General features: G+C 33.6%; 1 protein-coding gene and 1 pseudogene across 1 annotated transcript; both read right to left on the reverse strand.

The window, feature by feature from the left end:
• Nucleotides 1-1,159: 1,159 nt before the first annotated feature.
• Nucleotides 1,160-108,338, reverse strand: LOC111178253 (protocadherin-11 X-linked). The gene is made up of 4 exons (XM_089904914.1): nt 107,649-108,338; nt 70,535-73,027; nt 66,502-66,565; nt 1,160-1,359 (listed from the first exon to the last, which is right to left on the reverse strand). Exons 1-4 carry the CDS (start codon nt 108,186-108,188, stop codon nt 1,160-1,162), a joined length of 3,297 nt encoding a protein of 1,098 aa, XP_089761040.1. The 5' UTR covers nt 108,189-108,338.
• Nucleotides 88,075-92,705, reverse strand: LOC111178191 (retinoic acid receptor beta pseudogene; annotated as a pseudogene).
• Nucleotides 108,339-144,179: the final 35,841 nt, after the last annotated feature.

Consider the following 144,179-nt stretch of genomic DNA (forward strand, 5'->3'; position numbering starts at 1 on the left):
ATTAATATCAACTCATATCTCAAGACTGAGAGATATGTCAACTTTTCTATAATGCCGCCATTCATGCATAAAATAAACATTAATCTTATAGTCTTGTAGATGTCAACATGACTCATGTTATCAAAGCTATATGGTAGAACTTCATAAGAAGCAACCTAACTTCCAGACCCTACTCCCAAATAACATTGATGTAGCAAATCTATCTTATCTGGTTCTCAGTCTAATTATAGACTATTAAATATACCAAGATCTAGGTACATTGATCTTAGGGCTTGTAGAAAAATAAAACCTATTGGTAAGACACTAAAATGCATGGAGGAACAAGATCCAAATTTGAAGGAGAGTAGGCATTTTGTATTTGTGGCTAGCCCTCTAATGAGAAATTAATGGTGGATACTGAATTTCTGAATTTTTTTTCCTCCAGTGCCAACTTGCTCTGAAATTACAAGGGCAGAAGTGTAACTAACACAGGTACCCTGGTAATTATTTAGTTACCAGGTATGCCAATTCATTTCAGTTTAGTTACAACAGCCAATCTGATACCTCTTGAAGGTCTCTCTGCATCTCCTTGGTTTAGATTGTGATTAGACTCTCAGCTGGTTGATATGCCCCAAAGTAAATGTTTTTTTTCCTTCCAATATAGTTATACAAACAATGCATCAAAAGAGCTGTTGTATCCTAGGTTTATTTATTTATTTATCTGTTTATTGGCAGTTTTATGGTTTTTCAAAGTTAAAAAATGGTAACTTCTTTTCAGCAAAAATGAGAAATTAAACTGACCAAAGAAAAAGTATAAATAGAAAAACATTACTTGTTGCTGAATTTAAATAGTCAAGAAAACGTCATAAAGTGCTTTTGTTCAACCTACTTCAAACTTTACATGCCAAAACAGAACTCAAGTGTTAATACCTTTACATTAAAACAGATATTACTGATTAATAACTTATCCATTGTCAAATCAACTCTAATCTGCAAAAAGTTTATCTAATTCATCTGTTATAGGTATTCTTAAAAGTGAAAGTAATTGCCATTCTAAAGTATTTTCAGTGCGTATAGTTTTTGGTATTGCCTATTTTCCAATAGAAAGGGGTGGCAGAGAGATAGAGAATGTTGTTGGGGTACTTAAGGTAGTTTTGTTTTTGGCTTCCAGCTCTGATGGCTAATAGAACTCGTAAGAGGTATGGAAGAGCAAGGTATCCAGAGTTACAACACTCATGATATTGACATAATAGCCGCCATACCAATGAATAGGTCTAGGCTTTACTGCTACCACGTCCACTGCAATTTCAACAGGCAAGGGCTCCTCAACGAGAAACGGGAAGCTTTCCTTCCCACTGGTGCTGAGGGATAATCCCTCATCTATAATAATGAAAACGTAAGAAATTCCCAAACCCTTAGTCGAGAATCATCAGAAAGTAAAATTTTCTCCATGGCTTTATTAATTCAATGAGAGAGAAAGTCATGCATATTGATTTACTGTTTATTATGTGATTGTTGGACTGGGACAACTATGAAAAACAAATATGAAGATGTCAGAAGTCACATTAATTTCACTGAAAATTTTGTCTTGTTAAAAATGAATCTCAGGCAATTCGGATATTTGATGCACCAAGGAGGAAAACATTCAACACCAATAACATTTATTTTCAATGGAAATTCAATACACAGAATGTCAAAATTTAGTAACCCTTGATGATTCTAATTTGTGTCCAAAAAAATATCTGCCCTGTCCTTAATATTGATAATAATGCAAATAATTTCTAGATCTTTTATGTTTAAATATTAGGGTTATGACTTTAAAAATCCCATAGAAGAATAAAAAGACTATTCTCCAAGCTTGCAGAAAAATAAGTCCACACAAATGCTGTTACTATGAGTACAGCTGCTGTCCTGCTGCTTTAAATTGTTTCGAATACTATTCTCACACACTGTTCCGTAGCAAACAGCAGTTGCAGTTGTACTGACTTTCAAATGGCTTTCACTCCAGTGGCAGAGGTGTTTTATAGTCTAAGTACACTCACTTTTAACATAGTGCCCCGAGAGTAAAATAATAAACCATGGTTGGCTAGTTACCATTTCTACCTGAAAAATGAAGATCCGTTATTTATTGATACTTAAGATGTAGTCATAAATGCCTTCAGCTGAAAAGCTACAAAAATGTCTAGATCTCCTTTTGAAAAAATAATAAGGTTGCTCATAGCAATTGTAACTTCCTTATATCTCTCTCTACATGGGAGTGATTTCACAAGGCTCCTTTAAGGTACAATATCCCATTTTTCAAGATGTGAAAAACAATTCTGATTTTTTAAAAACAGACTAACCTGGGTAAAATGTATTCCTATGCCAGGCACTATTCTAAATGCTGTGAATGAATAAAGAAGGAACAAAATAGACAAAAATCACATGGAGCTTACACCCTAAAGGAGAGAGCAAAATATTCCACCTCATGACTGTGTATTTTAAAATACTTTGTGTATTGAAATATATTTTGAAATGTTGAAATATATTCTGGTCTTGTAATATGTTCTGTGAGAACTTAATATGCTAGTATAAATAACCAAGTCATGCAATTCTGTCTGATGTGTCATTTTCAACCCTTAACTCCTGTGAGGCTGCTCTCTTACAAACCACACCCCTTCCGGTCAAATACACCCATACTTCTCCTCATCATTCACTTACTAGTACTGACCTTTTTGTCCTTCTTTTTCTCTCTGCCTATGAAAATCCTACCCAGCTTTTTTAGCAACTGTGATGTATGTAGTTTAAATTATACCTCATTCCTAAAATCCTCCCAATCACTTCAGCTTTTGAATATTTCTTCCTCCTCTGAACTTTTATAGTACCAATTAATTAAATAATTATTGTCCTTTCCTGATTAAATTCTCAAAGATTAAATCATTACACAATATCTGGAGTGGATTATAAAGATCTTCAAATCTAATCTCTTTTTACAGCAGAGAAAACTGGGTCCTAGAGGCCGAGTAATTTACTCACAGTCACCCAGGTTACAAATGCAGAACTGGGTCTGAAGCCTCAGCACTTGATTCCCAGTAAAGTATTTTTCCACTCCACCAAACCTGCTTATACACGTTTATTTTGAATTTTTTTCCTGGTCACTAATCTATATTTTATAATAATAAAATGCAATCCAATTCCAAATGCTTTAGTCCATGATAATATCTCTCAGGTTAGCTCATTTATTTAGAAAGCACAGTACTCTCTATTGTAGATTTTTCCTCCTATGTCTGCCTCTCTGAAAAATCCTTGGAAATTTTTATCTGATTAACTAAAAATTGATGACTTTAGTCATTTCCTGTGCTTGTTCATCTTCTATTGTTTAAACTCATCTTTGTAAGACTCTTCCTTGAGGTAATCAATCCCCAAATGTCATATATACCTTTTTACTGCCCCCTCCACGCACCTTAACTTTCAAGTGACAGACCCACCACATTATTGCCGACTCCATGTTGCCTACATAGTGGACAACATCTTCAACTATTATTTAAACACAGCTTTTTCCTTTTCATTTGCTTTGCTTGCTGATTTTATTGTGTCTATTTTTACTAGTATTTCTTTCTTTTAAGAGATAATTTTGGGGTTTAAGCTTCCCTTCATAGGAAAATTAAAGATTCCACTTAAAAATAACTTTATTCTAATAACAATTAAAATCTGGCAGTTAAAGCACAGAACTGGAAGCTAAGAATCCAAGAAGAGTAACATTGTTTACATGTGAGTGAAATATATAAACTGAGCAAGCACCTTAGGTTTGCTTCTAGGAAATCCTAAAATGAAGATTGCCATATTGCAAATTCAAAACGTTTCAGGGGCCTCAGGAACCTAGATTAGGAAGGTGACATGGGTTGAGTGGAATGACTCAGCAGAATGCCTTGAAGGTATTTCTATCCTAGTGGTTGGGTCTGATTTTAGAAATAGAAACAGAACTGCCCTTTGATTTCCATAAATTTGGGTAATTGGGTGGATGCCAGCCAGTTACCCAAGTTACTAGATGGGTGTACCTAGAGAGATTATGGTTTAAGGTAGCCATATTCCACATACCAATCAGATAATTGGAAATTACTAGATTCACTAATTTGGGTACAGTTCCCTGAGGCAAATCACTCTACATGTTACCAGAAAAGTGGTAGAGGAATTGCTAACACAGAGTCCTGCCCTAGAGTTCTTTTCAGAAAAATCGTTATAGGCATTTCTTCCTCCCTAAGATTTCTTTTCTTTTAAACCTCTAACTGCAAAATTATACTTAAATCTCTAACAAAATTATATTTTAAACCTTTAACTGAAAAATTAGTTTGATTTCTAGTTGCAAAATTTTCAGTTGCATCTAAAATAACCACATCAAATATAGGAGTTTCAAACATAAATCTCCCTCCAACTACTAAGTGTATCAAAAAATAATGGAGGGGCTTCCCTGGTGGCGCAGTGGTTGAGAGTCCACCTGCTGATGCAGGCGACAAGGGTTTGTGCCCCGGTCTGGGAAGATCCCACATGCCGTGGAGTGGCTAGGCCCATGAGCCATGGCCACTGAACCTGCGCGTCCGGAGCCTGTGCTCCACAATGGGAGAGGCCACAACAGTGAGAGGCCCGTGTACTGCAAAAAAAAAAAATATATATATATATATATATATATATATATATACACATAATAATAATAGTGGAATTTTTTGTAGAGGATATTTATGCAAAACATATCATGCAAGTGCACATAGGTTCCTAGAGTATGAATAGAGATAAATGGATGACTTCTGGTCTCCCTATTCTTAGATTGCTTCTTACCTACAAAACAGAGCAGCACAAAACATTTGTCTCCCAGGTACAAATCCTTTCCATGTCCCCAGTTTCCTGCTTATAGGAAATAGACTTCATTAAGCCTCCTTGACCTTCCTTGTGTTCCAAAGGGCAGATTCAAACAGTTGCTAGTCAGGGAAGGCAAGGAATACAGAAACTGACGAGGAGCAGTCAAGAAACCATAGTGCAGCCTTGATGCAGGGCCCTGGTTCCTTCTCAAGGAATATACGTAACAAAATACCTTTGAGTTCTTCTGCAGGAGCTAAGGCCCCCACCCAGGTGGAGGATGGTAAGTTCAGGCTGAACACAAGATTCCTGGAACACTGCCCTGTCACCTCACCACCAACCAATCAGAAGAAAGTCATACCCCCTGCAGCCCTCACCCCAAATTTTGCCTGTAAAAACTTCTCCCCCAAACCATCAGGGAGTTTGGGGTTTTTGAGCACGAGCCACCCATTCTCTTCATTCAGCCCTGCAATAAACCTTTCTCTGCTCCAAACTCCAACATTTTGTTTTGTTTGGCCTCACTGTGCATGGGGCACAGGAACTTGTGTTTGGTAACACCTACAGCTTCTTTTATCTTATTTACATCAAGATTTTCATCTGGGTGAAGTCAAAACAACTATTTCTGGGACCCCAGTATCAAGTTGTTTTAGACTGCTACATCTCTCCCCCCACCACACACACACACACACACACACACACACACACACACACACACACCTTCCCTTAGTTTGCAAGCACAAGTGCACACACACCCATTAAACTTTAAGTGTCAAAATTTTTGTAGTGGGTCCCAGCATGAGCATGAGTAAAAATTCTTCTTGGGGAATAATTTGATAGCAGCATGGTTTTTATAATGGCACCCTCTGGTTTACCACTACCCAAAATCTGCTTTGTGCATATAGGCACCTGGGGTTTATCCTCATCCTAGATACAGTTGCATTAGGTGTTTCAGAATTAAATTACATGCTCTCCACCCCAATAATTGAAGCATGCATTCAGGTAGGAAAACATATGTGCAGAGTAAATAAAATGAAGATTACATTAACGTCCAACTTCAAAGATTTTAACCTGGCGTGCTTTATTAGGTATACTAGAAGTATACCTTCTTGTACTATCTCTGTAAATATGTATGAAATTTGAATAACCATAGCAGATAAACACGAAAGAAGAAAAAATAGGAATTGGTCAGAGAGAGAGAGAGAGAGGGTAAGAGAGCAAAATTCAGAATTAATGAAATGCAAATTATTGCTTTTTTTTTCTTTCTTTCTTTTTTTTTTGCGGCATGTGGGCCTCTCACTCTTGTGGCCTCTCCCGTTGTGGAGCACAGGCTCCGGACGCGCAGGCTCAGCAGCCATGGCTCACTCCGCGGCATGTGGGATCCTCCTGGACCAGGACACGAACCCGTGTCCCCTGCATCAGCAGGCGGACTCTCAACCACTGCGCCACCAGGGAAGCCCCAAGATTTTCTTTATTGAATATTTTAAATACCAAAAAATAGAACGAGGAAGCAGATTTGAATCCAAATCCAGTCTCCAGACATCAAGCATGGGTGACAGAAACACAGTTCCCCTATAATTTTTATGGTCATTCACAGTACTTGCAGTCAAATACAATACAGCTTTTTTTTTAAACTTGTGTGAGAGTCCAACATTTTTCAATTCAAAAATGTATTAAGAACAAGATCATGTTACTGAGAAAGCTTCTTCAGCACCTATACATTAATTGTATAATGTTTACAGTATAAATTATAATATCCCCAACAATAAGAGTATGAATAAAAAACAAAATTTAACATCTAGTTGAAGCAAAATAATGTGGATGGGCACTTCAAAAATGCCTCCTAGATATGTGATTCTGGGCCTGTGATGGAATCTATGTGTGCTTCCTTTTTTGTCAAATGGGTATAACAATAATAACTATAGCTGAAGGGGTATTGTGGGGATTGTGAGGACTGCCATCAATATAAAACAGCTTAGTGTACTAAATAAAACAGCTCAGAGTCTTCAACTTCAACAGTGAGATTTTTTTTTTCGTGTGTGTGTGTGTGTATGTGCATAATCTTCCTCGTGCATTGTATTTGTTGTGTGCCTCATTTAAAAATATTACATAGGTACAGTACCTACATACTAAAAATTGTTTAGCTACTACTAGAATAATTGATTCATACAAAAAGTAATTCATGCCAAATGTCTAAACTGAAATCTGGTGACACAACTAGGAACAGAGCTGCAAGGTATAGAAAATCCAAGGTGGGTTTGGAAACATGGAGCAATTTCAAAATGGCTAAAGATTCAGTTTCATCCTAAAATTACCTAAACTTGGGAGACAAATTTTAGTTTTTTGAAAAGGTTACTATAATTCCTTCTCTGTAACAAAAGTGTAATATTGCCACTATTTTGAACTTATAATATTTATCAAATATGATGTGAACATGCTGTGTTTTCAGAACATCAGAAAATACATTTTTCACCCTTAAAAATTTCAGAGATTTATTATAGTGTACTTGTCTTCTGATTTTAAAAGACAATTAAAATAATAGAGTATTACATTCTTTCAAGGTTAGTACAAGGACATTGTGCATCTAGTTCATCATGAACAACAAAACTGGTGTTTGTTATTTCAGGGATTAAAGAGGCCCTGGGGGACTTCCCTCTTGGTCCAGTGGTAAAGAATCCACCTTACAGTGCAGGGGACGTGGGTTTGATACCTGGTCAGAGAACTATGATCCCACATGCTGCGGGGCAACTAAGCCCATGCGCCATTACTACTGAGCTCGCATGCCTCAACTAGAGCCAGCGTGCCACAAACTACAGAGCCCACACGCTCTGGAACCTGTGTATGACAACTAGAGAAGATAAAACCCACGCCACTACTAGAGAGAAGCCCGCAGATAGAGAGAAGCCTGCACGCCACAGCTAGAGAGAAGCCCATGCACCACAACAAAAGATCCTGCATGCCACAACTAAGACCTGACACAGCCAAAAATAAATAAAAATGAATAAATAAATAAATAAAGAGGCCCTGGAAAATTAGGAATTTCATTTAGGGTTATGTTTGACTTTAATCGTAAAGGCCAAAGTTATTTATATTTCCTTCTCACCACCATAAAATCTTAGTCTTTCAGTTTCGACTGCTAGCACGTGACAGCAAAATGAATTGACATGGCACTCTAGTATTGTCACAAGACTTAACTTGCATGTTTTAGGGATGGGGTTTAAAGATTTACTCCTGAAAGATTATAAAATTAGTCACTTCATACAGGGTATTTCATTTTATCACCTGAATAGTATTTTTCTTTAATCTAAACTTCTGAGATTAATTTTCCATAGGAACAGTGTATTTTTAAAAATATGACCATTTCCAATGTATATGAAAACACTGACATCATCCTGACATTTTAAGATATACATAAGTTCTATGAAGACAGAGAAAAATTAGAGACAGCTGCATTTAATATAAAGACTTTCAGAGAATAGGGATTTTAAGCATGAATTTACTGTGTGTCAGGTGGTGGTTTTGACCTAATTATTGATGAGATTACTTAATGGATCCATGTATTTGACTTGCGTTTTGAAAACTGTTCATTTTAATAGTATTAAATGTATTTTTAAAAGTTCTATAAAAGGATTATTTTCTGTCAACTAATGATAACATTATGCTAAATAATAAACACACTAGTTTCATATTACATGGATTGATTAAATGTGTAAGTCCATTTCAAAAGTAAACCGATACATAATTCTTTCACTATTACCAAGGGATTTTGAAGGATCAACTAAAATAAACTATTTCAATTTGCATTCTGTGAGAATATTTCCCTTCCAAACTATTTTCCACAGATAGAGCCAGTGTATAAATATCCAAGGGAAAAATGAGGAAGTGTCAAAGGATTATTTGATGTTACATAATGATACACTACACGATTCATACAAAAAATTACTTCCTTCATATATTTTATGTTTCTTAACATTAAAAAATGTATTAATGTATAGACTTTTGGGGTGAATATTGCTATTGACTGATCTGAAATACAAGAACTTTTAACAATTTTTGAGATGCTGCAGACCACTTCCTTTCACCACAACAGTTTCAACTTAGCTGTGTTTTCTGATTAGAATTTCAAGCTAAACTGTTTTTGTGAGTACTTCTTACCAATTAAATTCAGTCACTTTACTCATTTCACACATTTGTATCAAGTTCCTCTTTTGTCCGTGGAATAGTTAACCCTAATTTTATCATGATGTGATCAAGGAAGTTCTAATTGTGTATTAAAAGTACAAAGCTGTTGTAGGTCTGTTACTAGCATCGGACAAGAGCAACAGCAACAACAAAAATCCAAGAAGACGTATCATTTTGGACCATGCAGTTCTAAAAGGAGAAAAACAGTTAAGCAAGCTAAGGTGAAATCACAGATGGTTCTCACCATATATGTTAAATATTTTAATGGTTATATCAAAAACTGGAAATAAACGTCTAGGCTTGTTGTTTATTTTTTAGAAAAGAAATATAGAGCATCATGGTTAACATAGTTTATGTGCTCTCTTTTAAGTATGTCAATAATGTTTTTCTGTTTTCAAATTTCAGATGTGAAGTACTGACAGAATAACCATTACATTGTTAGCTTCTTAGTACACTAGTTGCAGAAATACTTTTAAGCAACTATTTATGATTTATGTATGCATCAAATATAATTTTGACTCCAAAGTATACAAATCTAAACCTTTGTTTTAACAATAGTTTCAAGTCATGCAAAAAAATATAAACAGGGAAATGTCATAATACAGAAAAACATATTAAAGGCATCTAATAAAAATTACTTCCTTTGTATATTTTATGTTTCTTAATATTAAAAAGTAATGTATAGATTTTGGGGGTGAATATCCCTATTGCCTGAACTCAAATACAAGCATTTTTAACAATTTTTGAGGTGCTGGAGAGCACTAGCTTTCACAACTGTTTCAATGTAGCTATGCTTTCCTATTAGAATTTCCAACTAAACTGTTTCTGTGAGTATTTCTTACCAATAAATAAACAACATTTTTTTTTTTTTTCAGTATGTGGGCCTCTCACTGTTGTGGCCTCTCCCGTTGCGGAGCACAGGTTCCAGACGCGCAGGCTCAACGGCCATGGCTCACGGGCCCAGCCGCTCCGTGGCATGTGGGATCTTCCCGGATCGGGGCACGAGCCCGCGTCCCCTGCATCGGCAGGCGGACTCTCAACCACTGCGCCACCAGGGAAGCCCAACAGCACATCTTTTTAAAAGTTAAGTTTTTTGTTGTCTAACTCAAGTATGATTTAATAATATGAGTTTAATGAGCCAATTTAAGTTTACTAAGTTTTAAAATATGTAATTGTTACAACTTTATTGAGGTATAATTGTTATACAATAAATCATACACAAAGTGCACAATTTGATAAGCTTTGAAATATGTGTACATCCTTGATACCAAGAGCACAAATTCGTGAACATATTCATCACCCCAAAGATCCCTGCTACTCCCGACTCCGTAAGTAACCACTGTTTTATGCTTTACATCATTATAGGTTAGTTTGCATTTTCTACAATTTTATGTAAATGGAACCAAACAGTATGTAGTCTTTTTTAATCTAGATTCTTTCATTCAGCATAATTGAGATTCATCTGAATTGTACAAGTATCATTAATTCGTTTCTTTTTTATTGCCAAGTAGTACGTAGTATTCTGTTGTATGGGTATATCAATGTGTGTTTTTCCATTCACTTATTGATGGACATTTTTGAGTTGTTTACCATTTTTGATTAGTACAAATAAAGCTGTTAGAAACATTCCTATACAAATTTTTATAGAGACATAAAGTTTCATTTATTTGGGGTAAGTAGTCATGAGTGGAATGGCTAGATCATATGGCAGGTGTGTATTTATCATCTTAATAAACTTCCAAACTGTTTACCAAAGTGGTTGTACCATTTGCATTTAGACCAGCAGTTTTCCACTTCCTCCACACCCTCACCAACCCTTAGCTAATGATTGGTCAGTAAGGTCAGTTTTTAACATTTTAGCCATTCTAACTGGTGTGTAACTACAATTTTAATTTGCATTTCCCTAACGACTAATGATACTAAGCATCTTCTCATATCTTTCTTTGCCATCTGTATACCATCTTTGGTAAACTATCTGTTCAAATCTTTTGTCTATATTTTAATTACATTCTTATTTTTGAGTTTTGAGAGTTCTATAAATTCTGAATCCACATCCTCTATCAGATATATGCTTTGCAAATTTATTTCTTAATCAGCGGCTTGCCTTTTCATTCTCTTAAGTGTCTTTTGAAGAGGTTTAACATTTTGAAGTTAAATTTACCAATTTGTTCTTTTACAGATCATGATTTTTGATGTCATATTTAATGATACTGCCTGATCCAAAGTCATAAATATTTTCTCCTGTTTTTTCTAATATTTTCATAGTATTAGGTTTTACATTTAAGTCTATGATCTATTTTGAGTTAATTTCTGTATATGTTGCAAGTTATGGATCAATATTTATTTTTTGCACCTCGATATCCAATTTCTTCAGTACAATTTATTGAAAATACTAGCCTTCTTTAAATTACCTTTGCACCTTTGTCACAATTTGGTTGTCCATAAACATGTAGGTTTATTTCTGGAGTCTCTTTTCTATCCCACTGATCTATGTGTCTACCCTTCTGTCAATATTACGTGCATTTCTTTACTGTAACTTTACAATAAGTCTTGAAATTTGAATTGTTAGCTGTCTAAATTTGTTCCTCCTTTTCACAGTTGTTTAGGCTATTCTAGGTCTTGTTCATTTCCACAACAGTTTTAGAATCAGCTTGCCAGTTTCAAAAAACTCTGTGATTTTGAAAGGGGTAGTGTTAATCTACAGATAAACTTGTGGAAGAATTAATATCTTAACAATAACAAGACTTTTGACCCATAAGCAAAGTATATTTCTATTTAATAGACTTTCTTTGACTTCTGTCAGTAATGTCTTGCATGTTTCTGTCAATTTTATCCCTATTTAGGATTTTTATGCTATAGTAAATGGTACTGTTTTATTTTTAAAATATTTATTTACTTATTATTTTTATTGAAGTATAGTTGATTTACAATGTGTTAGTTTCTGGTGTACAGCAGAGTGATCAGTTCTACATATATATATATATATATATATATATATATATATATATTCTTTTCCATTATAGGTTATTATAAGATACTGAATATAGTTCCCTGTGCTATACAGTAAGATCTTGCTGTTTATCTATTTTATATGCAGTAGTTTTTATACCTGTTAATCCCAAACTCCTAATTTATCCCTCCCCCTGGTATTGTTTTATTTTAAATTCCAATTTCTCATTATCCCTTGCAAGTGTAAAGAAATACAATTGTTTTTTGTAAATTGATCTTGTATTCTGCAAACATGCTAAATTCACTCATTCAAATAGTTCTTATGTAGATTCCATTGAATTTTCTACATAGAGAATCATGCTGTCTGTGGACAGTCTTATTCCTTCATTTCCAATATGAATGTCTTTTATTTCTTTTTGTTGCCTAAATACACTGGCTAGAACCTCTAGAATCATGTTTAAATCTGTGCTGAGAATGGATATCCTTGTCTTGTTTTTGATATTCAGGGAAAAGCCTTCAGTTTTTCACCACTATTGTGATGTTAGCTCTAAGTTTTTCATAGATGCCCCAAATCAAGTTGTAGAAGTTCCTTTCTATTCCTACCTTGCTGAGAATTTTTATAAGGATCAGATGATAGATTTTGTTAAATGTCTTTTCAGCAACCTTTATGCTGATCATGTGTTTTTTTCTTCTTTAGTTTCTTTTTAATATGGTAAAATGTATTGATTAATTTTTGAAGGTTAAACCTTTCCTCCATTCTAGTATAAACCCCACTTGATCATGATGTATATGATGATGAGTTTGATATAATTTGATATAATTTTGTTTAGAATTGTGCATCTATATTCATCAAGGAGACTGGTCTTTAGTCTTCTTTTGTTGCTGATGTTTGATTTGGTATGAGGTTTGTCCTGGACTGATACAATGAAGTGGGAGATACTCTCTCCACTTCAATTTTCTGGAATTTATTTTGTGGAATTAGTGTTTTGTGTTCCTAAAACACTTGGTAGAATTCACAAGTAAAGCCACCTGGTCTTGTTTCCTGTGCGTGAAGGCTTTAAACCATAAATTTTTTATCTTTAATAGATATGAGACTCTTCAGCTTATCTATTTATCCTTTAATAAGCTTTAGTAGTTTGTGGTTTTCAAGTAATTTTAATATTTCATCAAAATTGTTAAATTTATAGGCGTAAAGTTTTTCATAATATCCCCCTTTTATCTTTAAAATAGTTTTAGAATCTGTAGTGATGTCATACCTCCCTAACTGCGGATACTAGTAAGTTGTATTCTCTCTCTTCTTTTTTTAGGATCAGTCTGGCTAAGGATTTATCAACTTTAATTTATTAATTTTTCTCAAAAAATCAAATTTTGGTTTGATTGTTTTTCTGTTTTTGTTTTTTTTTCTGTTTCCAATTTCATTGGTTTTGGCTTTGGTATTTATTATTTATCTATCTTTACTATTTCCTTTTTTATGAGTATTTTGAGTTTAATTTGTTCTTCTTTTTCCGGTTACTTAAAATGGAGCCTGATGGGCTTCCCTGGCGATGCAGTGTTTGAGAGTCCACCCACGAACACGGGTTCGTGCCCCGGTCCGGGAAGATCCCACATGCCGTGGAGCGGCTGCACCCGTGAGCCATGGCCGCTGAGCCTGCGCGCCCGGAGCCTGTTGCTCCGCAACGGGAGAGGCCACAAGAGTGAGAGGCCCGCGTATCGCAAAAAAAAAAAAAAAAAATGGAGCCTGAGGTCACTGATTTTATACTTTACTTCTTTTCTAATAAAAGCATTATAAATGTCCTCCTATTTCCTGGTTTAGTAGCATCCCACAAATGCTGATAAATCGATGTTTTCATTTTCATTCAGTTCAAAACATTTTCTTATTGGAGCCACACTTCTTATTTAGAAGTGTGTTATTTAGTTTTCAATTATTTGGACACATTTTCCAGATGTCTTTCTCTTACTGATATATAATTTTATCCCATTTACCTTCACCAAAGGTACAAACATCTGATTATAAGATGCTAGAGATGTAATGTACAGCATGGTGATTATAGTTACCATTGTTGTATGATACATATGAAAGTTGTTAAGAGAGTAATCCTGAGTTCTCATTACAAGGAGAAAATTTGTTTTCTCTTTTTTTCCATTTGTTTTTATTGTATCTATATGAGATGATGGATGTTAGCTAAACTTACTGTGGTAATCATTTCACTATATATGTAAGTCAAACCTTTATGTTGTACACCTAAAAATCACACAGTGATATATGCCAATTATACTTCAATAAAACTGGAAAACAGAGAAAACATAAATAAAATAAAATATATTTTTTGTAGGCAGCATTATAGTAGTCTAGTTTTTTTTTTAATAGAATCTGACAGTCTCTTCATTTTAATTAAGGTGTTTAGACGCATTACACTTAATTTGATTATTGATATGTTTATGATTAAGTTAATAATTTTGCTATTTGTTTTCTATTTGTCCTTTGTTCTCATTTTCCTTTTACTGTCTTCTTTTAGATAGAACATTTTTGTGATTCAATTTTATCCTCCTTGTTCTCATTTTAGATATCTTTTAAATTATTATTTTAGTGGTTACTTTAGAATTAATTTTCTATATCTTTAACTTATCACAGATATCTTCAATTGATATTATACTAATTTGTATATAATATAAAAATTTACAATAATGTACTTCCATTTTTCCTCTCCCAGCTGTTAGCCATTATTGAAATACACTTTACTTTTTACTTGTGTGTGCTATAAAATCCACAATATATTGTCTTTCATTTTGTTTAGTAAAGTTACCTTAAAGGAGAGTTAAATAATGAGAGAATATCTTATATATTTGCCCTGTAATCATTATTTCTAGTGCTCTACATTCCTTTATATACACCCACATTTTTACCTTATGTTTTTTCTTTTTGCTTGAAGAACTTCCTTTAGCATTTCTTGTAATGCATGTCTGCTGGTAAGAAATCCTTTCAGCTTCTGTATGTCAAGAATATCTTTATTTTGCTTTCAGTTTTAAAAGATATCTTCCCTGGCTATTTTTTTTTCTTTTAACACTTTAATGATGTTCCTCTACCATCTTCTCGCTTGAATTGTTTCAGACAATAAGTCTACCATCATCTTTGCTACTATCTATGTAATGTGTCCCATTTGTCTGGCTGCTTTTGAGAAATTTTATTATTATGAGTTTGGTGTAGGTTTTTTTAATGTTTCTTGTGCTTGAGGTTCACTAAACTTCTTGACCCTGTGAGTTAATAATTGTCATGAAGTTTGGAAAATTTTGCCATTATTAATTCAAATATTTTTTCTGCCTATCTCACATCTCTCCTTCTTGGAATCCCGTTCCTCATATATAAAGCTGCTTAAAGTTGTCCCACAGCTCAGTTACTCTTTTTATCATTTTAAATTCATTTTTCTGTATTTCATGTTGGATAATTTGTATCGTGATTTCTTCATATTAACTAATCTTTTCTTCTTCCATGTCTAATCAGATGTTAATCCCATCCTGTACTAATTCCATCTCATAGATTGTAGCTTTCATCTATAGAAGTTTGATTTGTCTCTTTAATGTCTTTCTTATCTAAACCTAATGTTTTGAACACATAGAATACAATTATAATAAAATTTTAAATGTCCCTTTATGCTAATTCTCATACCTGTGTCAGTTCTGGGTCAGTTTCTATTGATTGATTATTTTCCTCATTATAGGTTATGTTGCCCTGATTTTGTGTATGCCTGGTAATCTTTCTTTGGATGCCATTCATTTTGCACTCACTTTTTTGGCTGTTGGATATTTTTCTATTCTCATAAATATTATTGAGCTTTTATCTGGGATGCATTTCATTTATTTGGAAATAGTTTGATCAAGTCTTCCTCTTGTTATTTGTTGGATAAATCCAAAGTAATACTCCATCTAGGGCTAAATAGTAGTCCCCACTGCTAAGCAGGACCTTCCTGAGTATTCTACTCAATACCCCAGAAATATGAATTTTTCCAGTCTGACTAGTGGGAACAAGTACTGTTCCCAGCTTTATGCAAGCAACTGACACCATTCTATAATACAACCAGATGGTTTTTCACTGGCCTCAGATGGTTTCCTCACACAGACACTGATGTGTAAACTGAGGAATACCCAAGGGAGACCTTCTAGTGATCCCCAGAGTTTCCTTTCTGTGTAGCTCTCTTCACTTCATCACTGTGTCCTGGAAACTCTAGCCACCTTGGTCTCTTTGGATTCCCATCTCTGTCTCCTCAACTCAGGGAGTTTCCAGGCTCCATTTGGATTACCTCTCCCTGTGCTGTGCCCTGGAAACTCCCTCAAGATTGTAAACTGTGGTAATCTTAGAGTTTACCTCATTTGTTTCCTGTCTCTAAGGGATCACTGTCCTTCATTGCCTGAGGTTCACAGCTTTAGAAATGTTGTTTTATACATTCTCTCTCTCTCTTTGGGTTGTTTCAGATGGTATGATAAAGCTGGCCCCTTTTGCTCCACCTTGGGCTGAGGCAGAAGTTTTTTTTGTTTTGTTTTATGTTTTCTTTTTGCGGTATGTGGGCCTCTCACTGTTGTGGCCTCTCCCGTTGTGGAGCACAGGCTCCGGATGTGCAGGCTCAGCGGCCATGGCTCACGGGCCCAGCCACTCCGTGGCATGTGGAATCCTCCCGGACTGGGGCACGAACCCGTGTCCCCTGCATCGGCAGGCGGGCTCTTAACCACTGCACCACCAGGGAAGCTCAAGGCAGAAGTTTTTAAGTAGTTTTATAAACCACAAGTGTGCTTCTGAGGATGTACCCTGTGAAAACATACAAGTTCCAATTCAGAAATTTCAGGCAACATTGACTTCTCCAACCTTTGGCTATTAAAGGGAACTTGTAGTAACTTTGATTCAAGGCAGTACTTATTTATGCATATTATCACTCTTTTGAAAATTTGACGTGAATATGTGTACATGATAGAAGCTTATGCATTTTCTGAAGGGATTGGCACAGTTTCATTATTTCATGTCCTAGTGCTAGTTTTCTCAGTATGGGAAGAATTACATAACATTAAATGGCCAATTTAAAATTAATGGTGGCTTTATTGGCCCAACTAGACAAATAGACATACATAATGAATTTAATTCAATTGCATGAGATATAAAGGTCTTATTTACATAAGGAAATTGAGCTTAATTTTTTAAGTTGATGAAGAAAAATGGCTGAAATTCTGCCATATGCTGAAGGAAAGTTATGTACAGGCACTAAAGGCAAAGAGTGACACTGTAATACTTTAAACTGAGACCAACTAATAAATGTAATCACTACTCTACACATATAGTGAAAGCTATGCATATCAGAATCACAATTAGAAATCAGAGGATTATTGAAATTAACACAGGATTATCAAATATGTTTTCTCATATATTTTTAGATTCATAAAAATGTGGATAAAATAAATTAGTAAAACTGATAACAGTAATATCACAAGCATCCAATATCCAGACGTCCTAAATGCTGTTGCATTCATTTGAAGTAAATGCTGTTTCACTTTCTACATGATGCATAAATTTTGTACTTTTAATATTTCTTACTATGTATGATGCACTGAAACATTATTCTGACTTAAATCACCAGGCATGTTTGTTTTACAAATTGCATAAGATAATTGGACAGATAGTACTTAAGAGGAAAGTGAAGAATTTCATGTACTAGGTAAGAATTTTTTTTTTTAATTCCACTATGCTTCTGAAAATATAACAGCTCAGTATTGGTATATTACTGTTTAAAAGAAAAATAGTCATGTAAACTGAGTTATAGACATATGGAAGATGCTCATTCTTTTGTTTTCCTTCTTATTATGTATATTGAGGGTTGAATGAAAAAAGTCAGTGAGTTTAAATCATCCTCATGTACAAAATCTGTATATAGCCTTAGAAAGATGGATTAATATTAGGTGGCAATTATATAATCAGTTATATAGCATTGCAATCTAGACTCTTAAAGCTATTTTAATTTTACAAAAATTATTCTTTTGCCAGTTGTGACTTTTAATTAAAGTACTTAAGTCATTATCTAAATAATTAAAATAACATGTGACATATTTAAGCTTATTGAAAAAATAGTTAATACCAACAGTAAGAAAGTGGTAAGCATCCTCATTGAATATCCAAAAAAAGAGATAAAATATTAAGCTCATCCAATTATCATTTTCTTAATAATACTTTGATACAGATAAGCTATGAACTTTTACTCATTCAAGGCTTGATGCTATAATAATACAGAAACCTAGCCTACATCTGAACTTAAATCATAATCAATCACAGATCATTCCTTTCAGGATTCTCAAAGACCAAATCCAAGCAAATAACTTAAAGTGTTATCTTCAAGTTAATGGCAAATGGCAAAAATCATAAGCAAGGAACCATTTCCAACGTTATTCAAATTATACTTTCTAAGGGGCAGGCTATATATTTCAAAGAGGAGCTATATGTTTCAAAATGATAAACAAGTCAGGAATGAATATGCAATTGTAATTTGTAGGAGTTTGAGATAATTATAAGAGGTCAAATATGTTCCTATCTGGGCGTGAACCAGATAAATGTGAAGAAGGCTAACATTACTCAGGAAAGTCTACTTTTCATCTCGGAAGACTACCAATTACTGTTTAACTTCAATCCTTTCCAATTTTTTAGCCACTGTTGACTGCAGAGTACTGAGGAGAAATATTACCCTGGTAGATCCCAATCTACTGAAACCCTGCTCCTGGATCTTATATAACTTGACTGAAAAACATAAAGCACCTGGATAGAACAAAGAAACTGATGCTTCCCCTCAAAGGGACCAGTAACAAAAAAAAAAAAAAAAAGAAAGAAAAAAAGTGACAGGGTTTGGTAGATATTTTAGTGCTAGGTCACTATGGAGGTTTAATTCCATATCATTAAGTTAAGTTAAGTGAAACTCACTGATAATATAAAATAGTGTATAAATTTAGGAACGAATGTTGCTTAAGGAAAATGATTTATCTTTACAATAAGTGACAGTATAGTGGGGAAAATTTCAATGTAAAAAATAGTACACTGGGCTTCCCTGGTGGCACAGTGGTTGAGAGTCCGCCTGCCGGTGCAGGGGACACGGGTTCGTGCCCCGGTCCAGGAGGATCCCACGTGCCGCGGAGTGGCTGGGCCCGTGAGCCATGGCCGCTGAGCCTGCACGTCCGGAGCCTGTGCTCCACAACGGGAGAGGCCACAACAGTGAGAGGCCCGCGTACCACAAAAAAACAAAACAAAACAAAAACAAAAAAAGGAATAGTACACTGAAATTATAAGAAAATACTTTAGCTATCTGTGAAAACTGAAATATTTTCTTTTATCTCTCCCTTATTTCATGAGGTCCTTTTCACTTATCCCTTTAGAGCCATTCCTTCACCTAATAACTCTTAAACCTCTTAAACTAGATCTTCTCTAGTAATGGACATTTCTTATATCTATAGCCATGATAAATTGAAAATATGTTCCAATATTCTTTCTCACTTGTATAGGTTATCTTTTTATACAGTGGCTTTTTTAAAACTTGAACTTACTAGGCTTGATAAATAATTGTGATAACACATCTTGCTGAGATATTTTTTACCTGAATTAGCATGCATTGAAAAATACTTGTTTCCCTTTCAAATTTCTGGTCTTCATTGAGCTTTGTCTGTTGAATTTCATTGCTTTGTTACTTTTTGAGTAGCATCTTATAAAATTAACTGTTCTCCTAACAGCCCAATAACTCTCTCTGTTCATTTTCCAGCTTTAAGATAATTTGTTTTAGACACAGTGTTATTTCAGTTTAAATTTACTAAGAGATCTACAGTGGGATTCCCGTCTAACTTCTTTCATTTGTCCAGGACTCCCAGGTGGGAAAAGGCAAAACTCAAATTCCCTTTAATTCAGTAAAGGACAACTACAACAAAGGTCCTTCATTGAGGAAAAACCAATGAAGATGGCCACAGTTGGATTTGTGACATATCAGGCATATGAACGTCAACAATTTGATGGATAGAACAAAGTTACTAGGATTTTGTGTAAAAGATTAATTGAACTAGTGTACTCCAAAGTGAGATTTTAAAATCATATATTGACTTTAATTCTAACTTAAACTGTTACCATATAGTTCTGAAGGACTGGATAGGGTCTCCCTAGCCTTTTTTAGTATAGCCCAGAGAGACACATAGACGATGTCCTATAACTAATGTCTATAAACCTTACACCAGTCAGCAACTATCTAGCTAACAGAGGAGTGCTATATCAAGAATTTCCAGTTTTAGCAAAAAACAAAGGTTGAGCTCTAAATCTCTGGGGAAATAAGCCACACTCTCAAAAAAAGCAGATTATCTTTTTTAAAAGTTAGAACTAGAGGCATAACAGCAGTTGACAGACATCTTTAATTGTGGGTACTATTCTAACTCAATCCTGGGGGAAGGAAGTCTTCCCTTGGTGCTGGCAAAATTTGAATGCCACTAATCGATGATTCTTATCACTTGGGCTGTGCTATTCTTCTACAATAACATTCCCATGGTTAGGGACAATTAACAAAGGGAACAGCAAAGAGTAAGATGAAGACAAAGCCCATCTTAAAAGGAAACAAAGAGTTAAATAACTGAGGAGAAATATTTAGCTATCTTTTAAGAAAAGAATAATGTGTCTGGGATGTTAGGTCTATTGTCCTAATTAACAGACTTAGAATGTTTTATTTGGATGGAGACATATCCTTAACCACAACTTTGCTATCACCCTTTCTCGAAAGCACACTTAACAAAAGGGCTATTATACCCTGAGAAAACCATAATTCAAAAAGAGTCATGTACCACAATGTTCATTGCAGCTCTATTTACAATAGCCAGGACATGGAAGCAATCTAAGTGTCCATCAACAGATGAATGGATAAAGAAGATGTGGCACATATATACAATGGAATATTACTCAGCCATAAAAAGAAACGAAATTGAGTTATTTGTAGTGAGGTGGATGGACCTAGAGTCTATCATAAAGAGTGAAGTGAGTCAGAAAGAGAAAAAAAATACCATATGCTAACACATATATATGGAATCTAAGGGGAAAAAATGGCCATGAAGAACCTAGGGGCAAGATGGGAATAAAGACGCAGACCCACTAGAGAATGGACTTGAGGATATGGGGAGGGGGAAGGGTAAGCTGGGACAAAGTGAGAGAGTGGCATGGACATATATACACTACCAAACGTAAAATAGATAGCTAGTGGGAAGCAGCCACATAGCACAGGGAGATCAGCTCGGTGCTCTGTGACCGCCTAGAGGGGTGGGATAGGGAGGGTGGGAGGGAGGGAGACGCAAGAGGGAAGAGATATGGGAACATATGTATATGTATAACCGATTCACTTTGTTATAAGGCAGAAACTAACACACCATTGCAAAGCAATTATACTCCAATAAAGATATTTTAAAAAAAAGAATGTTTCTACTCAGAAACCTGATATTTTTGTGTGTGAGTTGTGTTTATTGCTCACGTGTTATGGTTGTTATTACTTTCTCGCTAGAAACTTTTTGAAGGGGAGAATTTAACACTGATTTCAAGCAATTTGCTTAGGCATGTCTGACACCTAAAATATTCACTTATTCACAGCAACTATCCCATTCTGCAATTCTTATTCACTGACAAGTTTAGAAATAATTGTCTACTACCTAAGCAGTTCATAAATATGCATTGATTTTATCAACAAACTAGGAAACTAGAGTATATTTTAATAAAAATGCATCTAAATATATCAAGATTACAGCTCACGTTAATGTTGTCTTTCCTATTTATAAGCTGGATTCCTTATTCCTAGAGAAATTTGCTTTAAAATACATCAAGGGCGGAATATCTTCAAATATTTGCATAGGGAACTGCACTAAATCGTGTTTGAAGGTTGAAATAATGTATTGTAGGTATTTGAACTGCCTATATTGTAATAAAAATCCACTAACATTAAATAATAGTATAAACACCCTCTGATATTTTAACATAGGGTGGTTCACTCTTTCTTTAAGAAGACCTAGTCAATGAGTAGCCCATTCTCTCTCCCAAGGAAATAATTTTCTCTGATGTGTCTGAACTTTCTGAATACAGCTTGGTTTGTTTATTACTTCAGTCTTTCCCTTGGCTCTAATCAGAGATTAATAAGTAGCAACTGCTTTGCAAGGCATAGGTCTGCTTTTACCAGTTAGAGGGGATTTTCAAAATAGGTGAATCAAGACCCCACTTGATGCTCCCAAAATAATGTTATAATCAAAACAGTGATGTTTAGGAAGTCAAGAAGTGAAATAATGTTTTTCATGATAAAATTTTTCATGACATCTGCAGAGAATGCATCATTTCAGTATTGGTCACTAAAGGAGGACTTTCCACCCAAAGGTGAAGGAATCATTGTTAACAACAGGTATGTAATTCCAGGAGCCCGACACTCCTGTAACACTTGTAGGGAGAAAGGGAGTACAAGCAGTCTATACCTCCTATTTGAAATGCTACTTGTAATTAAATCATTAATTTAATAGGATGATTATAAGATGTTTACATTATTAAGTAGATAGTATTTAATGATCAGTATGTCTCAGTACAGAGTAACTCTAGAAATTATCTCTTTGTCTCTCATTTCTCTCTCTCTCTCTCCTCCACACACTTCTCTATAACTGTGTTTCTCTCTTTTCCACCCTCACGTTCTCCTTCCCTTTTCCCTCTTTTCTCTCTTGCTGTAGATTATCTCTGCCTCTCTCCATCGATCCCAGATTTTCTTCTCCACCTGTCACTCTTTCTTTTTTCTTAATTTTATTATTTTATTATTTTTATTGAAGTATAGTTGATTTACAATATTGTGTTAATTTCTGGTATATAGCAAAGTGATTCAGTTATACATATATATTTTTTCATGTTCTTTTCCATTATGGTTTATCACAGGATATTGAATACAGAGCCATGTGCTATACAGTAGGACCTTGTTGTTTATTGTCACTCTTTCTTTTTAACTTTACTTCTCTACCCCCCCTTTGCACCCTCTTCCCAAGTTTCTCCCCTTCATCTTTACTATACTTTACTATACTTCCTCCCTATTTTTCACTCCCTTTCTCTCTCTAACCTCTCTCTCTCTCTCTCTCCCTTCCTACCACCTCCTCCTTAGTATTCCTTTTCTTTCTCCTTCAAAATCACAAAACTCTATGCCATTTTTTGTCATTTCTTTTCTTTCTTTTAAACCCACACATAATCATGTACAGTGTTCCACATCCACAATTTTTGTTTGGTTCAGCTTTGGTCAGGAACAGACCCTAAAACAATAATATGGTGTATATTTCTATTGAGTGGAGAATTAACTCCCTAAAATATGACTTCTCTGTGGGATTCATCTGCATTTCTCAAACATGGAAAAATACTCTTTTAGATGTCTTGCTGAACCCAACCCTTGATGAAAGACTTGTTTCTTTTGCAGATAGAAATTACTAAATAAATCATAAAATTTTAAAAACACAGGTAGGAGTAGCCTTGGAATTAATACAGTACAACCTACTATGAACTTCTTCAACATAATCCTCCATAAGTGCCCATCTATCCTTTGCTTTTTAAACTCCAGTATTGAGAATCTCATTACCTCATTAGATAGCTCATTCCATTTTATTAGAAAATCCTGCCTTCTAATGAAATAAAATCTGTCTGTGTAAACTCCACTCCTAGGTTACTACTAATTACTCCTAGTATATTAGCAGACCGTTTTCAACATAATTAATTCTGCCTTTCATAATTTTTTTCTGGCAGCCCAACATGCACATACTTTTACTGCATCTTATTACATAAAAGTTAATTGGGACAAACTGAAAAAGTTTCCAAAAGTTTTTCTTTCATGCCAATATATGTTGACAGTTAATTTAAGATTAACGATTGTACACACACACAACTCTGTGGGAATAAAAGAAAGAGAAGTGAAAATGGTACCTATAATGTACCCCAAACACTAAAAGTTCACCGAAGTTCCCTTTCCTGAACACTGTTTCTGAATATTTCTTTTAGAATTTCTTGGGCTTTCAAATGTTATATATTTAGAGAGTGAAGTCTACTTAATGACTAACCATAGAATGGCCACACAGAATTCCCCCATCTGCATATAAATTTTATGCTTAGATTTCATGTCTGAACACCGTAACCACAATGAAATTTACACTATAATGACCAACTCTAGGAAGACATTAGGCCAGCTTCAGAGGTTACCCACCATGCCCTGTGGTGCCAGCATCAAGGGCCAAATTAAGGCATTAAACCAAGTTCCAACTCAACGAATAGTTCTCACTCTGTTGGGAACTTTATGAAAAACTAAAACCTAAATGGACTGGAGCTTGTGACAGGGGCACCAGCTCTGTTGCATCTGGTAGCTAAGGGCTACTGACTCCACTTCAGCAACCACAAGTTGGACCCCAACTTGAGAAGTTTCCTTCTCTTCTGATCAAGAAACAAAAAGAAGTGTTTCTTTGAAGAGGATCTCCTTTTTTGCCCGTACTTTTTTTTTCCAAATATGTTTCCCTTCTGCATTGTCTAACCTGTTATTTTACAGAGTTATATGACTGCATATCTTACCATAGTTCCTTAGGGGAAATTCTTTTCTTTCTTTTTTTTATTCTCTTACTAATGTCCTCTCTCTATCTCTCTCTCTCTCTCACACTCACACACACACACTTACACACACACACATACACACAGAGCAATTACCCTACTATCAGATAAGCTTCTAAATTTGGTCATTTTTTAATATTTAAAATGAATTTCTACACATTTCTACCAATTTTATTTTCTATCACATTAATGCACTAAATATTCTATATCCCAGAGCTATCTATAGACATTTGGGCTGATCTAACACCGTTGAAACAGTGTTTTGGCTGAAGAAACTTCTCTTATTTGGGTCTATTTTCTTCTATTGTCTTTCTAATTCCTCGATTTATTCTTAGAGATTATTTATATGTCCTAATATTAATCCATTTTCCTACAACTTTTATGGATTTCAACTTGCTTTCTGTCATTTCTAACATCCTCTTTTTAAATAGATCACTCCACTCTTCTCCTCAGTGGAGATAATTTGTGATCCTGCCAAGTATCTGAAGAACACATAATCACCAACATATCATGAATTTGCATAACGCTGATGGAAGTAAAGCAGTACTAAAAACTAACCAACTTTCTTGGAATCAAAATCTCTAGAATCAACTAAATCTTTACCACATATCTTTCCATATAGACTCTTGGAGTCTGTTTGAATGACTGAAGTTATTAAATGTGCTAATTCCTATTTCAATTCCTTTTCACTTTCTCTACTATGAAGTTTAATTTCATTAATTGCCCCAGATTTCTATTTTAAATAGCATGTCTGAATCTTTTATAAGTGTACTGGTAAGAATGCTATTTGCTTTGCTGACCAATATAGCCATGGTAATCAGTAAAGATAGTTAAAACTGGATTTCTCCAGCCAGACTGCTTAGGCTTGAATCTTAGCTACATTTCTTCCTAGGTTGGTGACCTTGGGCAATTTACTTAGTGTTTCTGGGCTTTATTTATTTATTTATTTATAACCTAGAAAATAGGATACAAAGAAATGTATTTCATAGGACTCTTGTGTTACACACATTCAAGTGCTTAGATTAGTACTTGGTACATAGTAAGAACTCAATGAACTTTGTTATTCCTCTTTTTAACTCTCTATGTACATGACCATCAGATGGACTATAAATGTAATATGTTAACTAAAACTAGATATAAACCAAATAATTCACACCAACTATCAAAATGATTTAAATGATTTTATGAAAAACAGGTCATTTCAATTTTCAGAGAAACAGCTAAACAGAATTAATTGATTTTGTCAGAATTTGAATTTATTGCTTCACCTTATAATTGAAATTTACTAAACTGTATAGAAAATAGACTATTCATTACCATCTAAGCTAGGCACAATTTAATCAGATTCAGTTTATGGTTTTTAAGGTTTCTAACACATAAAAAACATCTTTTAAATGCCCTAAGGCATCTATATATAGGGGATACATAGTCAAAAAATTTTATGTATATACACTATACCTAAATACTTGCTTCATTTGCTCCTATTTAACTTTCATTAACATGCTTATACAATTCATTTGTTCCCCTAATCTACTCATGGCATTTGGTTAATTCTGTGACATCCTGGAGTAGTGAATTCCATAAGTTAAAATAGACTATTTAATGTCTATTTCAAGGATACTTTATCAGATCACAATACTGGAAAAGAAATCAACATTCTTTTGGATTATTTTCAGAACATGTATCATCATTCATTATGAATTCTTACACATGACATTTACATTCTCAGCTAGGATATACTAGCCATTCATTTCCCATTGTAAAGACATTTGCTCACACATCAAACCACTAATTGTTGAATTGCAACTTGAGGGTGTCTGAAAGTGTACTGTCTGGGCAAACTCCTGTTAAATTTAAAGCTCAGTAAATGTAGTGAAATCCTTATTTCCTTCCTCTCAGACTAATATTTGCATTCGATTTAGGCTACATTTTTTTTCTTGATTTACAGTAATTATTTGTATATCTCATCATGTCTGATGAAATTAATCATAGCCCTTTTAGCATCTTCTCTATTTAAAGCGGCCACTCCTTATATAATATATATGAATAAATGATGCTCTTTTGCGTGATATAAGGCTATGTTTTTACTATAGGTGCCTGCAAAGAATACAAACCACAAGAGCCAAGTTTCATTAGGTTGTTCATTTTACAAAACCCCAGGATAAATTTTAGTCTTTATTATATGCATAGTGAGGGAAGTGTTACTCAGTGCAACAGTCAAGAACATATTCACAGCCTGCTGTCAGTAATGAGTACAGATAAGGGGAATCACTAAAATAAACCTTGAAACTTAATTTCCAGTCTAAGTGTCTATTTGTATCAACTTCTTTATTTTTAACTGAATAATAGGTGCAGAGAAATATATGTACTTTTATCTGGCCATTTATTTGGACTATAAATTAGACTAAGTCTACGTTTTGACAGTGGCCAAATTATTAATACTCTCCCAGTAACTATGGGGCCTTAATACAATCCTTCCTCCTTCACATCCTTGTGAATTATGAAGCCTACTCAAGTCTAAGCCAATACCTAATTAAGTAGCAGATCAGAACCTGGAAACAGGTTCTGTAAGTGTCACACTGCCTCTCTCAGTATTTTCAGTATGTTTTTTTTTTCCCATCTTCCCTATCCACCATCAGCCATTTGTAATGGGGGAAATTCTCAGAAAGTTTATGACAGATATCAAAGATATGCTGCATGAGCTTAGACAAATCCTTTAACTTCTCTGGTTTCCTGAGATTCCTCATCAATAAAGTGAAGGAATATGACAAGAAAGCCATTTACCTTGCTTACAACATTAGTCACATAACAAGATTTCTTTTTTAATCTTTTTTGAAAGGCAGTATGCTTGATGGTTAAGAACATGGCCTCTAGAGCCAAAAAGCCTGGATCCTTTCCTTAGCACTTACTAGTTCTGAGACCTTCAACCAACTATCTAAACTCTCTGTTCCTCAGTTTACTTATCTATGAAATGGGAAGGATAATGGAATCTATATCATACAGTTACTGTGAGAATTAAATGAATTAGTATATTAAAGCATTTAGAAAAGTCTTTGACACTTAGATAGATGGTGAATTTATTATGTAATCTACCTGCTAATGACAACAACCTGGAATCATGGACTATAATATCACTATTTTTCTGAGCAATTTCCAAAAATACTGTTTTGCATTGAAGAACATTCAGATATTCAGAACAAATATGTGACGTGTTTGTGTGTATTAATTTCTTTTCAATTTCCTATCACTGCTGTAACAAATTGCCATGGACTAGTGGTTTAACACAATCAAAAGCTATATTATAGTTCTGGAGGTCAGAAGTCCAAAATGGATCTTGCTGGGCTTTAAAGGCAAGGTGTCAATAGAGCTCTGTTCCTTTCTGGAGGCTCTAGGGAAGAATCCCTTTCTAGCTTCCTGAGGCCACTCACATTTCCTTGGATTATAGCCCTTTTCCTCCATCTTCAAAGCCTATAGCCGTCAGTGCAACTAACTTCCCATCACCATGACCTCCTGGTCTGCCCCTCTCAACATTTAATTCCACTTTTGATTACATTGAACTCATCTGTATAATTCAGGCTCCTATACCTATCTTAAGATAAGCTGGTTAGCAACCTTAATTCCATCTGTAAATTTAATTAGCTTTTGCTACCTAAGGTATCATATTCACAGGTTCCAGGGATTAAAACATGAACATCTTTGGGAGTATGTTATTCATCATAGCACAGCATGTATTTTTTTACATCGAAACCCACAAAATATTAATTAGTTTTTCATTTTCATTAATTCAAGAATGTGTTTCTTTTAATTTAGAATTTCCAGAAAGTGTTCCTTTTTAAAGTCTATGTGAAATTACAGATCCTCTGAATCTGGTTTAAGGGTTAGTAGGAGATAAGCATTGCTTGCTTTTGCTAAAGGTTATATGCTGCAAAAGTGTTTTTTTAAGTTCTGAAAGATATTTACAATAGAGATCTAAGGTTCTGTCATCTAAAGTATCATAAAAATTGCTACTATAGTCTCAAAATTAACAGCATGTATTCTAGAGCTAAACTGACTGCATTTAAATCTGAGCTTTACCACTTACTAATCCTGTCATCTTCACCTAACAATGATATGCCTCAGTTTCCTAATCCGTAAAATGGAATTCAAAATATTACCTAAATAAGATAATATGTGTTAATAGAACAGAACCTGGTACTCAGTTAAGTGCTATATACATGCTATTGTTACCAAGTTATAATAAATGTTGAAATTATCTATTTAAAATTTCTAATTTAATAAAATGCATTATGAATATAATAATTGACTGATCTTACAACAACTAACTATATTATAGAACAAAGGCTCATTTAAAAATGGAAATTTTATATGTGCATGTGTAATGCAAAATATGGACTAAAGTAAAGGCCACTCCTATATGATAGAAAACACTGAATCATAAAATGGCTGAGATATTATCTGCTACCATCTTCAAAATGAAAGAGAATCGAATGTTTCTAAGGATAGAGATGCTCTGAGGGCAAGTTTGTAAATGAGAAATTCATCCACAGACCAGTCATCACTGGAGGCTCTGTGGTGAATTTTATTAGTAGCCTTTTGGGTGATATTTTGAGTCTGTATGGAAATCCATAGAGCCAAAAGCATTTGTAGATCTAGAATTTTTCAAGTTTGTGCTCTCTGCAAGCACTTGGATTATGAAATTACAGACTAATTAGTGTTACTGGCTATTTAGGTCTCAGTTGAGGTTTACGTAAAATTATAGGTCTGCTAATGAGCAGGTAAAAGAGTATCTACATGATTCCAAGATTTCCTAAGACAAAATTTTTCAAATTATGAACACAGTAACAGTAAAATTACAGTTACTGGGAGAAAAAAATTAAGATGAAGGCAAAATAAATTCAGGAATTTTTTCTACAAATATATTTTTCTCATCACTCTGTTATGTTCATACAAAAACATGCAGACTAAAATGTCTCAATTGTCAAGAAAGTGTCACAAAGCAAATTGTAACAACCACAATAAAGACCAAAAACCTTTAATTTTTTCTAGGGTGCCAGATATCTCTGTTACTCTTACTCCTATCAATTCAGTAGGCAATTCGGTATCATTTTACATATTCACTTTCCTTTTAAAGACGTATACTGACTGAGCAAAACTCCTTTTACAACTTCATTGCCTTTTCTTTGCGATTGTTTACTGAATGCAAAATACACGTTTGAATTATTTAGCATAGAAGGGACTTACTGAGGGCTCTAGAGAAAATACCTCTGGTACAATACAGTGTGTCCCGATTTTATCCACCACTGCACAGAACATCTATAAATGGCCCCAGTGCTTGCACAGTGCTATAGGGCTCATTCCCATTATCCCTGCGCTGTGGTTACTTCAAATGCTCTGCTAATCGTTCTGTGCTCTAACATGCTCTGGAGGAAAATCTAAATGTTCCCACAAAGTCAAAGAGGAGTCCCACTAATGAAATTAAGCAAAGGCAATAAAACGTGTTTTTGTCAATGTAGACCCCTTAAGCTAAACTTTGGAAGGTAATGCACATGGATTATTCAGTAGAAAAGCTTTTAATTAGTGTTACTGTACACTTACTCCGTAAAGGGCAAAAATAATCAAAACAGTCCATCAGGCTTGTTGAATGTGTAACTAAGCAAGTTTTCAACAAGCTGAGTTCACATTAGTTATCTACTTGAAAAGTACCTGAAAGTTAATTTAAAACAAGTCACAAGGAGTATCTAATCAAGTTCTTTCAGAGGAAGTATACTTTGTTCCTTTAATATTTATAGTAATTTTTTTTTACCAAACTTCATTCTGATTATTTCTAATGTGTATTTCTTTTTCTTCCTGATTGGGTTCTCTTTTTCTCAGTACCTCACTCTTTAGTCCTGGTTGTGGAATGTAAAGTGCATTGAAAACACCAATTTCCCAAAGCTTTGGTGAGGACACAGTGACAGAGAAAAAATATGCAAATACTCTGCCTCTGCCTCAATATTGATTTCTCACCAACCCGAAGTGTTAATGTAATTGCTTTAATGGACAACTGTCTACAGCTTGTAAACTTCAGTCAACCCACATCATTCTTTCACTGTGGTGCCCCAAACATTATTGATTTAAATATTGTCTCTAAAAACAAAGGTAATCCTTTTTTGAGACTTCAAATTTAATTTAAAGACTGCGTGTAAGTGACACTAGGTCAGTGCTGCCATCAGCTGAAGGCCAACTGACCTTGACGGCTCTGACATTTTAAACAGGCGGTTGGTAGTGATTGGCTCACCAGAGAACACCTCATTATTTATAGTGCTATCTCTTACTTAAACAACTTGATTCTGACCTGAGCAGTTTTCATCTGCACCTGAGCAGTGTAGAATTATAGACCCTCACTGAATTGAAAAGTAATCTGTTCCTTTGTATTCTCTAATTTTATGGCTTTCATTTTATCAGTCTCCCTGAAGGGTCTATATCCTCTCCTGTGGGTGATATCCTATCTACACTGTCCCAGGGGAAGAATTGCTATTACATGCACTTCTCTTAAGTCTGTATTGTCCTGAATTCTATTTTGTGGATTGGAGTTTTTCTTAATGTTTGAAAAGAGAGAGAGAACCAGAATACCAGTGGTTGCTGGAGGAAATCATTTATCATGAGGCCATGGTAAATAGAGAAAAAAAAAAAACTCATACCTGAATCCATAAAACTCAGGTTGACTTTCCAGGAGGTTTAATAAAGCAAAAATTCCCTGAAGTAATTGAGAGCTTTCCTTGATTAAAAGTGGAAAATCCACCATTAGTACAAACTGCAAAAAAACATTTTTCTACTAAATAATCCCATAGCAATATTCCCTGAGCACATTTCATACCCAGTAGAATGCCTCTTGTGTGATGAATTGGGAGGTTGGGATTGACATATATACACAAATATAAAATGGATAACTAATAGGAACCTGCTGTATAAAAAAGTAAATAAAATAAAATTCAAAAATTCAAAAAAACCCAAAAGAATGCTTCTTGATCAATTAAATCTTGATCTACACCCAACTCATGATTATCTATCATTGTTGGTGTCTCCCTCCCCTTATCCTTCAATGTTTAGATATCACAAAAACTTATATTCCTCTTGGAAGATTAACATATACCTTTTGTGTTGGACAAATTATGCCAAAAATAAGCATTTGAAATGGAATCTCAATTAATAATATGTCTCATTCTGCTTCTGCTATCACCCAGTAAATGTAAAATACTTTTATATGTGATCTCTCAAGATTAAAATAAATGATGGCAAATATTAAAAAACACTTTTCTTCCCAAGAAAGGAAACTTAATCTAGGAGACTGAAAGACTTAACAAAATTCACCGTGCTAGTATGCTAGTAGTGGTAGTCAGAGCTAAAATCAAATTTATAGCTATCAAAATATTTTAAAACTTGCTATATATATAAGAGGAAAAAGCCACTAAATTAATGGATTTTTCAACTTATGGTTGTTTACTGGACTATTAGCTCATCTGGGGGGGCCACAATATATATATTGGGTTGGCCAAAAAGGTGATTCAGATTTTTCCATAACATCTAATGGAAAATGCCAGACAAACTTTTTGGCCAACCCAATGTAGTCTTTGCATTCCAAACACCCAACATTTCACCTGGTATAAAACAGCTCCTCAATACATAGCTTAGTTGTTTTTTAATGACATAATTAAGGTAATTTTCAATCCAACAAAATGTATATCATCAGAGAGCAAATTGGCTCCGTTCCTTCTGTGGGGTAGATTTATATCTAGAAAGTTACCAAACAATCAATAGAGATATGGAAATTGTAAAGTGCCATAAATATCTTGTGGTTATTTTGAGAATGTTGACTTTAATCAATGACAATTTCTAAAACATTTGATTGGAAGATTTAAAAGGCTGGTTACATGCTAAGTGAAATAATTCCAAAAACGTATTACATTTTCCAAATCATTTTGCACATTAATTAGTCATGGTGTGAGATGGTTCAAAGAACTGGAACAGATGCCTAAAAATTCATGATTTGCAAGTCACTCTATGTTAAGTAGAGCCACTTCTTTAAAATTACTGCTTGAACAAAAGCTAAGAGAATTCAGCACCACCAAACCAGCTCTACAACAAATGCTAAAGGAACTTCTCTAAGTGGGAAACACAAGAAAAGGAAAAGACCTAGAAGAACAAACCTCAAATAATTAAGAAAATGGTAATAGGAATATACATATCGATAATTACCTTAAAAGTAAATATATAAATACTCTAACCAAAAGACATAGACTGGCTGAATGGATTAAAAAACAAGACCCATATGTATGCTGTCTACAAGAGACCCACTTCAGACATAGGGATACATACAGACTGAAAGTGAGGGGATGGAAATGGATATTCTATGCAAAGGGAAGTCAAAAGAAAGCTGGAGTAGCAATACTCATATCAGATAAAATAGACTTTAAAATAAAGAATGTAACAAGAGACAAGGAAGGACACTACATAATGATCAAGGGATCAATCCAAGAAGAAGATATAACAATTATAAATATATATGCACCCAACATAGGAGCACCTCAATACATAAGGCAACTGCTAACAGCTAGAAAAGAGGAAATCAACAGTAACACAATGATAGTGGTGGACTTTAACACCTCAGTTACACCAATGGACAGATCATCCAAACAGAAAATTAATAAGGAAACACAAGCTTTAAATGACACAATAGACCAGATAAAATTAATTGATATTTATAGGATGTGCCATCCAAAAACAGCAGATTCCACTTTCTTCTCAAGTGCACACTGAACATTCTCCACGATAGATCACATCCTGGGTCACAAATCAAGCCTCATTAAATTTAAGAAAATTGAAATCATATCAAGCATCTTTTCTGACCATGACACTATGAAATTAGAAATCAATTACAGGGAAAAAAACGTAAAAAACACAAACACATGGAGGCTAGACAATACGTTACTAAATAACCAAGAGATCACTGAAGAAATCAAAGAGGAAATCAAAAAAATACCTAGAGACAAATGACAATGAAAACACAATGATCCAAAATGTATGTGACGCAGCAAAAGCAGTTCTAAGAAGGAAGTTTATAGCAATACAAGCCTACCTCAAAAAACAAGAAAAATCTCACATAACCAATCTAACCTTACACCTAAAGGAACTAGAGAAAGAAGAACAGACAAAACCCAAAGTTAGTAGAAGGAAAGAAATCATAAAGATCAGAGCAGAAATAAATGCAATAGAAACAAAGAAAACAATAGCAAAGATCAATAAAACTAAAAGCTGGTTCTTTGAGAAGATAAACAAAATTGATAAACCATTAGCCAGACTCATCAAGAAAAAGAGAGAGGGTACTGAACTCAATAAAATTAGAAATGAAAAAGGAGAAGTTACGATAGACACCGGGGAAATACAAAGCATCCTAAGAAACTACTACAAGCAACTCTATGCCAATAAAATGGACAGCTTGGAATAAATGGACAAATTCTTAGAAAGGTATAACCTTCCAACACTGAACCAGGAAGAAAGAGAAAATATGAACAGACCAGTCACAAGAAATGAAATTGAAACTGTGATTAAAAATATTCCAACCAACAAAAGTCTAGGACCAGATGGCTTCACAAGTGAATTCTATCAAACGTTTAGAGAAGAGCTAACACCCAGTCTTCTCAAACTCTTCCAAAAAATTGCAGAGGACGGAACACTCCCAAACACATTCTATGAGGCCACCATCACCCAGATACCAAAACCAGACAAAGATACTACAAGAAAAGAAAAGTACAAACCAATATCACTGATGAATATAGATGCAAAAATCCTCAACAAAATACTAGCAAACAGAATCCAACAACACATTAAAAGGATCATACACCATGATCAAGTGGGATTTATCCCAGGGATGCACGGATTCTTAAATATACGCAAATCAATCAATGTGATACACCATATTAACAAATTGAAGAATGAAAACCATATGATCATCTCAATAGATGCAGAAAAAGCTTTTGACAAAATTCAACACCCATTTATGATAAAACTCTCCAGAAGTGGGCATAGAGGGAACCTACCTCAACATAATAAAGGCCATATATGACAAACCCACAGCAAACATCATTCTCAATGGGGAAAAACTGAAAGCATTTCCTCTAAGATTAGGAACAAGACAAGTATGTCCACTCTCACCACTATCATTCAACATAGTTTTGGAAGTCCTAGCCATGGCAATTAGAGAAGAAAAAGAAATAAATGTTATCCAATTTGGAAAAGAATAAGTAAAACTGTCACTGATTACAGATGACATGATACTATACATAGAGAATCCTACAGATGCCACCAGAAAACTACTAGAGCTTATCAATGAATTTGGTAAAGTTGCAGGATACAAAATTAATGCACAGAAATCTCTTGCATTCCTATACACTAACAATGAAAAATCTGAAAGATAAATTAAGGAAACACTCCCATTTACCATTGCAACAAAAAGAATAAAATACCTAGGAATAAACCTACCTAGGGAGACAAATGACCTGTATGCAGAAAACTATAAGACACTGATGAAAGAAATTAAAGATGATACAGACAGATGGAGAGATATACCATATTCTTGGGTTGGAAGAATCAATATTGTGAAAATGACTATATTACCCAAAGCAATCTACAGATGCAATGCAATCCCTATCAAATTACCAATGGCATATTTTACAGAATTAGAACAAAAAATCTTAAAATTTGTATGGAGACACAAAAGACCCCGAATGGCCAATGCAGTCTTGAGGGAAAAAAGAGGAGCTGGAGGAATCAGACTCCCTGACTTCAGACTATACTACAAAGGTACAGTAATCAAGACAGTATGATACTGGCACAAAATCAGAAATATAGATCAATGCAACAAGATAGAAACCCCAGAGATAAACCCATGTACATATGGTCAACTAATCTATGACAAAGGAGGCAAGGATACACAATGGAGAAAAGACAGTCTCTTCAATAAGTGGTGCTGGGAAAACTACATGTAAAAGAATGAAATTAGAACACTTCCTAACACCATAACATAAAAAAATAAACTCAAAATGGATTAGAGACCTAAATGTTAAACCATAAAATTCTTAGAGGAAAACATAGGAAGAACACTCTTTGACATAAATCACAGCAAGATCTTCTGTGACCCACCTCCTAGAGTTATGGAAATAAAAACAAAAATAAACAAATGGGATTTAATGGTACTTAAATGCTTTTGCAAAGCAAGGGAAACTACAAACAAGACAAAAAGAATGGGAGAAAATATTTGCTAACGAATCAACGGACAAAGGATTAATCTCCGAAATACATAAACAGCTCATGCAGCTCAATATTAAAAAAAAAAATCAAAAAATGGGCAGAAGACCTAAATAGACATTTCTCCAAAGAAGACACACAGATGGCCAAGAAGCACATGAAAAGCTGCTCAACAACACTAATTATTAGAGAAATGCAAATCAAAACTACAATGAGGTATCACCTCACTCCAGTTAGAATGGGCATCATCAGAAAATCTACAAACAGCAAATGCTGGAGAGGGTGTGGAGAAACGGGAACCCTCTTGCACTGTTGGTGAGAATGTAAATTGATACAGCCACTATGGAGAACATTGTGGACGTTCCTTAAAAGAGTAAAAGTAGAATTACCATACGACCCAGCAATCCCACTACTGGACATATACCCAGAGAAAACCATAATTCAAAAAGACACATGCACCCCAATGTTCATTGCAGCAATATTTACAATAGCCAGGTCATGGAAGCAACCTAAATGCCCACCGACAGATGAATGGATAAAGAAGATATGTTACATATATACAATGGAATATTATTCAGCCATAAAAAGGAACAAAATTGGGTCATTTGTAGAGACGTGGATGGATCTAGAGACTGTCATACAGAGTGAATTAAGTCAGAAAGAGAAAAATAAATATTGTACGTTAACGCATATATGTGGAACATAAAAAAATGGTACAGATGAACTGGTTTGCAGGGCAGAATTAGGGACACAGATGTAGAGAGCCAACATATGGACAACAAGGGGGGAAAGTGACCAGAGGGGGATGGTACTGTGATGAATTGGGAGATTGGGATTGACATATATACTCTAACACACTGATATGTATAAAATGGATAACTAATAAGAACCTGCTGTAAAAAATAAATAAAATAAAATTCAAAAATTAAAAAAAAAGTGTAGCAGAAAAATATAGATCAGTTCATGATCATAAACATTAATTAAATATATAAGGGAAAATTACATCTTCAAAATTAAGTATTGTTATGTTTGTTTTCTTTACAACCATTTTGTTTTAATTATTATGTTCTTTCTTTCAGATAATTTACAAGTTTTTCTAAGTTTGTAAGATTAGTGTGCAATGGAGGTTATAAACTCAGTAAAGTTTGGATATGACCCCACCCTGGAGAAACCACCAAAAACAAAATAAAATAAAATTACTGCTTGAGAACATTTAATTTCATTATTTAATTCATTATTTAATTTCATTATTTTAATTTCTGTTTTCTTGGTAGGTTAACAAGTGTTATAAAAATAGAGTTTAAAGTATGTAAAATCAGTTTCTGAGAGTACTGTAATTTCCTTTTACTTGTTCCTTCATACTTAAATATAACACATTAAAAGAAAATGATGTGAAGATTTAGCAAAAAAATTAAAGATAAGTATTTCACTGGAAAAGAAATGCACTAGTACAATAGATTTTTTGAACAGAATTGCTGTATTGCATTCCATTTTCATAAATTGAAATAAATATTACAGAATTCGTGATAAAATCTGTTCATCTAATACAGTTTTATGTAATTTTTACCAAATATTGTTACCTGAAAAACTCATATTTACATGTAATCAAGTATCTCAAATATTCCCCCAAATATTGCAATAAACATGGTTCTATGCTCTGCCTAGATAATACTACAAAACAAATGCAAATATTTTTATGTTCCCATAATGCCAAAAAAACCTAGATGCTTGCAGTCGTCAGGAAGTTTAGCATTCTACTGAGAAAGCACTACTCATTTAACCTATTAGATGATATATACTGAGGCTATAGAAACATGTAAGACAAAATCAGGAGACCCTATAGTGTAACTGACACCAAGCTTAATGCAACTGGGATGCTTCCTCTTTCCTTTCTTGAATATTTATTTTACAGACTATAGTTTACTTGTGAATAGGTAGCCTTACCTTTTCAGTAGGGCTGAAATTGCTGTTCATTAATAATGGAGGACAATACATACTGTTCCCACCTCTTGCAGAGTTCTCTGTTGGACTAAATCTCTCATTAATTAAGCCAGAGAACATACAGTGGTATATTTTGTTTATTCTTTCTTCACTTGAGATAGAAGTAAAATGGAAAGCCCCTGAAATATTGACGGCACATATAATAAATTATCCAGAGTCCATTTTACTTCCAGAGACTGGTTTGGCTAGAATAAGTGTATTTAGAACTAAATAGATCATTTTCATTCAACACCTTTGTGACAGGCAGAATGTTAAAATGCCCATCTCTCAAGATATACATCATAGTCCCTGGGACTAGGAATTTGATGAGATGTCTATGATTGTGTTAAATGGCAAAAGGAATTTTGCAGATTTAATTAAGATTACTGATCAATTGTCTTAGAGTTAATCAAAAAGGAGATTATCTGAGTGGGCCTGATCTAATAACATAAGCCTATTAAAAGAAGATAATTTTCTTTAGCTGGTAGCAGAAGGAGATATCAGAGAGATTTGAAATGTGAGAGGGATTCAACACGTGGGAAGTATTTCCTTTGCAGAGATGGAAGGGACCATGGACTAAGGATCTAAGAGTGGCCTCTAGAAACTAAGAGTGGTTCCTAGCTGATAGTCAGCAAGAAAATGGGACCTCAGCTCAGGAACTAAGTTTTTCCACCACCTGAAAGAGTTTGGAAACAAATTCTTCCCCAGGGACTCCAGATAAAAGCCAGCCTGGTCAACACCTTGAATTTGGTCTTGCGAGACCCTATGCAAAGAACCCAGTCAAACCTGCCTGAACTTCTGAACTGCCCAGTTGTGAGATAATAAATGAGTAGTTTTAAGCTGCTTAAAGTAGTGATAATTTGTTACACAACCACAAAGACTAATGCAACATTCATTTTTTATAGGTAAGAAAACTGAATCTCAAAGAGGTCTACAAGTATAAAATGATGTGCTTACTCTTCATTCTGCACATCCCACTCAGTACACTTGCTTTGTGTTTTTCTATTGGCAACTGTCTGTGAATCTCACAAAACAAAATATCTAATTATTTTTAAATAGTCAAATATCCATAAAACTCATAAAGCTGACAAGGAAATAATACATGAATTATCGAGTTATCGAATGTATTAATGTGTGAATTATTTTTATACATCTCCATACTCTAATTAATTGAAACCATTTTCTTTTTTGCCTCGGCAGTAATAAACTGATTAAACTCTCTATTTTAATAGGTCCAGAATCTTTGGGTGTCCATAATAGTTTTTCTACATATATATTAAATTAATTATTTAAAAGCAACTTCTAGAGATAAGCTTAATTACTCTGACTTATCTAGTTTCATTATTTCATATTGAACGAACATGCAAAAGTCCCTACGTGTTTGCAAATTTCAGAAATAAATATAAAATCAACTATCTTTATATAGACCTAAATGAGCTTTAAAAATACATCATATCAAATTAATGGAGTTTCAGTAACCCTATTAAGGAAAAGAAACTGCTGATGTGACTCTGAAATCTGTCACTTGCTTGAGTTAGCAAGTGTTTGTTCTAGTTTGTCAGGCATAAGAAAAATATCAAACTATGGCTATATTAGACTTCTATAGCCAAATAAAAGGGAAAAATTAAAGTAAGCCTTCAGAATGTGTCCAAATACCAGTTTATTTGGTACTGTGTGTGTGGGGTTGTGTGTGTCTGTATGTGTATTTTTATATATGCTTCTTGGCATTATCACTAGTAAAATAAAGGTAAATTAAGTAATATGAATCAGGAAGGTAGGTTAGTCGGCTCTCCATAACTAGAGAAAGCCCACGCACAGCAATGAAGACCCAACGCAGCCAAAAATAAATAAATAAATAACTAAATTTATTTAAAGAGAAAAAAAAAAAAGAAGGTAGGTTAGTGTCTTGGAAAAAAAATCACTGAACTAGGTAGCAGTCAGGACATTTGACTAGTCTGTCATGAACGCTGTTTCCCAGTCTGTGTTCCCTGTAATGCCCTTTCCACATTATGGATACATTTTACAGGTGGGCCTAATTAAACTGCCTTTGCTCATATATAAGATTTTTTTCGTTTCAGTTATAAGTCTTATTCCTCCTCCATAATTATAACACTTATATAATGATCACAGCATTATAATGCTTAAGACTATAAGAATGCACCTAGAATTTTTAGTCAGTGGTACTTGAGTCTGACCTATCTCCCCTTTGATTCTATACTCCTTCAACACAAATTGTTTTATTTCATTCAAATTGTTCAGGCTCTCAGTTCATTTTTTTTTTTTTTTTTTGCGGTACGCAGGCCTCTCACTGTTGTGGCCTTTCCCGTTGCGGAGCACAAGCTCCAGACGCACAGGCTCAGCGGCCATGGCTCACAGGCCTAGCCACTCTGCAGCATGTGGGATCCTCCCAGACCAGGGCACGAACCCGTGTCCCCTGCATCGGCAGGTGGACTCTCAACCACTGCACCACCAGGGAAACCCCTCTCAGTTCATTTTTAAGATCTTGAATTTTCACTTTTATGGACTATGACACAGAGTGGTTTGATTTATGTGGAAATAAATCATTATTTTTAAGAAAATGCTTTCTACTCTTATGTGCATATGTATTTTGGTGCCTGGTAAACATGAACATACTGGTATGCTTTGTGCCAAGTGTTCTGATTATATTAACTGAGGATATTGATCTATTAAACTTATTTTGTTGTCAAGTATGAGTATTTGATCCAATAAGATTAAAATTATTTTTTAAATAAAGCAATAAAATAATTAATTCTCTATATGTCAGTGCCAATGTTCCAGGGTCAGGATTACAGTGAGACAAGGAGGTTTCTCTATCGTGGCACTTGCAGTTCCTTGAGAGTGAATGCCTCTAAATTTTGTGTCCTAGGTGCTGCCTTTAGTTCAACTTAGTCCTGGCTGTGTAATGTACATTAACTGATTTTTATATTATTTAATTTTACAACACTTTTTCTGTTCAGACACTATATTCAGTAACAATTGCAGGTGTATAAAATTGTCATGTATGTATGCATTTTCAATACTTGAGAAAAAAGGACAAAAATGCAATATCTTTTATAAAGTGTACTTGAAGTACCAATGAACATGCTCACCAAATACTTTGTTTCAAACGAAGGAACATTTACTTTTGATATAAATAACAGGGTAATAGATTTACCCCTGGTCATGAGAAGTAGATTTGGCCTAATATAATTATTGAAATGGTCATGTATATGTAGTAACAATAAAGAAAGAATCTAACACTTATCACATTGAATTAACTTCATAGTACCTTTGGCATTTTATTTTACTTCCAAATACATATCCTTAAATGTTATAAACTTATAAAAACCCGTGTTTGAAATTCAGATAATGAACTTTTATTAAATTAGAATTTCTGAAACAAAGTAATAGCTTCAAAACATTCCAAAATATGCTAGTTTTTTTCTGTTTTTATATTTCCTAAAATAAGTTGCAGATTAGTGGTAGTTGCAAGAGGTCCATATTGAAATATTTTGATAGGGTTTTATGAATTTTATCTCATAATGATGTATGGTGTTAAAAAAAAAGCCAGCCAAATTGCTTTATACATCATTAACTGAAACAAATAATTATGATTTAGGGAATAAGGTGAGAGTGACATTTTAAATAAAGGTCAGACACTTTCATAGAAAACAAAATGTGCATTTGACATTGTTGAACTTTGCAAACTAGACAATGATACTGATAAATGTGATCTGATATAAAAATCCATCCAATCTTTCCTTCTTGGATGTTTTTGTATTCTTGCAGATCATCATGTAATGTCCTCTGTGAGGTTTGCAAATGCCAATATTAGGATGTAACTTATTTAAGGAAGTCAAATGTTGTTTATCTAAAAGCTCATTGAAAATGGCCTTTTTTGTTTGTTTGTCTTCATGAATATTTGTATGAAGAACTAAGATCTTGCTTAAATCTGTGGCTGAATGTTTCTGCACAAGGCAACTGGAGCTTTCCTATAGTAACATTTCATTGTATATGCAAATTACCAAGTTCAAAGAGCAAGGTGTTTTGCCTAGGCCTACAAAATAAATGTATATCATAGTTCAATATTAGTGTCAACCTTTTCCAACTTCTAATTTCATCTCTTCCCACCTTACGTAGACTTTACTGGGAACTAATAAGGCCCAGCAAAGGAAACATAAGTGTTGTTATTTTTGTTGCTTCACATAAAGTGAAACCTTATCATGGTGATATTCATAAACAAGCCAGAGATAGAAAAGCCAGTATGCTCATCAGCAGTCCTTTCAGATTAGTTGGAACATTTTGTTTCAATGACAGATGCTGTAAAAAAAATGTATATTCCAGGGATCAGAGCTTAATGAAACTGGCTTAAATGGCTGGGTACTATTGGGCAATGAATCTGCAAGCCAAAAACAGGAAGCGTTATAAAGCAGACATTACCAAAGAGTGAAATTACCTTAGAAATGGAAATCTAATCGTATAATGTACCATCTTTTCAGACAAATTAAAACATGGATGTGACATACCAGTTTGCAAGATCGTTCTTGAACAGAAGTTTTCAACAATTTATTAGGTAATACCAGGTAAGATTCTGAATCTAGTGAGGCATCAAAAAGATTGCTAAATTTGATTTTTTTAGTTTGGATTACTGTCCTTTGAAGTTAGCAAGCCAAAATGCCTGCACCTTCTTTCATTATATCAGTGAGACTTTTTTAAAACAGCAAAACACTGCAAGAACTTTAAGGGAATTCTTTCAACCTATAAGATGCCATATATATTTTTAATGCATTTTCCTTTAGGTGCATTGAGTTTCTCATGAATGGGAATGTTTAGAAGGTGGGACATATTAACAACATATGAGCTACCAAATGTGACAGAAGCAGAGGATCAGAAAGACAGGTAGATATTTTTACAAAGTAGTTGCGATGGCAGCATCAAATTGTTCAAAATAGTTTTATCTTTTTCTTTAAATTTGTCATTTTAAGCTTATTTTTTCCAAAAATGTACTTTAGCTAATTGTGAGCAATTAAGTTTCCACTCAGCTTTAACTTGGATGCAAATCTTGGAGCAAATCATTTGGAATAGCTTGTTTTGAATAAGCTGTGTAAAACTGTCTCTTCTAAAAAAAATGATTTTATAATTCACTATTTTTTACTTTATTTTGAATGTTTTATACAGTTTTAGAATTACACAACTATGTGTGATTATATTTGAAGAACTGGTGAAGAAATAACTGAAGTGAATAAAGTTGTCCTTTACATTGGCAATATGTCATATTTTATTTTTAAAAATATGAATTGAAAAGCATCTGTACTAGTTAAGACCATGGTAGCTTGCAAATCTGTATTTCTCTACTACAATAAATATAGGTCAATGTGTGTATGTGTTGAGGGTGGTGTGTACCTGTATGTGTATGTGGGTACCAGTGGTTGCTCTTTGGAAAATAGAAATAGAGAAATTCAGAAGTCACTCAACAAATAAAAAGTAAGAACCCGATTCACCTTACCCATACCTACAGATCCGTTATTTACAAAATCACTAAAATCAGTTTAATATTTGCTCGCATTTAAAAATTGTACTAGTGAAAATAGTTCCGTAATACACATATTTTAATTTCCACTTGCCATACTATCTATTTTGCTTTATTTTAAAGATAGAATTACACACTGTACATTGTTTGTGTGTCATTGAGTTGGCGGAGTTCCTAAAGTTTATTTCTTGGCAATGTACAGTGTGTCCATTTAGCGCTGTAATGGTGAAAATGCTTTTTTAGCAAAATTATTCTTGATTTTCCTTAAGGAGATTTATCCTTCTTAGAAAAAAAGAACAATAAAAGAGCAATGATAATATTTATTCCAAAAGTAGTCTTGTGTTTGATTTTTAAATACTGATTTCATAAACATTTTGTCACTTACTATGAATCTAACCAATGTCATGATTCTTCAGTGATTTAATAAGTTCTTATTACTATATTAAACAAACAAACAAACAAATAAGCAGAAATGTTTCCTAAGTGCTTATGTGATTAAAACTGATCTAGTTACTGGGGGTACAAAATTATTATAGACATTGTGCCTGCCATTGAAAATCTCAGTCTAGTGAATAAGCTTATTAATGACCAATGTTTCAAATATGTGGGCGAGGATTCATTTAATGGAGGTATGTTTGTGTTAAATGATTATCATCTCTGTTTGCACATCTAAATCACTTGTTAAGATATTAAAAAATAAGGATAGCTAGGCTTCAATTCAGACCTTCTCTGTCAGAGTCTCATGGGATAGATTCTGACCTCTAAATGCAATTTTAATGCACAGCTGGTGTTGTGAATCACTGGTCTAGACAGTGATCAAATAAAAGGTCACTTTTATCAAAATGGTTAATATAATGAGTCAGCAATGATTCAGCTTGCTTGTCCCATTCTAATAATGGGGGAGGGTGAAGTCCACTTAACACTAAGTAAAAACAAATTTGAAAAATGGTAAAGAATCTTCAATATATCATTGTTTATTAGATAATTTAACTCTCTATGTCCAACATAGAATACAAAAACTTCAATATGCTGAATTTTATTAAAATAAGATTTAAAGTTATCTCTACATAATAGTGATAAGTTAATGTCAACTTCTAGAGCTATTTGTAAGCTAAAAATGTCTTCTTTATTACAATATTAAATATATAGCATTATGCTTTTTTCTAGTGTTGAGTACGCTAGTCTTTATTTTAAATATGGCACAACAATTTAAAGATATTACATGTATATTGAAAAACCACATCCTGAATTGCAATTTTTCTAAGTGAATTCTCTGAAGCATTAGTTTTGAGGTTTAAAAATAACAAGTGAATGGTTACATGTATAAAGATTAAGAACTAATGGGTTGACATGCTCTTGGCTTGGAAAAATTAATATTGTTAAAATGGCCACAGTATCCAAAACAATCTACAGAGTTAATGTGATCCCTATCAAATTACCCATGACATTTTTCACAGGACTAGAACAAATAATCCTAAAATTTATATGGAACCACAAAAGACCCAGAATTTCCAAAGCAATCCTAAGGAAAAAGAATGAAGCTAGAGGCATAACCCTCCCAGAATTCAGATAATACTACAAAGCTACAGTAATCAGCACAGTGTGGTATTGGCAGAAAAACAGACATATAGATCAATGGAACAGAGCAGAGAGCCCAGAAATAAATCCATATACCTATGGTCAATTAATGTTTGACAAAAGAGGCAAGAATCTACAATGGAGAAAAGACAGTCTCTTCAGCAAGTGGTGATGGGGAAGCTGACAGCCTCATGTAAATCAATGAAATTAGAACACTCCCTCACACCATATACAAAAATAAACTCAAAATGGCTTAAAAACTTAAATATGACATGACACCATAAAACTCCTAAAAGAGAACATAAGCAAAACATTCTCTGACATAAATCGTGGCAGTATTTTCCTAGATCAGTCTTCCAAGGCAAATGAAATAAAAGTAAAATAAAAAAATGAGACTAATCAAACTCAAAAAGTTTTACACAGCAAAGGAGACCATCAACAAAACCAAAATACAACCTATGGAATAAGAGAAAGTATGTGCAAATGATGTGACTGACAAGCGGTTAATCTCAAAAATATACAAGTTTCTCATGTAACTCAATATCAAAATAATCCCAAACAACCCAATCGAAAAATGGGCAGAAGACCTAAATAGATATTTTTTCCAAAGAAGACATACAGATGGCCAACAGGCACATGAAAAATGATCAACATCACTAATTATTAGAGAAGTGCAAATCAAAACCATGATGAGGTGTCACCTCACACTAATAAGAATGACCATCCTAAAATACCTACAAATAATAAATTCTGGAGAGGGTGTGGAAAAAGGGAATCCTTGTACGCTGTTGGTAGGAGTGTAAATTGGTGCAACCACTATGGAAAACAGTATGGAAGTTCCTTTAAAAACTAAAAATAGAGCTATGATATGATCCTGGAATCCCACTCCTGAGCATAACTCTAGAGAAAACTCTAATTCAAAAAGATACATGCACCCCGATGTTCATAGCAGCACTATGTACAGCAGCCAAGACATGGAAGCAACTTAAATATCCATCGACAGATGAATGGATAAAGAAGATGTGGCACATATATACAATGGAATATTACTCAGCCATAAAAAAGAATGAAATAATGCCATTTGCAGCAACATGGATGAACCTAGAGAATATCATACTAAGTGGAGTAAGTCAGAGAGAGAATGACAACGATTATATGAGACAAACAATATACTAAATATTATATTTTCTGCCATTAAAGTAAAAATGTGTACAATGGATGTAAAGAGGAAAAGATCACAAAAAGGAAAATGGAAATACCATTCAATCTCTAAAAACTCACTATTTGTTGATTATACATTATTTTCCAATCAGAAGTGAAAATATAATTTTACAGAAAAAAATCTATAAAATGAAACTTTGTAAACTAAGTTTCTCTATAAAAATTACTTTATGTACAAATAGCAGATATTATATAAGAAACAAAAAGGTGTTTAATAATGATATCTATTAGAGTACTTGATAACTGATAGGATGAAATATAAAGATGTTTTAAAATTCAGTCACTTAAATTTTTTTTTCTTATTTATGCTTACAATAAATTTCTAGAAGTAGAATTGCAGACTTTTAGTACACATTACCAAAGTTTCCTTCTAAAAGCTGTCCCTTTACATACTACCACAAGTTTCTCTTGGAGTTTCTCAGTAGAAAATCACTATATAGTTAAAGCACTGCATTTCATTTTCAATATCTATTATTTTCCCCACATTATTGTTTTAACAGAAATGTCCAAAACAATTTTAAACAAATAGTGATCTAAACTCATTACTGATTTTAATGGAATCTTCTCAAGTGTTTCTCTGTGAATTGTAATGTTGACTGTTGGGTAAGTGCACAGAGAGATTTGTGTTCACTAAGTTTCGGTATATGTTTGTAATAGCATAAAATTGAAACATCCAAAATATTAGATAACTTAATGTATTATGGAATATCTATATAATGTAATATTATATAGCCATCAAAATTTTTGTTTTAGAAGAATATTTAATAAAATAGTAAAATAATCCCAATTTTGTAAAAACAAAAATAAATCACTGGAGTATATACACAGAAAAAACATTGGAAAGTACACAAGAAAATAACAATTTTTTTTTTTTTTTGCGGTATGCGGGCCTCTCACTGTTGTGGCCTCTCCCATTGCAGAGCAAAGGCTCTGCACGTGCAGGCTCAGCGGCCATGGCTCACGGGCCCAGCTGCTCCGCGGCATATGGGATCTTCCCAGACCGGGGCACGAATCTGTATCCCCTGCATTGGCAGGCCGATTCTCAACCACTGCACCACCAGGGAAGCCCATAACAACATTTTTATCGTCATTGAGTTGGTGGATTTGCAGGTAACTTGTTTTTCTTTATTTTATTTATCTATTCATCTGTATTTTTCAAACTTTCTGTAATTATTGCATGCTATTTTATAGTCAGAAAAGGGTCAATTACCTACAAATACAAGTTATTTTGGGGAAAAATATCCAAGATGGATGGTAGTTGAAGAACTCCTTGCTCATTAATCAGTCAATCATAGATGGATTGTTTCCACTAAACCATATAGTGAAGAAATATAAATACATAGTTGTAGTGTTTAGCTGGAACTTATTCTTATCATATGTAAAACTGTGCTAAATATCTATTTATCTATGATATAACAGCTTTCATACAGGCCATGTTCATCTCAAAATATTTAATCACTGCACTCATCTTCTCACCCTTTTGCCCCCTACAGATTAAAGGAATTAGTGTCCCCATCTTTACATGGAAAACACATACACATTTTTTCTCCACCTCGTCATCTCCCAATTCTTTATAGAACTTGCATTCCTAGCTACCTTGGTTCAAACTCCAACTACTAATCTCCAACTGACTGCCTTAAATTTTGGAATCATGTTAGAAATGTTATTCACTTTGATCTCCCATTTCATTTGTCAAGCCTGATTTTCAATTCCTACCTCCACCACACTAGTCCTGGTGTTTATCTCTTACTTTGATCTCAACATAACATTCTCTTAGCTGATTTCCCTACTTTAAACTTGGCTTCTGTCTTCCATTATGATCTTTAATTCCTTAGTTAGTTGTCTCAAAAATAGTTTTCAACATAATATTTTCCCACTCATTATTTACATCATATATATATATATATATATATATATATATATATATATATGTATACATATTATATCCCAGGAATGTGCTTATGCTGGGAATACAAGAAATATTCTCTCAAACAACTCAAAGTCTAGTGGTTAGAAAAAGATTTTATGTGATCATGGTAAGAAGGAAATTGGTCAGGGAAGGCTTTGTAGAGGAGCCTGAGCTGAGTCATAAAGAATTCATGGAAGTTAATCATGTTAATAGAATGACAAAGAGCAGACCTCCACTAGGAAAAACAAGAATGAATTTGCAGAGACTAAGAACAGCATGTTGTATAATAGAACACTGAAAGAAATTTGATTTTCCTGCAGCATAAACTATGACCCAGGGAGGGATGGGTGAAACCTAAGGCTGAAAAGTAATCAGAGATAATATCATGAGAGCTTAGTATGTTATGCTAAAAAACTAGGGTATTTATCCTGAAAATTATGAGGAGCCAGTGAAGAACTTCAAACACAGGAGTGGAATGATAAAATCTGCAATTGAAATAGAACATCCATTGGTTGCGTAGAGACTGGTTTGAGTGGAACAAGACTAGATATAAGATGAATGTCATTCAAGCAGCTACTGCATGTATCCAGGTGAAAGATGAAGAGGACCTAAAATAGAACAATGTAGTAGAGACAGGAAGCAATACAGGCTACCATTGTGTGTAAGAGTGTGGAATCTGAAATTAAAATATTTGGATTTAAATACCACCTCTACTGACTATTAACTGTGTGACATATGGCAAAGCATTCAACTGCCCTAAGCTCCATTTTCCCCATAAGCGAAAAAGGAAAAATGGTACCCTTAACATGAGGATTAAATGAGATGTTTTTGGCACATTCCTGGCCTGTAGTAAATTTTCAAAATATATTATCAGCTATTATTTTCATTATTTTAATAATATTTCAAATGTAAAATCAGAAAAAAAGATGGTTGAATTATTGGAATGGGGAGGGATCAGGAGAGAAGGAAGCATAAGATATTACCTAAGTTTTCAACTTCAGTGGTTTGAGTGAATGGTGACTCCATTAGTTGATACAGGTAATGAGCCAGATTTGGGAAAAGGAAGTCAGAGGGAACTGATCCCATTCGAAGAATGTTGAGTTTGAGGATCCATGGATCACTGATGGGAAGATGTCCATAGGGGAGTTTTACACATCTGTCAAAACTGCAGGGAGAAGTCAGGGCTAAATACAGGAATTAGAACTCATAAGGATATAGGGCATATATGAAAAAACAGGGAGAGTATAAAGTGATGAGAACAATAGATGAAGGATATAATTCTAAGAAAAATGAACACTGCTGCCATGAACAGATGACGAAGTACTCACACACATACAGAAAATAAAATTGTCATAAGGCAGAAGAAAAATCAGAAAATAATATTGTCATGGAAATCAAGAAAACAGAACTCCAAAAGGAGTGAATGAATGAGGAAAAGTGTCAAATGAAGGAGAAAGGTACTCAAATGAAAAATGTCATTTGAGTTTAGCAAATAGGAGGCCACTGCTAACAAGATGAGAGATGTGAGTAGTGAGCAGATGTGGGAAGAGACTACATCACAATGTTTTGAGGAGTGAATAGGAATTGAGGAAATATAGACAGTAAATATAATTTTCCCATTTGGGAAGGATATATGAGAAACGGTGTTCCAAAACTAAATACCAAAACTCCTTTAGTCTGGTATTATTGTCTCCTCAAAGTTGTCCAAAATAGGGCCCTAACACATTTTCCTAAATATATCTCAAAGGTAGCTGAAGACCCTGTTCTAAAAATACAACATGTGCTTTCGCTCATTTAATTGCTACCAACTGGGACTTTTTCTTCCTCTTCATTTTAAATCCGACTTTAAAAACTAAATCATGTTCTTTCTCCTCCATGAGTCTCTCTCATTCTATTCTAGCTCACAGTGGTTTTTCTCCTCAAACTCAAAATGAAAATGATACCTATACTGCCTTGTATTTTAGGTATTTATCTTCATTGGTGTACAATTTATGGGCCTAGATCATGTGTTTTCAATTTTAAAACCAGTCTTTGAGTTACTCATTTGTTAAATGAAGAAGTTAACACAATCATTTATAAAGTCACAGTATGGTCAGAATTCTGTCATTTTAAATAATATATAAGTTTTAAATATATAAGCTTATGCTTAAAAAATATTAGAAATTTATCAAAATGCTAAAAGGAGTTAATTTTGAATAGCAGGAATGTAAAGTGATTTCTATTTTCATCACTGTATTTTTTCATTATTTTCTAAATTTTCTATCATAAAATTTTATAATCAGAAAAATTAACTAAGGTAGAAATAAAATAATTGTTCTCCTGAGCTGAAAATCTATAAACTATTCATTTAAAATTTTATGGATGTGTAATTTGGTTTGCTAAACCAATATGAACAACCTAGCATTCCAGTTGTGATGGAAATAAAACATTTAATTAAAAAATATTTAACAGATTCTAGACAATATATGATATAATTTAAAGTTTCAAACAATGTTTTTATGCAATTTGTTTTCCATAGCATGTGAATTCTAATTATGTTGAACCTAGGCTCTATTAAAATTTTTTTCTTAATGTTTTATCTCTCAATACCTATTTTAATTAGAACTATCCTTTGTAAGATAGCCATTCATGTATACAAGATAATAGAGTAAAATGGCTAATATTAAAATGACATATTAAGTCAGATTCTTATCATTATATTATAAACTTTCCCCTCTAAAGTTATTTATTCACAGTTCAGAAAAATAGTCTTACTCTTATCTCCCTATGCCTAAGGAAAAAGAATGTGAAAAAGATAATTAAGTATATGTTTAATGCCATGCATAACAACTTGAACTTTCTGAGTTTGTAAACTACCTGTGAACAGAGGCATTTTGGGTCTTATGCCAGGGGCAGGACAGTGGACAGGAAATTAACTTGGACAGTAAATGGACAGTGGACTTGAAACTGAGAGTCAGGCCAATCTTGGTAAAATTCCAGACAGGCCAATTACCAGTTGCCTGAGCTTGAGCAAACCATTGAAACTCTTGAGACTCAGTCTCTCAATTTAGTTTGCAACGTGAGGATGATACTAATAATATCTTGTTCACTGGGTTGTTGGGTGGATTAGTTGAGACAATTGATGAAGGGCATTAGCACTAATTAAGTGCCTGTTATGTGTCAGTCACATTTTATAGGGTATCTCATTTAATTCTCACAGCAACCTTATGAGTTTGAACTTATTGTAGCCATTTTTATGGATGAAGATCCCAAGACTCAGAAACATTAACAAGTTTTATGCAAGACCCAACAGCTAAAGATAACAAAGTCAGGGTTAGAACCCACACTGCCTGATTTGGAAACTAATCCCTTCCTGCTGCCCCAGTGTGCCTATCACAGAGAAGGTAGGTACACAGGAACAGTTTTCTCCCTCTCTTTTTTTTTTTCTTTTTGAGAAGACTCACTATAGCTCTATCATTTCTAAAATGGCTCTCACTTGCCACTGAAATCTGTCTCAGCTTCCTTAATTAAATGCCAGGCAAAACCCATGGTTTTAAGGAATTTGATTCCATGTGCTTACAGACTATTCTAAGAAATACTTGATATAATTTAGTTCAAGGATTAGAAAGTGCATTTCAGAAACACAGGAGTCTCTCAGTCTCCCCATATAATCATAAGCTGGCCATTTTGGGAACTTGCATGAAATATTAATTAGATACTTGTAATCAAGAACCCATCATTTTCAGTGTCCTGTGAGGGAAGAAACGTGATTGCAGAGCAGTTTTAAAGGCTTTTTTAGTTCTATTGTATTGATAATAATTATCATTTATGTAGATCTCTCCTTTTTAAAATTATTTTTCCAAAATCATCTTATTTGAGGTTCTGAAAAACCCATCCTCCTCATTTTGCACATGAAGAAACTGAGTCTCAAAGAGCATGTGATCTTTCAAGGTGACAGCAGATTTATTACATAGGAAAACTTAAACCTCAAACACAATCTGATTCCTACAACAGTTTTATTTTTGTTAGTTTCCCATTTTTTCACAATTTTAATATTATTCAATGCCACTTTGTACCGTTGTTATTCAGGGCACAAAGTTATCAGACTAAATAGCTTGTGTATGTAGTGGTAAGAATCCTGAACTGGAAGTCAGGACATTAACACTCATCACCTGATTCTTTTAAAATCCTAACCATATGACCTTGGGCAAATCACTCTCACATTCTGAGTCTTCTTCATCGAACGTTTTATGATTCTAACACTAAGTAAGGCTTGTCAGTAGTTTTCACAATCCTTAGAATGCCAAACTTTATTTCCACCAGCTACATTTAAAAATTCATTCACCTACAACTGAAAGGATTTTAAAGTTATTATTTCCTAGAGCAATACTCAATACTTCTTCTCAGGCTCCTGTAAAGAACACACTTGATAGGGTTCAAGAGGCAAGGCTGCTTTGTGGCTGAGCTTTAGTTAAGCAGTTAATAAAAAATACGGTTGCCTAGGTTCTTGATTTTAAATAGCTGTGATGTAGGGTAAAGAGTACTTAAATTGGTTAAATTGGGCTTGGGCAAATATTGGAAGCCCCCAAGACCCAGGCTGTTGGTTTGTTTTTAATCTATAAAAGGGGTATGATATCAATAATATCTAGCTCACTGCATTGTTCAGGTTAGATGAGTTCATCAATGTGCAACAGGACTTACATTTATTGTCTGCTTTATGCCAGACACTGTACAATGCAAATTTTTATACACAATCTCATTGAATCCTCACTTAAAATCCTGTTAATTGAACATCTTGATTATCACAGAAGATTCTGAGGTTAAAAAGGTTACACGCATACAGCTAATATCTAAAAATTCAGATTTGGAAACCAAGTCTATCTGACTCTAAAGCCCAATCATGTCCCAATACATCTTGCTGTGCAGTGTGCCTAGCACTACTCCTGTTGCCTAGCAGCCACTCCCAAAATTTTCCTTGAACTATCCTTTCCTCCTTTCCTTCCTCTTTCCAATCCTATTTTCAGAACCTAATGTAGCATGGACATTTGATATATACGTTCCCTAAATTGTCTTAAGGAGTTAAGGCAACTTCCTAAGTAAGTAGTGACCTTTCCCATTTGAAAAAAAAAATATTGTTTAGCATATGTTGGACACCACTAATAATTAATGTTCCTATAGTTATATATGAATTGGTTAAACTAGGAAATGTAACCCAGAAACAAAATATTTTTTCAATTTCTCCTATGTAATCCAAAGTTAATAATTCTAAATGACTAAGAATTCATATTGTATTTGAATTAATAATTTTCAATACTTTTTATAGATAGCTGGTGGTCCATATTTGATATATATATATTTCTGGTTATACGTCTCATTGGGTTAATCAGAAATTCATAACTATACTGAATGTGTTACAATGCTCCTTTTCATTGTAAATTGATGTAGAAATTAATTTATATTTGGTGACACACATGTACTTTCAAACTCAACTTGTGGCTTACCAAACTGTAGAACTTTAGAATCATATTATGTTTTAAATATTGAAAAGGCAGAATGGAAAGGGAACTTTCTGCAGAAAGTTCAGTTTGATTAAACACTTTTTGAATAGCCACTATTTTAAAAGTTTGTTCAGGGGTTCATATATTGAGAGTGGAAGTAGGTGGAAGAAGAGAGCCTTCTTTGTCTACACTATTTGCATTTTTCCAACTGACCTGTTCATTGGGAATTATGCCCCATAGCTTTCAGAATGAACATGGTGCTTGTCAACCTTATGAAAATCTAATAACAAGAATCATCTAAAAGATCATCTGTCTGAGCTTAAATACATGAGCATGAGTCCAGGAAGGGGCAAAGAAAGTTGGAAAAATCTACACCAGTTTACTGGGTGTTGATTTGTACAGCAGATGAGACATTTAATAAGAAGATGGTAAAAGTGAAGGACCTCTGAACGTCAAATCAAGAGCTGTGGGAGCCACAGCTCTGCCAGACCTGTGATGAAATAGAGAGGAAGGAGAACTTGAGAGTTAATTAGATCTAACCACAGATCCTCTCTTGGCCACTTACTCTGAGATAAAGAACTATTATATGTAAGGTGCCTAGCACACTGCCTGACATAAAATAGGTGTTCAGTAAAGGTCTGTTCTCTCTCTGGGCCTTGGTTCCACTATCTGTCAAATAATAGAGGCAGACTAGGATACCACATGCTTTCTAAGGTTCATTGTATCTCTGAAATAGAAGCAGATCACAGATGTAATAATACAGCTCATAAAGGTTACAGGAAATACTACAGATCTGGGAATTAGATTGGTCAGCATAATACAACAAGAAGAGTAAAAAGCATTTTCAATAATTCAAGTAAAATATTTATCCAAATTCAAAACAAAAATGTTATCATTAGAAGAAAACCTTTGTCTTCCTAGTTTTCCTTTTTAAATTAGGATTTAAATTTAAGTTCAATTAACTCTATTATATATATATATATATATATATATATATATCATATTAGTATTTATAGATCTAGATCTCCCTGGAAATTGAAACTTATATGGAGATCTTTCTGAATTATTAGACTCCTTTAGGCAAAGGGAAACCTCAGGGGGAATATAAATATATGTGTCTGCTAGGGAAGGGAGAAAGGGTAAAAGCTTGGGGGATGAATATATGAACCTTTAAGAATGATCATCTGTACAATACAAGGGCCAATAGTAAGCATTACCAGGGAGAGTCAAATTAATGAAGACATAAGTTGATGAAATTGAAGAAATGTTACAGAGAAAGCCATGTTTTGTTTTTGTTTTTTTGTCTTTCTGTGGTCTACTTTATTCAAATTGAGAAAGCATTTGAGAATGTAAGAGGAAAATAAAAACCAAGAAACTAAATGGCACTAACCCATAAATAAGAAATACTTAGTTAGACAAAGGATTAATCTCCAAAATTTACAAGCAGCTCATGCAGCTCAATAAGAAAAAACACAAAGAACCCAATCCAAAAATGGGCAGAAAACCTAAATAGACATTTCTCCAAAGAAGATATACAGATTGCCAACAAACACATGAAAGAATGCTCAACATCATTAATCATTAGAGAAATGCAAATCAAAACTACAATGAGGTATCACCTCACACCAGTCAGAATGGCCATCATCAAAAAAATCTAGAAACAATAAATTCTGGAGAGGGTGTGGAGAAAAGGGAACCCTCTTGCACTGTTGGTGGGAATGTAAATTGATACAGCCACTATGGAGAACAGTATGGAGGTTCTTTAAAAAACTAAAAATAGAACTACCATACACCCAGCAATCCCACTACTGGGCATATACCCTGAGGAACCATAATTCAAAAAGAGTCAGGTACCACAATGTTCATTGAAGCTCTATTTACAATAGTCAGGACATGGAAGCAACCTAAGTGTCCATTGACAGATGAATGGATAAAGAAGATGTGGCACATATATATGATGGAATATTACTCAGCTATAAAAAGAAATGAAACTGAGTTATTTGTAGTGAGGTGGATGGACCTAGAGTCTGTCATACAGAGTGAAGTAAGTCAGAAAGAGAAAAACAAATACCGTATGCTAACACATATATATGGAATCTAAAAAACAAAAATGGTTCTGAAGAACCTAGGGTCAGGACAGGAACAAAGATGCAGACGTAGAGAATGGACTTGAGGACAGGGAGAGGGGGAAGGGGAAGCTGGGACGAAGTGGGTTAGTGGCATGGACATATATACACTACCAAATGTAAAATAGATAGCTAGTGGGAAGCAGCTGCATAGCACAGGGAGATCAACTCGGTGCCTTGTGACCACCTAGAGGGGTGGTATAGGGAGGATGGGAGGGAGACGCAAGAGGGAGGAGATATGGGGATATATGTTTATGTATAGCTGATTCACTTTGTTATAAAGCAGAAACTAACACACCATTGTAAAGCAATTATACGCTAATAAAGATGTTAAAAAAATTCTCAGTTAGCTATATGACCCAATATTTAGTTCACACTGACATGAACCAAATATTAAAATTTCAAATTCTATAACAAATTGATAAAAAGAGAAAGTTTAAAAAGTCAGAAAAAGTACTTTCTTTGTGAATGTGTACGCTGAAGAAATTTCTCATGATTAAATTAACCAGTTAGAATTACTTGGAGAAGTAGCTATATCTCTACCTCAGTCAACACTATTAACATCAGTTAACCAGTTAACACGAAGTTTTCTGATGTAACAGTTATTTTCCTGGAAAAAATTAGAAGTACCTTTAAAATTTTAATTTATTCCCATCTATAAGAGTACTGGTTTTGTGGGCCACCTGGTAACCATCATTTTGTACACAGCTTCTATTGTTGGACTACTTCCCCTAAGGCCAAATTCAGGCATAACGTAACTTTGTAGTAAGGCCTTATCCAAAGTATGTACTCAATCGCTACCTAATGGTTGAGTGAATGAGGACGACCTGGAGAAAGCCATGGTTTTAACCCTTTGGCTCCTACCACCTCTTTCTCTTTTTCTGTTAGGCTTTTGTTTTTTTCAGCACTAGTACTGTCTCCCTGTGTCTCAGTCTCTTTTTCACAAGATTCAAACACCTTGTTGCTTTAGCTATGCAAACTATACTTCTTTCAGCATGAAAAATGTAATTTCAGAATAGCAGGTTATGGTGGGTAAACTTTACTCTCCATACAGTGCATATTTTCATTGTAACGAGTGCAGTGATCACCGCTCAGGGAATGAGAGTGTTCAGGTGATTTGACTGAAGTACATCAAAGAGTGATTTTACTAAGAAAGAGTTACAAAAACGTATTATAAGGACGGGATGGTCAGAGACTTACTTTCCAGGGGAGAAAGGGCCACCTAGTCCAGAACATATCTAAGTAACTGAGGCTTTTTCTCTTATGGATTGACAGAGATTAGAAAAAGAGACAAGACACATCCAGAGAATAGAGAGGACTGACCTACAGCATATTCCCTTTGTGTGTTAAGAGGGCAAGTCTCTCTCAGCAGGTCCAATACTTCCCATGCCCGTATGTGATAGTCAACCTGGGGTTTTAACACATTTCACAAGCCAGACCAACCTGAAGAAGAAAGGGAATGTTGACAACTCTATTATCAGAGTTAGGAGAAGGGATATGGAATTTTGCTCCATGAAAAGCAAAATGCACCATGAAATTTAATATTTCACACACAAGCGCAAAGACAGTTGCGGTAGGAATATACTTAAGACAGATTTGGCATATAGCTATGGTAATTTTTCAGTTAGATTGATTTTAGATAGGATTGTTCCCTAGAAATAAATCAGAGTAAAAAATACTTTTTGGCTCTATCAGATGAAAAAAGAATAAGTGAGGGTGTAGTTTATGAATAATAATTTTCCCACGGCTGTGATAGAAGCACTTCAAAAATATATTAAAAACCATACAAATATGAAAGGGAAGTTTGTTCACTAGAAATGTGGCAATGTGTTACTCTTGCAAGGTTTTCATGTCATTGAGTCCTTAGCCTTTTCGTTCTATCCAATCTTCCAACTTCATTACCCCTTTATTTTGGCCCTATATTCCCAAGGGGTAATGTACTGAAGAAAATAGCCACTGACTTTAAGAATGTTAGTAATTGCTTTTATTTTATCTGGGATAGTTGGAAAACTCAATAATTATAACTGAGCTAAAGAAACATTATTTCCCTACTTATGATGATGTTCATCCAATCTCCAAGGATGTTTCCTGCATGCAATTTAGAAAGATTTTTTTTCTGTCATAATAAGAACAAAAGAAAAAAAGGGCTAATTTAAGGACTATGTGGTTTATTTTCATCTATTTCGAGGAAGCAGGTGGTGTATTTGCTTTCAGTATGTGGCCAAGAAGTGCATTCCTTAAAGATATACGTGTGTGTGTGTGTGTGCATATGTGTGTAATACACTCTCAATTTGGGGAGGGGATATGTGGTTTCTGAATTTTCAGGGTAGCTCTACCATGTTATAATTTGGATGTTATCTACATTTGATATCCCATGGTTTCTTCATCTGTCCTGTTTTCACAAATTTGATAATTTTGACTTTCAGTATGGGGGGAAGAGATAAAATGATTTCTATCTGGGATGACCATTTCATCTCAGTACTTCAGTGACAGTTTCTATGTATAGACAGCACATTTTAACCAGAGTTCTCAATATCTATTTATTACCATTCACCATGGAAAAAGTTCCTCTATTGAGGACAAGAACACATTTTTCTTGCCATATTTATAAGAAATGTCACATTGATATGCTCCTTTTGCCAAAATGTCTAAAAGCAGTATGTGGTTCTCTGGTATATGTTCATATTAAGATGAACAAATGGGTTAAAATTTTCCGTTGATAGTTTTTCTTTTAAGTGCAACTCATGGACAGTAAATGTAACAAGAATCAAAGTATCTGAGGTAAATATTTAAAAATCTTTCTAAGATTAATGAAGAAAAATGATGTAACATTAATTCAACTACTGTTTGAAGAGCTATATGACCTAGTCATTTGTTGAGGCTTTTCGTTTCACAAGAATTATGTAAGGTTAATGTTAAGAAACAGGAAAGATATTGAAGAAAGGGGTACCATCCAGGCTTCTTTCATTTTTAATAAAGTCACAGGTAACATACTTTCATTTTTTTATCATATTCTCTCTGCTATTAAAAGTATATTTTCTTACATTATCTCCACAATTACACTTCTACTTCACTGACCATGGCTTAGTTATTTTTGTTGTCCTCACAGAATCTTAACCAAAGGAAGTGCTTAATGTAATTCTGGTAAATTGTTCAGATTTATGGAAGCATCAAAGTGCATGAAATATTCAAGGAACAAGAAGTAGTAGGTAAGACAAAAATGTGGGGTGCGTGGAGTAGTAGGAGATAAGGATGAGCAAGTAGACCTGACTAAAATTGTAAAATCCTTGAAAAATAGAGTAATTAAGGTTTTATCCTATATGCAATGGGGAAAGACTCAGAAGCTTTTCTCTCATAGGCTTCACTTGATCAGATCTGTGTTTTAGGAAGTGTTCTGGGTACAGGGTAGAAAATAAATTGGACAAATGAAACTAGGAAGCAGGACAACCTATTAGTAGTGGAACCAGTAACTTGTGACGAAGACCTGAATAAGTAAGTGTAAAGGGAGAAATGTCTGAGGTATGTCAGAGGCAAGATCAACAGTATTTGGCTGTTATTTGGATGTGATTCGGGAAAGTGTTGATGACTTTAAGGTGCTTCCTAAAATGGGTTAAGTATATGCTTGTTCAGTTCAGATTTCAAGAACTTTGGAATGAATACCTAACACATACTTGTAAGATACTCTACTAGCAATATTCACACACACATGTGCACACACAAACACACACACACACACCCTCCTAATTATTATGATAAAACTTTTAATTTTTTTTCTTTCTTTTGTTTTCTTTAAACCTTATATAATCAGGGATTGTCTGCACTAGAAAAGCTGAAAGTTTTTTTTTTTAACATACTTTCAATTAAACTTGTTGGGTAAAAGGCTTTTTACACTAATAGAAACCAGGGGAGAACCTTGATTGTCTCACATCTCTACCCCTTAATCTCTACCCCATCCCTCACCATAACCACCATCATTCTCTACATTGCTTTGCTCATAGCAGGAGTTTGAGAAATATTTAATTCATCTCATTTGAACTCATGGTAAACTCCATTATCTATAGCATGTTCTATGAAAAACAATAGTTAATAAGTGGTACCATATTACCAATATTCAAAGAATTTGAGTACAATAACATGCACAAAACTAAAACTTTAGTTGAATATGAGTCACTTCAATCCACTTCATTGCTTTGGACCAGTTATCTCCCAATGTTAGTGGTCAGGAATGCCAATATATAAAGTTCTGGTTAACACAACACAGATAATGAATTATACCATGAAATTGTAGGATGTTAGTGTGCTAAAAATTATTTTAGGATCCTTGATGATGTCAGTGAAATCGGTAGCCCCTGATGACAACAAGCGCTTCAAAAAATATCAGAAGATATGTTATTACAATGCAGAAACAACTTTATTTATAGGTATTTCACTTAATACAGATTACACACACTTTATGCACTGAAAATATATCAAATACAACCAATGTTAGTAACTACATGTATTCCAGTTGAAAGATGTCCTATAATATTCACTCTAACATATTCACACAAAAACCTGTTTATTCTTTTTTAAAATTACAGCTACAAATAACAAAGCAAAAACAAAATTTTAAGAGTGACTGTGACTGCTCTTGTATTTTAAATCTTCACAATTTTAATGTTACTTTACACAGCTTTTCTTCAATGGCAGTTCGTAGTACTAGCTCCACTCAAAACCAGAAATGATAATAAATTGTACACATTACCCAATCTAAAAACTGAATCTATCCTCACTAATATTTCCATGATTTATGTCAATCCATAGTTCACGCCAAGCTGTTTATAAAAGTGTATGTGTGTATACACATACATAGATAAGTATGTATGCATGTACATGATTATGGCAAATCCATATCTTAGCCTTTGATGGAAACATAAACCCACAAAGTTGCAGACTTATGAAACTGAAAATCTGACATTGTACAGAGCACTAACAGAGAATTACTTATCTTTGTTTTGGTTTCAGTGGTATTAAAATTAAATAAGGTATTAATGCAAATAAAAATAATTATTTTAATGGATTCTTTTATATATGTTTTAGTTATGCCAACTGAGCAGAAGTTGACTATTACTGAAGGCAAATTTATCTTAGCTTTTTTGTGTGGAAAAGAAGTAGAATCTACACTGGTAATTAGATAGGAAAAATAGTTTAATTTTTAGTGTATAATTTAGTGTTACTGGATCTGTGATCCTTCAGAAAACAGGGAAATTTTATGAAGAGAAGTACTGCAGTTACATTAGAGGCAAAATAATTTGAAAGTAAAAAACACATGAGCACATATTCAGAATGCAGTGAATGTGACAAGAGTTTTTTTTTTAAATAAAAGGTGCTATGTAGGGTGATATAAGGGATAAAGGATGATTAAAGTTTGGAAGTGAGGCATAAGTTTAAAAGAACAGAGAATAACATTGTAAATATAGATGTATGATCTTTGAAAACATTGTCTTTAGCATAAAGTTTATATTACTTTTTTCTGCTAGAAATTTGAAAAACATAAATATACACACATATACGTAAACATATGTATGCTTATACATACCCTAGCCCATTTTAATCCCACTGTTTTAGAATTACATAAACATCAAATTAAAATGAATTTTCCTCTAGACTCACAATTAGGTCTCTTAATTTTAAGAGTTTGGTATGGTTGTCTTTTAAGTCTCACACCTAAAATGACATAATTGTATGTACCTCGTCATTTCTACAGTTTGTGTGCATTTTGAAATAAATGTGTGTATAGTCTTACAAACAACTCAAATTTAAATTGAATTGTAGCACCATGTAGAATTTTGTTGTTAAACGTTATCAATTGCTCTAGTTCAGATAATGTTAACTTTATATAGCATGTCAAATTCTTTTTTCCTATCTAAAATGAAACTATTATAATATCATTTTGTAGTACTAGATAAAGTCTGCGTCTTTATGGAGTCAATTTTGTCAGGTAGACAAAATATCCCCATATTCAGTGAAAAATTGTATTTTGCCTCCAGATGTTTTAGTATCATGTAGACAAAACTATGATACCTATCGGGAAGAGAACTCAGCACCTTCTCTTTAATAACTATATTTGTGTGAAAAATATGTACTTATTCAATCTGAACTTCATAAATAATGTATATAATTATCTACAAAAAAGGCACCCAATACATAGCTCTGAATGAGTGATCACATAAATAAAATTAGTAATTAAATATAATCTCTCATTTAAGAGTTCATAGATTAGTTTTCCAGCATCCATGCAATTCCATTTTTGTGTGTTTTTTCCCACCTTGAATATGAGACTAGGTCTGTGTTTACACACCCAAAGAACTGATCAAATTTGTTCTTGTGTGTGTGTGTGTGTGTGTTTAATTACTTCGAGGTTGTGACACTGAACAACTATTTGAGCTATATACTTGAATTATGGGAAATGTTTTTGTGTAAGGTGATAGTGTTTATGAGCAATTCTGTTTAAAGTATCATTGAAATAGTGGTCTGTGTTGATTTTGAATCTGAGGTTAAAACTGATATGTAGTAATATGAGTAAATACATTTTAAAGTTTATTTTGCGGATTTCTGAAAATAATATTTTTCACCAGTGTTGCACATTTGTTTACTTCTACTACCACCAAAGAGAGTAAAAGTGGTATTATTCAAATTTTCTCTAAGTATCTAATGAAAGTATTATTTTGTTATCTAATGTTTTTACCAAGTGTTAAGACAAAAAATGAAAATGTTTTTAAAGTGCATTTCTAAGAGAATAACATTTATGAAGTAAATCAGTGAATAATTAATAAATATAAGGCTCCAGGACAAGGGAGAAAAGTGCATATATTTCTAGAATATCCATTGAAGTACTTCATTTCCATTATTATGTCAATTTGACTATCTGAAACCTAATGGAATGTGATTTTTTTCACTTCACAGAAAAAGATTTACTCCTAATTGGATAGTACCAGTGTATGTGTGGATAATTAAATATAATTAATCACTTGAAACAGGAGAGTTAATACAATTTTAATTGAGAATATCTAGAATTTGCAAAAGGTAAGAGTTGGTTACGAGGCTTTTTAGAAATAATTATAATAGATAACTTGGTTGTTCATTCTAAGGGAACTTTTGGCAGATATTTACATGGCATTCTTTTTAACGGAAAAGCTTTTTCATCAAGACTTGATATTTTCACTGAGGGCAGATTAGTCTCGTGGTAGAGATATATAGTATGCCCTTCAGTATACTATAAACTAATCAGACTCAACTATTTCATAAATTTGTCTAATCATACATCTATAAAAATAAACAATATGCATAATAATTAAGTCAATTACCACTATGTGTAAAAAATCCTGCATGTATAGTTTATAATATAAAAAGAGAAGAATACTTCTGTAATTTTAAAGTGCACAACTTCCAAAGGTTAAACAGAATTACTAAGTAAATTATAAAGAAAAACTTACTGGTATAGCCTGAAGGAAAAACAAATAGTTTTAAAATTCTTCATCAAATTTTCATAGATACAGTTAAAATCTATCTACAATTTCCTAAATTTTCTACAACAAATGTATATTGCATTGTGCAATAAAAATAAAGGCCTATGACTACTCTACAATTTTAAGAAGTCTACTCCTAATTCTAAATACCACATAAACCACGGATGTTATGTATGAACACACATAATGCATGAAAAAACAAATTGAACTTCAGTTCTTTTTAAAAATAATAATTATATACAACACATACAGCTTTATATTATCACAGCACCTTTGAATATGCTAGGAACCTAAATCTAAACAATAAAAATAGACAGAAACTAAGCAAATCCTAAAGAAAAAAGTCTATTACACAAGAGCACCCATAGGAAGCATTTACACAGTGTAGATTAAGTTCATATAAGATTACTTAAGCTCTGCTTGTCCTGTAGCACTTCTGTTGAGATCAGGCTTCAAATCACACCTAGCTAGACGGACACTTACAAAATCTAATTAAACAGTGACGAGTGCAGGTGAAAAAATTGTAAAATGTGTCAGTATTATTTTGTGTTGAAATGAAAAGATTAGTAAATATTGCATGAAATAATGACTGATTGAATCTAAATTCAGCTTTTAAAAATTATTCTAAAGTATATGAGTTCACATTGATAATGTGAACAGGATGGTCAGCAGAGAAAACAGAAGTATACATAAAAGATTAATTAATGGGTAGAATTAAAACTGTTCTATAAAATTTTCAATTTAAATCATTGAAAATAAAAATAACTTAAGAAATGTAATAGCTTGAATACCCTATTTCCAAAAATAAACTTTTATATTTAATGTAAAATGAGGAAATGTATTTCAGCAATTTTTTTCAATTTATGCTCTTTGGATTTTAATCAAAAGAAAATAATACTCCTTCGAGTGTTTGCAGGTATGAAAGTATACAGCACATTGTAGTTAATCGATTAGGTAATCCCTAAAAGTTTCTTTGCTGACTAGTCTTAAGATTTCCTTTCCCTCTGTTTTCCTCTATTCACTGACTAGAATAAGAACAAGAGAGACCATCAAGGACACTTCATTGAGAATATTCTAGGAGTCCATTAATACCAACACAAGAGATGGGAAGATATCTGAGACCTTGTAAGCCAAACATGTAATAACACCAATAATTAAGTTAAAAGTATCATCAAATCAACTGAAAAGAAAGAACCAACAGGAAAATATATAGTTTTGTCCTCTCTGGCTTTTGTGGAAAATTAGTTTCAATGCCGTCCATACTGTTCTCAAATGTTAATATTATTTCCTCAAGCATAAGCAAAGGACCGATCAAGGGTAGTTAATAATCAAAAGCAGAATCCATTTTCATCTATGGCTGAAGTTTAGATACAGTTAAACCTCAATCATCATTGGTTTATATGGGTAAATATTTTAGCCTCAAAGAGCAGGAAAGAAATCAATTCAGAAGTTCCTTTCTCACAGAAATTATATTCTGAGAAGAATCACTTGCAGCTTTAAAAATAAAGTTTCTATTTTCATCTTCTGCAAAGATGACCCCCATAAAAATACTGAGGAATTTTTTAAAGAGATTCTGGGTAACTGTTTCAAGACATTTTCATCTTCATATATACAAAGGAGCGATTAGGAGTTTTCCTTATCACAGGCCTAAAGGAAAGGGTCACTGAAGTAGAAGAAAAATGAAGTATTCTCCTCTAGCTCACAGAATGTGTGGAAAAGCAGAGACCAGGGTGGTCATGACACAAGCATTTAAAATGCATTTATATAATAATTACATATACAAATGGTCATGAAGCCACACTAGTTTATCATGGGATATGTGAAGTACTGATTCATTTTCTTGAGCATCATAATTTTTTTCACAATTAAGTGAGACTATGGATTTTGGAAACTCCTACTCTTAGTACATCTTTGTACATGCAGGGCACTGACTCTAGAGGTATAATAAGTTGGCTAAATTTTGACATTCCTTGAAATGATTTGAATTAAACTGAAATATTTAATTTATCAGGAAGAAATAGGGGAGAGATTATAAAGTTACTCTATATGAATAACTTTCACAAATGTAAAATTTAATTTTAAGTATTTTTCTACAATAGTTGTTTATAAGTATGTAATACAATATTGTAATTTACATGACATTTCTCATTACTAGTAAAACAGTTACACTTACAGTCATTATAATTAACTAAGTAATGTTTAAAAAGCCAGATAGCAAGCATGTTCAAGGAACTTGACATTATTGAAGGTACCAGAGATTCTGTACTGAGTAAATGGGAATGCTAAATTTTAACAGAAATCTTTTAAAAATATTGCCTATATATTAAATATCCAAGAATTACACTAATTTGAAATGCTAAATCGAGCATAAGCCTCTTCTAAATACCTTTACACCAAGGAACACTTTAAATAATACACTAATTTAATGCACATACATAATAGACCAAATCCTGTCCACACTTTGCAAGGTAAAATGATACACAATGAAGCATTTGAAAGAGAATCCAGGAAACATATCTTATGTCGTGATTATAAAGGTCCTTTATACTCCCTTTTAGCCCCAAGAAATAATGCTTTTAAAAAAATTCTGTTAGTACTGTTAGTAAGTCATAAGCAGCTTAAAGAATACAATGTAAAATTGGGACACATCATTCTTTCTTTAATACATTTAATGTACACCAAATTTGAGGCATTTAGTCATTTGTGTAAGAAACTGATTAATCAACATATTGTGAAGAATGAGTTAAAGGCCAAATTACTCAAATCAATGAAATATATTCAGTAATTTAATGCCAGAGAAATTATGTAGATCTATTTAGCTGTTTGACTCTAGTAGCTTATATTTTCTTAGGTAGTTTCAAAATTAAGATAAAATCTTTCAAAATATACTATTTAAATCCTTGTCTCTACTCACATATGAATGGAATTATATTTCACTATATAAGAAACATCAGTACTTTTTTTTCCCCAAAATATCAGGGAGTATAAAGAACTTTACATTCTTCTTTTGATAGATAAAAATAGGAAAAAAAAAACTTCTTTCTTTTACAGTATTTATAGAAAAAAAGAAACATGATTACAACAAAAATATTTTTTTAATGATTAAAGTAGTGGAACAACATGATTACAATCAACATAAAAACCCATTAAAATTATTTTATATCATCTAACTTTTCAGCAGAGTGATGGATAATTATAATTATTTTCTCAACAACACTATAGTAGTGAATATTTTCCAAAAAATGATCTAAAGTGTTTTTTTGTTGTTGTTGCTGTTTGTATTTTTGATATTAAAGAAAATCTCTTGCCCTTGGATACCTTTCAGAGGGTAGCTTGGATAGTTCAGCTTCACTTCCAAACTCCCGCAGATGATGTTTAAATTCTTCAGCAATCAGACAGGGCAAGTAATTCCATGTTTCATGATTGATACATTAACCATCAGTTTGTACATCAAGACACATTATATTACATCACACTTGTTGGCATTCAGAGGAAGCAAATCGAGAAACAGCATGATAAAACTTTTTTTTTTATCACACTGCACTGTTTCTTCCACAAATTTAAAATTTCGATTGCAAGATTACAGCTAAAGTAAGCATGGGGTTCAGTGGGACATATTTTTTAAGGTGGTTTTTGTTTTGCTTGCTTTTATAGTGGGAAATCCAGATTACAAGCTAAATGATCTTAGCCAAATTTTGAAATCACAAATCACTGGAGTTTTTTGGAAGGGGAATAGAATTATGTTGTTCCTAGAAAGTTATATCTCACTGTAGATTTCAATAGTTGATGTCCTGGAATCAGTCTAGGACAAGAAAAATAACATGTTATCAAAATCAGATGGTTGTGTTCTAGGAGTCTTAGTTGCCAAGCATGCTACATGGCTAAAATTCACATTGCTAAAATACAGATGCATAATATCAAGGTTATGGAATGTAACAGTAGTAAATACCAAGCCTATTCCAAGCTAACTCAGACTCCTCTTACCATTTTGAATCCATGTATAATACCTACACTCATGTAACCATGAATTATTTCTTTTTGAAATGAAGTACCTCAAATACATGACTAAGACAGTGACTTGTACACAGAAGGCCCTTTCAAAATAATAAGTTCATTTTTGTTCCCCTATTTTTCAAATGTATAGTCTTCACAATATTTTAATGGAAGAACTGTGTTAAGCAAGATTTCGTTTTGGCATTGTATCTCTTTTATACAACAATTATCAAAATTGATTCTAAAATGATTATTCTTATTGTTTTTCTAGAATCGCACCAAACACTATCTGCTTGCTCTGAAAGATGTTAATATAAAGTACACTGTAAGATCATCTTTTAAATTTCATGTTTTAATTTCTACTATAATATATGCATACAAAAATGCCTTCCAGAATACTTGTAAAAATTTATATCAAAGAGGATCCTTATATTCCCCAGGTATAAATGGTTTTGTGCAATAGATACATTTCTATCTGACGAATGTTCCATATTTTTTCAGAACACGAGTCAGAAAAAAAAAAAACTATAGAAAGTATTTGATTCCCTTTTTAAAAACATGAAAGTTTTTATAAATCCCCTTATATCTTACTGCCTCCTAGAGCCATTTAATTTCTTCACTTTCATATTTCTATTCAGATGAGTAATGAACTAACCAGAAATATCACCCTAAACCCTCCTTTTGAAAATATATTTCTCACTTTGTTTAAAATCAATTGAATATATTCTGCCTTCTGATAACAGTAGTATTTTATTTCAGTGTCAGAATTTCTTTAAGGAACAATGGATTTTTATTTTACTGTCTGACACTTTTCCTCATTTTGTATGATGTTTCTTTAAAAAGAAGACACCTACTGTATTTGAATTTTTATAAATACACGAGTTATTTTTCAGTGCTCACTTAACTTTTTCGCATTCTGCAACATCACTGAATATAAGATGCCTCTCCTGGTGTTAATCAGAAATTGAAGCGTATACAGAAAGGGTGAAGAACATTGCAAATGTAGTACAAAATACAAGGATTCAAATTATTTTTAGTATCACATTAGTCTGCCTAAGTTCACCAATTCATGTCCAGAAGATATTTAGTAATTAATCTGAAACTTCTGTGAACCAATGACATAAAATATACAATTTACCTATTTTTTTAAGATGAGAAAAAATAGAATAAGTCATCTGAGAACCCACTGATTCTAAGATACTCCTTTTAGCTAATAAAAACTGAATGATAGCCAAGAATTTATTCTCATTAGCATTTACTTTCCTTATTTTGCCTATCTCATGAAGTTACTGTTCTGTGTTTAGGAAAAAATTTCTTAGCTAAATAAAATAAAATACCCGAATGAAAAAGTTATTAATTTTATTGACTTTCTCAGGATTACAAAATACCAAAAAAAAACAATAAAAGAAGAAGATATTTGGAAAACACTTCAATATTTTCCTTCATCTATGCCTTACTTACTGTATGTTCATGTCCTCATGTAAAATAAGTCTAGCTCTTAAAACATCTCCATGCTTTCAAAAACAGTTGAAACCAGAATTTGCTCTTCTAACTTCACAAGCCAATCTATTAAAAATGATGCTCTGCAAAAGTAATTCACAAACCCCACCCTTTGTATAGATTTTTAAGTGAGTCACAAATTTAGCCCTGGGAAAAGTGCTATTAGGATATACAACACACATAAAGTGTTATTCATAAAGAATACTTTTCTGTTGAGAAATGTTTCCAAAAAACCGAATGATAGCAATGAGAATTAGAAAATGAGAGCACCCTTTTTAATAGTTAAATAAAAACAAAAACATACCATGATGAGATATTCGGCATCTGTTACGTTTGCCACCCATTTAAGATCCACCTTGGTCAGAAACCATGAGGCTCATGTAAACTGTAGAAGTAACCACTGCCCTATAAACTCATTCAAAGCATAACAGAAACTCGCCACAAAGAGAGTAGGGTTCTATTTTACCGTTTGCGATAGCATAATTATGAACCTATTGTAACAAAAATGCACCCACAACTGAATTAGTATCTTACTTTCACTGTGTGATTAAGAGAGAAAGTTTAATGTTATTGTATAATTTAACTATGCAAATCCATGAGTGACCTCAATTCTTAAAAGCATTTCCTAAATTATGGTAAATTATTTTCACTGTTATTTTGAATCCTGATAGACTTCTTTAATATCTCTAACTTTGGTGAGAGGAAACCTATTCTGACTTTCACATTACTACTATTTAATTAAGCCTAAATAGGTTTCAAAAGTTTTATTCACTGAAACTGATATGAAGACCTTCTTAAGAGTAACACAGACGAAATGATAAAATCAACATGCTGCATGACTTCCAGAGAAAAAATGTAGATAAATTCTATCACTTGACTTTATTAAGGAAATAAAAATACTTAAATCATTTACTTTAGTTATGAATTTCTAGATATATTTTAATTCATTTCTCCATGGAATACAGATAAAAAAGACTGTATAAACTCTTGTTTTCATAAATTTAATAGGTTTTAAATTATTGTATACAGATATCTTGGGTCTTAATATGTGCATAGTTTCCTTCAGGCCCATTAGAGAAAGCAATAATATTTCATTTTCAAAAAGTCATTATCTCTTAAGAATGTCTCCTGAAGGGTTCTTAATACCTTGCATGAATATGCAGATACTCAAATGGATATCTAAAGTAGAGATCTCATATATATTTCATTCTCTGGCTTGAAGGTGAGAGTGAGTAGCATGAGTTCATTTTCCTAATCCCATTCTTGCTACATTGTGTTAATACAGATTTATGAACCAGAATAATGGTGAGTTCCTAATCTAGAATTGACACTCTCTTTTCATTGTGGGGGTTTGGGGGAATGGTGGGTAGGGGGGATATCTTTATGCTATTTGATTATCTTGGGTAGACACAGATTTTCCCAAGTGAAGCTGGAAGTCTCAATACCATTAAGTATTAAGACCTGTTTATCAGATTCTAAGAGGCTTTACTGTGATGTATCTAGCCATGACTGTGTTGATCCTCATGCACACAATTGTACTGAGGACAGTGCCATGACCCTTTATTTTGGAGTTTTTCCAGTATATTCTCTAGCAAGAAGTGTCATACTGCCATCTACAGACAACACTGTCCCTATTATAATCATCATTCCTCACCCAATTTTCCTCCAATCAGGAGTCATTCTGTTCTGATTTTCTACCAAACTTAAAATGAATCCATATATCTATTCAGATACTTCTGCAGAACACGATCATTTTGATCCCATGTTGAGTCAGTAGATTCTGTAAAGTCCTACTTCAACTGAAAATAATTAAAAAATATAAAATTAGAAAGGTTACTTAGAAACTTGGATTACCTACCAGTCTGGTGTGTACAGACACAGGGGTCTTGAAAGTTGTCACTGGATAGCTGCACTCAGAAACGCTGTAGGGATCAGAACTGCTGGAGGAACACTTGGAGATGGAATCACAGCCCACGAAAGTGTTATCAAGAGGCAGTTCCTGGATGATGTGGTGCTTTGAATTCAGGGGAGTTTCTGGCTGGATCTGGAAGGCAGGCTGTGGAGAGGCAGATTTGTAGTGCCGGGCCAAATCAGGGCTGTCAGGCTTGAAAGTAGTAGGTGTAGTGCCCCAGTTGTACTTGCCCATGGTTTGCTCTTCCAGTTCAATGGGAAGGTCTAGTGTGACACTGTTTCCATCATTGTCAGCATCATCTGCCTTAGTTTCTTCAATAGTAACAAAGTTAAGCAGCAAGTTCTTAGGGGTATGCTTCTTCTTCTTCTTCTTTTTCTTCATCATTATCATCTGCCTGTTTTCTGGGTTTGGAGTAACCCATTCGGAATTCTGCTTGTTTTTCTGAGCAGCCTTAAGGTGTGGTGATTGGCGGCATCTTACTACAGCAGTGATGAAAATAACAAGGATGACAGTTATGGTGCCTGCAACAATGGCAACCACGATCTTGACATAGTCACTGGATGGTGAGGATGTATCAGATGTCTCAATACTTTGGGTCACTGGTGTTTCAATGTTTTTGCGCACCAATTCATAAATCAGTGTAGCATTGGTCACTGACTCATTCACAAATAGATTAACATTTACAACATTGAAGAGAGAATCAGGTTGTCCTAAGTCCTTGACTTTGACTACCAGTTTGTGTAAACCAAGGTCTGCAGGGACACATTTCTCCTTCAGTGTAATGTTGCCTGTTGTTTGGTCAATCATAAACAGACCTTTTGTGTTTCCTCCTACAATGCTGTAATGAAGCTCTGCATTCATACCAGTGTCATTGTCAACAGCAACTACCATGAAGACCACTGTGCCTGGATTAGTGGATGGCAGAACCAATTCAAAGGAGTAGTTCGAAGAAGGGACAACAAAAACTGGTTTGTTGTCATTGACATCAACCACATTTATGGTGACTTTGGCAGTTGAAGAACGTGATACCCTACCACCATCCTCAGCCTTTACATAGAAAGTATAAGATTCTTGTTTTTCTCTATCAAAGGAAATATTCGGTCGGATGACACCAGTCTGTGGATCAATGGTGAAATCATCACTTGCGTCTAAAATGGAGAGAGTGACTGCAGAATTTTCTCCATAATCAGGATCAGTTACAGTGATTAGTCCTACTGTGCCATGTCTTGGAAGGTTTTCTGGGACATAGAAGTTGTACTCATTGTGAGTGAAAATTGGACTGTTGTCATTCTGATCAAGAACAGTCACTAAGACTGTGGCATTGGTTATTAAAGGTGGCATCCCGTTATCTTTTGCCAGAACTGTGAATGAATATTTTTCCTGTTTTTCTCTATCCAGTTTCTTCGCTGCAGTCAGAATGCCTGTACGACGATCCAGGTTGAATTCAGATGGAGCATCAATGCCAAGCAGGTAGTTTATCTCAGCATTATGCCCTGTGTCTGCATCCATTGCACTTATTTTTGTCAACTGGGTGCCAGGAGAGTTATTCTCAGGAACAGAAAGACTTATGAAAGGCTGAGTGAAAACTGGAGCGTTGTCATTTTCATCTTTTACTTTGATGAGGAGCATGGATGATTGATTCAAAGGAGGTTTGCCAGCATCTGCAGCCAGTAATTTAATAGCATATTCTCTTGTGGACTCGTAGTCAAGATATGCAGCAGTCTCTAGGAGGAACTGATTACTGAATACTGGCCTCAACCTGAAAGGGACTTCATGATCTGTAAAGCACGTCACCCTACCATTAAGGTCAGCATCCTTATCTGTCACAGTTACGAGTGCAATTTTTGTGTTGAGTGGAGAATTTTCTGAAAGAACCACGGTGCCATTGATTGGATTGATGATATATCTTATGTCAATTGATGGGACATTATCATTGACATCTGTAACATTTACTAGCACCATTGATCTTGCTGGCATCAATCCACCATCACTTGCCAAAACCAGTAACCTGTGGTTTGGTGATTCCTCCCTATCCAGTGGTTCTTTGATTGTGATAAGTCCACTGGTGGAGTTGAGGTGAAATAGCCTCTTGGCCATGTTGGAGACTAGATTGCTGAAATAGAAGTGAATCCTGGCATTTTCACCTATGTCGGCATCTGTGGCATGAAGTTGTGTCACTGAAGTACCTACAGGAGCATTTTCTGGTATACTGACTTCAATCTCATTCTCCTTGAAGACTGGGCGGTTATCGTTTGTATCAGCAACACTGACTTGCAAAATAGCAGTACTGGATCTTTGAGGAAAGCCACCATCTTCAACCTTTACTTTCATTACATATGTATCTTTCTCTTCCCTATCTAACTCCTTTTGAACTATCAATTGTGGCATCTTCTCTCCTTCTGGTGTTTCAGTAACATCAAGCCCAAAAATACTTTGACCCTGGAAAACATAGAAGGAAACATTTTAGCTTATGTTATTATTTAATGAGACCAGTTTTCAATTCCTTGAAGTCATATGACATAGGCTCAACTCAGAAATAAGTGCCAGAGACTTGAGTTCTAAGTCCCAACTTCGTCAGTAACTAATATTGTCACCACAAACAAGATGCTTAACATCTCTATACATTTGTGAAATTAGAGTTGTGCTAGAAGATGTTCTAAGCGCTTTTCAGGTTGTAGCACTTTGTGGTGATAAATGTAACATTTATGTGAACTATTAAAGATTTCAAAATGAAGAAGTATGTCGAATTTTAAAAAGAATTATCACTAAGTTTCACATGGTGAATTAACTTATAAGTGAATTAAAAATGGTTACTCCAAATGAATTAAAATATCTTACTGTAGGTTTCAGTTGTCTAGGACACCTTTTCACCACCAGAAGTAACAATCAAGTATAAAATCTTTATCCAAGACAAAAGTGCGTATATCACATCTAATAAATACAGCTAATAACTTTGGCAGAGGGAGAAAATATGCAAACTCTGATAAGAATAAAACCTTGTGTAAAATACACAGACTTTCTTTATTTCCCCTATAGAAACAGGTGTTAAAAATGAAATTTCTGGGAATTCCCTGGTGGTGCAGTGGTTAGGACTCGGTGATTTCACTGCCGGAGCCCAGGTTCAATCCCTGGTCGGAGAACTAAGATCCTGCAAGCCATGAGGCCTGGCCAAAAAAGAAAGACATTTTTTTGGAGATTAACAGAACAATGTTATTTAACTTCTAATTTTTTTTTTTTAATGAGCACGCACAATGGACTGAAACTAACATGCCAAAATGTCAAATTGGAAAATATAGCTATAGGAACAGTACCTATATTTTCTTTATGCATATAAAGTCAGATTATGGGAATGTTTAAAATCAGTTTCCTCTGGTTCTGGCTTCCCTCAAAACCCTCAAGGAAGTGGTTCAATTAATATAAAACTGTAAAATTCTTAAAGTGCTTAGGCTCTGTTAAGTGCTATTGTTTATCAGCACACAGAGGATCTCATACTCTTGTATAAGTCTTTAAAATAGTCAAATAATTTTGATAAAGTCCAATTTATCAATAGAAAATAAAAAATTTTAAAGTCCCTTCTCTGAACTACAATAAGATAAGCCCTACACAGACAAACAGTGATCTTGATAGCTGATTGAGGAGTAGAATTCACTGGCTCTCAGGTGCAGTTCTAGCCAGTGTTACCTGTAGCACTTTGACAGAAATGAATAGATAGAAAGGTACTGGAGGCTGTGAAGATCAGAAGATCTTAAGATTCCTAGTACATGGGTGATTTATGAACCCTTACGGACACACGTACACGAGTGCACACACACACACACACACACACACACATAACCACACATTACAATTTTAATTCTTCAATATATTTTTTAACATAAAAGTTGCTGACATGTGCTGAAGATCAGTTATTGAGATCTCAACTATGTGCTCTGTCCTGAAAGAACAGGAGAGCATCTGAGGGTTTTTTCTCATTGTTCTGTCATACCAGTTTCTAAAATAAGATCCTAAATGTTAGAAACCAATGAACGGTATCAGGTTTTCAGGGACCACTAGAATATATGGTGAGATTATATGGTCATATTATCTTTTATAACTTATCAAAGTGTTATAATTGCTTACATAAAATCTAGTACAGTACTTAAGTACAACTACATTTTTCCTCATGAATTGCTTGAAGATATTTCTGCATTTTTTTGGATTTTTTGTGTGTGTTTAGATTCACCTACTCTTTTATTCAAATCCAGACCATAATATATCTTGATGGAAGAATTAAATGTTTATTATGAAATTTAAGGTGGCATTTCAGAAATATTAATTAAAATCATCATTTTGCTTCAATGTAATTAAAAAAAATTTCCTACAAGGTAACCAATGTGTATTAATCTTAGTTTTAATTCATAAACTAAAATGAGCATTCTATTAATATTTTACTTATATAAACCAATAAACAATTTGCATTTTCTTTGCCAAGGAAAATATTTTTCATGTAATACCTATCTACAAGTGTGAAAATTAGCAAATATATTTTAAGAAAAAAATAATTTTACAACAATAATATTAAATATACATACAGTATTTACTATTATAATTTGATTTAGGTAAACAGTGATTAATGATAATTTTACTTTTGTAATGATATTTCAAAAGGCTTTTAGGAAAGCTCAAATCTGGAATGTCTCACCTATGGGTAGAAAAAATAGCTTCTGAATTGAACTTCACAGAAATCCATGGCATTTAATACAATTTTGTTAATTCTTGGCATGCCAATATTCAGTGGCTAATATGGTCACAGCATTCTTCTAGGCACTGGCGATATGGTGGTAAGTAAAAATATTTTGCTAATGTAATGGAAATTATATTTTAGCTAAGATGAGGGAAAATCAATAGCAATCTAAGTATCTACTGATGTTGATACTAATAGATTTATGTTAATTGAAAATAATTACATTTTTAATAAGGGCTATAAAAGTAGATTATAAAGAATTATTAGAGGTTATATAAGGGGGAACTAGCATATATAATATAGCTTAAAAACAACAAGTAAATAACTTAAGGCCTTGAGTTTCAGACTCAATTATCCAATTTATGACTATAATACATCTGGGGAAAAGAATATGCTAGTTTTAATTTTTAATTTTATTCATTTATGTTTATGTATTTTGTGTCTGTATATTTAGAGCTTAGTCTTATGTGTTTGCCTGAATTTTGCATTGACCTTTGCTTTCCCAAGCAAATGAATGCAGGGTTATGACACCTGAAAAACCCAAGAACAGCATGTTTGCTGTCCTTAACTATTATATGTGACGTGACAGTAATGTTAAAAGATAGATTTTTCAAATTTTCAAGATGATAATGAGATATACATACAAGATAATGGACAATGTCCATACTGCTCTTCTGTCTTCTATGACTGCTCTGTCCAATATGACAGCGATTAGTCACAAGTATTTACATTTAAATTTTAATTAATTATAATTAGATAAAATAAAAAAAATCAGTACCTTAGTCTCACTAGCCACATATCAGTTCTTATAGCTACATCTGAGTAGTGGCTATGGCATTGGACAGCACAGATATAGAACTTGTCCATTATTACACAAAGTTCTATTGCACTAGACTGTTCTAAGATGTTACATTTTCTTTAATAAAAATCTATGTTCAGGTCAGGGGATTTTGTGTCTACCACCCCCACTCAGATATTTGGAGCTCTACAAATGACTTGCTAGTTTACATATTTAAATTTCAGAGTGGGCATGAAGATGGCGGAAGAGTAAGACATGGAGATCACCTTCCTCCCCACAAATACATCAGAAATACATCTACATGTGGAACAACTCCTACAGAACACCTACTGAATGCTGGAAGAAGACCTCAGACCTCCCAAAAGGCAAGAAACTCCCCACGTACCTGGGTAGGGCAAAAGAAAAAAGAAAAAACTGAGACAAAAGAATAAGGACGGACCTGCACGAGAGGGAGGGAGCTGTGAAGGAGGAAAGGTTTCCACACACTAGGAAGCCCCTTCATGGGTGGAGACTGTGGGTGGCGGATGGGGGAAGCTTCGGGGCCACAGAGGAGAGCACAGCAACAGGGGTGCAGAGGACAAAGCAGAGAGATTCCTGCACAGAGGATCAGTGCCAACCAGCACTCACCAGCCCGAGAGGCTTGTCTGCTCACCCACCGGGATGGGTGGGGGTTGGGAGCTGAGGCTCGGGCTTCGGTCGGATCCCAGGGAGAGGACTGGGGTTGGCGGCGTGAACACAGCCTGAAGGGGGCTAGTGCACCACAGCTAGATGGGAGGTAGTCTGGCAAAAGGTCTGGAACTGCCGAAGAGGCAAGAGACTTTTCTTGCCTGTTTATTTCCTGGTGCACGAGGAGAGGGGATTAAGAGTGCTGCTTAAAGGAGCTCCAGGGACAAGCGTGAGCTGTGGCTATCAGCTCGGACCCCAGAGACAGGCATGAGACATTAAGACTGCTGCTGCAGCCACCAAGAAGCCTGTGTGCAACCACAGGTCACTATCAACATCTCCCCTCCAGGGAGCCTGTGCAGCCCGCCACTGCCACCGTCCCATGGTCCAGGGACAACTTCCTCGGGAGAACACCCGACATGCCTCAGGCTGGTGCAACGTCATGCCAGCCTCTGCCGCCACAGGCTCACCCCGCACTCTGTACCCCTCCGTCCCCCTGGCCTGAGAGAGCCAGAGCCCCTGAAGCAGCTGCTCCTTTAACCCCGTCCTGTCTAAGTGAAGAACACACGCCCTCAGGCGACCTACACGGAGAGGCGGGGTCAAATCCAAAGCTGAACCACAGGAGCTGTGCGAACAAAGAAGAGAAAGGGAAATCTCTCCCAGCAGCCTCAGGAGCAGTGGAATAAATCTCCACAGTCAACTTGATGTACCCTGCATCTGTGGAATACCTGAATAGAGAATGAATCATCCCAAATTGAGGAGGTGGACTTTGGGAACAACAATATATATATATATATATATATATATATATATATATATATATATATATATATATATATTTTCCCCCTTTTTCTCTTTTTGTGAGTGTGCATGCATATGCTTCTGTGTGATTTTGTCTGTATACATTTGCTTTTACCAGTTGTCCTAGGGTTCTGCCTGTCTGTTTTTTTTTTTTCTTTTTTTTTTTAGTGTAGTTTTCAGTGCTTGTTATCACTGGTGGATTTGATTTTTTTGCTTTGGTTGTTCTCTTCTTTCTTTTTTTTTAATTACTTAAAATTGTTTTAATAATTATTTTTATTTTTAGAACCATTTAATTTAATTTAATTTTATCTTTTGCTTTCTTTCTTTCTTCTTTTCTCCATTTATTTCTCAGCCATGTGGATGACAGGCTCTTGGTGCTCCATCCAGGCGTTAGGGCTATGCCTCTGAGGTGGGAGAGCCAAGTTCAGGAAATTGGTCCACCAGAGAGCTCCCAGCTCCACATAATATCAAACGACGAAAATCTCCCAGAGATCTCCATCTCAATGCCAAGACACAGCTCCACTCGACGACCAGCAAGGTACAGTGCTGGACACCCTATGTCAAACAATTAGCAAGACAGGAGCACAATACCACCCATTAGCAGAGAGGCTGCCTAAAATCATAATAAGGTCACAGACACCACAAAACACACCACCAGACGTGGACCTGCCCACCAGAAAGAAAAGATGCAGCCTCCTCCATCAGAGCACAGGCACTAGTCCCCTCCACCAGGAAGCCTACAAAACCCACTGAGCCAACCTTAGCCACTGGAGGCAGAAACCAAAAACAACGGGAACTACGAACATGCAGCCTGCAAAAAGGAGACACCAAACACAGTAATTTCAGCAAAATGAGAAGACAAAGAAACACACAGCAGATGAAGGAGCAAGGTAAAAACCCACCAGACCTAACAAATGAAGAGGAAATAGGCAGGCTACCTGAAAAAGAATTCAGAATAATGATAGTAACGACCATCCAAAATCTTGGAGAGAGAATGGAGAAAATACAAGAAATGTTTGACAGGGACCTAGAAGAACTAAAGAGCAAACAATCATGAACAACACAATAAATGAAATTAAAAATTCTCTAGAAGGAAGCAATAGCAGAATAACTGAGGCAGAAGAATGGATAAGTGACCTGGAAGATAAAAGAGTGGAAATACCTACTGCAGAGCAGAATAAAGAAAAAAGAATGCAAAGAAATGAGGACAGTCTAAGAGACCTCTGGGACAACATTAAACGCACCAACATTCGAATTATAGGGGTCCCAGAAGAAGAAGAGAAAAAGAAAGGGACTGAGAAAATATTTGAAGAGATTACAGTTGAAAATTTCCCTAATATGGGAAAGGAAGTAGTTAATCGAGTCCAGGAAGCAAAGAGAGTCTGATACAGGATAAATCCAAGGAGAAACACACCAAGACACATATTAATCAAACTATCAAAAATTAAATACAAAGAAAAAATATTAAAATCAGCAAGGGTAAAACAACAAATAACATGCAAGGGAATCCCCATAACGTTAACAGCTGATCTTCAGGAGAAACCCTGCAAGTCGGAAGGGAGTGGCAGGACATACTTAAAGTGATGAAAGGGAAAAAACTACAACCAAGATTACTCTATCCAGCAAGGATCTCATTCAGATTTGATGGAGAAATTAAAAACTTTACAGACAAGCAAAAGCGAAGAGAAATCAGCACAACCAAACCAGCTTTACAGCAAATGCTAAAGGAACTTCTGTAGGCAGGAAACACAAGAGAAGGAAAAGACCTACAATAACAAACCCAAAACAATTAAGAAAATGGTAATAGGAACATACATATCGATAATTACCTTAAATGTGAATGGATTAAATGCTCCCACCAAAAGACACAGACTGGCTGAATGGATACAAAAACAAGACCCATATATATGCTGTCTACAAGAGACCCACTTCAGACCTAAGGACACATACAGACTGAAAGTGAGGGGATGAAAAAGATATTCCATGCAATTGGAAATCAAATAAAGCTGGAGAAGTAGTCCTCATATCATACAAAATAGACTTTAAAACAAGCACTGTTACAAGAGACAAAGAAGGACACTACATAATGCTCAAGGGATCAATCCAAGAAGATGTAACAATTGTAAATATTTGTGGACCCAACATAGGAGCATCTTAATACAAAAGGCAAATACTAACAGCCATAAAAGGGAAAATCAACAGTAACACAATCATAGTAGGGAACATTAACACACCACTTTCACGAATGGACAGACCACCCAAAAGGAAAATAAATAAGGAAACAAATTTTAAATGATACATTAAACAAGATGGACTTAATATTTATAGGACATTTCATCCAAAAACAACAGAATACACATTTTTCTCAAGTGCTCATGGAACATTCTCCAGGATAGATCATATCTTGGGTCACAAATCAAGCCATGGTAAATTTAGGAAAATTGAAATCGTATCAAGTATCTCTTCTGACAACAATCCTATGAAACTAGATATCAATTACAGGAAAAGTCTGTAAAAATTACAAACACATGGAGGCTAAACATTACACTACTTAATAACCAAGAGATCACTGAAGAAATCAAAGAGGAAATCAAAAAATACCTAGAAAAAAATGACAATGAAAACGCGATGACCCAAAACCAATGGGATTCAGCAAAAGCAGTTCCAAGAGGGAAGCCTATAGCAATACAAACCTGCCTTAAGAAACAAGAATCATCTTGAATAAATAACCTAACCTTACACCTAAAGCAATTAGACAAAGAACAACCAAAAAAACCCCAAAGTTAGCAGAAGGAAAGAAATCATAAAGATCAGATCAGAAATGAAGGAAACGATAGCAAAGATCAATAAAACTGAAAGCTGGTTCTCTGAGAAGATGAACAAAATTGACAAACCATTAGCCAAACTCATCAAGAAAAAAAGGGAGAAGACTCAAATCAATAGAATTAGAAATGAAAATGGGGAAGTAACAACTGACACTGCAGACATACAAAGGATTCATGAGCGATTACTACAAGCAACTATATGCCAATAAAATGGACAAATTCTTAGAAATGCACAACCTGCCAAGACTGAACCAGGAATAAATAGAAAATATGAACAGACCAATCAGAAGCACTGAAATTGAAGCTGTGATTAAAAATCTTCCAACAAACGAAAGCCCAGGACAAGACGGCTTCACAGGCGATTTCTAGCAAACATTTAGAGAAGAGCTAACACCTATCCTTCTCAAAGTCTTCCAAAATATAGCAGAGGGAGGAACACTCCCAAACTCATTCTACGAGGCCACCATCACCCTGATACCAAAACCAGACAAGGATGTCACAAAGAAAGAAAACTACAGGCCAATATCACTGATGAACATAGATGCAAAAATCCTCAACAAAATACTAGCAAACAGAAACCAACAGCACATTAAAAGGATCATACACCATGATCAAGTGGGGTTTATGCCAGGAATGCAAGTATACTTCAATATACGCAAATCAATCAGTGTGATACACCATATTAACAAATTGAAGGAGAAAAACAATATGATCATCTCAATGGATGCAGAGAAAGCTTTCGACAAAATTCAACACCCATTTATGATAAAAACCCTCCAGCAAGTAGGCATAGAGGGAACATACCTAAAATAACAAAGGCCGTATATGACAACCCCATAGCCAACATCGTCCTCAGTGGTGAAAAACTGAAACCATTTCCACTAAGATAAGGAACAAGGCAAGGTTGCCCACTCTCACCACTATTATTCAACAAAGTTTTGGAAGTTTTAGCCACAGCAATCAGAGGAGAAAAAGAAATAAAAGGAATCCAAATCGGAAAAGAAGTAAATCTGTCACTGTGTGCAGATGACATGATACTTTACATAGAGAATCCTAAAGAAGCTACCAGAAAACTACTAGAGCTAATTAATGAATTTGGTAAAGTAGCAGGATATAAAATTAATGCACAGAACACTCTGGCACTCCTATACACTAATGATGAAAAATCTGGAAGTGAAATTAAGTAAACACTCCCATTTACCATTGCAACAAAAAGAATAAAATACCTAGGAAAAAACATACCTAAGGAGACAAAAGACCTGTATGCAGAAAATTATAAGACACTGATGAAAGAAATTAAAGATGATACAAATAGATGGAGAGATATACCATGTTCTTGGATTGGAAAAATCAACATTGTGAAAATGTCTCTACTACCCAAAGCAATCTACAGATTCAATTCAATCCCTATCAAACTACCAGTGACATTTTTCACAGAACTATAACAAAAAATTACACAATTTGTATGGAAACACAAAAGACCCCGATTAGTGAAAGTAATTTTGAGAAAGAAAAATGGAGCTGGAGGAATCGGGTACCTGGACTTCAGAATATACTATAAAGCTGCAGTGATCAAGACAGTATGGTACTGGCACAAAAACAGAAATATAGATCAATGGAACAGGATAGAAAGCCCAGAGATAAACCCATGCACATATGGTCACCTTATCTTTGATAAAGGAAGCAAGAATATACAATGGAGAAAAGACAGCCCCTTCAATTAGTGGTGCTGGGAAAACTGGACAGCTACATGTAAAAGAATGAAATTAGAACACTCCCTAACACCATACACAAAAATAAAGTCAAAATGGATTAAAGACCTAAATGTAAGTCCAGACGCTATCAAACTCTTAGAGGAAAACAGGCAGGACACTCTGTGACATAAATCACAGCAAGAGCCTTTTGACCCGCCTCCTAGAGAAATGGAAATAAAAACAAAAATAAATAAATGTGACCTAATGAAACTTAAAATTTTGCACAGCAAAGGAAACCATAAACAAGATGAAAAGACAACCCTCAGAAAGGGAGAAAATATTTTCAAATGAAGCAACTGGCAAAGGATTAATATCCAAAATTTATATTCAGCTCATGCAGTTCAATATCAAAAAAAACAAACAACGCAATCCAAAAATGGGCAGAAGACCTACACAGACATTTCTCCAAAGCAGATATACAGATTGCCAACAAACACATGAAAGAATGCTCAACATTATTCATTAGAGAAATGCAAATCAAAAGTACAATGCGATATCATCTCACACTGGTCAGAATGGCCATCATCAAAACATCTACAAACAATAAATGCTGGAGAGTGTGTGGAGAAAAGGGAACCCTCTTGCACTGTTGGTGGGAATGTAAATTGATACAGCCACTATGGAGAACAACATTGAGGTTCCTGAAAAAAATAATAATAGAACTACCATACGACCCAGCAATCTCACTACTGGGCATTTACCCTGAGAAAACCATAATTCAAAAAGAGTCATGTACCACAATGTTCATTGCAGCTCTATTTACAATAGCCAGGACATGGAAGCAACCTAAGTGTCCATCGACATATGAATGGATAAGGAAGATTCGGCACATATATACAATGGAATATTACTCAGCCATATAAAGAAGTAAAATTGAGTTATTTGTAGTGAGGTGGATGGACCTAGAGTCTGTCATACAGAGTGAATTAAGTCAGAATAGAAAAACAAATACCGTATGCTAACACATATATACAGAATCTAAAAGAAAAAAAAAAGGTCATGGAAAACCTATGGGCAAGACGGGAATAAGGATGCAGACGTTCTAGAGAATGGACTTGAGGGCACAGGGATGAGGAAGGGTAAGCTGGGACAAAGTGAGAGAGTGGTAGTGTATATATGGACATATATACACTACCAAATATAAAATAGATAGCTAGTGGGAATCAGTTGCATAGCACAGGGAGATAAGTTCGGTGCTTTGTGAGCAGTTAGAAGGGTGGGATAGGGATGGTGGGAGGGAGGGAGACACAAGAGGGAAGTGATATAGGGAAATATGTATATGTATAACTGATTCACTTTGTTCTAAGGCAAAAATTAACACATCATTTTAAAGCAATTATACTCCAATAAAAATATTTTTTAAATAAATAAATAAATAAATAAAAAATACATTTCATATTATCCCAGTAATTTGAAAAGGAGTTGCCTACATATAAGACATAAATACTTTTCAACAAAGTTTTAGATAGATACCTAAGTCTGATGCTAAAGTGTGGTACCAACATGAGCTTACTATCTTTAATGAATGACTATTCCAAGGCTGTTCCTCTGTCTTGTCTCCTTCAGGAATAAAGAATGACTAACACATGGATCCAACATTAGTTCCACCCCATGTCAGTTAGCTCAACTGACATTCAAATCCATATGAACCATGAAAAAACCTGAAGCTCTTTGCCATATGTTAGACCATGACATGAAAACAATGGGATAGATGAAAAGAGGAAATAAAGATATATGGTATCTTAATTTATCACCTTGCTACCTTTACCGTAGATATGTCCTATATACAAAAAAAAAAAAATAGAACTTTGGGATAATTGTAGTATCCTGAATTCCAAACTTACTTAGAATTATTTCCCCCTTGTTCATAGGGAAAAAATCTTGAGAAAATCCTTTGCTCTCTCTCCCAAATGGCCATCCTTTGGTGAGAGAACTATCACTCATCTGTGTGTCTCTCTCGGTAATTTACTTAAGCCTCTATTACATTAATGAATGTGAGTGTAGGATAAAATGGCCTCAAGCTTCATTTATATGTATGATCTCTAAGGACATAGCACCCAGCATATACGAACACATTAAATAAGCGTTTGTTAGATGAATAAATGCACAAATTAAAAAGAGAATTCCTATTTTAAAAGAAAAAAAAAGAAAAAGCAAAGTTTGGTTGTTCTTGTTTTTAATTTTCAGTCTGTGCTTGAATAGGAATATACTGTAATTGTTGACTCAGGTTGCTTTTTCTCTTTTGCTTTAATTAAATTGTCCAAAAAACAATTTCATAATTATTTTATAAAACAACTATTTTTTTCTGTTAGGGATATGATAAGCTACAGTGTCAATCTCTGGTAAAAATTTATAGCCTAGTTGTAAACCTTTATTTTTGGAAGAAATAATGACACGTACTTAGTTTGGTAAGTGGCCTGTGTACTGACAAAATACAAAACCCTACATCTGTCAAACACCCATATGTACAACCAAAAAAAAGAGACAACAAAAACTCAAAGAAGAAAACAACATACTATATGAATTGAATGCAACACATTATATGTTGATTTTGGATCCTGGTGTCTTAAAATAGTTTGATCTCATGTACACAAAATTGCCAATTCCAGTTCAGGTTAAGAAAAAATTTGGGACTTTCTAATAACCTCATGTAATTCAAAAGACTTAATTTCATTTGTGAGTGGCATTTCTTCCTAAATTCAAAATTAAGATGAGTTTGCAAATCTAGGACAAAAACCGCTGAAATAAGCAAGATGTTATTAAGCTCATCTGAGACTTTAATTCTTTGTAGGGATTTGTAAAATTAAGGAAAAGAAAGTTGGTGCTGGATATGAAATTCCCAAGAGAAGTATTTTTGCTTTTGAAAAAAATGAATAAGGATTATTGCCGAATTAAAAGCTATTTTTTTGCCTATTCTTCTGTGAAAGAATTAGCTGAACCATTGTACTAAACTTTAGCATTTTTGACATATGCATGTGCAAGACACCAGTTTATTGCCTATTGGAAGGTAATAAATAACACAGCAGTTCCAGAGCTATAAATCTAGTACAGTTGCCCAGAAAATGCATACAGTGCCAGTAAGTACTAAAAATAGTTCCAAAGAGATTGGATTCTAAAACTGCTTACATAAAAGCTGTTTATTCTGTAGATTGAGGAATGCTGGGGGAAAGACTAAAAATTTATTTCTGAGCTTTACCACTGCTTGATTTATCAAGAACTAACCTGACTTTTAAAAAAAAAATTTTCTTTTTTTTTACTGTTACTGATACATCTTTGGGCCAGAGAAATGCCAGTGTTTATCCATTTGCATAGTTTCAAATGGATAAAACCACAGAGATATGGCTATTTTGGAAAACAATAGGGAAATAAATTTAATATTCTTAATACAAATATAATTGGTACTATAATAAATTTACTTTAATTCCATTAAAAGTTCATTGGTTTGCTATAGGCTGCCTAGAACTACTGAAGAGGATAGCAACTCTTTCTGAAATATTCAACATTGTGATGTCATTTAGATTCTATGCACTATTTCAAGAACATTTCTTTCAGCATTCATTTGTAGCACTGTCAAGGGAAATACAATAAAAAATGGATTACATGTATAATGACCTGAGCCATTAGTCACATATTTGACAATAACCTTGAAGTCACCAAGTCCCTACCTACTTTAAAGTTATATTACAGAAAGGAAAGTCATGTATTTAAGAAAGTATCAACTCTCTTCGGAAGAAAAGAATTTACATTAAAATATTAACAGCACTGGTGTTAATCTTGGCAAAGCCATGCACAAGGTTTAAGATATCATACGTTTATTTTATCTATTTGATATTTAGCAAAGACTATTTAATAGAACAATGATATTGTAGCATATGGTTCTTTTTTTTAATGTTAGTCCCAAGAAAAGTAATTCCTTCCATTGACTTTTTTTTCTTTGTTTCATCAGATTTCAACATTAGGAACAGCTTGTTTGTTTTTCCTCTTTGACAAAAGAGTACGTACTCGGGAAGGTCACTGAAAATGGTAGTGTCTTGATACTAACTTCTGTCTTAAAGGATTTTTTGTGGTGATGTATGATAAATCTATCTATTTCCTTTTTTATGGATGTGTGTCATTGTCACTATTCTGTGTCCTCCAACTAGGAGAATAATCAAACTACTTGACTATATTATTTGGAATAAGCATTCAGATTGAAATGTTTAAAAGTGTTAACTTAGGGGCTTCCCTGGTGGCGCAATAGTTAAGAGTCTGCCTGCTAATGCAGGGGACACGGGTTTGAGCCCCGGTCTGGGAAGATCCCACATGCCATGGAGCAACTGGGCCCGTGAGCCACAACTACTGAGCTTGAGCATCTGGAGCCTGTGCTCTGCAACAAGAGAGGCCACGATAGTGAGAGGCCCGCACACCGCAATGAAAAGTGACCCCCGCTTGCCACAACTAGAGAAAGCCCTCGCACAGAAACGAAGACTCAACACAGCAAAAATAAATAAATTAATTAAAAAAAATTAAAGTGTTAACTTAAATTCATAATGTTATGGGCTGGAACAAAGGAGATTTTTTTTCACCTTTAAAATAAATATATTTTATTCCTTGCCAGGAGACTCCATGGAAAAAGATAAACAGTATATGAACATAGAAAGCATTGTTAAACAATTTCAATGTACAAACAGAGCCAGAGAAAGTACATCACAGGCTTGATAATATTAAAAACAAATTTCCATTAGTGCTTAAATGAGAACTAAGAAACTGACACTTGTATCTGTTAACCACTCCACCCCAGCCTCCACTCTGCTTCACAGTGATTGAATCAGGCCAGAGGACGCAGATTCTCTACCTGTGACTTTGGGAGGCAATGGAAAACCCCCCAGTATCAAGCAGGAATCAGGAAGGATACAGAGTTACATGGTGCAGGTGGTAGACTAGCCCGTCATTATCCCATGAAACCTCCCTAATGGCTTGTGAATAGGTAAACAAAAACTTTTATTAACACGGAAAAGTGTTTCTGCCTTGGAGGCTATCATTACTGTAAAAGTGTACCTCTAAAAAAATTGTGTAGTTATGTCATTAAACAAGTAATAAACCACTTTTAATTTAAAGTGACATCAACAATTGAACAAATGACATTTGATACCTGAACTGGCAGTTACACTATAATGGAATTATCTTCTGCTAGTACAGTGAATTTGTTGTATACTTCACTGGGCAGTTACACTATAACAGAATTCTCTTCTGCTAGTACAGTGAATTTGTCGTAAACTTCACTGGGCAACATGAAAGAAAAGATGTGGTCTGAGAGCATCCAGAGGGCAAGCACAAGCTTCTATACTTACTAAAGTAGAGCATCTTTAGCCTTATCTTGCCACACTGTACAACAGTCCCATTTCCTTACCTTGATGCCTTGGTCTGTGAAAGCAAGACAGTTATCTTTTTGACCCTTTCTTAACTGGATATGTAAGTAATCTGTTCCATAACCTTGGTGTCTTGGTTATTTGGAGTATGCAAGACAAAAGGAAAGCACCAAACGTACAGGAAAGAACAGAGTTATACTTCTGTATGTGCAGAGTCTTCAGAAGCTTAACCAGGGGGAAATAATTTTGACTGGGTCTTTGCCATGCAATCTTGAGTGTTCGAAGAGGAGAATAGAAGCTTTTAACTGGTTTTGGGTTGCATGAAATGGCTGATTTTTAGAATTAAAATGTTTGTACTTCTAGGTAAGTTAGACAGTGAGGGGTATATATTGATACATACGAAAACTTCTTGGTCCTTCTTGAGTTTGAATATATTTTCAGTCCAAAACCTAAGCAGCAGTAAAAATGTATTTTCCTAGCATTTTAAATCCCAGGAGTGAAGGTACTGGGGAATGTCTGAAGTAGCTAGAAAGTGTCTTATGGCAGCAGTGGTGACTGACCGACACCGCTGTTCTCCACGGAGCTGGGCGAGGTGCTCGGACTGTGCTCTGCTGTGTTCCCACTTGAGCTTGGGGTCAAGGGTTCATGTCCTTCAGAATTCTACAGCATTTCCTGAATGAGAGGGGGCATCGAGCCAGGAATTTCCATTTTCAATGTAATTACACTTTCTGCACCTTTAGCACTGATGCTGTGATCTGTGATTTTCATGAGGATCTTTGGAAACATGTGAGGCTTGCTGGGTCGTCTCTTTCTGATATAAATTTTTAGTGCTTCCAGCAATGGTTCTTGTAGCTTATCTAATTTTGTTGGTTCCTCAAGGTCCTGGCAGTCTCCACAGATCAAGCAGATGGCGCTGAGAAGGCCTGTCTCCGTGTCGTCCATCTCCAGATGTAGGGGCTGGCTGGCGAAGGTGAATACGAGGTCGGTCAGGAGTCTGATCCTCGCGTTGTGCATCTGGGTTCGATTCAGGGTCAGGCCGTCTGAAAACGGCATGGTGTCTTGCTCTGGGGTATACCTGGTGCAGATTCTCAGAATCAGGATGTCCAAACAGGCTGCCTTCAGCAGGGTGATTTGGTCTGCGATGGTCAAGCCGGTGAAGCCTGATAGACGTTTAGCAAACTCCACAATCTTAATAATGCACTTGGTGGCCGGTTCACTGAATTTGTCCCAGAGGCCCAGGTCCAGTCGGACTCAATGGTCAGCACTGGAATTCCTGTTCCTGAGCCTCGCACATGCCCAACCTGTGCGTCATGACCGAGTGGGAGGAAACGCCCACCCTACTCAGCGGCTGCTAAACCCCCCGCCCGGGGTGCCTCCTCCAAAGGAGATTTAATTGAAGATATCAGGGTGGTTATATCCATGAGAACAGATGGATATTGAAACAAATCCTTTCATCAGTTTCCAATTTTTTTTTCAGTCTATTCTTCACTTAGTTTTGAAAAGCCAGGTTTTGACTTTCAGAAAAAAAGGGAAAATCTTAAACAAATGACTAAATATGAGACATATATAAATGAAACAGAAAACAAAATCTGATTCATTCTACTAATGTCCTACTTAATCCTCAAAGCCCAGAAATCTCCTTTACTCCAAAAAAGGATTTCAGTTTCTATATCATATGGGAAGGCCATTTCTTCTCTGTGTCAGGGTGTCTGAATACTGATTAACTAGATGTCATGATAAAGATGGTGGCAAATTTTCTTGAGAGAAGTCAACTGACAAAGTTGTCCAAAGATTACATTCTCTTGGAAATGGGTAATCATTGCAAAAATAGCTCAAATCCTTTGCTCTGTGGGGAATGGAGTTTCAAATGGGCAGTGACAATAAGAGATGGTTCATTCTAATCGAGGCTTTGCTGAATAATTGGAAGTCATTAATGCTAATGCTATCAATGGATGAACAGACAAATCTTGTGGATGATATATATATATTTTGTTTGTTTGTATTGTTAGTCACTAAAACATTGTTCACATTTGTTAACGAAAGTACCAGATTTTTCAGTGATCTGGTTTTTGAGAGGTAGGTTGTAGCCCAACAGTTGAAGCAGATCATCATGGAGGTGGGGGCAGGGTTTGTTGGAGGATGGCCTGAGAAGGGCAGCAAACCTGGGTCTTTTTTTCCTGTGCACATTTCAGACAGACCAAAGAGTATATTTTTTTGCCTAATGGAAGCGAAGGATTGGCAACATTAGACATGGCTTTCTGCAGTTCAGATTTTAACTCAAATGCACATTCTTCTTTGTGGGTTAAGACTGGGCAAGGAATGGAGGCCATGGGATAGTTTTGACATGCCTCTGGATTAAGAGATAATTAAAGAGAGAAAAAAATCAGGGCAGACAATATTAGATAATGCCCAGACAAAAGTATCTTGTCCACTGAATCAGAGAAAGCTCCAGGTGAGGCCATTTATAGTCAGAGTTCTTTTCATAATCCAAGGCTTACCCAGTTGATACTGACGGTATGGGATATATCTTGAGACATTAAGAGGGCCTTACCTCTTACCTATCCTTTCCTGTTTTAATTTAAGGGGAGGAGGAACTCATTCCCATTTGCTTAAATGTTTTTCTGATTCTATTTTAGAAGGAAGTACCATGTCCTCTGAGATCATTTCTGATTCTTCATTATTGACCATGTTTTTAGCAAGATGGAAACATGAAGCCCAAATTTCGCTGATGTTAAACAATTCATGAGTAGCATTTTTAATATCATCAAATAAGTGATTATCATTAGAAAATTCATGATTTTCATCATCAACAGTATCATCATCATTGCCATTATCCTCATCATATTCATTACCATGATTGTTGTAGTAATTTTCCTCCTCTTACGATACTACCTCTTCTGTACAACTGGCACTACCAGTTCCACAGGCCAAGACAGGTATCTTTTACAGAAACACAAGGAACCAACAAAGTCAAAATAAATTTTAATATCTATTAAATACATAAGCTATTGCTATCTAAATTAATTATCAGCATAGTAGACGACAAAAATATTTTTGTCACTGCTTTCCAATAAAAAAATCATGTCTTCTTCTTAAAGTAGCCCCTCCATAGGAAAAAAGCCATCAGTGTTCTATAAGTATAGCTATATTTATATATTTAAGGAGTCTTAGCCTACTCAAATTTACTAGACATATTTAATATCAGCAAATACTACGCCCCATGACACTGATTCCAGGAGTGATTTAAATTATGTCTGGGATCATTTTGAATCAGGAGAAACAATGATATTTTCAAACTACTAGTAATTTTTTTCCCCCTCAGGTGCACTGAATCACACTTTTTAATCAGGATATCAATACACTATAATATCTAAACTCCATACAGAGAATAGTAATGTTTATAAAAGTTCTCCAAAATTAATTAAGGTTATGCCTTGAAAGGCAGACCAGTATTTTTATGCCATGACATCTAGCAACTATGTCAATCAATGAAACAACTGAAACTTCCAGTCTTATTAAGTTAATCAGTTCTTTACAGACACAGCCAATGACAAAGTTAACTAAATTGGTCCCAGTTTCACACATTAAAGCGTAGACATTTTCAATGACGAATATAGCAGTTTAGATAAAATTATTGTAGGCATACGGTCAAAATATATTTTCATGCCTCACAATACTAAAAGAAAAAATTATAAAATTTAAGAGCTAAAAACAATTGATCATAAATAAACCCATTAGTAAAGACATTGGCTTAATAAATGCTTCTTTTAACAAGATAGCCATACTAGTGCTATCATACAAGGCAAACTGTGTTACATTCATATACTGTATCTTCAAAGAGTTCTTAATTTGTCTAATGCTAGAAGATGTTAATTTTTATCATTTCTTATCCTTAACAGTAGCAAATAGTTTTTTTTCAAAGTTTACTATTTTAACATTAGCATTTAACTATTTTAACTAATAATTTTTACACAACCATGAAATCAAATTAAAAAAATAATGATTTTACTACTGAAAAGAATAAACCTTTCTTTACTAGCTGAGTTCCCACAATTTATAACATCTTACAAACAAAAATACTCATACATATTAAATTTATCCTTCTAATTTTTATTCTAAGATTGGAAATTAATTTGGGCAAAGGACACATTTGTTTCATATAAATATTCAATTTATAAAGTGGATTCATTGCATAAGTTAAGATTTTGTTAGTGTTAACAATAAGTGTATTTTCTTGATATATAATAAAACAGAATAAATATTGAAATACTTTTGTGCAATTAATGAATTGTTTATCCCATCTGAAATTAGAAGAAAACCATCTCTCAAGTTACTTTGCTCTATATTTAGCATAATGTTCCCCTTCTAGTTACATAGATAAGAAAGTGACTTCTACACTGAAAATTAATTATAATATTTTGGGAATTATATAAAAGCATTATTACTTCATAAAATCTCTATCAAAGGTGCTAATACTTTTTTTGGGGGGGTAGGAGTTTATTAATTAATTAATTTATTTTTGCTGTGTTGGGTCTTCGTTTCTGTGTGAGGGCTTTCTCTAGTTTTGGCAAGCGGGGGCCACACTTCATCGCGGTGCACAGGCCTCTCACTATCGCGGCCTCTCTTGTTGCGGAGCACAGGTTCCAGACGCGCAGGCTCAATAGTGTGGCTCACCGGACTAGTTGCTCCGCGGCATGTGGGATACTCCCAGACCAGGGCTCGAACCCGTGTTCCCTGCATTAGTAGGCAGACTCTGAACCACTGCACCACCAGGGAAGCCTGGTGCTAATACTTCTTTATGTGCTAATACTTTTCCACTTATGACTCCTAAAGTTTAAGAAACTGTTCAAATTGCATTTATTGTTTAAACATTTGTGAAGTGTTCTCTCATCTGGAATTGGTCATCGTTTGAAGGTTTGGGAAAGTGTTCAAAACACCCTGACTTGTCCTTGGAGTTACTAAAAATAAAAAAAAAATCTGTTCCTACCACACTAGGCTGTGCAAGGGTGGGCTAAAGCAGTAGTTCTCTGCTAAGGAAATTCCAACCCCCTCCCCCACACAGGGGATATTTAGCAAACTCTGGAAATATTTTTGGTTGTCACATCTAAGCAGGAGGGTGCCACGGGGACTTAGTGGGTAGAGGCCAGGTATACCAATAAACTTCCTACAATGCACAGGACAGCCCCCATCCTGTCCTACGCCATCTCACAAGAGGGAATTATCCAGCTCTAAACGTCAATAGTGCCAAGGTAAAGAAACCCTGGGCCAACACACTGAGAATTATGATCCTAAAAGGAAAAGACTAAATTGTATCCAAATACGAAGTTTTACTCTGAAATTAGTATAACTACAATTATACTTGTAGGATCCAGCAAATAATCAGAAGAGCCTCAGAAATATAAATGGAAAGAAACGAATCACATCTGTGCATTAGAATCATTTGTACAAACATCACTTTTCTATGGCAGTAAGCCGACTATAAACATATTTTCATATAGACTATCTTATCTTGTGGTTAATTGTATTTTTAAAAACTCTGAGATCACCAGTAAGTAATACCTAATTTTATGAAAATATAAATGGTTTAAACGTTTCCAGGAGGAGAAGCTTTTGACTTTATTTGTATGCTAGGCCAGAATAGCAGCAAACTAATTTCTATTTGTGACCAATGGAAGTACTATTTAAAATTTCCAAGGTTTACACAGTAGCTTGAAATTATAGGTGGTAAAATCAACACACATTTAAAATGTAATACTTGAAATTAAGTGAATCCACCTAGTGTCTAATGATCAGATCATCTGATACAGAACTGGAGAAATTTGATCTTTGGTTACCAACTAAAATTTTAAAATCAAGTTTTGATTTAGGTTCCAAGACACGTTCTTATTCAATAAGAGCTAAAGCTATAGATGACAAAGAAAAACTGAACATTATGGGAAATATTATATATACATAGAAAACATTATTCTATTTATCTGATATGAATAAATGTCCAGCTCTTTATTTTACATTTGTTAATTTAAACATGGTATTTTTAAATTATGTTAAACAATAATTGTTTATTATTTTTAAAATAAAAATGGTGAATATATTTGATTGGTGACAATATCATATGAAAAAACACAGTGGTTTAAACATCTAGGGTTTTGTAGATATTTTCATAATACTATAATTCTTAGAGTTTCATGCATTGCTTACTGATTTATTGATGTACAGTCAGTAAACATATGTTTATGACAAAATATAAGAAATTTTCCACAGCTCACTACATATCTTAATTAATTTGTATCATATTGAAAAATAATGCATAACCCAGTGGAGAGTACAGGAAAAAACAAGAGCATGATGGCAGAATTATCACTATTTTCACTCTACCAGAAAGCTGCTCTACTTAAATCCCTTACTTATTATAACAATGCCTTTCCCTTATTCTACTAAAAGAGCTGTCATAGATGGCAAAACATATGACAATTCTTGACAGTTAAGGGTTATAAAATAACTGCTTCAAAGTATAAAGTTAGTAGAAAGGAGTTTTTGGTTTCGCTCTCTTTTGAATTGGGACATTTTCGGGGTTTTACCTCCTTTTTTAATACCTACATTAAATAAAGTTTACCAAATAAGGTCATAAATAAGCAAAGGTATTTTCAGTCCTCGTGCAGCTACAAGTCTTAGTTTAAAAGGGTGGGATGAGGGGCACAAAAAGAGGTACAAGTTTAACCATAATAGGAAAATACTGTGCATTTGGAAAGTCACATCTTGATACGATTTTTAGAATAAAATGTTCTCAAAATCAAGTTCTAAACTATAACGTTCACAAATACATTCTGTAGCATTAATAAGTTACTTTGATTAAAGGATGATAATTGGGCAATGTGGTAAAAGAAAATTATTATTTTATCTTGACTAAGAATTAATGTAAAGGTCTTATATGCCAAAGCCAGTATAATATTACATTTCCCCTCTGGAAATCAAAGCAGAACTTAAAATTGTTGGTATCCACAGCCTCTGTACGTTTTCACAACTTCAGTAAGCCAATAGAAGAAAAATGGTTTAAGGAAACATGCACAACTACCAAAAAATCTGCAAAGTGAATGTAGCTACATCAAAATAAATTGTTAAAAGAGGAATCTCTTTATCAATGATGCCCAGTACATTGAGGTTTGTGATACCTAGAAAGTCCAATTTGAAATTCCCTTTAAAAATCCCTACTATTCTAAATAAACACACCAATTTGCTTTGACTATCCTCTTAGAAGGGGGAAGATGCTGCTTCTTGTAAAATATTCTATATATAATAAAAACCAAGGACAAAGCTGCTACAACACTGATCAGAACTAGAGGGGATTTTACTAATAACAGGAAAAAACATCTAATGGAGATGTGAGTTTATCCAATCCCATGAATAATTCTGGAATTTAAAGAAGTTTTCTGGGAGCCTTTTTTTAAATTGAAGCATGGTTGATTTACAATATTGCATTAGTTTTAGCTGTACAGTCTGGGAGTCTTGACATACATTTGCTGAAGTAGAAAATTTCTAGGAAATATTTTTAAAGTATTTTGGAGAAAAAGGTAATGGGAAAAGATATGATTCACTTAAATCTGATTATTAACTATAGAATAACAAAGTATTGACTACAGTTTAGAATGAATAATTTATATAGAATTATGATCAATTACTTTCATGCACATAATAGCAAGGACAAGAAGCCTGAATATTAAAGTGATGCTCAAATATGTTTTGATTATCAAACTATAATTTAATGTAATCACAATTTCTCAAAAATTTGACAACTTGGGATATATATTTTTGAAGTATAGCAAAACCCTATCAATGATAGTAGACTGGTAAACATTTAATAAATACTGGTTTTAAATTCTGAAAAAGACATTCTTCTCTGATCAAAATCATTTGTGGGAGGAGATATGGGGATATATGTATACATATAGCTGATTCACTTTGTTATACAGCAGCAACTAACACAACATTGTAAAGCAACTATACTCCAATAAAGATATTAAAAATAAATAAATAAAATAAAAGCAGGTACTAAAAAAATAATCGTTTGTGATTTGGTAAACTGCCAAGAGGTGGAAGAAAAACAATTAATATAAAGTTAAGGAATCTAATAATAAGCAATTTGCACTTTAAAACATCATTACTCTAAAACCAAATGTATACTATTAAACCTTTGGATTATTAAACTAGCTGAACTCTATACCACATTTTGTATTTAGCTTGATTTTTATTACCACCAGAATTATATAGGTTTGTAGTGATTGCTATTAACTCTATTACCTAGATACTTGAATCTCATTCAATTATATTTATTAGGGACTATACTAAAATATTCAAGCTATCTCTAAGAATTAAAGGCAAGTTTCAAAATAAACATACTTGAAATGTGTTTACTAATTCATTGAATCGCTTTTCTTTTCATGAATAATGTCATATAAAAGAACAGTAATCCTGATATGCGCAATTGACTTTTAAAATAGAATTCTGCATCATATCTGGTTCTATGAGTCAAGGCATATAGGACAGTTAGGGGGTGAAATTTAAATTTATCTTTAGAAAAATGATTAGCTCAACTAGAATAGGATATGGGCACTCTTAAGTCACCATCAGAATACACCTGATATATATATACAATATATAATATATATCTCCTGATGGTGACATAAGTGCCCATATTTATCTATCTAAAAATATATATTTATATTTAGTATGTATGTAAAAAAAGTTCAAAACCCTGAATGAAGTCCAGGCAAATCCATGAAGAAAACCAAAACATATGATGCAAAAATAATTAAATGATTATTGGTGACATCAGGTTTTTTAATGTTGGTGAATGGAGAAACAACAACAGAGTACAATTTGATACTGCATCCAAGTATCCATTATTATTCTCAAATCAGTATAATGAAGGAAAATATAAACTGTTCTTTTAAAAGTATTTATGAAGAATATGTCCATGCAGATAAAATCACTATTCTTCTCTTACAAAAACCACTCAAGGCTCTTATCTACAATCTAATTTTTAGTTCGAAAAGATGTGCAAGAGGTTCTCTAACTCATCAACTGTTTAGGCTGTACTCAAATGGCCTCTAGATAAATAGGTACTCAGGGAAAACAGTGTAGAAAAGGAGAAATGGGGTAACACATTTAACTTCTTAAAACCTTAATTGTTTAGAACCTTGGCCAGAGGCTAATCCCTCCTAATTTTTGTGAGTCAAAGCTTGGAAGCAAAGGACAGATAGCCTTCCTATATTTAAATAATGATTAAGGAAATCATATGTCCAAAATAAAAGAATTTTTAATGAAATTACATCTGCTTTCCATGCCATTCTCTTGCCTGTTTAGCTTTAGTGAACACTACATGAGATGAACAATGCCAGCTCAGAAAAGGATTCACCCTACATAAATTTGATGATAGCATGTCTGCTGCCAGATAATTCTTCACAAGCCAATCTTTTGCCAATTGAGCTAACTCAGAATTGTTCACCTGAGAATTGTTCAGCTAAAATAAATGGAGAGTCCAGTTTGAGTTAGTGCAAGTAATAGTTTACTTCATTAATATGCAGGAAGTGGCAGCTTTCTGGCTCAAGGTAGTTCAGACCTTTAGGAAGAATAGGAAACATAAAATGGCAAAGAAGAAATTAGACATTTTGGGTTTTATGTATTGTGACCATATATTCTTGTGTCCCTGTTTAATTATTAAGAGGTGCCCTTTCACTTTTAAACTTGTCCTTATTTGGAGGATAAATTATGTGGTTAACCTCATTTTATACAACAAAAGTAAATAACAGAAAACCAGGTGAGGATAAAATAGAGGCTAAAACATATATATACACAAAGATATATATAAGGCACCCAAAGATAATTCTCTTTTTAATCTACAAATTGAATCTGAACTCTACAGGTCAAACCGTTTGTCCACTGTGTCTGTGGAAATCATTTGAGAAAGTAACACTTAAAATAACTACAAATATTGCCTAAGCAATAATCAAAATAAGCAGTTATCTTTTAAAGCAACTAGGACAGCAAATCCAGTTATTTGTGAAACAGAAATTGCTAATGTGTGAAATCATAGAGCTATGCAGTCAGTTATGTGCGGGGGAAAAAATCTTCCAATATCATAGTAACACAAAATACAAAAGCTGTTGTCAGTAAAAAGAATTGTGGATAACTCATTGTGGCAATGCACTGCAAATATGGGTGAATCAACTATCACTAACCCATTGGAGCAATTAAGTTTAAGAAAGCTTAACAATTGTGGCAGATGAAACAATTGTCAGTAAACTGTGTAGCAAACCATGAAGATACTTTGAAATAACTCTTGAGGTTATCTAAAACAATAGTTTATGTTTACTTATAGCTGAATCTAATTAATACACTATGCCTTAAAATGGGGAAACAATACAAAAATAATTGCTTAACCAAATACCACAGTTGTCTCATAATATCAGGGAGCTATTTGGTAAAATGCTATTTTTACATTAATCAATACTCAAATAAGGCCAGCCACTAGATTGTAGGGTATGTAGAAGATTATCTCAGACAGGAGTCAATTTTTTGCCTCAAACCTTTAACAGTCTAGATTACAGAAGGCCAGACATAGTTAAAATGAGATTACTATTTACAAAATACCAAATAAAACAAGTGGAGAAAAATTTTAAGTTACTTTAAACTACTTAAATTTGCCATAGTATGATTATATTTGTGTAGAATATACAGCTCAAGAAGTCATGTCTATTAGATAAATAACAAAAAATCAGATTTCTAAGAGTTAAAAGGATTAAAATGTCAGTTTTATTAATCTAGCTATTTTGCATGTAAACTGGTTTTCTATGTGAGACCTCTAGCTTTATAAAAATCCTTTCGTTTTACCAATTAGGTATTTGATCTAAAGCATCATTTGAAGGACTAAAGCAAAACTCGAAGCAGCTAAATATGCCTGAAAACTCAAGACGGGTTTTCTGGAGAAAATAGATTTCAGGGAAATGTCTAGAATCCTAAAAGCTCCAGATGGATAAGCTAGTTCAGCCTATATAGAAGCCATCCAACAATGTTTCAACTCAGTGCCATATATATACCATCCTCAATGAGGAAATTTTCACTTTTCCAGTCCCATGAGTACTTCTAGTTAAAGATACATTCCCATACCACTACAATGGCTTCCAAAGGCTTAAATATGATAGGATGGTCATCGCTACTTCTTTGACTTAGAAAGTTCTAGACTGGTTTTGGAATCTAGGATAATGAGGTATTTGAAGGGGTGATATGGTTTTGAGGAAAATGCTATGGCTATCTGTAGCTGATCCTTTAGGAATCACTTTCCTCAGAGTAAAATTAAAAGATTTGAAGGCCTCCTGAAACTCACAAAATCTGTTAAATATTTAAGTCCTCAGAGAAAAAGCAGTGTGACACCACTAAATGAAGTCAAGAATATAATAATCAAAATCAGAATTTTATAGTTTTTTTGTGTATTCAACCAATCTAAGTAGCCTTCATTTCATATTTACTTATGGAAGGGAGTTGAATATCTAAGTTAATCGAATATTCATTACTTTGTATAATCTAAACACGATTATATTTTCCTACTTTTTGATAGCTATATGCACTCTCACATTCATCCATACAATTATTCAGTGACTTCAATAATGCACTATGTTCAACTAAAATTAATCTATAAAGTTCTACACTTCTTTATTTATAATCCATTAAATTGTTTTTTTTTTAATTTTTTCATCCCTGGATTGTTTAGAGCATCACTTTGTTCTTCTGTTAACTATTTATTTCATTATTTTCCTTACTGACAGCAAAGCTCTTCTTGTCCCTGACTAAGCTACTTTAAATGGATACTTCTAAGCAAACTCTTGTGCTCAGTGAATATAAGGGCCCCCTCCTAAACCAGGAAAACATACTAGTATCCATGAAAGTGTAGTTCTAGCAAATATCCTGCTGCAAAAATGGCTTTTGAAACCTATTTAATTTAGAATGATTAAAAATTTAAAAATTCAAATTTGTTATTATATATCTCTCCTACAGAATCCACTGCAGAAAGACAATTTTGACTGACTTACAAGAAAAGAAATAGGAAAATAGAAAAGAGTTTTCAGTGTGAAAAAGAAAAGACAAGATAGGACATCTAATTTTTTAAAATGGCATATGAATGAGATGTAAATAAAGCAATTCCAGATGGTAGAAGCTGTATATGAGAAAGTATTCACATTAGCAATATCATAGTCATATGGAGGGCCAGGAGGAGGGAAAGACAAATGAGGAGAAGGAAACATTTGATTCAAGAGACAAGTTAAAGAAGGTAAATGGAAGTTTGTTTTAAATTGAACTAAGTCAAGAAATAAATGTGGAGCCAGTGGCACTGATTGAGAAAGAGAATAATGCTGTCATATATTCCTCTGTATACATATATAAAATATGTGTGAAAAGTTTAGGTTGTAAAATAAGGTTTTTAAAGAGTATAGAGCATAATTTTAGAAAAGTTGGAGGAGGCTACAATCTTAAACCAGAGAGCAAAACCAGTAACTACTGTTTATAAAACACTTTTCTTCAAGGCACTCAGCAAATTTTATGTATTTTTCTTATTTCATTAATTTTTATAATATCCCTGCCTGTTAGATAAAGATAATTTTATTTTCACCATTATATAGAAGAGGAATTGGAGGCATAGATGACAAGTTTAAGAATTAAGATAATAGAAGGACTTATGTAATTACCACCACTAGCACAGGAATTAACATTTTCATCAAAAAGATTTTACTTCCAGTCTTGAAATTGTTTTTCAGATAAATGTTGTCAGAAAGTATCACTGCCACAATTGCAGACCTAGTAAAAAATAAAATATCATGAATTAATGAGAGTGCTGGGTGAAAATCTACTGAAATTAGATTGGGAAATTTTAACTTGTCTGAAACTGTGAACACTTAAATATAATTCCATGTTCTTAATGTCAGAATGACCAATTCAAGATAAAATGTTCTTTTAATACAATAAATGTTTTCTTCCTTACTATCATTAGTGTAGAAATATATTCCCCATAATGCCTTGTTATTAAGCTCCCTGGGGACAGTGACTATTTTTCAAACGTATTTTTATCCCTCAAGACTTTGTACACTGGGCACTCATTAAGTATATGTTAAATTTAGATGACTGGAATTAGACTTAGATGTTAGTTGGTAGTCAGTTACCGTTACAACTAAGAAAATACTTAGTAGAACAGCTTTCCATTCTTTAGAGCTTTACTTCATTCTATTGGAGAAGCTTAAAATAATGGAGTTCTATATTTAAAATAAGCAATAGGATAAGATATGTTCATGAGAACATCCTCCATAAAATAAAATTCCTGGTTAAGTGAGATCTCAAGGACAAATGTAAATTAGGTGAGATAACCTAAAACTTCATTTTACGCATTCAACTTTTAAAACTACTTGTTTTTTTGAATAAAACAAAGTTTAAAAGTAGTTTTTTCAAAAGGTTTTTTATTTCTATTTCCTATTCTATAACCTTGTATTACTTTTCTTAGTTTACCTGCAAGTTTACAGACATCTACATGCAGCAATTAAAATGTAAACACTTTTTCACTGTGTTAAAAAAGAAGCAATAGGTTTCTTATGACTGATTATCTAGAATTACATCTTACATTTCACAGCAAATGAAAAATATATGGACAGCTATAGTTTTATTGTTTTAGTTGCTAAAAGACACATTTCTGTGTGCTTGCATGTGGATATTATATTTTGATGCACTGAGCTCTCTAGTAATGAATATTTAACTTTTTACGAAGAAAAACAACCATTATCACATAATTGTGGAATAATATTGTTGGAGATATATTAATTTCTGCAAGCAAAAGACCAATGTATAAAGAACACTTCAAAAATAGTTATTTAAGCTCTGTGTTTTAAAATTAAATTGAACTTAATACTTTCCTTCCTCTGGTACCTTCTATGGGCATTCAGAAACTAAGACACTTCAACAAAGATATACTAAAATTTAATTTGTGGTCAAAGCAGTTTATTTTCTCTATTATGCTATCGAATTATTCACACTTTTTTACTGATTTATGAACATGACTAAACTGATAAATGTGAAGGGAGAATACTAATTTCTTTTGTATTTGATTTTGAAGTGAGAACTATTTTTCATATGCATTTTATATTTTTTGATAAAGAATAATTTCTTCAAAATTGGTCCAAATTCACATAAAAGCATAAAGCATAAAGCTTGGTAAAAGCATAAAGCTATTTAAATTATTTTATTGATCGAATTAAGTCAAAATCAGAAATTTCCCCCAAAATGACCTTATTGCTTTTATCATCACTTCTGAACAAGATGTTATCACCTCTGGTACAAAAGTTTTACCAATCCATCATTTTTTTTGGTCTAAGATTGAATGAAGGATCATAATTCAGTTCACTAAGAGTGTTGTTATACAGTCAGTATAATGTTGCATAGATCAAAAAAATAATTTATGCTGAACTAACTACACACATTGGAATGTTTATTATCTCAGATTTTTAGCATCGATCAGAATTATGGGAGCCAAGTAGATCTGTATAACCAAACCTCATGTTTTCATGAAAGAGTTATATAATTTTGTTGTATAATTAAATATATATTTAATAGATTTTAAGTCTTTCCCTTTGGCAGGCACAAAATTAAACATAAAATTGTTTTTTATTTAGATACAGTGAACAATAGAATAACAGATCAATAAACCTGTGCCTAATAATAATCCATGTAAAATTTAGCAGTATTTCTTATAGCTAGTTGCTATTATCAGGTCAAAGGGCAGAATGTGAGTAAATTAATCAAAGCTGGGGAGATACATTTGCTCTTCAGAATCTTAGTTTATAAATTCTAGAATTGAGCTATCTAAAATGTCCTACATATATGTGTTGCATGTGGGACTATTAATAACACGTGTATTTAATGAAAGGCATTAGTGGACTGTATTAACCAGGACTCTGATAATAGCAATGAAGTCAAAAGTTACTTAATCCTATTAGTGTCACACTCTCATTGTAATAAGACCTGACAACATTAATAAAGATCCATTTATGAAGAGAATGAGTTTTATGTTGTCATTTTTCCCCACTGGAGGTGCACTTTGATAATAACTCCTAGCTTTCAGGGACCTAACAGTCATTAGCATTTGACTGTCACCTTTTTTACTTTTTAGCACAGATCAAAAATGTTAATCTGCACATCATAGAATTCAGAGAATATAAAATCAAATTATCTTAAAGCTGAAAGGGTGAACTTCCAAATAAAACTTCATTTTATAGTTGAAAACTGAGAAAATCATTGTATTCAAACTCTTCTGAATATCTTTAGAGGCAACTTAGCTTTCTAAAGCAGTTAAATACATTGTTTGTTATAGCATATTATGTATATTATAGCATATTATAACATTGTTTGTTATAGCATATTATGCCTGCAATGGCATTAATGAATTTTACTCACTCCTCCTGATACTACACACTACTTTGATCTATTGATACATATGATAAAGAAATATTAATTCCTTTAGAATAATAAAGTTTGCTTGCTCTTTAGCTCCATGATATATTATTTGATGTCTCATTCTTGGCAAGTGTATTCAAGGTTACTAAATCTAATGGTAGATAGAATTTTCACAATTTGGATTTTCTAACCCCAGATTTCAAAGCAAATCTAAGTCTAACCTAAGTTTCATAAATCCAAACTCTTGATCAACAGGCAATATGTTTAGTTCTCATTTAGTTTTTAAAGTAAAAACCAAATATATCTTATTTTAAACAAAATAGAAACAAGGTCCCAAACTTTGATTATGTGAAAAGACTCTGCCCAAGATTAATTTTTTTTGAGGTGGATGTAAAAGATGAGGATGCTTTATGAGATGGGCAAAACTGTGTGAGGGCTTTGAGTCGGGTCACGAATCTGAGAAAAATTTGATCTTCACGCTCCGTCAGCACAGTCAACCTTTGAAACATTGTCATGCCTGCCTCAAGGGGACCAATCAACACACTGCCACTGGGCTAGTATAGAAATATTATTGCTGATATATGTGAGGGAAGATGAAAATCTGAAGCAGAAAATGAAGACATATGCAACATCATTACACAAACTAATTTCCCCTGAGTTCCAACCATGGAAAGAAGTAGATCCCTGTGGTTTATATCTATATCCTGAGTCAGATTGGGTGCTTGAAGTATATTTCTATTTGTGAATGTACTAGCTTCCCTGACAACAGACTTAGAATATGAAAAAAAGCTTTATAAGTAACAGGCTGTCAGAATAATAAGGTGGAAGTTAGAAAGACATTATAACTTTCTACTCCTGGACAACAGCTCTGTCAAATACTACTAGGGCTCAGTGGTATATATTTATTAGATAGATGACACATAGATGCAGGTAATTATATATATAGTATACAATATGTATGTAGGTATAGTGTACACGTAGTATATACTATATACCATGTATAACATATATTTTAAAATATATTATTTAATAACATTTAAAAATTATATGTTTATAATATATATATAATATTTATAATATATAAAAATGGCATATATATACACATATACATATATGTGTGTATATAGAGATATATATAGTTATAGGTCTTTAGCATAGCTAGTCCAAATTAAGGGAAATTATATCAGAATGTCATGGGGAATTCTCATTATACCATGTCTTTACTTGAGACAGGGAAAAGGGAAGATTTCACTTCTGGATATTTTTTTAAGTGGCAATTCACATCAAAAACTTTTATAGATGAAGCTTTTTTTTTTCTTTAGAGTAACCTAATCTCTCAAAAATTTGAAAATTAACCTTGCCAAGATCATGTGGATAAGTTTAATTTTACCATAATTTTCTTTGTACTAAGCAGAATCACTTGGTAATCATGTTATTCATTCATTCCTCACTTTCTTTTTACTTTGTCTTTTTCCATTTTCTTCTTCTTCTTTCCTGTTAAACTTGCTGTGATCCTCACCCTCAAGGTTATCTATCTGTCTCTTTCTGTCAATCAAATCTAAGAGTCAGAAGACCTTATTCTGGTTCCCAATTTACTAGTCATATGATCATAAACAAAACAAATTATTACCCTGAAATGCAATATCCAAATTTTTAAAATGTGTAATAATAATGCTTTCCTTGTTTATGCCAAAGCACACCTAATATCATAAAATGCATAAATGAAATTAAAATATTTATATATTAATTTTTTGAAGATCAATATTGCACGTTTTGCCTTATGTTACTTTTTATTATATACATTTGATACATTTATCAAATACCTTTATTTTCAGATAATTATCTTGTTAATTAACATAGATTTGTTAATAGCAAGACAACTGACCTAATTTTTCCTAGAATTTTTCCCTATATCTCCCCCTTCTCTCCCTTCATTATCTGAACTTTTCATATAAATTTTATATTTCCTTAGTTAAGATAAACTGTGATTTTGCTATTCTTGTCTACTCAACAAAAACAGAACAAGTTAACATTAATTAAATTCTCAACCTATTCTGCAGGAAAGGTCTTTTAAAATAAATTAGTATGGTTGGCCTACTTACTTTCAAATTATAACACTTTTTAAAATTTATGGATGAATCATAACATGTTTCTTTTTTTTCTTTTTATTTAACCTCCCTATCCCCCCTCCCCCAGTGTACATACCACTTTCATGACAGGACCTTTTTGCAAGTCAAAGTGCACTCAGTTAACCCATGAGATGGCCCTCTGCAAGCCCAGGGCTATGCTTTGTGTTCCATAATTATTATTTTTAACAAGCAGTCAGGACAGTATTTGCCCATTGGGCCAAACAAATGCCCCAGTACTTAGGTACATCACTTTTGGTTTATCACACATTCTAAAACAGAATGAAACTGTAGAGCATGTCTATTTCTAAGACTCATCTAAGAACCTCTAGTGAGCCTGTCTTTATGTCACTTGCTGATAATCTTTCAAAGAAATTCAAATGAAAATAGATTTTAACAAACCTAAATTAAGCCAGTGGGTTTATTTGTTTTTTTTTTAATTTGAATTTGTTAAGCAGCTTTCAAGACAAATCAGAAATTTCTTGGAAGTTCATTAAGCTGCCCTGAGGGAGACATTACAAAATTATTCTTTCAGTAAAGCACTGCATTTCAAAATAACACATTTGTCAGGATTGTTGGGTGGAGAGACCCTATTACTAATTCCTGATTTAAATTTGGTAAGGTCCCATTTTGATTTGAATCTGTCAATTTTTATTTTCCAAATAAATTGCTTTTCTTTGTTTAGGCTGTGCTCTCCAAAATAGTAGCCACTTACCACAGGTGGCTATTAAAATTAAGATTAATTAAAATTAAAAATTCAGTTCCTTGGTAACAGTAACCACATTTCAAGTAATCAATAGCCACATGTGGCCAGTAGCTACCATATTGGATACCACAGATAATAGAACTTCCGTCATCACTGCTGGACAGTGTAACTGTCCAGTCATCTACTGGACAGTGTAACTTTAGAGATAGTATCCACTCTGCTATGCAACTTACTGTTTAAAGTAATAAGCCTCACATTTCTATAAACAGTCAAATGTTTCAATGCATCTCGAAAAACCTTCTATGCAGGTGTATCTACCCTCTACTTAGTGCTTATTCTTCCCAATTCTGCCCCTGTGAAATTTATACCATCAATCTCATATTATGACTGGAGAAACTAAAAGTAAGAAAGATTAAGCTGGAGGTGGCTTGTCTAGTCGGTGGTAAGCACAAAATTGTGATCTGTATCTTTCTGACTTCTGCATATTTTTGCATTTCATCAGATAAGGAGACACCATTGCAAGGACCTTACTTAGAAATGCTTATTTATAAATCATCCATCTGTTTTCAGTTTTTACTTCTTATATTCACACACAAATCTGCATTTCACTTGAAATCACTCAAAAGATCTTCAGAGTTCGATTTCTGAATGTATTTATAAACAAATATATCTTCACAACATATCAGCTTCATCTGAGCAGTTTTCCAATATTACACAACCTCCGTGCTAAAACCTTCAGATGATATTCATCAAAATATCTTATTTATGTGTTCTTTGAATAATTTTAACATTGGTCATTATGATAATCATAATCTGTTAATGCATAGTCAGAAAATGTTTATAAAACTTTGAAAATTGCTTGACCATATCTATATTATACCTGCACATTTGTTCTTTTACGCATTTGCCAAGATCATTCAAGTGCATTGTACTATATCACATACCCCAATCTGAGTTTTCTACTACTCTATGTACCATATAGCCAATTAAAAATATTCTCCCGTTCGCATGATAAATGCAGTCTCTCTGCGCATATTTCAAAGAATACCAAATATTCCATCTATTCTTCCCTCTGCATTTACCACCCCAAGACCCAAGTCAAACCAAAATAGATTCCTTAGGTTAACTGAAACTCTTTGACTGAAAAATTGACTTACCCTTTACTGCAAATGAATGCTCTGTGTTTTCAAAGAATTGGAACAAAATGAAAATACTTAACATTAACAAGACATATCTAAAATTTAATCTCATTTTGTTACTCAAGAGATGCTTAAAGATCTTGCTTTGACTTGAAATCAGCATGAAAAATATTTTTTACTACTATATCTGTGTAGAAATGCTAGTAATAAAAATGTTCTATTCACCCCCAAAATAAATGTATTTGGCTTCTTTTCAAAGGACAAGATAAAGCTTTCTGTCTAAAATAATCACATAGAAAACCCGATAGGTTTATGGATTCATTCTTGATGTTTAGATTTGCTTGTTTAGGCCAAGTTTGAGGCAAAGTCATGACTAGACAGATTAAAAGTAAGATACTGTGTAGGTTATTGATTTGTAAGCAGCAAGGCTGAACTCCTTGTCTGACAGCTATAATAGATTGTTAGTGGAAACACAAATAACTGCTTGAAAATGAATATACATAAAATGAAGATTCATAAACTCCATGCAATTGCAAAAATTGCATTGATAAATTTTCTTTGCTATGCTTTACTTAAACTTTGTAAAATTGTGGTGATGGCTTACTCAAAATTTGAAGTACACTAAGATTCTTTTTTTTTTCTTCCCTTTAAAAAATGTGCTATCTTTAACGAAGCATTTTTGAAACGCACCTTAATTAGTTGGTAGTTTTGAACTCCGTTTATTCCTATGTCAGGATCAATGGCTGCTGGGAGAGCATATCGAGAGTTTATAGCTGAGTTCTCTGGAATTGATATGTTGATAACCGTTGCAGGGAATAATGGTGCATTATCATTTATGTCTTCTATGAGAAAACGTATTTTAACCAGTCTAAATATTTCATCTGGCAGAACGGCAACCTCCACCTCATAAAAGCAATGGGTGTCCACTAAGACACCAGCACATAATTTCTCACGATCAATGCGAGCTCCAGTAGTGAAGATCTCACCAGTACCCTCTTCAATTCGAATCAGTGGCACATCTCCGGTCTTGTACACTAACTTGAACTGCATAGGAGTTGTTAAGGACTTGTCTGGAATTAGCGACAAGTTGAGGTCTTTCAGCAAGTCGCCTATCAGGACGTTTTCTGGCATTTCTTCCCGGACGGTGTAGTTCTTCTCCTGGGCGCCAGACTGAAACACGACGCATGCTAACAGGACCGCAAATATATACGTCCCGGACAACAAGTCCATACCAGGCAGGATTGCACTAGTTTTTTTCTATCAGTCCACAGAGAACTGCCAAAGAGAAAAGAAGAGAAGAAAAGAAAGAGAAGAGAAAGAGGAAGAGGAAGAAGCAATTATTAAGGCCAAGCATTAATGTATGTTAACTAAATGCTCAGTTTTAAATTAAAATTACTAAATGAAATAAACAACAAGGTCCTACTGTATAGCACAGGGAACTGTATTCAATATCCTGTAATAGATCATAATGTAAAATAATATGAAAGAGAAACACACACACACACACACATATATATATACATATATATAACCAAACCACTTTGCTGTACAGCAGAAATTAACACATTGTAAATCAACTATACTTCAATAAAATAAAAATTTGCCAAAATCATTAAATGAAAATACTAGCACGAAAAACACTGTTAAAAAAACTAATGACAGATTTGTTTGAATTTAATATTATGCATTTTTACATCAAGATGAAAGGTAAATTAAGCAAGATACGTTGAGTAATTATGAGACCCAGAATATTTATAAGGTGTTCACCATTGATAAGATATATAAAAGATAATATTATAACAAGACAGTTAAAAGTAATAAAAATAATTTAAAACATTTAATTCAATAGTTAAGGAAAAGTAAAGGGATATGTGTTACTAATAACAAAAATATAATCATTTACTCTTTGTTACAATGTGGTTTTCAAATGCAATTCTTCTATGTGTCATGAATGTTTTATACAGTGTTCTGTGTGTTCAGCTCTGGGCTTCAAAATGTAAATATCGATCTAGGTTAGGAAGTTTGGATTAATAAGAAAAGTCCTTTCATAGAGGAGAGGGTTCAATATGGCAAATGCCTAAACATGGGAAGAACAATCATGTGAAAGAGGATTAAGGTTGTCTTTCTTTGGATGAGAGGAACAAGAATAGGTATAAAATTACAGGGAGGCAACTTTCAGATCAACTTAAACAACTGCCTATTAAAGCATTCTGGAAAAAAAATGGTTTTCAGGAGAGATTGAATTCCATATATTTGGAGGTACTGATACAGAAGCTGTATCACTAGTTTAGATCTACATATTTATGATTTGTTAGACAATATTCAAACATTCAATGAGGGAACTGGAGTGCAAGGCATCCCAACTCTGAGAGTTTGTTTATAGATTGCATAAAGTAGTCCATGTGAAAATGGGTTTTCACACCTACAGACTGACATAAGAATTACCCAACTACATGAAACAGCTTGACTAGGGTTTAAAAATAAGAAAGGCATTTTAAAAGACTTTATCAAGTTAAAACAGAGAGTCAAAAAAAAAAAGAATATCTCTGGCTCCTTTCCCCCTCCCTGCTTATTATTTTTCATTCACTGAAATCTGCCACTTTATTTCAGTTCTCTAGTTCTTCTGAAAAAATTCAACAAGGAATTTTTATTTCTTTATAAATTGCAAATTTGTCTTCAGTTTCCTTTATTAATTCTCAATTCCTATTCTCAAATTTATTTGGTGGATACAGTCTCAATTTGGTATATTAAATATCTTTTAATATCTAGCATTATGAAACATTTTAATATGCTTCTGGATGTTATTTGTATGTTATATAAACACAAAGTGAAATTTGTGTTACACTGCTTTAAATCCTATCAGATATTATATTTTTATAATTAAGTAGGGATTAATGCAGCTCTCAATTCATTCTGAAGTTTTAAAGAATTAGCTAACAGATGGTCATTTAAAAATCCATTATGGAAAACTATTAATGCACATAGGTATCTAATTAAGGAAGTTCTCAATTTTTATTGGTAATTGATAACCAATTAAAATTTACAAAAATTTTAGTCATAGTTCTACAAACAGGAGGACTCATGAAATGATATAAATAACTTGCTATGGATATTATGATCTGATTATGCCAGACAATGTATTACATTAAATAATTTTAGAAAATATGCATATTGACAGGCCTGAAGACACAAGAGTGGGGAAAAAGAAACCTTCTTATTTACAATCAGTAACAGAACAAAAGCATTTGTTGCAACAATTGAGATAGCTTGGGTCACAAATAGAACAAAGAAATAAGCTAAATAGACTTGAAGCATCTCATTTTATAAATTCTTATCACAGAATTTAAAAATTATATATTATGAGTCCAACCACTTTCCTATGTTGGGCAGTTGGTGTCATTTATAAAAAAAAATTAAGTATAATAGTGAGTAATGCTGATGCTGAAGACATTTTCTATCCTAGTAAACAACACAAAAAGACTATTGCCTGTGGTATTTTTAGCATCATTTGCTCAATGGTGAGCATTGGGATTACCTAATATAGCAACCTTTTCAAGACTCATTCTCTTGTGAATTATTGGCCTTATACTCCTCTATGAATGGGAGAATTAAAATACTTCATTTTTACTTACTATGAGTTAATATGCATACATATATGTGTGTCCTATTGTGACTCTAGAACATCTAAAAAAAAACTGAGTGTCTAAGTGTGTGATTTTATAAATACCATGCAAACATAAGCAAAAATAAAAATGGGGCACTTAGAACTAAAACTACCACTCTATTCTTATCTTACCCTTAGGTATTACACGTTATTACAACTGGCAGAAGAATACTACAGACCATTTTCTAAAACATTGTGTGCATGTTGTAATATCCTACACAAGAGGAGGGATTAAGAAAGTGACCTAATTCTAAGCAGTCCCCCTCTGCCAATCCATTCTAAATGTGTTCTACTCTACTTTAATAATAACATCAAATAAAACATTTTAAAATATGTTTCATCACTTGAAATTCTTTCAGAGGTTTTGAAAACCAGGAAAAAAAATGGGAAAAAGGGCAATTCAATTTCTAAAACTTAGGCAAATATACATATTGCAAACCTAGAAGGACTATTTACTGTCTAGCTAGTAATTAGTTTCATGAAAGGGTAGTCACGTATTCAACAAATATTTATTAAGCAATTTGTGTATGCCAGGCACTGTTGTAGACACTGAGAATAAATCAGTGAACAAAACAGGCAAAAACCTCTGCCCTCACAGAGTTTATAATTGATAACAAAAATATTCCAGAATATCTTTAATTCAGTGTTCAACAAATGTATAACAAAGTCAACTCTGCCTCTATCAGGATGTAAACATGCATGATAAAATAACCTCAATCTCCAGATTCTGATTCCAATGCTTGCAGTTACCACTTGAAAATGTATTGTTATGTTTAAAATTTAAAAAGTTTTCTTTTAGGGCTTCCCTGGTGGCACAGTGGTTGAGAGTCCGCTTGCCGGTGCAGGGGACACAGGTTCGTACCCCGGTCCGGGAAGATCCCACATGCCGCGGAGCGGCTGGGCCCATGAGCCATGGCCGCTGAGCCTGCGCATCCGGAACCTGTGCTCCGCAACAGGAGAGGCCACAACAGTGAGAGGCCCGCGTACCACAGAAAAAAAAAAAAAAAAGTTTTCTTTTAAACTGCTGAGTTTAATTATTTGAATGACCAATACAGAAATTAGGATATAAAGAGTCACTGCTTAGTCTTATGGAAGGATGATGAATTTAACTCAGATATGCAGGGAAAGTATTCCTATGGACATATCTTACTTAGCTCTAATTTTCTCTCTCCCATTAACAAACTATAAGATGACTTTAGATTTCTTTACCATTCTCCCACATCCCACTGCTACTATAGTCTACGGTTAGTTTGGAAATTGATAAGAAAGGTACAATGAAAGAAGATGCAGAAAATTAAAATGTTCTACAAGTTTCAGTAGTGCCAGCGTTATTTAAGTGATGTTTTTACAGGCAATATATAGTGATTGGGTAGGGAACAGTCATAGTTAGAAGGACAGAATCATGACAGTCAGAGGAAACAAAAGCAGAAACAAAATAAGCAACTCTGAAATTTTAAGATATGAAAAGCAAAAATGCAAGTTCGTTTTATAGTCTCTGAGCAATTTAGTTCTAAAAAGGTAAGTAGGTAGGGGAACTAAGTCTCTACTATATGCAGTTCTAGAGATTTCAAACCATAAAAGTGATATTCAAATGGTTTGTCAGAAGAATTCCAATGCATAATTTCCCTGACATACTTCTTACATTTTCCTTCATTGTAGTGCTGCGTTCAACTTGTAATATACTTAAGGTAATTCTGCATGAATGGGTGGCTTACATGCTACAGTAACAAATTGTTAAAAATAGTACAAATTTAGGTCTTCCCTGGTGGCGCAGTGGTTGAGGGTCCGCCTGCCGATGCAGGGGATATGGGTTCGTGCCCCGGTCTGGGAGGATCCCACATGCCGCGGAGTGGCTGGGCCCATGAGCCATGGCCGCTGAGCCTGCGCATCCGGAGCCTGTGCTCCGCAGCGGGAGAAGCCACAACAGTGAGAGGCCCGCGTACCGCAAAAAAAAAAAAAAAAAAAAAGTGCAAATTTAGGTATTATATGAAAATAAGAAATACCTGTATGTTGCCCATGATCTTAAATCCACTTGGCTTTCATCATTCTAATTACTGTAATGTCTTGTGAAGTCAAAAATACACAATTAAACAACCATAATGTATTATATAGTTACTTCTACATTCTTGTTCTCATGCACAGTCAAAGCTTCTTTCAAGACTGGGAAAATAATAATGTAGTTCTTCAGATTGACAGGAAGGAATCTAGAACATTGCGCCTGGAGAAAGACAAACTGGAGCAACTGATAAACTCAATCTTTTCCAAGGGATTGACCACAAGTAGAGTGGGGTAAGTGCACTGGCTGTCCTGTTTGACACGACTATTTCCTATGTATTCTGAAAGTTGAAATGTCGAAATGAAAGATTTAGTAGGGTACTTTGATTCTATTAAACTGATATTTTTATTAAATTTTATTCCACAAAAGACTCATTTATCGTACTTCTTTTTGTACCGGTCTAATTTTCACGTTTGGATCTAATCTTCTCCAAGAAGTCGATTCCATCAATGTTCCTTCCTTCTCTAAAATGTTTATGTTTTATTGAATCATTCTAACACTCCACAACAGAAGTGCAGTGCTCTCTAATGGGGCTTCAAATCTGTTAATCATCAATGCTCGAATATCACTTATAAGACAATTTGTGAAGGTTGCTCTTCTATATTAATTTTTTCTGGATTTTTGATATGATTTAGGGAGCATTTTTAAAATAGCTTTACAGATTAATCAAGCAAGAGACATATTCCATTTGGCAAAAATATAATGGTCATTCATCATCATATATCCTTTTATAACCTTGGGGTGAATGTAATCATGATTATTTCAATATCTACTGATTACTTTAATATGTTTGGTCTATAAGTAACATATTATCATAACAAATAGTTCTTGGATTCGCTGAGGTTAAAAGGATGATCTCCATTTGGCGTAGCATTTTAATTCCTCTAAGTAATTTCAAATCAGTTATTTCAATTAATCTTTATAACAACTATATGGTTTATATGAATATTGTAGGCATTAATTCATATATTAAATGTTTATATCAAATAGGTGGTAATTTCACACTCTGTAGATCCTCTAGATGACCAGGTGTTTGTTTGTTTGTTTGTTTGTTCCGTCACGCGGGCCTCTCACTGTTGTGGCCTCTCCCGTTGTGGAGTACAGGCTCCGGACGCGCAGGCCCAGCGGCCATGGCTCACGGGCCCAGCCATTCCGCGGCATCTGGGATCTTCGCGGACCGAGGTACGAACCCGCGCCCCCTGCATCGGCAGGCGGACTCTCAACCACTGCGCCACCAGGGAAGCCCTAGATGACCAGGTTTTAAGATCATGTTTTAAGCAGGTAAATAAATGGGGTAGATTTCTGACTTCACTGAGAATTGATTGAATAGTCCATTTTGATTTTTAGATATGTAAGGATAAGTGAATACTTCTGTTAATTCCTATTCTCAGGAATTAATTAATCCCTATTCTCAGGAATTAATAAAACAGTGTAGGTCTAATCAGAAAAAAGTGATGACTTGGTATATTTTTTATTTGTGTCAGCTGCTAATTTATCAAAATCATGATGTAATAAATTCAACAGCTAAAAGCGAATGAGATATACCACCAGAATCTTGGAAGGTGCTGAAAACAAGATCCCAGTTGATAGTCTGAAAAATGAATCAAGGTAAGATATTAATCATCGGAAAATGAATGGTATCTACCAACCTATTGTTCCAAGGAACAAGGAGATGACTTTCATCCTTAATAGCTGCATTCATTCACCCAGGGAGACAAAGAAGCTTTTCCGGGTAACATGACTTCGGGGTGACATAAATCCTCAATCAATGGCTACACATCATAGACCACCAAGCAAAAATGACACAGCAACTTCTTAAAAACCAATCTTGCTACTCGGTTAATCAACTGCCTAATAGCAAGTGCCTCAGGCTAAAGGTTCAGCAAAAATCCCTTCTCCTTTTAATTCTTATTCTTTTACACATATTTTAATATCATTTCTGTGATTTTCATTTTCTGTCACCACAAAACTCAAACTGGATGACAAGTTAAAAATGACAACATAAATGAATCAATGGGTAGAAAAACATTTGAACCATAAATGGGACATACACAGGCCACATTTTGATACATTTAATTTGGGGCAGAACAATAATTACACAGAATTCTGGCTTTAAAAACTGAATTAGCATTTATGAATTAAACACTACTTCTGGTCAGTTCTTAATTTGTACAATAAATTCATATTCTGGGGTCAGCCCCATTTTCATGAAGGAATTGTTTCTATAACAAATACAATTCAAATGCATTTACAAATAGCTCGCACAAAGACAAATTATAAATGTTAGTATTTCTACTATTTTTACTTTCTCTTTCTTCTAAGTTAACACATAAAGAAATGTCCTGTTGATTTAGCAATATCCCTCAAAGCTGTAGTGAGTTATTATTTCAACTTTGTCTTACCTTATTTTAATTCCAAATATAATACTAATCATTCAAACTTCAATTTGGGCATTCAAAAACACCTTGCTAAATTTGAGGAATCCTAATTTTAGAGAAGGTCAGTTGGGTCCTGTTTCAATATTATTAGTATATTTGAAAGTGTACAAAATGGTCAATTATAAACTGGATGCTTTTATGTGTAAAATCCTACATAATACCTGAAGGTTTAGCTCTTCAAAAATAGAAATTTAGGTATAAAATTCATCTCCCATAAAAATATTCTTTAAATTGAAATAGTTGTATAGATCTGTAATATTTTATAGTGTCATCCTCTATTCTGATTGCAAGTGAATCATTTCAAATATACAACAAAATTTATTAGTAGGCCTTTATATTTACTTTAGCAGTGTATGGGCACTGTGCCAGACACATAAGTGTTAAGTTATAACATAAGTTAAGAAATATTTATTGGTTCTTTGGGTTTCTGATTTTTTTGTTTTGAACTCTTTTTTTTTTTCAAGATCATATTACTACAAAGACTGCCAAAGATTCTAAGACACAATAGGAATAATATACAACAACTTGGAGTATTCATTATACCGTGCATTCTGTTTTATTTTTAAAAACCTACATTATTTTCTAAGAGTATATTTTAAGCACAATCTTCTCCTGCAGGTATTTTCATTACAAATTAAATTGTTCTTAGCAAGCAGTTTTCCCAACTAGAAGTACATAAAATATTTAAATTAATTAACAAATCCTATACCTTTTCAATGTGTAGATTGCTGTTATTTAAAATTGCTTTTTATCATACTTCCTACTTTGGAGTACCACAAATCTCACTTAGGTTCATAAGAGAATTAAAAGTGATTCTTTTCATCATTAGATTTCATTCACTATACTCCATACTTTCCCACCATAAGTAAAGAGTCTTCCTTCTACACAGTAATAGGCTAACATGTTGGAAGAAAAATTTTATGCTACCTTTTTATAACTGAAGCAGTACATTAACCTCAAAGTGACTTTAAGTAACTGTCAAATGGGAAATCAAGAATGTACAAGTTCCATTTCCACAGAGTTGGATACAGTTTTGTTCTTTGGACTAGAAAATGCCAGCCAAATCCTAATTGTGGAATATTCATGAGATATTTCATTTTTATGTTTAAAATAATCATCTTCATGTTCCACTGTGGGTATATGTCCTTGTGTGTATGTGTGTTCAATGAAAATTGGCAACTGAGATGCCATTACATTAGACAATAGTTGAAATCGAAGTGGAGCGGTCAGAATTGCTCTCATATTAAGGCAGTCTCGATATGCAGTACTTTCACTATGTCCCACATTAATGCATAAGGAGACCAAATAGATATTTTTATTTAGGCATTTGCAGTCGTTACTTTTTAAATTTAGCTCTTTCCCTGCTTATGAAGAACATAACTAACTTTATTTATGAAGGTTTGCAAAAAAATTTTTGTCTTCTGAAAAATAGATTTCACATTGATTTTGAAAAAGTTTGCCAAAGAAAGAAAATAAAGATACCATTCTTCCTATTAGGTACCAGAGACTCAAATTATTTGTGTTGCTTTACCCCCCCCGAAAATATTCTTGATTTTTAGAATTACAACTTACATTGTGATTATTTCAACTTGAAACAGAGTATGAAATAGGTGTCTTATTTTAGATAAATCACAATTTCTGTATAGATAATAAATGTATAATAGTGTCCTCACATTTTCTTCTTATTCCAAGAATATTTGAAATACTGAGAAATATTTTTTTCCTTTGCAAATGTATTCAACACCTTAATGGAGATGATAGAATGAGTTATCACAACCAGAACTATATCACGAGTGAGTGCTATAACTGGCACTCACTCTATGAAATTGTGATCAAATGCTGTATTAATTCTTCCTATAAACTAACAACCCTGGAAAATTAAGGCCAGCGTTATTCACGACAAAAATTGCTTTGCATCAGGACTTGATATTATAGATGGCACAAGAATAAAAATTTAGAAGCAAAGGTGATTATACCCTGAAAAAAAAAATGTCTCTTTTCCACTCTATAGTCATAAGACTATAAGCACCTGGAGCTGTGCATTTCAGTATAGTCATCCTGGCCATATGTATTCAATATATTATAGGTACTTCTTTATATTACACATGCATTTCTGATATTATAAAGCAAGATAAACCTATATAGTTGTCTATTAGGATATTTGCACTATACCCTTCAGTTTCCTGTCTGAAGTTCTTGAAGAATTAATGATTTCTATCATGCATTATATTCTTCATATTATCCCTATAAGGATTATGATGGTGGTAAATCAGGAGAACATGGTGAGTACCCCACACTTCTATTGACCGTAAACACTATACTAAAAACTATCAAGTGGGTAGTTGTATTGGTATATTACCTCTTCATCATTTTAGTGTCTCAGATACAGTACATTTGTTTATATAGTATTTCTCATAGGTTTTATGGGGATCATATAATGTTTTATGAAAATAATTGTAAGATACTATTTGTTTATAAAACTGCACATTTTTTCTCTTGGAGGATCTCAAGCAGTTTGATTTCTAATTTACAATGAGAGGAAACTTGATTGTTTCTCCTTGAATTAACAAGTTACCAATCTCTTAAAAATATTCACTACCTAATAGTTTCAAGATTTAATGTCATAAAATAGCATTCATCACTAAATGATTCAATAATAAATTTTACTGCATCATCTCATTTTATCATTTTTTTGTCCCCTGCCTATGAATTGGATACCCCAGCCATCTTTTCACTTTCCTTGGATGCACGCATAGCTCAAGATTATTTTCCTCTCGCTCTAGATTACCACTGTCCAGTAGAACTGTTTGCCTGGTAGAAATGTTTGATAACCTGCACTGTCCAATACTGTAGCCCTTAGCCACATTTGCCTATAACACTTGAACTGTGCCTAGTGCAACTAAATGACTGAATTTTTAATTTAATTTATAACTATAATAGAATCATGCAATGTAAGCCCCTATTGGCTGTTATGTTTCCTCATATTTCTATTTCTGTGCAAACTTAACCCTTGACCTCCAAGTTCTCCACAGTGCTGAATACAGTCTTAATAAATGCTGCTCATTTTAAATTTTTATGTGTGTGTGTATATATATATACATATTAATAAAGAAATATAATTTAATAAATAAAAGACTTTGAGAGTTAAAAAACTTAGACAAAGTGATTTAGACTTTAAAAACTTAGACAAAGTGATTTAAACCACTAGTAAAAGCCATTAACCCCTGAAATCGAAATGGAATCCTTCAGTTTCTCTGTGCAATATCCAGTCTTGCTCCTAGTCTGTTTTTTCTCTAAAATTCTTATTTCTTAGGAGTCAGCTATTCCTATTTTTAATTTTATTGTGTTTAACTTTTATTTGGAAAAAACTGGACAAATAGAGGCAATGTATGGAGGAAGATCTAGCATTCTAATTTCATTTATATATATATATAATAAGTTTCAGAATTTATTACATTATACATAAAACAGTAAATGAACATAGGAATTTTTTGTGCATAAGGTATTGGTTTCTTACATTTTCCAGATCCACTATATAACGTTGCTTTAATTGTTTCACTTACTTATACTTATTTCCTTCCCATATGTCAATAAATTAACATGTCAATGTCAAAATATGCCCTCTTTAAAAGGGCATGATTTTACCCAATATTACTTTCGAAGTAGCAATTGAGTCTACAGACTAAAGCTAGAAAAAAAAGTAGGACTTTTATTTCTGCGTTGTGTGCCATGTTCATGAAAAAGTGTAAAATCAATTTTTCATAGTCATTATCAAGTGTACAAAAGAATAATTCATTGATAGCTAATTCTACCATGCTCACAAAAAGAAACCATATTGTAGAAGCATTGTTAAAATATACTTTTGGTTTGATCTTCTTGTTTTAAAAATAAATGAAAATTTATCTATAAGCAAAATCAACCAAAAGCCTACACATAGATCCATTCTTGCTACTGCCTTAATGACCAATATTGATGATTTCAGACAAATCATTCATTCAGGGATTTACATACATTGTAGCAAGACCATTCATTTAAAACTATTATTAAATATATTTGGCATAGAAATTGAGACAAACATTCATTTTCCTACTTAAAAATCAAAGTCATAGAATGTTATTATATCCAAATATAGATTGCCTTGGCACAATGAAATTTTTTAAAAAAAGACATTTTATTTAAGATTTTGTAGCATGAGCTATGGAGATGGATCACCTGGTTTTGAATCCATGATCCATCACTTAATAGCTGTGTAACTTTATGCAAGTTTTTAAAAATTCTCTGTCTCATTAAAAAATAGATATAATAATAGCATCTACCTCATAGTGTTACTGTGAAGACTAAATTAATTAACATATGTAAAGCACTTAGAATAGTTCCTGAAACTCACAAGTGTTGTATGTGTTTGCAATTGTTGTTGTTGTTACTATTAAACTAAAGAAAATAAACAAATGTGTTTGTATATCCTGCACTCACAAAGGCAAATAAATAAGTCTAATCCAGTGGGAGAAAAAAAATTGGGCCTGAATTCTAGTGTTAACTTTGCCTTTAAGTAGTTATGACTTTGGACAAGTCATTTAATCATTCTGTGCCTCCCTTTCTTCATTATGGTGAGTAGGATTGGAGTTCATCTCTCAGATCCTTTCTTGTTCTAGCATTTTATGATTGAAATAAGCTTTCATCATAAATCTGTAGTCATTTGCATAATGAATCTCAGTTATGTGCAATGCTACAGCTTTAAAAGTTTTTACAACACAATTCCAAATATCTTATTGTCATCAACTACATATTTCATATAATTTTATTTGATTTAAAATCATGTTTACAAGGTTTAAAGACTGTATGCCTTGTTTTCAGTAGGTAGTGATTTTATGGTTGTTTCTAGCTTGGCAACAAATAATTTTTCATATATTGGGTTGGCCAAACAGCTCCTTCGGGTTTTTCCCAAAATGTTATGAAAAACCCGAATGAACTTTTTGACCAAACCAATAATTTAGAATGGAAACCTTGTTTTAAAAGAGTATTTTAATGATTATTTTCCATTTTCAAAGGTTTATGGAAATAAAATTCCCCTCAAAATTTTCTGTTTCTTGATAACATTTTCAAAAAGGATATATTCTAATGACATTTATCTTTAGATATTATTATGATTAGTTTTCAAATTGGTCAAGTTTTCAAATTGACCAGTTCATCCTTTTGATGAAATATAAAATATATACTGACTCATTGTATGATTTTAATTGATATTTGCTGTTTTTAAGAACAAATGTAAGTTAGAGAAAGCAGGGGTTTATTTTCATTGAATAATTGTAATACATCTTGAATCCCTGTAATACAGTACTGTGTTGAAAATATTGAAGCAAACACATCTCACAAAATCAAGTCATTTTTTTGAAACAGTACTTCCAACTAAAATATGCCATCATGATTTCATATTGAAAATGATAAAAATTCAACTTCTGAAAGTTGATAACTTTAAAATTAAAAAGATAATTAAAACCTGTTATAGCTTACAACCACAACATTGCATCTTCAAAATTTTCCACTAATTACAGCTGCTAATTTTCAAGAGGAACTGTTAAAGTGAGTCAGATTTGACATAAGGACAGCTTCTCCACCTCTTTTTTTTTATTCAGAAGAAAAGTTTTTTAAAACAGAACACTTCCAAATATATTATCTATCCAACTAGCACTTTTTTATGGACTACTTATACTTTTTTTGATGTTGGAAAATAAATATTAATTATTTCATAAAACATTATATACAACAATCAGAACAAAACAACAAAAACTGAAAACCAAAAAACTACATGTGTTATATATTAAAATCTACAGAATCTAAACTCTGAGGCCTAGCATTCAAAGGTCCTTAATTAGTTGCTTCCAACATACGTCTTTCTCATTAATTTCTAATCCATGACCTCTCCTCTTCAGTCAAGCCAACACACACTCGAACCACAGCATTTTCCACATCTCTGGTCATCCAAGGTCCTCATCTGCTCTGGGACATTTCACACAACTCATTTCCTCTAAGAAACTTTCACAGATTAACATCACATGGGGAATATCTGAATAAGCATAAGAGTAAGGATAAAGTTAAATGTAAGTGCTTAAGGGACTTGTAGTTAAAATATGGCAACTATGGAGAAGGCAGTCAACAAAGTCATGGAGTCATGGAGTTTTGTTTTTATAACTTTAATTTGGAAAAAATATCTCATTAATAGTTATTATGTGTCATGTGCATTTGAATAGCACATTCCCTTACTCATCTATTCTTTCTCCGTCAGAACATTGTTTTGAACTGAATGTCTTGTTTAAAGAATATTTTATCTTAGTTTAATTTGGCTTTGCTATCTTAATGGTAAACTACCACTAAGAAAATGGGGACTGTACCTCCTAATTTTTTTTTTTTATAATTCTGCTCTATTATCTCAAGTCCTATTGAAGGCAAACTTGGTACAAATATTAGGTCTTTGAAACATGTGTGCATGTTAAGGGACAATAAAGAAGAAGATTGAATCATCCTGCCAATGATTAAACTACAAACGGTCTTACTCATGACAGTTTGTACCCTCAAGATGTTTGTAAATGTAGTAATAATGTGATGAGTTATGTTCCAACTACCTGTAAGGGCCTTGAACAATTTGAGAAGAACTGTGAGGCACTAGGGAAACAAGGAGTAGCAGAGGGTATGGAAGAGTCTGTGGAGGAAACTTGAAAAGAGTGGGGGTACTAAGGAGAGACAAGGAATGATTTTGAGCATCAGGATGGACTAGGAGAATGAGAAGTATTCATGGAATCTAAGCAGGGCAAAGATGGATGAAAACTAACTGGGGGAATCTGAAGTTGGGGAACCTAAAAAGTGGGTAGAGAGTAAGAAGTTAATTATAGAAACTCAAAAGCACAGTGAGGAATTGGCAAAACTGTAATGAACTGAGCATGACTTCCATGAATGGGAGACTTGAAGGACTAGAAAGAACAAGGAAGGTGTGGGGAGATTTGATGGATCTGGGAGGTCTTAGGTACCACTGAGAGTGGATTTGAGTGCCTGAAGTGGATGGTGGATAGAGATAGAGGGATAAAAGAGATAATGGAAGGGAACAATGAAAATAATGACATAACAAGTAAAATAAGGTTGTTTAAAATTTTTTTCATCCTTAAGATTAAATTACTGGGGAAATTTTCCATTGGCTAGCACTTTTAAGATATTTCTTCTTTCAGGAATGCCGAGGGTGGGGGTGGGTGGGGTGTGGCACATATTTCACTTTCTTCTTCTGCCACATGGAAGAGAAAAACAGAATGGGAATTTGTGACAAAGAACTTAAACACATTATTTTAAAATATAAAATATATTGTACTACTTTATAACAGTACTATTTAGTACTGTGAGAAGGTTGAGGGGCTGCACTGGAGGACACATTAACCACTAAGTCTATAAACTTAAATGATTTTTGAAAAAATTAAAACTTCCCATGACACTCTGAACATTATTTCAAATTTCATTTGATTAAACAGAATCTTAAAAACTTTTAATCACTTGAATGAAGATTGGGGGGATAGACAACTAGCTTATTTAATCAAATCATCATCCTATCAGTATAAGAAATTCCATATATTTATTTATTAGAAAAATCTTTTCTTTGCTAGTTTAATATATATTTATTGAGTACCTTCTATGTACCAGGCATTGGAAATGCAAAAATGAGGAAGAACAGTTCCTCTCCCTGGGGCCTGTCCCTCTACCACCACAAAAGAGGTATTTGTTCCAAAAATAGGTTTTTCTGTAATTTATCAGTACATGGATATCTAATGGTCCTAATGATATTGCTGCATGATCCAAAGTGGCCTTTAAGTCTTCATAGGTAACCATCAGTCAGGCTATAGTGTATTTTTTTTCTCATAATTGATTCTTTAGAAATTTACAATACATTGATGACATGTGTTGTCATCCAAGTCAATAGAAACACTTACTGTAATTTTGGGGATTTTTCTTGTATTACATCTCTCCCCACACGTTATTAATCAGTATACTGGAAGATAAGCTTCCCTTTCCCCTCATCCATTCTCACTGTTAACAATTTAAGCTTGACACAAATCTTTTAAGGAAAAGAAAGATTCAAACACTAAAAATGGGAGTTCAGATAAAATCTGTACTCCCAAAAAGACCCAAAAGAAGTGTGATTTATATGATGTTTAACATATATAAAACTCACCTTGAAATATCTGAATTAAAACCCACTTTCCTACAGTCCTCATAGTGCTCTGCAATCAGCTGTGGGGTAGAGGATGAAAAGAGGAGGGGAAGAAAAAGATCTTTTCCTCCAGTACAATGTAATCGGTTGAAACTTAAAATAGATGCACTAAAAGATTGGGCTTCAATAACATTATACTACACTAGGTGGGAGGTTCCACAGCAGGACCTCTAAGGTCCCTTTAATTTCAGGGATGCAATGACTCTGTTCCCTGATGGATAAAGTGCTGTTAGCAGAAAATCATTCAGGACTCTGAAATGCAGGCACAAAATAGTCTAGTAATTCAAAATGAGGCAGACTCTGCTACACTTATTTGCCTGCTAAGGGAAGCTCAAATAAAAATGCTGTATCCACTAACTGGGCTTTCTACCTTGGACTTTTATAACAGTTCCATAAACCTAACACATAGAATTGGGAATCTGCAGTAGGATTATGAAACAGTAGAATGCATAGATTCACAGTACTATATATGTGCACTAGGTATGATCCTAGTCCCTTTGACTAATAGTATTTGTTTCCTGAAGCTGAGGAAGATGGTCAATCCTTGAATATTAATCACATATTATGTCACTAAGAATTAATAATTACCTACATATTAATTTCAATTTTCTTCAGTTATGAAGCTGTTCTTAACTCTAATGTTTCTTGATATCAATTCGTATTATCTTAGAGAGGGATTTCCAATTCTGTAAGTAGGATAGCAAATTTTTGTCTCACCCAAGCTTGTTAGCTTCTTCACAAGACTACGAACTTGAGAGCATCTGAGGCAAGACCTCTCTGGCATGTGATCTGTGGAATCCTTCTTACTCACAAAAGTATTTTCCTGTGGTAGGTCAAACACTTTGAGTTGGATTTCAAGAAACCAAAAATCTAAATTCAAAAAGCAGACAATGCATGGCAGAGGTCCATCATTATACAGCAGGATCCTCCAATTTGCTGTAATGGCTACAAACTAAGAAAAGATTAATGGTCTTTGCACAATTTTAGATTTTGGAAAAGGGGAAGCAAGGCATATAAATTTGTGTTTTCAATATGATCTTATGGCTCTTTCTTGGATTAAAAAAAAAAAGTCCACAATACTTTTGGAGGTAGGATATGCTGGAAAGGTGTTTCTAGGCTTTAGACTAGAAGAAGCTTTTAAAATTTTCAAAAGCCAGCCCACACTGCTGCATTCTTAATTCCAATTAAGTCTGATCTGTTAAAAGCATTTAATGCATATTTGTGTAGAGATTATGGCAATTTACTATCTACGTCTATTATATTTTGAGCTTTATATTGGTGTTGCAAAAACTTATAGATTAAATGAAAATGTGATTAGAATGATACTGATATAAATGTTTTTCAGGGAATAATTGTTTACATTGTAAATGGCTGTAATTTATACTTTTTAATATGGGGAAGTGGGAATCCTATGCCTTGTTACTTTATGATTATGACTTTCCTAGAATTCCGGAGACACGTGTTTCTCACATTCATTTCTCCATCAAAACTTTCTAGAGCAGTGCTATGCAACAGAACTTTTTGTGATGATAGAAATAGTCTATATCTGCAAGGTCCAATATGGTAGCCAAAGGTGGCTGTTAAACACTTGAAATGTAACTAGTGCAACTGAGAAAATGAGTTCTTAATTTTACTTAATTTTTATTTAAATAGCTACATGTGCTAGTAACTACCATATTGAACAGCACAGTACAGAGGTACTTCGTATTCTGTATTTAATTTAAGGTATGCATGATTTACCTATGGAAAATGTGTTGTTAGGATACTCATGTTTTTCTATCCATCCATCCATCCAACCATCTAGTTGATCTTTAATTTTGAAGCACCCTCAGTATGTAAAACACTATGTTAAATTTATATAATAGAGGAACTTTACATTAGGTTTTTTATGGTGGGGGAGATAAGACAAGACTTGTACAAGATAAATAATACTGTACATTGAATAGGCTAACTGACAAAGGAAAAAGTATAATGCTATGGGAGTACCAAAGAACACTTTTGCATAATGGACTTAGGAAGAGGTTCATGGAGTTCTTTAAATGTTTTGGATAAGTGGTTGCAAGGCATAGGAAGAATTTTAAGGAAAGGAGATTGCAAGATAGAAAGTCTGAAGTTTAGACTGGAATATGGGGATAAGAAAGAGGGAATACTCCAAGGTTTTTTAAGTGACTGATAGTTAGTGCCAAGAACAGATAAGGTAAAGTCAGGAGAATGAACATGTTTTGTAGGAAAATGTTCAGGCTAAATAAGAGAATATATTTTAATCTAAGATTTTTAGAGAAGTTATTTGATTTTAAGTTATTCATTATAAAAGTTAATTTAAAATGAGTTAAAATTTTAGCCATCAAGCTAGCTTTATATATTAATTGTAATTGTACTAATGATAAATATGATAAATAGAGATCATATTTATCATATGATCAATATGCTTAAAGAGACCACTAGTAAAGTGAAGTCATTAATCATCTACCTAAACTTTCATCTTGGCCTCTAAAGATTAACGATTAGGCTAGCTACAGTCAAAAGAGTCAAACACAAACATATGTGACTTTTCCCTTAATTCCTATATAGAATAGAATTCTATTAGAATTAGAATAGAATTAGAATAGAATTCTAATTCCTATATAGAATTCCTACTGGGCAGTGCCAGATAACCTAAGATATATTAAATTATTTTTCATGACCAAGGAGAGTATCTTAAATTCCTCAGCAAGTATTGCATTCTGTATTAATCTAAAAGCAAAGATCAAAACACTTTGGGGAAGTAGACATCCTTATAATGTAATGTAGGTAGCTAATCAAATGCCACAAATATAGAAGCAAACTGATGGACTTATTGATGCCCAGATCATGTTCCTTTTCAATGTAAATATATAAACATGTATTAAATTTGAATAAAAGTTAACATTTATTTGCAGAGATCACTGTTATTTTTGTTTTTCTTCGCTGAATTAATGTTCACTGTTTCTTTTAATTTCTTTTCAATTAAAAGAAAAATAATTTTTGCTTCCTGTGCAAATAGAGAATTGAAGATTTCCATAGTTTGAATAAATATGATTTTAAATAAAGACTCATGTAGTGAATGTTAATACTTAATTAACTTGAACATACTTTGAAGTGTGGGAAATAATCAGGGTTTTATCTTTGCCTTTAATAAAGACTGGGCCTATAACAGGCTAAAGTTATTTTCATAGCTGAATTTTCCTCTCTGGATTTATAGAAGTAACAGATATGGGTGCTTTATTTTGAGGAAATTATGATTTCCAGGAATTTGATTAACATGAGTGCTCATTTCTTCCATTAATAAGAAATTTGAAAGTTGAGAAGTTGTAGACCTTTACATTTAATATTTTATGAACTGTTCAGGTGCACTTTATGAATTAGGGGCTATGCCTATGTAGGAAATTTTCTTCATACTAGAGTGATATATGAGGATCAAGAGGTTTTGAATATACAGTTTGCTGACACATGGATTCTAAACTCCTGGAATTTCTGCCCTCTAATAAAAAGTATCTCTATTAGCTTGTCTACCCAATGGTATGTTGCTGGGTGAATTAAAATACTATTTTTTCTGATCTCTCTCTCTCTCTCTCTCTCTCTCACACACACACACACATAAATTCACACACTTTCTCACATTCACACACATACCATTTTTATTATTAATTAAGAGTGTAAATGGCAAATATCTGAGGACTGAATCATATTTATCTCTTCAAAGTAAGTTTACTTCTTGGTAATGCAACATGTCAATGTGCCTAATTCACTCCAAACAAAATGTTAAAGATAAAACTGCCTATGAGAATAACTTTAATTAGTAATTGACTTGATGGCACATTTAAGAGATGTATATTTTATGTATAGATGTAGTTGCTCTGAAATTCAAGATGAGGTTGCTCTATACCATGGAAGCCAAAATATAGCTAACTACAGTTGACTGCCTCTCAGAGAATAGCTTCTTCCTTGATAAATTGTTACAATAAAACGGGAATGGTCAATACTTAATGCTTTGAGTTCTTCCATTTTAATCCTGCTAGCTGATGACTTATTAGTAAATTTGTATAATTGCAAACTGAAGCAAAAATTATGTAAACCTTAAGTACATTTATTGTAGGAAAATCGGATACGGGGTAAAATACCAAATTTCAGGTACGGCATTGCTAACATGAACTATCTGCCAAGTGTTGAGTCTAGAATAGTAACAGTAGTGTGCATTGTACAAAATAGCAAGAAATTATGCAAATATTCAGGTGTAGAAATATAGAGATTACAGTAATATTACAGGATGTTTGAAAGATTAATAGAAAGCAGTATGCTACTTTCATAAAATACTTTCTTCTGGTTGGCCAACATGTTTTCACCCATTCTGATAATGAAATTCCATGATTTTTTTCCATGAGGCTCTGAGAACTTACTAAAGAAAACTTGGAATAAAACAAACAACAAATCTTTAAAAGAACTCATTCATAAGTATTTCTAGGTGTAAGAAAAAGTTATTCTAATGTTTTTAAGGTTAAGAGACATTCAAGCAAACAACCACATAGCTAACGGAAGTTGAAAGGTCTGACCTAAGATTTTGTTAATATACAAGAAAATCAGATAAAGATGACTGGGGAGAGAGGAAACTACCCTACCAGCTAAAGGAAACATACTGTGTTCTCTTCTTCAATAGTCTCCATTAGACAACCATCTTCACAGGTTGATTCAACCTTATGAATTAATTTATCAATTCCAGTCACTGTCTGCCTTAGGTATTGATTCTCCCTGTTCACCTTTACATCAGTAAGGCTTACTAAGAGGTTTCTGTTAAAAGTTAAACTATTTGAACTTTGTTGAATTAGGAGTATTTAACTCATTGCCTCTCCCTGATTGTTAGATGCATAGGTCTATAAGACCACATCCTTGATGTTTTTGACAGTAGAAAACCTACATATTTCAGATTTCACAAAAGGTATGAGTAAAACGTTGTTTACTCTCTGCTCTTCTGCACATGTTCAGATGGTATTGCATGAATCCAGTTGGTAAGGAAAAACAGCAAGGAATATAGACACTGGCCCCTGCCAACATCAAGAAAGTTTATGAATTTTTTGTTGTTGTATTTTTCCTGCACTCAATAAGTGTGGTCAAGTACCAAATTCCACATTGCCTACTATCTTTCCACCAGTTTAAGCCTAAGGCTAAACTCAATTTTTAACTTGCTTGTGCAAACTTAATTTGCATAGAGAGATTTAGTTCTTCAGTGAGATTAAATTTCCCATCACCTAGGTGCCTTATTAGTTGAAAAGTAATAAGAAAAGAAATTCCCACAGGTGAGGTAACTGAAATTTTCACTCCTTGCGACTTATCATCTTGAGAAAAGTTTCTTTTGTGGTTTCAGGTTTCTCTGGGCTACAATTTTTTAAACAGGTGTACTGTGGAGATTATGACAAATCTGCAGGTAGAGAATTTAAGATATCTAAGAGAATTGTCACAACCACGAAAGGTGAGAAACACCAAATGAAACATTCTCTCCTTTTAAAACAAAACAGCTTTTTCTAGTGGAAATCAAACCCTTTAAGTGGCTGTGCTTTAGCAAATACAAAACATTCCTTCACTTTCATTCTTTCTATTTTTCCAGCAATTTTTTTTTGGCATACCCCAAGACAAGGGAAAAAATGTAAATATTTCTTCCCAATTTTCAAAAATTAGTAAACCTTTAGAATATTCATTTTTATAAGGAGATCAAAACATTCAACCATATGTGATTACAAAGACAACCAATTTAAATTGAGTTTGAATAGCAACCTTTCTTCTCCCTTTCACTTATACAGTCCTGTTGATCTCCCCACTTTATAGTCCTTTAAATTATTCACACAAAATGTACTAAATTATTCAAGAAAAATGTACTTCACTTATTCAATGTTATTTTCATATATATTACTGAACCTTTTTTCCTTTTATTTGAAGGGGGTAAGCTTTCTGTTTATTTTGCCCTATATCTTTTTGTCACGATCACTTATTTTAGTGTGAAGCTGCTCTAAATATAATACATGTAACCAATGAAAATTATTGTGGTGAATATAATGGTTCTATTCTAATATTAGAGCCTTAGAATATTTGACATTCCTTTTTGAGATGTTACAACAAATACTGATTAAAAACTACACATATGTATGTATGTATGTACATGTGTATATGTTTAATATGTATATATGAAATATACAGTATCTAAAATTAAAAGAAGCAAGTGTCTAGTTTAAAGAATGCCAGAAAACTGTATGAAACTAAATTGTGGAAAGAAAGAGAATTTAGGGTCTCAAAAATTCATCCTCTGTGTGCATTTATTTGGGAAGAAGGGGAGACTAAAATTCTACAAATAACTAGTGCATTTAAATATTCTATAAGCATTGTTATTTTTTTAATGTATTTTAATATCTTTATTGGAGTATAATTGCTTTACAATGGTGTGTTAGTTTCTGCTTTATAACAAAGTGAATCAGCTATACATATACATATATCCCCATATCTCCTCCCTCTTGCGTCTCCCTGCCATCCTAGATAGCTAGTGGGAAGCAGCTGCATAAGCACTTTTAAAACAGATCAAGTGAGTAGGAATAGAATCAACAGAGAAAGGAAGTTAAATCTGATTATTACCTTTTATATTCACAAAAAAAGTCTTCCTTAGAATAAAGTTTGATATATTCATCATCTTTAAATACATCGCAAAGGGAAACTGCAACTTCTAAGAGTAATGACAGTAAGTGATTCTATCAGTATTTTTGTCACTTCCATTTTCATAAATGGAAATTGAGTATTTTTCTTAGCTATTTTTATATAAGTTATATTTATTGTTTCAAAACTCTGACTTTATCATGTTAAAAAAATGAAAGAAAAATATTATTCTTGGATCGCTTTCTAGGACTGAGTTAAGTTTCTCAGGAAAATTAGTCTTTATGAGTAGGGCCAAGAAATATCTTTAACCAAATGTCTTTTATCATGGCATTTTATGGTATACCCATTATTATTATTATTATATGAATCTTTTAAAAACTTGCATACTTAGCTAGCTTATTTCAATATCTGGTTCAAAATTAAAATATTTCTGAATATTCAATTGAAAAATTAATAATTACACTTTATTACCTCTTTGATCTGACAATGTGATCAGTTTAGAAATAAAATATAATTTCAGGCATAAAATAAAGGAAACCCACTACCACATACATGTTAACTGAGTAGTCATTTGAGAAGGATGAATTAACATATTTACTTTAAAATATAATTTCCTCAGTTAAACCAATAAATACATTACTAAAGATCTGTAGACAATAAATTTTAAATAAATTTAAAACTTTTTCTAATAAATTAACGACATTTTAAACAGTCTTAAATTTGTTCTTTCTTTCTCCCTGGTTAATTAAAAATGACCAGAACCACTTTAAATATGACACTGCTATTTCACGTTTTGTGGTATTCTTCTAGATAAACAATATTTGGAATCACCACGAAAATCCAAATTAAAGTGGCAACTTTAATGATATAATACCTTTTAAAACAATTCTGAGGAATTTTCCAAAAGAATTGGGATTAATCTTACTAAGAGTATGAAAAGACTTGCATTTGGTAAAAAGGGAGATCGTATCACATTAACATTGCTTAAGCTGTAAAGAAAGAATATTCTTTATTTGTATTGACTTCTATTACCAGCACTGCAGCTAATTCACGAAGTCTAAAATTTCCACTATTTAGCAAATAGTAGAAATTTATCGGTAATCACACTATCAATACGTGATTTTTTTAAATCTAGGAAATTGGATAGTCCTCCACTCAGGCTATTGAACTCCTCTTTCCAGGATTATTTACATGCTGGTAAATTCTTGCAAGTCATAATCCTGTTAAAATATAAAGGAAATAAAGATCCATATTTCTGAAAATTATTATGGTGACAAATATCTTGATACATTCAACAGTTGATGCATTCATCTTAATATAACTTCTAATGTATATAATCAATTATTAAAATAATAGTAGTTACCATTTTATTGAGTACTTCTTCCAGGCCAAGCACTATGCTAAGTACATTTAATACAACAGTCCTATAATATATGTACTGTTATTGTCACTTCTATTTACATATGAGGACACAAGGTAAGAGCTTAAGTAACTTGTCCAAGGTCTCAGAGCTATTAAGGTATGTAGCTACAGTCTGAAAGCATATTTATCTGACTCCAAAGCTCAGGCTCTACTTAACTACTAAACAGACTTTATACATGACAAAATGTTTATGTGTTCACCTATGATAAAACAAAAAAAGCTAGCAATGTCTTGGAATTAGAATCTAGATCAAGATTATCAAAGGGCTCACCCATTAAAGGGTTGATCTGTATGAAAATATAACTTTAGGAAAAATGGGAAAGGTACTTGATGGCAAATGATTTTGTTCATTTAACTTTTCCTTGGGAGTCAAATTTTCTCAACTTTCTGGTAATAGGATAAACAAATATATGGAGGTCTCATTCCATGTGTTTCTATAATCTTTATTAAAGTAAAAACACTATAAATCTGTTAAAAGAACTAAATACTATCATTTGATCCAAATGCAATCTTCTCATTAGAAAAATGTCTACTCATTCAATAAGTAATTGAATTGGAAAATAGATTTGCTTCATGCTACAACTCATTGAAATTTATGTTGTAATAATTGGATAATTTGCACTAAGGACACTAAATGGAACTATGTTTCATTTTTGGGAACTCATGTGAAAATTAGATCAGAAGTCCCAACTTTACAAATCTCACTTTCTCCTAAAATATGCATTATTCATAAAGATTTCTCCAGCAGTAATTTTTACTTAAGCCTTATGTAATGATCTTGACAAATCTGCATATCTGAGGATTATATACAGGAAATATCTCCACTGACAACATAATTTTGGAGTTAACAATAAAGCTATGATTTCTCCCTTTCAGTAAATCTTCTGGACTGTGGCCTTTGATTATTAGGTTGAACCATATGAAAGTGCTGATAATCAATTTTAACCTAAAAAATAGCAATTTCATATGGTTCTACTTCATATATTCTGTCTAGGTATTTAGCCAGACTTTCCACTAATATTCAATCCTCTGTATAAATTACTGTGTCAGTAAGAAAAGATTAAATCCAAGTATCTGGGGAATATGCAAGCTGGGTGTGCAGAAAAAACTTATTCAGGTGGACATTAATAAATAAGTGGAAATTATCAGAATGTGTGGGCCTCTTAATAACGTAACTTTGATGTGGAGTGAGCAGCAGGTGCTTAAATAAGTAAAGAGAAATGGCTTATTTGAGTTGATAGAGGCATGGCAGACAATATAAAAGGTGTTGTGGGGCTTCCCTGGTGGTGTAGTGGTTGGGAGTCCGCCTACCGATGCGGGGGACGCGGATTCGTGCCCCAGTGCGGGAGGATCCTGCATGCCGTGGAGCGGCTGGGCCCGTGGGCCATGGCCACTGGACCTGTGCGTCTGGAGCCTGTGCTCTGCGGTGGGGGAGGCCACAGCGGTGGGAGGCCTGTGTACCGCAAAAAAAAAATAAAAGGTGTTGTGGTGAGAAGCAGGAAATAAAATGGATCCAAAAAGATGAGTTTTAGTCAGCAGAATTATTTGAATCCAAGCAAAGTGCAATATATGGCATCAGCACAAGTAACTGTAATGAAAAGGTAACAAAGGCAATACAAAGTCAAGCTGGAAGAAAATAAAGAAAATCACCTGTATTTAATTTGATAGATTTCCTCTAAGATGGAAGACAGTTTGTCAATAACAACTTGGGTAGACATATTGTGCACTCTATCTCTTCCAATATATGCATGCAGGGATAACATTTGCATGTGTATTATTGTCCTTTATACACAAAACTATAAAGGACAGGAAGAATATCTTCCCCACTTGCAGGAAGACCAGTTTTCTGAATTCCCTCAGTCAAGTATTTTCTCTAGTAACCACTTCTTAAAGAACGCACATTGTTGGGGACTTCCCTGATGGTGCAGTGGTTAAGAATCCACCTGGAATGCAGGGGACACGAGTTCGATCCCTGGTCCAGGAAGATCCCACATGCTGTGGAGCAACCAAGCCCATGTGCCACAACTACTGAGCCTGCGCTCTAGAGAGCGCCTGCCCTAGAGCCCACGCGCCTCAACTACTGAAGCCCGCACGCTCTTGGGCCCGCGTGCGGCAACTACTGAGCCCACATGATGCAACTACTGAATCCTGAGCCCCTCGAGTCCGTGCTCCACAACAAGAGAAGCCACCACAATGAGAAGCCTGTGCACCGCAAGGAAGTGTAGTCCCTGCTCGCTGCAACTAGAGAAAGCCCACGTGCAGCAACGGAGACCCAGTGCAGACAAAAAATAAATAAAATTAAAAAAGAAAAAAAGAAAGCACATTGCTACTGTACCAATGTCTTTACAAATCTGTCAGCATTTTATTGTTTAATTAAAATAAAGTTCGTTAACAGATTTTGGCCTCCCAGATTCTTGTATCTACTAAGCATCTTTCACTTATATTCTCTTCTAAACATAACTCTTAGTCATACATGTTACGTGTGAGTAACAAATGCCATTTGTAATAGAGTCTGGACCCTGTTATTTAAGGAGTCTATGACCAATCTATTTACACTATTTACAAAGTCTTTTGCAAAACAAATAATTGATATTTAATGTTATATATTACCCTGCTAGCACATATAATTTTAGTTTTATTTAATGATAAAATATTTCTATTTTTAAAATATGTATTTTTCCTATATGAATTGCCTTTGTAGATAAAGTTTTACAATATTTATATCACTCCAAGTGAAAGTAAAATGTGACTTTCACTAATGAAAGAAAAGTTTCTTTATTTCGTTCTGGAAATCATGCTTGACTATTTCCTTCCCTTTGAAAATAATCAAGGGTAAATCTACTATTTCTATGCAAATGCTATTCAATCAGTTTATGTTGAAGAAATTTGTTATTCAGACACAAAATGCAGCCCATCTTAGCTTTTGTTAATAATTTTAAAATGAAGTAGCCCTGAGAAACTAACACAACATTGTAAAGCAATTATACCCAATAAAGATGTTAAAAATTAAACAAAATAAAATGATGCAAAAAAAAATGTTAATGATGCAAAAAAAAAAATAATAAAGAAGTAGCCCTCCAAGTAGCCCTCCTCTTGGAGCTCAAGAGCCTTTTAAATAGTGACAAAAAAAGATATAAATGATTCTCTTTAAAACCCTGTTATCTGTTTTAAATTCTTCTGGGCTGAATAAGTAACAACTCTATCTATTAAAATCACCTTATTTTAAGCCCAGATGGGATAATTAACTTAAAAAAATTTTTTTATGTTTTTTTACAAAAAGAATGAAAAACTTTTAAAACTTAAACTAAATATTCCTAAAAGTTAAATATAAGCTATCACAGGCCTTAAATTGAATGATGAACTGAAAGTATTATGATAGGATTAGTTTGGTTTTGGTTTTGCTGGTTTTTCAAGTGTTAGTGGATAGCAGCAGAAAGGGTCTTAGTTTTTAAAAGAAAGCTATTGCTGCATCATATCCTAGATGAAAAACAAATAGGTACATTAATATAATGCTTCTCATAGAGAATCATTTTAATTACAGCAAAGTTATCCATCTCATATCACCTTTGTTCAAAATGCTAGACAAAATATATCTATATATTTATATGTTTGTTGGTTTTTTTCAACATCTTTATTGGAGTATAACTGCTTTAAAATGGTGTGTTAGTTTCTGCTTTATAACAAAGTGAATCAGTTATACATATACATATATCCCCATATCTCTTCCCTCTTGCATCTCCCTCCTTCCCACCCTCCCTATCCCACCCTTCTAGGTGGTCACAAAGCACCGAGCTGATCTCCCTGTGCTATGCGGCTGCTTCCCACTAGCTATCTACTGTACATTTGGTAGTGTTCATATGTCCATGCCACTCTCTCACTTTGTCCCATCTTACCATTCCCTCTTCACGTATCCTCAAGTCCATTCTCCAGTAGGCCTGCGTCTTTATTCCCATCTTGCTCCTAGGTTCTTCACGACCATTTTGGTTTGTTTGTTATTTAGATTCCATATAAATATGTTAGCATACGGTATTTGTTTTTCTCTTTCTGACTTATTTCACTCTGTATGACAGACTCTAGGTCCATCCACCTCACTACAAATAACTCAATTTTGTTCCTTTTAATGGCTGAGTAATATTCCACTGTATATATGTGCCACATCTTCTTTATCCATTCATCTGATGATGGACACTCAGGTTGCTTCCATATCCTGACTATTGTAAATAGAGCTGCAATGAATATTGTGGTACATGACTCTTTTTGAATTATGGTTTTCTCAGGGTATATGCCCAGTAGTGGGATTGCTAGGTTGTATGGTAGTTCTATTTTTTAATTTTTTCAGGAACCTCCATACTGTTCTCCATAGTGGTTATATCAATTTACATTCCCACCAACAGTGCAAGAGGGTTCCCTTTTCTCCACACCCTCTCCAGCATTTATTGTTTGTAGATTTTTTGATGATGGCCATTCTGACCAGTGTGAGATGATATCTCATTGTAGTTTTGATTTGCATTTCTCTAATGATTAATGATGTTGAGCATTCTTTCATGTGCTTGTTGGCAATCTGTGTAACTTCTTTGGAGAAATGCCTTTTTAGGTCTTCTGCCCATTTTTGGATTGGGCTGTTTGTTTTTTCGATATTGAGCTGCATGAGCTGCTTGTAAATTTTGGAGATTAATCCTTTGTCAGTTGCTTCATTTACAAAAATTTTCTCCCATTCTGAGGGTTTTCTTTTCATCTTGTTTATAGTTTCCTTTGCTGTGCAAAGTTTCATTAGGTCCCATTTGTTTATTTTTGTTTTTATTTCCGTTTCTCTAGGAGGTGGGTCAAAAAGGATCTTGCTGTGATTTATGTCATAGAGTGTTCGGCCGATGTTTTCCTCTAAGAGTCTGATAGTGTCTAGCCTTACATTTAGGTCTTTAGTCCATTTTGAGTTTATTTTTGTGTATGGTGTTAGGGAGTGTTCTAATTTCATTCTTTTACATGTAGCTGTCCAGTTTTCCCAGCACCACTAATTGAAGAGGCTGCCTTTTCTCCACTGCATATTCTTGCCTCCTTTATCAAGGATAAGGTGACCATATGTGCGTAGGTTTATCTCTGGGTTTTCTATCCTGTTCCATTGATCTATATTTCTGTTTTTGTGCCAGTACCATAATGTCTTGATTACCGTATGTTTGTAGTATAGTCTGAAGTCCAGGGGCCTGATTCCTCCAGCTCCATTTTTCTTTCTCAAGATTGCTTTGGCTATTCGGGGTCTTTTGTGTTTCCATGCAAATTGTGAAATATTTTATTCTAGTTCTGTGAAAAATGCCAGTGGTAGTTTGATAGGGATTGCATTGAATCTGTAGATTGCTTTGGGTAGTAGAGTCATTTTCACAATGTTGATTCTTCCAATCCAAGAACATGGTAAATCTCTCCATCTATTTGTACCATCTTTAATTTCTTTCATCAGTGTCTTATAATTTTCTGCATACAGGTCTTTTGTCTCCTTAGGTAAGTTTATTCCTAGATATTTTATTCTTTTGGTTGCAATGGTAAATGGGAGTGTTTTCTTAATTTCACTTTCAGATTTTTCATCATTAGTGTATAGGAGTGCAAGAGATTTCTGTACATTAATTTTTTTATCTTGCTGCTTTACCAAATTCATTGATTAGCTCTAGCAGTTTTCTGGTAGCATCTTTAGGATTCTCTATGTACAGTATCATGTCATCTGCAAACAGTGAAAGCTTTACTTCTTCTTTTCTGATTTGGATTCCTTTTACTTCTTTTACTTCTCTGATTGCTGTGGCTAAAACTACCAAAACTATGTTGAATAAGAGTGGTGAGAGTGGGCAACCTTGTTTTGCTCCTCATCTTAGTGGAAATGGTTTCAGTTTTTCACCATTGAGAACGATGTTGGCTATGGGTTTGTCATATATGGCCTTTGTTATGTTGAGGTAAGTTCCCTCTATGCCTACTTTCTGGAGGGTTTTTATCATAAATGGGTGTTGAATTTTGTTGAAAGCTTTCTCTGCATCTATTGAGATGATCATATTTTTTTTCCTTGAAATTGTTAATATGGTCTATCACATTGATTGATTTACATATATTGAAGAATCCTTGCATTCCTGGCATAAACCCCAGTTGATCATGGTGTATGATCCTTTTAATGTGCTGTTGGACTCTGTTTGCTAGTATTTTGTTGAGGATTTTTGCATCTATGTTCATCAGTGATATTGGCCTGTAGTTTTCTTTCTTTGTGACATCTTTGCCTGGTTTTGGTATCAGGGTGATGGTGGCCTCGTAGAATGAGTTTGGGAGTGTTCCTCCCTCTGCTATATTTTGGAAGAGTTTGAGAAGTATAGGTGTTAGATCTTCTCTAAATGTTTGATAGAAGTCGCCTGTGAAGCCATCTGGTCCTGGGCTTTTGTTTGTTGGAAGATTTTTAATTACAGTTTCAATTTCAGTGCTTCTGATTGGTCTGTTCATATTTTCTATTTATTTCTTATATGTTTGTTTTTATCAGGCAACATTTAGATATATTAATCAAAGCTTGATTCTCCTGGGCATATGTTCCTTTATTGCACATCTCCAGACTACTGAGAGCAAGCTAGGGGCCAAATTCAGAGCAGAGGGCAAATATTTGCCTTAAACAGCCCAAGAACATATTCTTAATTGTAAATTTTGTTTTAATTTTTAGAAAAAGGGGTAATTTAAAAACACGATAATAAAATGAATTTTCAAACTTTCTTTTTGGCATAGATGCACATATGTAGAAGAATAGAAATAGAAAATAGTGTGACTTGTAGTAAAATATTTAATCTTTCAACAATTCACTTTATAAAGAAAGGGGGTGAAAATTCAGTGGAAAAAGGAGAAACATAGTAGAAGGAAAAGATAAGGGGGTGGTAAGTGGAAGAGTATGAGTGCTGGGCAAAAACCTTAATGAGGTATCAGGTCAGTCTTTCTACTGTGTGAACTTGGCAACTTTCTCTGATGTGGAATGTGTTTGTGCCTGTTACTAAGGGGTTAAAGTGCTGCTAGTGTCTAATAAGTATATACCATTTGTCTAAGCAAGAATATATGGCATTTTTATCCACAAAAGTCTCTCCATAAATACTAATGTCTAATATATGAATAATATATGTATCAAAATTCTATAAATGCACTTTTAATAATATTTAGAAAATATACAACTTAGTTATCTACCATCTCATCTGGTTTTATAAGGTTATGTGTAACACCTAATTTTAAAAACTTATTTAGAACATATCAGTGTTCAGTGTTTGTGGTCCCTTATGAATACAAATGTATAACATTTAAAATATTTAAACCTTCCTATCTTTCAGTTCTGTTCTTCTGAGTGATACAATATTTTTCATGTCTCATGACTTATTTGTACAGTCTCTCAAAAAAAATGTTCAATGGCCATTCATTTTATTTCACAACCAGGAAACTATTTGGGTAGTTATACAGAAATTCATAGTAAATCAAGTGAATCGGAAGAAATCTATCTTCTTTTGTGAATCTTTAAAAAGCTTATTAAGTTAATTTATATCACTTATCACACTATATCAAAAAAATTAAGTGTTTGACTCCTCATAACAAAGAACCTAGCACAATGCCTCAATAGAAATGGAGTCACTTTCTAAACAGAACCACATATGTTTATGATTTATTATTTAACTGAAAGATGATAGAAATTTCAGTTGCAGGTATTTCTTTTAAAAATCCATCAGCAGTACAATAATTTGTGTCTAAGAGATGATGGGTTTAGTTCAAATCTCTAACTTTGTAGAATATTCTTCTAAAATTTCTATCTTAAATTTCCAGGTATCTAAGATATTTTTTCAAAACAAAATAGTTCAGGAAAATATTACAAAATATGGAGTAAGTCGGAAATAAGCTAATCAAAGTCTCTGGATAAGAGTAGGGTTTGAATAAGTATTAATTGTTGATATAAGATAAGATAACTACAATGAGCTGGGCCCAAATATTTATTTTTCAAAATGTTTTGAATATGTATGTAATTGTGATTTGTGTACAATTTCAGATGTTCTGTATATTACAAGAAGAAAAAATCCATGTCTGATTGAAACACCTACCAAACAAGAAATAAATTATTCAACAACACTGCTATCTGGTGGTAACATATCCTAATATCAGGATGACAACCTAAGTTCTACAGAATAGGTTATTTTCTGTGAACACTAGAATTCTTAAGTAACAAAGTGGCACTGAATATTACTCAGAGAAATACAATTGTTAAGCGTTATTAAATATAAATGTATACTTGTTTATATCTAATTTGAAGGCCACCATGTATCACAAATTTTAAAAGGGGTGTGCGTGTATGTATGTGTACTTGTATTTTAGAAAAGTGATTCTATTTTCTTCAAGATTTAAAAATATCACTATATTATTTTTCTTAGGGCTGTGCCACACGGCTTGTGGGATCTTAGTTCCCCAGCCAAGGATCGAACCCCAGCCCTCGGCAGTGAAAGCGCAGAATCCTAACCACTGGACAGCCAGGGAATTCCCAAAATATCACTATAATTTAAAAATGCATGTGTGCCTACTAGAATGAGAATCTACTTAGTCAAAATTCCACCATATTAAGCTTCCTGTTTGTACTTATCAAGCAGAGGCATGTGTGTTCATCTATGTTCTATATTTGCACTGCATTTGCATCACTATTGCATGTCAATAATGTTAATTATTTTAAAAATATCAAAGACAAGATATTTTAACTTTTGACTGATCTTTGATCAATAACCTTGACTCACTGTTTTTCCATCCTGGCTGATAAGCCCTAAGGATGTGATTAAAGAATAAGGAATTGCTGTACTGTGCTTGTCTGAAGTAGAAATACAAGCTCAGTTATTTGGACAATAGTCTAATGTCTACATAAAAATAAAACTAACAGTTAATTTGAAAAAATCAGTTAAAATAATTCATTGATTCAACTAGATGTGATACTATGCAGATTAATTGTAAGTTCAATCCTCCCTTTGTGGTTCAAGAGAATGTTAGTGATTTAGTTGTTTAATGCTGTGAGACATTTTATTCTTCTAGTATTTATCCTAGAGTTATGTATAAGGATTTCTGAACAGAGACTAGAACTGAAAGCTATTATTTTAACTTGGGATTGTCCAAGCAAATGCATTAAAAATAAAAATTGCTACATTCCTCTAGATCAAACCTGTCAAATTTCTAATACAAATGAAATTAAAATGCAACAGTCTTTGATGAGAAAGATCATAAGCCATCTATAATTTTAATTTGCTGAAATTGATTATATAATCTACAACAAAAAATGTGATTATCAAAGGATAAAGTCTAGGTATTAAATTAGATCAGTAAAGTGTGTGCCTGCATCTTCCAGGCTGTAACTGAATTGTTAATCACGGGTGATTTTATAGATTAAATATTTCTCCTAAAATTAAGATGTCCAGAAGGAAAAAAATAAACCTTACTATTTACTTTAACTGATGTAGTTTTTGTTTCCTCAAGGCATGCTATTCTACAGCTCTAATACAGTTAATAAAGCTGAGAAATGAATATAATTTGAAACATGTCTAAAGAGAAATAAAAATAAAATATCCATGTACATAGTCATTATTAATGTAGTTAAATGGAATTTCAAAAATGTAGACAATACACAATACTGATCAATATTCTGTAAAAACCAAAATGGGAAAATAATTTGAAAAAGAATAGATACATGTATATGTGTAACTGAATCACTCTGCTGTACACCTGAAACTAACATGACATTGTTAATCAACTATACTCCAATATAAAATAAAAAAATTTTAAATGTAGACAAAAATAAACTTCTATTTGTCATTGTAGTTAAGTCTGGGCTGCGAAGTAAAAAATATCTGAAGTTGATTCCTGACTTAGTCGTTTACTATCTGTTTAACTTTGGGCAAGTCTCAATTTTCATATTTATAACATGGAGAAAGAATACTTCCTACCTCACAGGGGTACAGATGTTTAAGATAAAGACTACTAAACAACAGAGGAGGCTTCTGATTATGTTGGGCCAAAATAATCAGAAGCCTCCTCTCTTATTTAAGTGTGTATACATATATACACATCTATATGTATATATATACATATAGTGGTTATCAAGTGTGCAAGCTATATATATATAGTGCAAAAATATATGTAGTGATTATCAAGTGTGCAAAAAGAATAGTTGTGAATAGGTGTACATTTATATTGTAACCATCATTTTCGGTTAAATGACTATGGATTTTTCAGTTATTGTAAACTTGTTAGTTTTGAGAATCAGCTTATCAAGTAAGTCTTTTCTAGAAGAGCTAAGAAAATTTTTGTCCCCTTTTAGTCATTTAACAGTTTCCAACTTTACCTGTTTGTCTTTAGTAGCTTCTGAAAGGAGAAGATTCTTCTATGCTGACTTTTTCACCACATAGCTAATATTTTAAAATTTATCTGTATAATAGTTAAAAACAATCATGCTATTAAAAAAACTACACCTAGAAATATTCTCTGGAAATCAAATTAAGTTCAAATTATTTCTTAAAAGAATTTATGCTATGCAGAAAAAATACATGGCTCTGCTAAAAAGAAAAGAAAAAAAATTGTAGACCAATAACTGGAAGATAAAATGCAGTTGCTTGTTCCTAATGAAAACTCCTTAAATTTTGAAAGAAAAAACATATAATCTTAGTTATGTAAAATAAATTTTCATTCAAACAAGTATAACTCAAGCAAAATATGACTGAGGTTTTTGGCTTTTAAACTATTTCCTTACATTTAACCAAAAGTATTTAATTTATATTTTGAAAAACAACATGACCTTTGAAAGTGTGCTTGCTAAGCAAAAGTTTACAACTCCACTACATTAATCTATTAAAAGCCTAACATGTTAGACATTTTTAGCAGGAGAGCAAACACCTTTAAAATAAACAGGGAAAATATTTAATTTTCTGTAAATTATCAAAACATAAGTTTAATAAATTGGATCATTCATAGTGTTTATGGAACTTTAAAACTTTAATGTATTTTGTGGTCCTAGGTAACAGGGACATGCTATTAAAATTAAGATGACTACAGAACTGTTTTTATAGTATTTTTCAAAACAAAATTCTTAGATTCAAGACAGATCTATGTTGTGATACAGCAGAGTATTATAGTGAAATTTCAGTCAAATTTTAAATTGCATGTACAAGATATATCTAATATTCAAGTTAGTAAATTATTTGAAATATGTAATATTGCCTTATAAAATGTAGGGTTTTTTCATAAAATCTGTCAATGAGTTAACATCTTTAATTTGTTCAAAAAGAATCACCACCTTTGCTACTTAATACACTCTTGTTTGATATTTACTATTCAAATCTATAACCAAATTAGTTGTAGCACTTTGGAACATTTCAGGCTATATGATCATTACACATCTAATTTTGCATTATTTACATAAGCTCCTTTACCATGGTAAAAGATGTAATATTGTATGATGTAGTGAAAAGCACACTGTCCAGAGAGAGATAAATTCTGTTCCAGACTGTCACTAACTAGCTTTTGTGACCTTGGGCAAGTCACTTCAAAAGAAATGGAACCTTCTGGAAAACAACAAATCTTAAGTAGGTGTAACTGATCACACTTAAACAGTATTTGCGTTTTAGTAAGTTGCTTTAGAAAAAATTGCAAGTTATGCACAAAGACCAAAAATCCCAAAGGATGACCTTCCTAAGCAAAAAACAAACAAAAACACAATAAACTAGAGATTCAGGGATATTTCATGTCTACGAGCATGTATTTCACTAAAATGTCCCTCTTTCTTTAGTTGGAGGCACTAATAATGAGAACAGAAGGAAAATCCTAACAGCGAACAAATTAAGTATATTTTCATCAAAACATTGCTAGTTATGAGTTACCTCAGCATACTGCTAGTTCCGTCAAGCTTGAGTATTTATCTCATAACCTTTGCATTGTTGTCTGCAGAGAAATGTTAACCCTAACACAGAGTAAATGTCTAAGAGACATCTCCTTTCTCTTCCTTGCTTTATTAAAAATTTTAAATCATTGCATAATTCCCAAGATAAGTTATCTACAACCAGTAACCCAATCTATTTAGCATAGTGAAAAGCTCATGGAATTTGAAGCTACTCCTAATTCGGTGGTCTTAGGCAAGCCATTTAGCTAATTCTGGACTAGGTTGATTCTTCATTTGAAAAGAAAAAAGAAAGACAAGGAGGATAAAAATGTCTGCACCACCTAACTCACAGGATTATTTGGAGTGTTAGATGATTATATGTGAAGTCTTTTGTCAGGAGAAATTCACCAAAAAATATCAATTTTATGTAGAGAAACTGTAGTTTTTAAGGAAACATTACAATAAGGATAGTGTTTGTCTTTTATATTCAGTAGCACTATGGCAGAATATGTGTCATCGTTTATACTTTTAAGTCTACTAATTATCTCCTGAGATTCATTAAAGAAACTAAACAGGGTTTGCTTCTCTGACAACAAAATATATTTTTATAATACCTTCTACTAATCTAGTTCTTCCAAGGGAAAATGAAGTGTGAACTCCCAGTGGGTAAAACTATTCACCCCACGTGGTTAACTACTATTACAAAAATCTATCTTACAGAAATGCTTGAATGTAATTCAAATAAATGAGAAACCTGAAACCTCCCAAAGTTCCAGGTTGCAAGGATTGCCAGGACTTAGAGCGATACACCTTAGATTGTGATTTAACATTCTATATCTAAGCCAAGCCATAGCAATA

This window comes from Delphinapterus leucas, chromosome X (assembly GCF_059928025.1).
Source record: "Delphinapterus leucas isolate spDelLeu-1000000601 "Yukka" chromosome X, BTC_Dleu_Yukka2, whole genome shotgun sequence".
In the NCBI taxonomy this organism is placed as follows: Eukaryota; Metazoa; Chordata; class Mammalia; order Artiodactyla; family Monodontidae; genus Delphinapterus; species Delphinapterus leucas.

Bases quoted from the DNA above. Each gene is read 5' to 3' on its own strand.
- LOC111178253 (XM_089904914.1), bottom strand. From the start codon at position 108,188: ATGGACTTGTTGTCCGGGACGTATATATTTGCGGTCCTGTTAGCATGC. The intron at 73,028-107,648 runs GTGCGTTTCAAA...TATGTTTTCCAG, and splicing joins AAAACTACCAACTAATTAAG to GGTCAAAGTATTTTTGGGCT. The intron at 1,360-66,501 runs GTATCCAAGGGC...TCATTATTATAG, and splicing joins TCCAAGCTACCCTCTGAAAG to ATGAGGGATTATCCCTCAGC.